The following is a 144,179-nucleotide window of genomic DNA, read 5'->3' as shown; positions in this document are numbered from 1 at the left end:
CCCAGCCCCAGGCAACCGTTAATCTACTCTCTGTCTCTATGAATGAGACATAGGGACCTCCTGTAAGTAGAATCACACACTATTCACCCTTCTGCTTCTGGCTTATGTCACTTCACAGAATGTTTCCAAGGCTTATCCATATGGTAGCGTATATTGGAAGTTCAATTATTTTTAAGGCTGAATAATAGTGCATTGTATGTAAATACCACATTTTGTTCACACATTCATCTGTTGATAGTTCCCTGAATTCTTACTTCCTTCTTTGGGAAATAGCACATTGATTTTCCTTTGTGAAATTTCCTCCTCCCATTGGGTAAAGTCTGCAGGAAGCTTGAAGATGTTCTGGGCCGGGGCACCTGGGCGACTCAGTCAGTTAAGTGTCCCACTCTTGATTTCTGCTCATGTCATGATCTCAGGGCTGTGAGTTCGAGCCCTAGGTTGGTTCCACACTGGGCATGGAAACTGCTTAAGATCCTCCCTCTCCCTCCCTTTCTTAAAAAAAAAAAAAAAAATGCTCTGGGCTGGGAACAGCTAGTAAGCTGCTGCTCTCCTAGAATTGAAACCCAAGCAATATGATAAACAGAATAAAAATGTGATGGTTTTTTCAAAACACAGCTATTACTAAGCAAAACTATGTAGTTTGGGCTACATAGAAATGTCTCAGCTTGTATTTATTCCCAATCCCTGCCTTCCAGTTTTCCTTTGATTATGTGACATACTCAACAGCCAGTACTAGATTCTGCTGCTAGAAATCAAAGAACTCTAACATTCATCAAAACCAAATGAATGGTACCCCACTTCCACAGCCTCCATTCTGGCTATGGGCATGAGTTATTTTCCCCCTAAAAGAATGTGTTCTTTATATTATTTGTTTTTTTTATATTATTTGTTTACATAGATTTGTGTGGAGAGGATACAATGTGTAGGGGATAGGGAGAAGGAAAAATCAGCTGGGAGTTTGCTGCCATGTTTTTGCCCAATGGATGAACTTGAGTTTCCTTAAGGAAACTACTGGTCTTCATTATTGCTTATTTTTATGTCAAACCTGGGCCTACTATGTAAAGACTTAATTGCCAATCGTCAGTATTCAGAGGCATTATAACTCCCTCTAATCTGGTGTCCCCGGATGCCCTGAAGGGCACTGATAGTTGTTTACAGAATGATCTCTTTTCATCAGTGAGAATCACCCACAAAATCAAATACGACAGTCAAGCTCCCATTTTTGCCCACCAAAAAACTCCTGTTTCTCTCAAAACAGCCATCCACTCAATAAATAATTGTTGAATACCTGAAATATACCAGACACTGGGTTCTTAGGGTCTAGGGATCCAGCAGCTAACAGGACATACTCTCTGTCCTTCAGAAGCTCACCTTCTTGTGGGAGAGAGACCAAAGGCAATGTACTAATCAAGAAAACTGTAAAATTCTAACTCAAACTCAGCTGAGTGCTCTGAGAAATTCTGAAGGAGGATGTCTCCTAGTCAGGTTTGCAGATAAGGCTTTCCCTGGAGGAAAGGGTGATGGAAATGAGTTTCGGAAGATAGAGTACATAGGGGTTGTCCAAGTGGAACAGCAGGGGGCTGAGGGTTTGGGCAGTCAGCAGCCCAGGCAAAGGTACAGGCAAAAGTTGAGATGTTTGGGAAACCCGGCATCTCTGTCTCAGAAAATTGTAGCTCTTCCATTCTTATTTTACCTAAGAGTTTTCCCATGGATTTTTTTTTTTAATGCCTTAATGTACCCTATCTAATGCACGCTATCTAAGGTACCCTATCTAACAGCAGCCGTGTTAGACCGGTTTTGGCTGGGTCCCAGCATCTGCGGCCCATTTCTCCATCCACTTCCTTCCCTTCTTCCACGCATGCGCCATCCCCTGGCTCTTGATCTACATGCCCGGCCCAGCTGGGAAGAGCATCTTCTGGGCTGAAAAATAAGGGATTAAAGGAGCTTCCGGCTCAAGTCCATGTGGTGGGTCGTTTCACCCTGACCTTGTGCTTGGATTCTGATAACCACGTCACTGAGATAAGACTCTGTTTTGCCTGCAGGCCTGGTGACAGCTACCCCTCTGGGTAACCTTCCTGCTGCTCCCAGCACTGTCCGGCATCAGGGCTCTGTCTTGTTTTTTCCTCTCTTTCTGTTGGGAATCAGAGGCCCGTTTGGGAATTCCAGGAGGGCCCCTCTGTCTATGACAACATGTCCTGAGGCCAATCCCAGCCCGCCATAGTTTGGGAACTTCTACTTTGTATTTCCAAAGGTAACAGGTGACCCCTGGTAGGACAGGGGCCCTCCGGCTTACAGGTGCTTGCAGTGACTGCCCCCTGGTGGTCATTAACACACCGCGCTCTGGCCTCCTAGCCCGCCGTCCTGGGCATCGGGCCCTTCAGCTGGAGCCCCACTCCTTTTGGGGACATGCAGTGCAGGGTCCTGGCTCTTTCTAGTCTCCCGCAGTTAACCAGGCCATTCCGCAGCCATAGCGGACCCCACACTGAATCACAGCCGGACCACCACCCTGCCCTCTAATCCAGAGCTCTTTATACTCCGCCCACATCCTGTAACTAGTAAGTGAAACTAGCTCTGTTAACTAGGACTCAGGAACTCTGTCTGACTCATATGTAAAAAATAACTTGTGATTAGACAAGGATTTTCTTTTCATTACTTGCAGAGCACTATTATCATCAGTATGCATTTTTTTGGCTGGTCAAAAAGGATTCCTAACGGACACTGTCTTCAGCTGATGTCATTCACACCTTCTGCGGACTGACAGAGACCGTGACGGTAAACCGAGAAGCCAGGATCCGTGATGATTAGATCGGTGCGTGCAAACAGATCCCCCATCGCATGTACGCCCCCTTCCAGAGGTAGGGCCAGGATTCCAGTGGGGAAGGTTATAGATGGCTGCAGTTCTCCGCTGAGCACTCAAGGCTCCTGTCTCCTGCCCCAGGCTCTCCCACCCCAAGACACTCAGGGCGGCAGGTTGGGAAATAGCATCAGGTCTTCCCATTACGGAGCAAGCCTGTGGAAGGAAACCCCTCACTCACAAGGAGCTCGTATTTCCAACCCCCTCTCACCCCCCCCCCAACCCCCGACCCATGTCATTTTGCAATCCCTGTACCAGAAGAGCATGTCAGCATGTGCTAGCTCATACACAGGGTTGACACTAAGGATGGCTAGCCAAGCTGGACTTTTCCCCTGTTCCTGCTCCCTGGCACAATATGAAGAGGAGATGGGTGTCCCCTACCATGTCCCCCTTCCCCACCACCTGAACAGAACAACCATTTCCTTGAACACTGCCCAAGCTGCAAGAGAGGCCAAGCTCAGAAAATGTGCCAGGGTACATTAGCTGTCACCCCACCTCACATGATGTCTCAGAACCTGTAACCTAATACTCGTCCCCACAATCTTAACACTTCATCTTGCTTTGCAATCCTCGGTGACAGAGATGCCCGCGTAGAGCGCCGGGGAGCCCATGATAGGAGCTCTGAGTACAGGCTGTTCTGACCATATCTGAGAAATACCTGCGGGTGTGGGAGATGGAGGGAGGTGAGGTGGGGAACGTTTGATGATGCAGATATTAAAAAAAAAAAAAAAATCCAGAATTGGTGCATTAATAAAATATATCAAAAAAATAAAAATAAAAAGAAGGAGGGGGAAGGAAAAGGAGGATGAGGAGGCAGGAAAGGAATGCAAATGAGACAAAGCCAAGTCCCCTTCTCTCCCCTCTCCGGTGAAGGGTCCCCATGGGCCTTACAGTCGCTGTGACACTTGTCACTGCAAGCCTTCAGTCTGGTTCCACAGAGTTTAATAATGTTTTCTTTTTAAATGATCAACCCCACCTGCTCAATTTTGGCAAGCAGAGGTCACCAGGATGGGCATAGCTCTAGCTGTAAACAAAGATGGGAGCTATGGTCCTGGTCCCCCCACAACATCCCCGGGCCCCTCCCACCTCATGGTTGCAGAATGCAGCACATGGAAGTCATTCTGACTGGAGAGTATTGGGGGCTGGGGATAGCTAGTCTAACTCAGGATTCCGTTTTCCCTTTAGCTTAAAGCTTGCCCTTTTGCTTCAGCAGTACCCAGACTTCATAAAAGAACTCCCTCTGAGCTCCCGAGGGTCCCAGGCTATATCTCCATGGCAGCCTTTCCCATCCACCAGAGGCACACAGCGCTGACACCCCAGAGTGTCTGCAAAGGCCTGACTAGGATCGAGCAGGATTTAGGCAAGGTGTGCCCCCAAATCTGGGCCAGTTCAAATATGTGCATCGTTCCCCACCTCCCTCTGGCTCAAACAGTGGATGGTATCTTTAGAAATATTTGCATTTTGAAATCTCAGGCTGATATTTTTAAGGTAAGCCCTGTTGGAGAAATGTAACAGTTTGCAAATGTAGGCTATAAAGGATTAAAGACATTGTTAAAAGAAAGTGTTTCTTATAAAACATTTGCTTTCAGGGATGTGATTATTTAATCCAGGAAAGCTATGCTTTGTTAAAAATCAAGTCAAGAATACGTAACTGAATGGGAAAACTCCATGCTAGAAAATAAATATCTAGTAGGGCAATCAAAGGTTAACAGGAGATCAAAAATTCCCGGAAGAAAGAAAATAAAGCTGTGAAATTCATTGTGAACCGTAGCTCCACGGAACAGAGTGAGCGTGCCCAAAATAAACAGAGACTCGCAGGACCAGGATGCATTGCTTCTGTTACCCTCCCTCAATGCACTTGGCTTCTTTAAGGAGGCGCAATGGCCAGAAATCACTCCTGTGGAGCAACCTCGGCTCCACAGAGACCCAAGACATATCTGTTTAGAGGCAATTCTCTTCTGCAGGTGCTAGAAAGGTCACCTATGCCTAAGGAGTGGAGTCATCCTCCAGGAAAGGGCTACACCATCACAATCAGGTTTTATTAAAAGTGCCTCCATGTTCAAAAATAATTTCCTTTTCTAGAATTCCAGTCTGCCTCTTTCCCACCGGCAATGAAACCCTGTGCTCTTTCGGAACTTCCCGACATTATCCCATGAGGGAAATACCAATTCGTGATAATTTCCACCTTGCATTATATATTATTTATTTACCTGACTTTGTGTTATTTAGTTTTGCTTCCATTCCTCGGTTGTTCTCTCTTGCTCCCTCACTTGGAAACTCCTTGAAGGGACACGCTCAGAATCTGCTTTTCTTTTGTGCTCCATTGTGTGAGCCTACAAATATTACGGGCATTTGAAATACTCTCATTGGGGGGCACCTGGGTGGCTCAGTGGGTTAAGCCTCTGCCTTCGGCTCAGGTCATGATCTCAGGGTCCTGGGATCGAGCCCCGCATCAGGCTCTCTGCTCAGCGGAGAGCCTGCTTCCTCCTCTCTCTCTCTCTCTCTCTCTGTATCTCTCTCTCTGCCTGCCTCTCTGCCTACTTGTGATCTCTCTCTGTCAAATAAATAAATAAAATCTTTAAAAAAAAAATACTCTCATTGGATAGTCAATGAGAGTATTTCAAATGCCCGTAATTTAGGCACGATGTGCTCCCAAAACTGGGCCAGTTCAAATATGTGCATCGTATCACACATTTAAAAGAAAAGTATCACACATTTAAAATGAAATGCTTGAGGAAACCTTTGTTCTAAGTTATTATTGAAAAGATTCCTTTCAGATACAATACTTTAAGAAAGATATGAAAAATGGCCATTTCCATTCTAAACTCATGACCTGAACTTCCTGACCACTTGATCTCGATAGACTGAGTTGGTAGACTCCTGGTGGGTTAGAGCCTTTCCTTTTCCGTAGACCTTCTTAATATGATAACACCACCCGCTGGAACTTGCCTTTTTCATTTCTTCTCTAGACTAAGCCTGCAACCCCAAAATGCGGGACTTATCCTAGCCCTGCCATTTATCCCCATTCTGTGCTGTGAGTACAGAGTCTTAAGGACCCTCCTGGGGCTTAGAAAACCCAATTACCCACAGCATCTCATCACTTTTCTTCCACCTAGTCATGTTTTTCTCCCAGAACATAGTCACTCAAGCGCAACATCCAAATACTCACTTAGACTGTCATAGTTATTTTTTTTCTTTCTTTAAGAGCTAATAAAGGGGTGCTGTTTCAAGCTTCAAAAAAATATCACTTCAGGATCATGATTATTTGGGACTGAAAGCACTTGAGAAAAAGAAGACACAGGAAGTGCTCTCTGCCCTATTCCTGTCTACCTAAAAGCAGAGCATAAATTCCCCTTTGGAAGGGGTCCTCTGCCCTCTCCCATCCCAGGAAGACGAGAGCAACCCTTATCAGCAGAAACGGAGACAGGACCTAGGCAAGTCTCTGTAAATGAATTTTACTGAATACCCCTTATCTAACATTAGTTTTCCCCATTTGTTTACCTTCCCACAATTTATCATCCCTAGAGGCTCAAACCCCCTTTCCTGCATATAGTCTCGTCTCCGCAATGTGTCACCCCTTCTTTGAACGGCATATAACTCCCCCAACCCCAAGCCTAACTGTTACTTGGAGTTTTCATTTTTGCAGAGGTGGGGGCATCCCCCATGCATGTAAAATTAAAAATAAAATCTGGGGGCGCCTGGGTGGCTCAGTGGCTTAAAGCCTCTGCCTTTGGCTCAGGTCATGATCCCAGGATCCTGGGATCGAGCCTCACATCGGGCTCTGTGCTCAGCGGGGAGCCTGCTTCCTCCTCTCTCTCTCTGCCTGCCTCTCTGCCTACTTGTGATCTCTGTCTGTCAAATAAATAAATAAAATCTAAAAAATAAAATAAAATAAAATAAATAAAAAATAAAATCTGTATGCTTTTTCTCTTGTTAATCTGCCCTTTGTAAGTTTAATTTACAGGCCACAGGGACAGAACATAGAAGGTAGAGGAAACATTTTCCCCCCTTACAGAAATAAGAGGAAAAACACTTTCACCTAATTTTTGTTTCTTGGGTGGGGATCAAGTTCAAAACTTTACACTAGCCACAGTCACAGAACTACCACAGGAATAAGAAAAAGGGGGACCAATGACTTCAGGGTTTTTAAGAAGTAAAGGTAGAAGCTGTAGATGACACGTCCAAGCAGTGTCCCCAGAGACTTTCCTGATAATCATGTCATCTCCTCATTAAATGGCCAGGTTATCCTACTAGAAGGCTTCATTTCGTCAGGTATTAATTCATCACTTTAGTGAGTTTAATCCAAAGCTCTCAAGTCAGTACATTTCTGATTTCAAATTCCTGTAAAATTTTTAGCTCATGTTCCCAAGTGACTTTTTTCTTATTAGATGGATTTATTGGCCCCTACTGTCACTCTCAATTTTTCAGCTGTAAAGTGTTTTCTACTCCATCAGACCCCAGACACACACTTTGAAGAGCATTACAAAAAGTCTAGAATTTATTCCAGAAGTCCAGCCACCCTTAGCCTAGATTTCTGGGGAGTGGTTCTCAAGGGGTCACATTTAATGAACTCTGACTGGAACTGTGGGCGGGGCCAGACCATACCTGTCTGAGTGGAGCCTGAGGGCCCCGGCCCCATTCCTCAGCTCCTGGGCCACAGCCCTCAGCCAAGAAATAAGAACTTGGCATCAGATTCTGTACTGTCTGATGAACCAAGACACCTGCCCTTTGTATTCTTTTTTAATTTTTAATTTTTTATTTAAATTTCTATTTAAATTTTTAAAATAAAAATATAATTTTTTAGAATGTATCTAACATTTATTTTTTATTATAAAAAACAATTTTTATTTAAATTCCAGTGAACATACAATGTAATATTAGATTCAGATGCATATTTTTGTTTGTGGGGTGAATGTGCCTACTCAGATATCAGTAAAAACTAGCATAATTAGGACCACTTCAGCCTTATCATAAACAAGTGTGTTAACTCCCCAGGATGTGAGAAAGCTCATACTGTCGTATGGTGATTTTTATTCTTATTAAGCTCGGTCCAGCAAACACGTATTCAAGTTCCACTCTGTCTACACTGATCTGCCATTGGGATCGAAGAAATCTTGGCATGACTAATATGAGACTCCAATCCCTGATTTCCAGGAGCTGATATTCTCCAGAAAATGGAACTTATTTTCAGAACGCTTTAGATGAAGCATGGAGATGAGGTTTATATCAGTTTCAAAATATGTTAATCAAAAAAGAAAAAGAAGACTGGACCACCCAAAGTCCTTCCGAGCTTAAAAATGAGATGTTGCTCATTGTGTAGTTGACCTCTGAGGCAATCAAAATAGGATGTAAAAAGCTCTCTATCGCTGCCAAGATTTAAATCATTTTTCCAAAATGGGTTTGCCAAAACAAAAGGAGGTGTTTTCTGCAGCAACCTGCTTAGCAATCCCGAGGAATCACGGTATTTTTTTAGGTCTCTGCAGCTATCTGCCCCTTCCACTTATGATAGCAAAGCATAATGAACTGTCCAAAGGCAGAAATAGCAACGCTCACCTTATCATGCCAAGGGATGTCATATTCTTTCTATAAACAATATGGTGCAAAGGTTCAGGAAGAGTGCGAGGTCTGACCTGCAGCGATTTTTCCACGACTCATCAGTTTGGACAGTTACAAGAAATCAAGAGAAGGGATTTTCTTGCCTAATGATTTCTAACCTTAAGTTCAGGGAGTTAGTCTCTCTCAAGATTAGAAGGCACGAAACACATCCTGAGGAAAGGGTGCAGTGCGTTTTCTGCGAATACTGTCCCGGGGCTGTGAACTCTCTCTCTCTTTATTTAGGATATCAGAGGAAGGAGCAGGACAGGGAAGGAGGTTCAGTAAGCGTTTTCTGTCGCTGCCATGGGGACCAGGACAATATCCATCCTGATGATGGAGCTCGGTCTGATTGCAGACCACCAATAGCCAGGTCCCAGCCAGTGGCCTCGGGATCCCAGAGGCTTATAAATAACCCCTTAGAACTGCTTTCTGCTGATTTGTTACTACAAACTGATAAAGTGCCTTTCCCCGAAGATACCAGAAATTAATGCAGAAAGGACACGGGGAGCATGTACTTTGGTACACTTCACACATCAGAGAAATCCAAAGCTTCCAAAAGGGTTAAACAGGCTGATCGTCAGGTTTTTACCTATCTCGACGATTTCTAGGTGCTTTGATTTCTTAAGGATGTTACATAGAAATCTGATTTCTCCTCTTTAGGAGTTTGTGCGCTCTGGGGCCTTATTTCCCAGTGACAGACCCTGTGTCCGATGCGTGGACACAGGTGCCGGCCCAGAGCTCTGCTCCCACTCAGGCATGTGGCAGGTGGTGCTGCGGAAACGGAGCCCCTGACAGGAGTGACACAGAATCAGTGACTGCTCCCCCACCCCACACCCCGGACCCTTCTCAGGGGCACCACCTGTGCTGGGGTCCTCCGGAAAAGGGGTTTCCGCCCTATTCCACCGCCCACTATTTCTGAGCTCGAAACATTAAAATAAAGTACTTCTAATTTTACGTATAAACTCAAATGGTAATTAAAACCCTTTTCTCCCCAGTATCTTGGCCTCAGTGGATACAGAGGCCAGCTGCTTACTATCTGTGGGAGGCAAGTCCAAAATAGTTACGAGAATTTGCAATTATCTTTCACTGTCCTCAGAATACCCCTCTCTCGGATGCTTGTCTATTTCTGTACCTCCAGTTCCACTTGGAGGGAGTGTTTGCTGTAGGATCTTTGGCAAGCCAGTTAGCCTCTTTGTGCCTCAGTGGTCCATCGGGAAATGGGGAGTGACACAGGGTGATCCCAGGATCCCTGGCAATGCTGCCTCGCTATGATTCAATGACCTCACCAGTCCTTAATATTCCGAGGAGTATTTTTCAGTGCTTTGTTGGAAAACGTTGAGTCACACTGGAAAGGCAGTTACGAGATGAGGTTGGAGTGTAATGATACCTCCTGAAAAAAGATTGGACTGAGGAATGTGGACGAGGAATGCAATGAGCTGTGGGATGGGAAAGTGAAATGCGAGTGAGGACATGACATATCCTTTGCTAACGGGCAACATTGGGCAAATTCCCGATGCTTGATGAATGGCCAGTTGCAGTCGGAAATAGGACTCTTCCCAGAAAGCCTGCCCATCATATCTTTGGCAAGGCCTCCGAGAAGTGAGTCTGACGCTTTGCACAGGCCCTGGGGTGAGTCAGCACTGACTGGGGTCCTGACGGGCAGAGCAGCCGAGACTGACGATATGAATGCTCGGACCCGTTAGGCTAATGGCCACGAGGACACGTTCTTCTCAGAAGGCTTGCTTTTGACACCCATGAACAAAATGTTGTCCTAAAACTACACGCTGAAACCTTCATCTGAAAAGCCTGAAGTGAGGGTCTTGTCCACAGGACACCCTAGAGGTGGGTTCAGCCCTAATGTAGGTCACAGGCAGCCACACCCATGTCCAAGAAAAGGACATGGGAACTTCCCAGCAGATAAGGAAATCCAAAGCTTTGGCGTTTTCTTTTAAAAGTCTCAGGTCAGGCTTAGGGGAGATCCAGTAGGGATGGCCTGAGACAGGTGAATTATCCGCAAACAGCCCCTCCTGCTCCATGCGCAGGCCATGGGAAGTAGGTTCTCTTGCCCTCTTCCTCTCTGGAATGCCGGCTGAGCAGACTGGCCAAGCCAGGTGCACCAGAGGAGGCTTCCTCCCTTGACCTGACCAGGGGCAGATTTCCCAGGTTCTCCGCAATCAGGCTGAGCCTCCAGGACCTTGGGGGAGCTCAGATCTCTTAAGGCAACCAGGGCTCAGAGGGCCAACGACTTAGAATACTCCGGACTGTGTAGAGCCCATTCTTCCCAATTCCCACAAGTATAACCAAGCATCGCTGGGAGAGCTTTTAAATATATATGCTATTATTTACAAAAGACTGTTCAAACATGTTTAAAAAAAATAAACTCAAAGGGTACCTCATGATTTAAATGAACCTCTCTCTGTTATGCCAAATAGCCCTTTGCCTGGCCATAGTTCTACTCTTCAGAAGCAACTTTGTTTTGTTTTTGGTTTGGTTTTGGGTCACACAGAGAGAGAGAGATTGAGAGAGAGAGAATAAGCAGGGGAGGGGCAGGGAGCCTGGTGAAGGGCTGAGCCACCCAGGTGCCCCAGAAGCAAGCATTTTTAAACAGTGCTGGTTTGAGGTCTTCTCTACCACAGAACTAGTCCATGTGTGTGCACCTGTGCTTCTGGCCTTACCAGCTTCAGAGAATACATATCTGCTTCCTGTGAGGAAAGGTGTGCATTTCACACACTTTGTACTCTGAGCTCGCCTCCTCCATTTCACCTTCCAGTCTTTGTTGGTGACATTAACATTTTGAGATCTTAAGTGGGTCCATGCATCACTTTAAATAATCTGCCTCAATCCTTGCTTCTTGATTCATCGTCTTCTGGCATCAAGGACCCACTCCCTGTGCAGTAAGATGAGGAAAGTAGATTGCCACGGGCTAGCCTCCTGCTCACACTTTCCTCTTCCAGACTCGTCACCTGATTAATATCATCATCTGGGCTTGAACCTCTATACTGTTCTGTCATTTTGTTTTCTGTACTTTGTCTGTAGCTCGACTTTAAAAATTCAAATCCAGTGAGAGACATTCATAATGTTAAGATTATATAAATACTAATTGCAGAACCAAGTAGCATGGGGACGCCTGGGTGGCTCAGTCAGTTAAGCGTCTGCCTTCAGCTCAGATCATGATCTCAGGATCCTGGGATGGAGCCCTGAGTTGGGCTCCTTGCTCAGTGGGGAGCCTGTTTCTCCCTCTACCTGCTGCTCCCCTTGCTTTTGTGTTCTCTCTCTCTCTTTCTCTCTGGCAAATCAATAAATAAAATCTTTTAAAAAAGAGAGAGAGAGAGGGGGGCGCCTGGGTGGCTCAGTGGGTTAAGCCTCTGCCTTCGGCTCAGGTCGTGATCTCAGGGTCCCGGGATGGAGCCCCACGTCTGGCTCTCTGCTTGGCAGGGAGCCTGCTCCCCGCCCCCCGCCTGCTGCTCTACCTACTTGTGATCTCTCTCTCTCTCTGTTAAGTAAATAAATAAAATCTTAAAAGAGAGAGAGAGAGAACCAAGTAATATGTAAGACCCATAAAGATGGAAATGCAACTTTATGTCACCAAAAATATCCATCCAAAAAATAATGGAATAATGGAGTCGCTTTATTTAGACCCTTTCTTTCTTTCCAAGTCACATAGCACTTCAATTCACTTCATCTGATCATCACTTCTGAATAGTTTTGTTCCCTTTATTGTAATGGAGAGAACAGACTTGGGGGACCTTTTTACAGTTTGAAGATCTTCCGGATTGTTACACATCTTTTTAACCAGGGTTCGTCAACCACCACGTCCTGTCCACAGTATTCTACTTCGGGCCAACTGCTTTCTAGGCCTGTTTGCTGCTGCTAATTTGAAATTTCTTTTCATTTTGTTCCTCAGAAGTTCTGCTGTGTGTTGGATTCGTTTTTCATTCTCCTGAGGTACAACCCAAATCACATCGGAAAGAGAAAACTCCTGGGACACGGTCTTATTTTGCCTGGATCCTTGAGTAACAGGCTAGCTGGCTACAAGATTTAGGTTCAAAATAGCGTTTCCTGAGAACTTTGAAATCTTGCTCTGCTGTCTTCCAAAATCAGTACTATTAATGGAAAATGTACGATGTGGAAAATGTGGGTTTGGGGGCTTGGGGGCAGAGCTTGTAGGTATCCTGGTAATTCTCACTGCAAGCTTTATGTTAGGAATTGTTACATTTCAGCAGAATAGCTCCTGGCACGTGGTGAGTGTCTTTCATGGGGACGTTTTTTCATTCAGAGATATTCATTTTTATCATGTATTTGCTTCTCCACCTCTGTTCTCTCATCTCAGATGAATCATCAGCTTTCCGGATCGATCCCCTATCACAACTTCTCTCTCATATGTTTCCTTTCTGTCATTCTCTGCATCCTGAGTTACTCTCTCAACTTGACCTTCCAGATTAGTACTTTAGCTGTCAGCCAAACCAATGGTTCCATTCTATTGATTTTTCATTTTATCTGGGGAGCCAATGTTTCATTTTTAAGGTCTCTCTCACGCCCCTGCTTCGCTCCTTTGGCATAGCCACGCTCTGTGGTGACTAATGTGCTGGGTGCTCAAATCTCTAAGACAAATTCAATGTTCAACAACCTCTTCTTTTATCTCTTTCTCCCCCAGTTAGTTGGTCTTTTATCCAAACAGTTCATGAGCCTTGACTGACCCATAATAATGTTGAATAAAAAGTGTACTGGTTGACTATTATAGGTAGTGGGCAAACTTATCTTTTGGGGTTTGGAAAAGCAGTTTACTGGTAACTCCCTTCCCTGGATGGAGGGGCTAACCTTATGTTTCTGCGTGCAAGGGATCAGAGACAGGCTTCTTTTGGGGCTGCATAGACGGCTCAGTGTGCACCTTCCAAAGGAGCCATGGAGGGAAGACCTGCTCTACCTGGGCGGGGAAGTGCTTCGGTGGATGTCTCTCCGCTGCGAAGCTGCAGGGTCCCAAGTTATCTCAGTCTCCGTGCCACGCACCACACTGGAGACCTTCTCCCAGGAAGGTCAGCTCTGGTGTGTGAGCACTTCCTCTGGGTCTAGGAGGGGACCAGTGCAAGAGGGGCTACTCCTGAGACCCGGGAAGACAGGGAGGAGGGATCATGGAGCCGCAGCTCCTACAGAGGGTTCTAGAAGTCCTTGACAATTCAAGTAAAATCAGGCCCAACCCAAACCTACTGGATCTCAATCTGCCTGTGAACCAGAGACCTCCCGGACTGGGGAGAACTGAAAGGCACACTCAGAAGCTGGGCTCCTCAGAGTCCCTGTTCCTGCCCGCCCTGCACCTGCTTTCCATCTGGGTCACCTCTGATCAGCCCCCCACGGTGGCTCTGTGGGGAAGAGGGGGTTCACCATGCTGTGAGCTCCCCCTGTGCAGGCGCCAGGCTGTCCCCCTGCCACGACCCACAATCCACGATCCACTTTTTCCTTTCAGTATGTAGTTCCTATGTGTGAAAGAGCACAGCAAACATGCAAGGCCCCATCACCCAGCTCAGAAATAAAACTCAACAGATAGGATCGGAACCCTCGTGAGTCCCCTTTGAGGGTTTTCCGGAGTGGCCCTATGTCCAGCAGGCGGGGGACCCGGCCGCCTTGCAGCCACAGAGGTGCTGCTCTGTGGGGACTCTGTCATCACACTGGCGCAGACCCACAGGGGACCCGAAATCAAAGCCACTGGTGTTCACAACTGAGCACTGGGCCCGTGTTGGGATGATAGAGTATGGGATCTGGTCCATGGGACCACCTCATGAGCCCAGGAGAAGCTTCTGACGCTCCAGAGAGGCACAGAGGAGGGAACTGGCATCCAGAATGGCTGTCCGCAGGAAGCAGTCCCCTCCACAAGACAAGATCCAGAGCCCAGACAAGAAAGCACAGGAGCAGGGCAAGCTCTACGTCCTAGAGAACAGTCTTGGAGGCAGAACACAAGCAGGGTGGGAGGTGGGTCTTGAGGCATGGGGAGCAAAGACGTTCAGTCGCCAGAATGTGGAAGTAAGATGTGGCTTAGGTTTCAGAAATAAGGACGAGCTTGGGCTAGACCAGGTATAAGACCAAAGATGTGGGTCTTAGAGACTAGGAGCTGCTGAAATTCCTCCTACTGCCTCTTGGAATTGCTTCTAAATTTAACTAATGAAGACTCCGGGGCGTGAGCTGGAGAACAGGGCAGGTGAGAAAAGGAGAAGGGAGCGGAAGGAGAAGCTGGGAACCAGATATGATTCGGCACCTCTGCTTGGCCTCCAAACAGCCTGTGTTTTTCAGCATTTGAGAACAAGCCAACATATCCGAAAACCTACACAAACCATGAAGACTATTCTGCCCCACTCTGGCCCAACCCACATCCTGAAACACCATGCAACGAACACCCCAGAGCATCAGGAAGACCTCATTCCATCCCTGGAAGTTGTTTGGTGCACCTTCTGCGTGCACCAACCATGCTGGGAATGGAGACTTTGGGGGCGGGGGGGGGGGCAGTTGGGGAACAGCACTGCCTGGGCCTTCAGGCAATTCCTGTCCAGCTGGGCAGTCAGACATGCAAACGGTTGGTTCCAGTTGGTGTAGGAAGGGCTGTGCCTGAGGAGTTTCTGAGTTGCACGCCTGAGAGGGAGGGGGAGAGGGAGGGAGACACGGAGAGGAGACCCAACACAACGTGTTCCATGAACTGTAAGACTGCGGCTGCTGTGCAAGTGTGAGTAGTCAGAAATCATGGCTTTGGAGACTGAGAGCCAGCCCTGGGTTCAAATCCTTCCTCTGCCCCTCAGCATTCGTGTAACCTTGAGCATGCAACTTTAATCTCTGTAAACTTCAGTTTTCTCCTCTGATCATTAGGAGACTTAAAAAAAAAAAAAAAAGCCACGAGAAATACCTCTATCACTTTGCATGAAGTCCATACCCCTAAGAGGAACAAAGGATAATTCAAGAAGACATACGTCATACTGGCTACTAAAATTGCTTAACGTTTATTCTTTTAGGATTAGTGGGTTGTAAGCCTCATGGGAAACAGACCCGAAGAACTGGAATTGATTACACTTGAGTAGAAATGGATCAAACTATCTCCTCTTCTTGCTTCAGATTTCCTCCAAAAGTAGTCATTATTTTTATTTTTCCCTGTCCTTTTACAGATGTATTTAGTGGGACCTACCATTTAGGTCTGCTTGGACAAATTCCATGCTATGTTTATCATTGACATTCTTATATATACTCAAAAATGGGGAAAAAAATGATTATTTGTGAATTTCCAAGAATTCAATCAAAACAATGAAAAAAACTACAGCGAGGACACAATAGAGAAGGAACCTGACAATTACTTGGCTTCCTTTTTGTGCATTCCTGTTCAGAAATCTCTTCTTTGACTCCACCGGGAAAACAGTCAGCTTCTCTGTGACAACAAATGAAAGTACAAACTGCTGAGCCTAAGGTAGAGAAACCCTGCTGAGCAAAGATGTGGCAGAAATTTATGCCGGGGTATCTGCTTGCCGCACTGGACTACTGATTCTCTGCAGCCAGCCGTGGACCACGGCTTCTCCACTAGCCAGGGTCAGTGTTTAATGGTGATGGTTTTGACTTCAGTGAAAAATTCATAAGAGTCCTTGGCTCCTTCTCTACCTACCCCAGAACTCTTCATCCCCCCAAAAGGAAGGTTGAGCTCTCTGATGAGCCAGCAGTTCGTCCAGACCAAGCCGGACTGCAATTTCTTAGCCACCCGGTGGATACGGCCGACGTTGCTGGACCACACCGTGGCCGCCAGCCCGTATTTAACACTGTTGGCTCTTTGAATCACTTCGTCTTCGCTCTCGAAGGGGACGACACACGTCACTGGACCAAATATCTCTTCTTTCATGCAGCACGATTCATCCTTAATGTCTGTTATTACTGTGGGAAGCATAAAGTATCCTGCACGATTCCTGGGGGGGACACTCAACGTGTCCACCCCCTCACCACACAGAATCTGGGCCCCTTCCGACCGGGCTCTCTTGATGTAACTTCTGACCTGGGAGGGTGAAAACCATGATTAGCAACATCTTACCATTTGCCTTGACACAAAGCAGCAGAAAGTTCAATATTTTTGAATAATCTAGGAAATATGGATAAGGCCATTGCTAAGAAATCTAAAGTTGATTGTCTTTTTGCTCAACTGCTAAGCCTGAGGGTGGAAGTGCTCTGACCATCACTTGGGCAGTCAGCCTCCAGACGGAAGAGGAGGGGTATCATTTCTTTACTGTCTAAGTCTAAGGCACATAGATAAATGCTTTTCATACATTCTCATTTCGTTCTCTCAAAACTCTATTAGCATTATTACCACCTATTTGCTGATGATAAAATTGGATCTCAGAAAAGGTAGATGGTTCATACCACTAGTAAACAGGAAAGCTAGAATTCACACTCAGGGATATTCAGTAATTAGATACACAAAAGAATAGTTACTCCTTGTGTGAGGTGGTGGGGAGGGGGCTCTGTCCACTGCAGAATATGGGAGATTGAATGGTGCGTAAGACCAAAGACCAAGAAAGGCTTCCGGAACAAATCATTTCTAACTTCTAGTCTCATTACTGATTACATTCTGAAAACACATCTAGTTAATACAGAATAGCTAACTATAATGGGAAATATGTAATAAGTAAATCCAGTAACTTCGAGATAGTGACAGATGTTTATTCACAATGGTTGTAGAAATGACTCCTTATAAAAGGATACATATGTTTATGTATGGAAATTTCATTACAGTCACAATGATAACATTATCCTACCCCTGAGCATAGGAGAAGTAGAAAAGTGATCTCAAAAATTAAAAGTATAAAACAACGGCTAAGCAGTACATCAAAGGCAGAGTAAATTTTGAAGTCATACTTTGGACCCCTACATATCATACATTACTCTGAGCATTCTGTCCTGTATTAGATAAGTACTCCATTGTAGAACTATACTCAACATAGAGTTATGTGTTTGCCATACAAAAATTATAAAGTACTGTTGTCTTATTTTTAACTTTGCTCTAGCTTATAGAATACTTAATACTTCTAAAAAATAGAATATTTGGAACAGCTTCGTATTCCCCTCTGCTACACATTTTCCCCCAACACGTGCCCTGATCTCAAAGCTCTCCCAGAAAAAGCCCTTGTCTAGTTTGCAGTTTACTTCTGGACTTCTCTTTCCCCTATTCTCTTACTCCTCTTGAAACAACCCACTTAAACTAATTAAAAGATGTCAAAGACAGCATAATGCGTGTACAGGGGAAGTTGAGGCAAAGATCTCCAGGAGCACCTGCTGAATGCAGGGCCAGAACTTTTTTCCATGATTAAACATGGAGTGGCTTTAGATCATCTCGTCTACATGGAATATCATGATTATCTCTGAGACAGTCTTGGATAACAAAATATGAAGGAAAGTGTCTGTTTTCAAAATGCAAACCTTTCAAAAATTTTAATATATAAGATATATTAAACTCACACTAAACTAAATTTATTTTCTGGATGATAGAATGATATTTCAACTTGCAGCTCAGGAACTGAGATTTTCAAGAAAATGTGAAAAAAGAAAATGTTGTGACCGTTAATATGCCATAAAATGTAATAAATTATAACTACAAAATTTTCTCTAAGAGCAGAGAGTAGCTACTACTTGGTAGCTTTGCCCATAAAATCCTGGCACAGAGGTCAGGTGGGTAGGCGGGGAGCCCCAAGAGTTCAAATCCCAGAGCCTCCACTTGCTCGCAGAGGGATTTTTAATGCTCAGTTTCCCCTCTGAAAAATGGGATTAACACTCCCATCTATTCATAAGCTTAGATAAAATGTATGTAAAATATTTAGCATAATGTCTGGCACACAGTAAGTCTTTTGAATGCCAGCCACCACTGGTGCTGTTGGTGAGGAAGGTGATGATATCACACACCATCTGAGGCTTATGAGCAGGGAGACTGCAGAGACATGCCCACCCAGCAAGTCGGTTTTGTTTTGTTGTTTTGTTTTTAAATCTGACAGAAGCAGCTAGCAAACTGCCAAAGTGGACCTTTGTTAACAGCCTGCAGCCTGGCCCTATCGGGGAATGCACCTGTGAATCTGCCCTGCGCTCCGGCAGCCTCACTGTTGTTGTTTTTTTTTTTTTAATTTTTTATTTTTTATTTTTTATAAACATATATTTTTATCCCCAGGGGTACAGGTCTGTGAATCACCAGGTTTACACACTTCACAGCACTCACCAAATCACATACCCTCCCCAATGTCCATAATCCCACCCCCTGTCTGTTTTTGTGCCAGTACCATGCTGTCTTGATGAGGACAGCTTTGTAATAGAGCTTGAAGTCCGGAATTGTGATGCCACCAACGTTGGCTTTCTTTTTCAATATCCCTTTGGCTATTCGAGGTCTTTTCTGGTTCCATATAAATTTTAGCATTATTTGTTCCATTTCTTTGAAAAAGATGGATGGTACTTTGATAGGAATTGCATTAAATGTGTAGATTGCTTTAGGTAGCATAGACATTTTCACAATATTTATTCTTCCAATCCAGGAGCATGGAACATTTTTCCATTTCTTTGTGTCTTCCTCAATTTCTTTCGTGAGTACTTTATAGTTTTCTGAGTATAGATTCTGTGTCTCTTTGGTTAGGTTTATTCCTAGGTATCTTATGGTTTTGGGTGCAATTGTAAATGGGATTGACTCCTTAATTTCTCTTTCTTCTGTCTTGCTGTTGGTGTAGAGAAATGCAACTGATTTCTGTGCATTGATTTTATATCCTGACACTTTACTGCATTCCTGTATAAGTTCTAGCAGTTTTGGAGTGGAGTCTTTTGGGTTTTCCACATATAGTATCATATCATCCGGCAGCCTCACTGTTAACACTCAGAATCCCATCTCCGATTTCCTGCATCTTTGGGCAGGCTGGCATCGAGCCAGATTCTCTGGACAGTCGCGTGGAAAAGCATTTGAGGGGGGGGAAAGAAAAACAAAAACAAAAAGCAACCTGCCAAACAGGCAGAGCGCCTTTTCTACCCTCCTTGTGGACAGATCCCTGGGAGGCAGGCGAGTCACTCGTCCACTCGGAGCAAGCTGCATCTCTGTGAGGTTCTGAGCCCTTTGCCGTGACCGAACAGCTTAACAGCTTCTGCATATTCTAGTCAGACTCCTGGGTCACTGCCTCGCCATCTATCCTGACAACCACAGAGAAGCAAGATGGACACAAAGACCCCAGACTCTGCAGGGCTAGTTTGCTTCACAGCAGACACAGACCAGCTGCAGAAGAGAAGCGGGATAGAAGATGGCCGCCTGGCCTCCCCTGGGACGCAGCCTCCACAGCTCTCTGGTGAGAGGCGAGGACAGATGACCACTGGTGGAACGTCCGCACGCCCTTTTTGATCTCCGAAGCGGCATACCCAGCTGAAAAGAGTCCCACTGAAAAGGCCACATTTACACTGCCCTCGCTGCTTCCATTATCTCTCTCTCTCTCTCAAGGGCCAAGATACCCAGCACCTCCTCACAAGAATCCATCTGCAAGCCCCCCCATCATGGGTCCACCTGGTGGGAGACTCAGAGGGGGACTTCATGACTCCTTGCATCTGGGCACCTGTGCTCAAGGTGGAGCGGTGAAGATGACAGATGTCCAGAAGCCACTGAAGTCTTAGTAGGACTGACCCGTGTCCTCACATGGGGGAGGCAATGTAAGCCCACCTGCGGGGCGCTCTACTCTAGCAGGGAGAGATCTAGTCTGTAGGACAACAAAACAAGAGGGCTCCACTGATCGAAGCAAGTTTATATATGGTGGAGTAATGGGAATACGATCTTTAGTGTTCTTCCTAGGAAAAAAAAAAAAAATGAAATAAAATGGCCAGGGCGCCTGGGTGGCTCAGCCGGTTAAGTGTCTCCCTTTGGCTCAGGTCATGATCACAGGGTTCTGGGATGGAGCCCAGCATGGGGCTCCCTGCTCAGCTGGGAGCCTGCTTCTTTCTTCCCCCACTGCTCATGCTCCCTTACCTGCTCTCTCTTTCAAATAAATAAAGTCTTTTAATAATAATAATTGGCCAATGATTTAAAAAAATTTTTGAAAAATTTTTTTAAGATTTTATTTATTTATTTATTTGACAGAGATCACAAGTACCCAGAGAGGCAGGCAGAGAGAGAGGAGGAAGCAGGCTCCCCGCTGAGCAGAGAGCCCGATGCGGGGCTCAATTCCAGGACCCTGGGATCATGACCTAAGCTAAAGGCAGAGGCCTCAACCCACTGAGCCACCCAGGTGCCCCAATTTTGAAATTTTTAACTGTGTGTACAAATCTTTCTCCCTAAAAGCAGCAGAGCCATGCAGCTTTCTGAAACGAGTACAGAGTAATTAATTGTACTTTGTTTTAATAAACAAGTGCCTGAAAAATTATTTTCTATAAGGATCAAGTTGAAAGTCAAGAGAGGTTAATTGAAAAATCTGCAGTTTGGCGCACAATCATGTGCTACATTGGTTTCTTAGTGTGGACAACTGTATCGTGGACTTGGAAGATGTTAGCAAACGGGAAAGCTGCATGAGTGGATATAGAAACTCTCTGAGATTCTGAGATTTTTCTATAAATCTTAAGTTATTCCAAAATAGAATGTTTATTTCTTTTCTTAGTTATTTGACCGAGATAGAAAATATATCATGGTAAAAATACAAGGGAGTTTTTAAAAACTTCTGTTTGAAAGATAAATTTGGGCTAACGTTCAAATGTGGTCAGGAAAAAAAAAAACTGCTAACTGTAAGCTTCACCATTTTCAGAGTTATTCAAGGCACTTAAGTACACTACATTGAAAGGACAGTAAGTAAACAAAATCCAACAAACATGTTAAATAAACACTTGTCTTTCCAGCATAATTTGGTTTCATAGAAGATGATATTTCTGGGCTAGGATTTGTGAAGGAGTGGTTGACACCAGGCCTAAAACCTCGTCAATGTTTCAAGTCTTAAAAAAAATCAAATCTCATTTGTGGTTTAGATCTATCAGGGTTCTTGGCTTTTGTCCACATCTTCTGTGGCTACAATGCTAGAAACAACGGGATTCCCTTCTGATGTCCTGCAGGACTGTTTCAAACCCTCTCCTCCCTCCTGAGCCCTCAGCAACTTCTCCCCTCTTCACCCTGCTTCGTAGTTCACTGGGAAAACCAAAGAAATAAGAGGAGACCACTGAGCTGCTATACCCTTGGCTAAGAGCCTCTGTGCTTCACAGTGCTGTAAAGGTCAAAGTTAAAATGTAGTTAATCTCCCAATTGTATGCAGAGTCAAAGATTTCTACAAAATTAAGTAAAGGCTCTGCCCCTCACTAGCTAATGGACAGGGGTACATCTTCCTTGGTGGGTCTCAGTTACCACAGCTGAAAACAAAGTCTCCCGGCTCCAGCGTTCTGTGACTTATTTTGGGAGTCACATCAGGCAATACATGAAGATGACCTTAAAGACCTAAATTCCATAAACCACCCAGAGACCATCAATGACTTCTCCCACATAGACCACCACTAACTCTACCCACTAAGGACCACATAACCAGCAGACATGGCACGTCCGGAATTGCATCTGCTGTAAGCCACAGGCAGAACCCATTCCACTGGGAACTTTTATCGATGGAAATTCCTGCCACCCTTAATCCACGTCATTCTTATCCACTGACCATTATGTTTCAAATTTTCTCTTCCTCGCTCTCTACATGCTGACTTCTCCAATTCATTTATTCCGTGTAGACATGGCTTTAACCTGGACAACATGTGTAGACTCTGTATCCAGAGACCATTTCCTACAGGTCAGATTTTTTTTTAAGAACAGGATAGTAATGAACAACATTTCAAAGCAGGAATGTGTGCTATGCCCTGCACTGGGCTTCTCCCCAAACCCCCATTGCAGAAAATTGACTTACTTTCTCCAAATGAGCTTTACTTATCAGAGCTCCCATGCTGGCTGATGGATCAGAGGGAATGCCAACTTTCCACATTCTGGTAGCTTGTACAAACTTCTCCAAAAATTCACTATAGATGCTCTTCTGGACAAAGATTCTGCTGGTACAGAGGCAGATTTCTCCCTGCCAAGAATGACACATGAGGACAATGACAAGACACACTCCTTCATGGGTAGGTCGCCCTGCATCTCTGATCACCTACCTGACAGGTGCCAGGCACTGGTCTAGGCCATGGAAGACACTGATAAACAAAACAATGCCCCACCACCACAAACACACACTCTTGTGGGGAAGTCAGGCAATAGCACAGGTCAATGAGCTCAACCAATAATATAATTTCAGGTCATGAGCAAAACAATACAAAAAACTAAGCAGAGGATGGGAACAGAAATCAATGGGAAAGTGCCGCTTTTAGTCCCTTGGAGTAAAGGGAGTTCTGGAAGGCCCTTGTGAGGAGGGGCTATCTGAATTGACCCTTGGTTGGTGAGGAGGCGCTGACTGGGCTAGATGCCAAGGAAGGCAATTCTCAGGAGGCAGGACCTGCTTCTCGCTGCAGGAGTGTGCTTGCAGGGGTGTGGTGTGTGAGGCAAGGCAGAAGGCAGGGCAGAGGCTGGGAGTGGAGGCAGGAATGGGGGCAGGGAGAGTAAGAAAGGAGGGCAGGAGGTGAGAGCAAGGCCCTACCATGCGGAGTCCCACAGACTCACAAGGAGTTTACATCTTGCTCCCGGGATCATGAAAAGCCGGTGGAAGGCTTTAAGCAGCAGCATGATATGATCGATTTCCATTGTTAAAGAGTCGTTTTGGCAGCCTTGGGGAGTAGAATGGAAGAGAACGAGAGTGGGGTCAGAGGAGAGTTCACAGAGTATTCCAGAAGTCCAGGCATGCAGAGGTAGCTTGCACCAGGGCAGGACCAGCGGAGCTGGGTGAAGTGATAGGTATCCACCGACATCACCAGATTCATTAAGGGACGCGGGACCCCCAAGTGCAAGAAAACTGGTATTGATGCTCTGCGGAAGCAGGGGTTCCAGGATTTTTAGAGTAATTGAACCAACGGGATGGGTTGATGGATTAGTGAGATAGGAGGTTGGGGTAAGAACAAGGTCGAGTCCCAGGTTTTTGATGGAACCTCAGATGTTAGTGCTTTACCCCCCAAAGGCAAACCTAAGGCAGGGAGAGGAGCTGTATTGCAGGGATAGGGATGAAGGGAAAGCAAGAGTTCTGCCTGGCATGGGTTAAGGTTCGGATGCCTACTAGACATCCAAACAGAGATACTGCCTGTTCGGGGCAGAGGTGCTAACAGGAGCCTGAGTAAAAAAATGATCCTTACTGTCATCTGAATATAGTGTGCAGTCACTTACAAACCACAGTCGAGACATCTCAAATCATTATGTATGTATGGTTAGTACATTTCTGCATAAATAACGATTTTCACATTTATATTTGATCTTCAAACCATCCTAAGGATGGAATATTTCTAATTATTTTGACAACTGTGCAAAGGTGTATTGTCCAAGTCAAATAGTCACTGTTCCGGAAAAAAGAATTCTCTCTGCCATCCAGCATCACTGTAAGAACCATCTGTGTATCTGGCTTGGGAACTCTCCAGACACAAGTGTCCCCTGCCATGGGGGGAGGGAGGGTGTGGTAAAGAGAGTTGGGGGGTTACACAGTCAGGGTTTTCCTGATTACTTAGTGCCAGGAAAGCCGAGGTAATGCCAGGATCTCTGGTAGCATGACTTTTGAGGAAATGAGAAAAGGGAAATACTATTTACTATTCCAGACCGTGCAGGGTGCTTTTTTCATAATAATTCTACGGAGCCATAGGTTTCTCAGCTTACAATTAGGAAATGGAGCTTTGAATGAATCCAAGCCCAGGGCCACCAGGCACAGGAAGTTTCAACTTCAGGCCAAGTGATGCTGAAGTCCATTCATTTTCTTCAGTGTCTCACAGCTTGTCGGAGCGTGAGTGCGCCCCTGGCCGAAGGAGACTACGTGTGGCAGAGATGTTTCACAGGGCCCCGTTATGTTCAACTGAGGAAGAAGTGTTCACTACATGGGACTCAGCTCTTGGTTAAGGAAAAAGAAACCAGCCCCGGTAGTTCGCCTAAAATCTGCCTATTGTCTTGAATTAGCCAGCTGGGTTCCTGTCCTCTTCCCCAAGGCCATTTAAAATACCCCCCCAAGAGGAAGGTTCTCTTAGCAGTTTCAAGTTCTGGCACAATCCTGGTAGCCAAGAAGCCACAGTCCATCTCAGCGCTCAGAGTACGTTTTTGTTTTTTGGTTTTGGTTTTTTGGTTTTTTTCATGCAGAGTTCACCTGATGTCCTCTGGGCTGTATCGCAGTCCACAGCTTGTCCCTAACCCCGTATTGTCACTAAAACACCAAAACCCTTGATTTCATTGTTCATTTGGATACTTGTTTACTTTAATGATTGAAATAGCTGTATCATAAAATTGCAAGTCTATTTTCTAAAATCTTAAAATTTAAGTCTGTTGATCCAGAAAAACGTTCTCTACAGACACAGTCAAGCCACTTTCTCTAAGAATGACTGTGAGAGAAATAATTACAATGATAACAATCACAAAAATAACCACTGTCAAGCATGGCTTTCATTCTACAACTCACAAAATCGCTACTAGAAGACATCATTGCTGCTTCCAGGAGTTTCCAGGCAAGGAAATGAAGGTTCAAAAGGTAACGTAAAGCAACTTGGGCATCTTTCTTTCTATGGCAGTTCTAACTCTTCAGTGGATTCTTTGTTCGCTGCTAAAATTTTTAAAAAGCAGGCCTTTGGAGAAAATCATTCAGTATTTGTGCACACCTGCTCTACCCAAGACCTGATGCTGGGGCGTTTAAAGTCAAATGTAGCCCCAGAGCAGACTCTGTGAGGCTTACCATCTGGTCTATCTGGGTCAGTGTTCCTAACCCTTTGGGATGCCATCACCTTGAAGAATCCGCTGAGAACTCTGGCTTCCAGAAAAACATCTCACAATTTTGGGAGATACCAAGTTGCCCATGACTCTGTGACATCAGCAACATCTTCTAGACAGGTTTAGGCATTTATTTCTAAGTGTGTGCTACATTTAGGATGCTTTGGGGAGCACAAGGTTTACTGGAGATAGGACATTCAGACAGCAAGAAGAGAATGGGGGCGACTCTATGAATATAGGGATGAAAAAGCTTAGAGGAGCAAACAGTCAGTCCATAGCTTATACCCGATAAAGCTCAAGAACAGGTGTTTGCCCAACAGAAGCTGTGATTCCACAAGAACCACAGATGGACATTGAGACAAAACAGAGTCGATGGCATAACACAATGTCAAAATCTCCTTTCCCTGAAATAGCCCCAGATTGACCCACGCACTCCTGGTTTGGCACTGTGATGAAACGGATCCAGGCTAACTGGGTCACAGAATTTAAAAAAAAACAAACAAACAAACTCAAAACAAAACACACCAACCCAGAGGACACACCTGGTTGGCGAAGCTGGACCTGACAGTCGTTGGAATGCACTCCTCCAGGTTGGCATCCTCGAAGATGATAGCGGGGTTCTTGCCCCCCAGCTCCAGGGACAGCTTCTTGCAGTGCGGGGCACTCAGCTGTGTGATCCGCTCGGCCGTGGGCTGGCTCCCCGTGAAGGAAATGAGGGGTACCTCTGGATGGGACACCAGGGCCTCGCCAACCCTGGGCCCTGTTCCAAACACAATATTTACCACACCTGGTGGGACACCTGGACAGGAAACAGAACAGTCTCCAGGTCTGTATCTGGATGGGATACAGAAACAGTAACAGAAATTACAACAGTAATTCTTCTCCGTGTGTTGAGAACTTTCAGTGACAAGGAGGTTGTCCTTGAAAGTGAAGTAGTTCGAATGGAGGGGAGCGTGTTTTATGGCCGTCTCTAGCTTAATGGCAAAGCAAAGACTATAGTGCAAATCCAGTGTGCCTTAGGTGGGATATTTCCAGGTGCTTTGCCTTAGAATAATGAAGAGTAGAACCTTCTAATTAATTCATTCCATAATATTGACTAGGCATCCAGGGCTCAGGTCACAGAGATGTCCTCAGGCAGGTCAAGCCCTGTAAGGTAAGAAGAACCCTGCTCCACATGAGCATTGAGGAGTCACAATTCAGTGTGAAAATGTGAAGTGCACAGAAGGAAAGATTGACTGGCTTGGCCCAGGGAAGGGAGGGAGGGCTCCCTTGGGTTCCCTTGGACTCCTCCAAGAAGGTGAGTATTGAGTTAAAGGTCCTGTGTCCCATGGTACAGACATACACTCTAGAACTGACTTAAAGTGCCAAATACACCCTAAAACGGGAGCCCCATCTTTCTAGCATGAGACCCTACTGCTCCCCACTGGCCCCCCTACGCTAAGGCCCTAGTTTGCCAGATAGATTAATACCACTAAGTGCCCGCATTCACTGTGGGCCAGTCACTGCTGGAAGCGATCTAGATCTCCCAGCTATTGGATGAGGCAGGGAGGATTCATACCCTCACCTCAACCAAACTGAGGCAGAATGAGGCTAAAGGGCAACAACTAGGAGGCAAAACCGGGGGCACGCGGTTAACAAATAAATACGTGAATGAATGAATGGAGACTTCGTGTACATTATCCAAATCAGAAATGGTCCTTGACTCTGGAAAGCTTTATGTGTCCAGAAAGAAAATCTAAGTGCAAACGTGTTGTATCTTAGGATTTAGGAGATTAGCTGAGTTTCTTTCCCATATTTCTCCAGCCTGGAAGTACAGAGATGCAGAAAACCTCCAACGTGTAAGGTTTTTTAACTACTTCCCTGCTCCCACTATCTTTCCCTATCCAGGTTAGACATTCTCTTCCTAACAGAAACATGCTCTGTTGGATTAAAACCATCTCTTCCAGAATATGCTTTTAGAGTACAAATAACAAGTTGGCGTTGATGATCCACCATCAACCAGAATACCTTCCCATCAAGCCAGAGCCCAGGCGAGATAACGTGAGGGGATCACCCCCTTCAGGTAAGCCGCAGAGACAGGTGTGGGGAACCAATGACTCCTGGTGGTATCCGGGGGAGCTTCCCCTCTAATGGCCTCTTCTTTACAGGCAGGTGCACACATACTGAAATCTAGCTTGGGTTGGTCCTGGATCACAAGTCACTGCCATGGAGAGCAGGCCCAGAGTCAGACACCATGTGACAGCCGCTAAGCCCGTTTTGGGGCAGAGAGGGGTCTCAGGAGAGAGGCCCTCACGGTGGTTGATGGGGGAGAAACAAGGTCAAGTTTCCCACCATTTGCAGGCTGGGGGGTCCTGCATCTCCATCAGACAGTGAGCATGTGAATATTTGCCCAATACTTTCTGATTGGGGGTGGGGGGCAAGAGAAGGTGGACTATTGGGCTTTATAAATCCGGAAGGCAAAAATGGATCAAATCACTGCTAATGTATACAACAGCATTTTAATGAAGAGTGAAGAAAACTCAGAAACACCACGTATTTATCATCCCAGGAAAATGAGTTCACTTCAGCAGGCCAGTTGCCCTCTATACAACGGCATTAACACTTTACATTCCCTGGAACTTTGGTGGTAATGTGTTTGCCTACTGGCCAGTAATTCTCAGCACCACTTTGCCAATTTGATCGAGACAGTAATGAAATGTTTCTAGAGACATTGGCCCTCTACCCTTAAGATATGCCAGTTACCAGAGAAAGGAGGCACTACAATGGCAAAGAATAATTTGGTAAAACTCAGAATAGGTGGCTAACAGACAGCACGGGGCATAGATTCCCTGCACCAGGGACCGGGATGAGGAAGGATGGCAACAAGGATGGCAACAAGCTTCCACTGGGCAGAACAAAACTAGGAAAGGACAGAAATCTGCTTTCACTGGACACTCCAGGAATGAGGCATGCGTCTGGTGCTGCCAAGAAGAAATAACTGTTCTAGAACTATAAAAGGGGGTACTCACTGTATACTTTTTAAAATTACTTTACGTCACAGGAGGGTTTGAATGCTCTGGACCTGAGGACTGCTCTATAAATATCAAGAACCAGCAGGTCTTCTTAGTTTTCTTTTGCGTCGGTATTCAACACGTCCCGTACAGATGCTTAATACAAATGGAGAAACTGAGGGCTTAAGACAGGTGCAATTTGAGCCTTACACTCTCCGTGGTGCCCAGAGAAGAAAGTTTAGCAAAGCCAGCAGAGGCAGGGAAGGAAGGAAGAACTGTCTTGGTATAACAAGCCTATTCATTCACAAGAAATAAGATCCACGCTATGTGAATTCATGGAAATGTAGAATTCTCGTGTAGCCCAGGAGCTGGGCATATAGAAGGGGAGAGTGCTTAGGGAAGAGAAATCTTCATAGATCAAGATGTGGTTGACTTCAAGAGAGAGTGGTTCTGGGAACACAGCTCTGTGGCTTCGCCCCACCTGCAGGGCTGCCCTCCCCAACATAGATCACGGCACAGCATCGGCCCCTTCTCTCCACTCCAACAGAGAGGGAAGAAAGGCCTTGGAACTCTGTAGATACTAGGCACTTAATTTTGCAAAGAATGGCATTAGAAAATGATCCCTCATGTAAAGAAGGAATGATACCCTTGGGATATGAGAGAGATAGGCACATTTCTATCATAACCTTCTAGAAGCCTAGAGCATCCATAAATGTCACCCCAAAGGCTGAAGCTGGAGACCTCATTCCTTTGTACAATACAAGGGAAATGGGCAGCTAGACTAGGGTCATAAGGCCACACAGTTCACCCTGCCATCTAAATCCTGGAGTAAAAACTGGCTCAACTTTCTTGGAAGCCAGTATGTATGTTTTTGCTTAGAGAGATAAGGTATCAGAAGAGGGAGGTATGGGTTCTTTCCAACCACCTACTTTATGGATATGGGTGAGCCCAACACTACCTTCTCTGTGGACTTGAAGGAAGTGCGCAGAGCAGGGTGCGTATGGAGACCTGAGCAGAGGGACCTAACAGCAAGGGGCTTTCCTGTGGGTTACAAGCTAGGCTCTCCTGACACAACCCTGGTGCAGAGTCAGACCACACCCATGCTGAGTTATACCCTAGAACCTACTACCCAGGAACATACCTTGAACGTCGCCAGGACACTGTTGACATAGAGAGGCCAAGGAGCCATATTATATCAACTTTCACACGGTGGCTCCAAATGTAGAGAAAACTGAGGGAGGTATATTCAAATCTCTTAAAAATACCCATTTCTAGCAGGTATCGTATAACCATACAAACCAGAGAAGTACTTAAGGGCAGTCTTATTTGCATCAAGATTAAGAAGTGGTTCAAATAGAAGATTTAAACCATCCGCTGAAGACATCTCTGGAGCAGGCTGGTGTGGGAGTTGACAGGGATCTTTAAGCCTTTCTCACTTACAGGTGTGCAATCATGCCACTGCCTGCCAGCCCCTCCCCCCTCCGACACCGGGAGGACACGGGTGAAGAAGAGGAAGGAGTGTGATCCAACCCTGTGTGTGAAGGGGATTTCTCAGAAAAGGCTCAGAGAGAGGAAAACCCAAGACGTCACTGGAATCAATTTTGGTGAGCAGATTTCTAGTCAGAATAACTTTTCACATGTCAGAGATGCTGTGGCGGCTGAGACCCACAAAACTTGCAACCCCGAAGCCAGTCCTGCACCTCTCCAAAGCCACCGCTTATTACCTGCTTTCTCCAGGAGTTTGCACATCATCCACGCCGTCACTGACGTCAGCTCGCTGGGCTTGGCTATCACGGTATTGCCAGCCGCGATGGCCGGCGCCACCTTCCAGGTCAGCAAGTAGAGTGGCAAATTCCAAGGGCTGATCAGACCAGCTACAAGAGGAGAACAGAAACACTGCCACCAAAGGCAGGACCCTCAAACTAGACTGGCCAGACTGGGTTTATTGACGTGGAACTCCTCCACCCTGCGTGAAACTTAGGCTTACCCTTCTAAAACCCCCACTTTGGCTTACTTGTAGCCAACTTTGGGGAAATGACTCTAAAATGTATTACAAACAACTGTGCCTCTTAAAACTATAAAGCAATACAATTTACTATTTTCTTGTTGATGTAACAGCTGTATTTATGAACAAGGCAATGTAAGCTCCAGGGCCAAGAGGCTATCACCTGTTATTAAACAGTTCCAGAACGTGATGAGTTTTGAGATTTATAGACTGGCCTTTACATTTTTTTTTTTTTAAACTTCTCTCTCCTTCTTCATCATCCAACTGTCTAGCTACTATTTCTTTTAAGTTTTTCCATCACTGTTTCTAACCTGTTGTGGATTAAGGCATAAAATCTCAAGCTTTTTAGAATTAGTGGTAAAATAAGAGCAAATACATTCTTAGTCTGCCATGTGGGGGCCTTCTGATTAGTAAAGCCAGGAAAATTTGAAGCATAGACTATGAAATCCATCTTGGCCAGCCAGAAAACTTTTTAATAAAAAATTCTCTCTGGGTTATCACCTGTTTCATGACCAGATAGAATTGCTAAATAAGTAACAGAAGCAGCATCTAGAATGTGTCTCCATGCAATGTTCTGAAACCATAAAACTTCCAACCATAAAACTCTCAAAAAAAAAATTTACTTTATGAATTTGTAAATGGATTCATCTTATTTATACTCTTCCCTTAAACCTATGCTGTGAAAGTCAATATATATTTTATATGATTATATTTCTCACTAGAAACTCTTTTCTTTATAGGATAACAGTTTTTTTCAGCATGATATATCACCATACTTCTAAGATAGAAGTTTGAGTTTTTCCTAATTCCTTCAAAATGTGATTTCCAAAGAGTTCAAATAACCAAAGTGGTAATGTGTCCCATTTTCGTTCCTTTAAATTTATTTACTTTTATCCCATCATAAAATGTAACTAGTAAGTATGCGTATTTAGTGGGTGGAGGAACAGTGACATCTAGTGGATAGTTTGAGCCATTGCTCAGGTTCACTTATCCTCTAAAAGAAAGCAGGAAGCAGTTAATTCAGAGCGCCCTACGCATACTAATTTATTTAATTCACACTAACATATATAAATATAAAATTAAAACTATTCTCCCAGCTTTTAAGACAAGAATCCTGAGGTATACAAATGTTATGAAATTGGCCCTGCACATACCCAAAATCCTTGCTCTTGACTACAAAACTCTCTGGGGGTAAAAAAAATGTTTTTTTAATGTGGGCGGCGGGGGGAACCTTCGTATGTGAATTTTCTCCCGGCATCCTTCTTTTCCTGCTAATTTCCCAAGAACAGTGTTCCAGGAATAAGTAGGGAATGTGAGACAAAGAAAATAAACTAGAAACAGATTTTTGAGGCCCATTCATTTTCGGCCGAAGTAGAAGTCATCTCTTTCCTTCCTCTCGGTCTGTTCCTTTAGACCAGTTCTACAGAATGGAGGGAGCATCCCTGTGCACCCCCGCAGGGCAGGCTTTCCCCGAGCACCCACCGATCCCCACCGGGGCCCGCACGGTGTAGTGCAGACAGCCCAGGTGGTCCATGTGCGTGCACTCAGACGTGTGGTGCAGGATGGAGGAGGCGAAGAACCGGAAGTTCTGCACAGACCGGGGAATGTCCATGGTTCTGGCCAGTGTTACGGTTTTCCCTGAAAGAAGCCAACAACAGAAAGCACAGTCCACCTGCTTCCCCGGGGATGGAGAAGACATGATCGTACACGTATCCCAGCTCACGCAGACGGAACCTTGGTCCTCTCCAGCCTGAAACTTCATCCCCTGATGACACAGAGAGCTGGCCATGGTCTCATAGAACCGTGAAATAATTAGGTATGAAGTTATCAGATGAAATGGGGGGGGGGCGTTAAAATTAAGTGAAACCATCTTTGCTTTGCGGGCTGAACAATTCGTGGCTATCATGAATCTGCCAGATGCTACCACTCCATTCACATCAGCTTTTTCAAGTCAAAATCACCAAGCTTCGTACCTGCTAGGAGGGCTTGGAGTAATGGGTATTAAGACAGCTGTAGTTGCATGACACAATGAAACCACTTTGACAAACAGATGATGTATACTACACGTCTCCCCATCACGGGGTGGAGTCCTTAAGATGGGAACGTGCCAGAAAGGCTGAGGGGACCCCAAGGATGCTGTGTGGCCATCACTCACTCACCACGTGCCCCATGTATATGCCCTAGCTTCTGAACTGAACAAAAAGAGAAACATAGCTTTTCTGGGTTGTTCCTTAGTTGTCTTTGGTGATTCAGGGGGACTCCCAGTGTAGCAGCATGGGCAGGAAGCATCTCCTGAAGAGTTTGGACTCAGGCTGCCTTCTAACTTTAAGCTGATTTATAAGCATCCATATCATTTTAAAAGATCTTGGGGTTTCCCAATAGATATTACTATTGGACATTTAATCCATTACTTACGCTTCTGGGAAGGAGTTAAAATTGGGAAGTTGTGTTGGGAGTTCGATACTGACATACAGATTCTTTCTAAACAACCTGCTTTTCAATTATTTTTGCTTTGAATGGTCTACCTTGAAGGATCCTCTTCTTCCCTTCACCCCACATCTACTCCCCTTGCCAAAAACCCTGGCAGTGCCTTCCACGAAATGGACAAAGTATATTTATTTCCTTGCCCCTGAAACTTGGGCTCAGCCGTGACCTGCTTGGACCATCAGAACGGGACAGGAGTCTGCCAGATGCAAGCCTCCTGCATGGAGGCTTCTCATGGCTTCTTTGCCATGAGAAACACAGGTGCGGCTAGACTGATGGGCCCAGCAGGGTGGGGGGGGCGACTCGGGGGGGCTACTATGGAGGAAGTACCCGAGTCCTATCCCTTGTAGTTAAGAGGCTGAAGGTCACCTGACCAGTCGGAAGGAGGGCAGGCATGGCCTGCATCTGAGGATTAGTACTGCACTCTTCCTTAGGCACCGCACTGGCCGGTACAGGGCGGGCCAGCGGCACTCACCTTGGTCCCTAGATTCTGCCTGGGCCAGCTCCTCCAGGGACTGTTCCAGCAGATCCGCCAGCCGGTGCAGCACCTGCGAACGCTCCTGGGGGCTCCGGGCCGACCAGCCGGGGAAGGCTGCTCTGGCCGCCTCCACTGCGGCTTCGATCTTTGAGGAGCAAGAGGAAGAGGATCAGCTTAAAACCGTTGCTCCTGAGGTTGGATGAATCCAGAATCCACAGGTCCACCCAGGCCTAATTTCCTCTGCCTGATTTCAAATATTCAAGGCCTCCTCATGCTGAGCTACCTGCAAAGTGGTGTTTACGTGACCAGAGAATCAGGGGCACCAAAAAAATAGAGAAGAATGCTCCATTTTGACCAGGGTATTCAGATGCGGCCATTAGAAGGAAGCTATTTGAATTTTAACAGATGCACATTTTTAATCATGTTAAAATACAAAAAATTTTTTCAGTAGCGTATGAGAGAGAAAACATCACCGAGATGTGTAGAATCCCTCAGCTGTTAATCCAGATCCAACATATCTGACAAAGCCTAAAAGTTTGTTTGAAATCATATCCTCAGATTGTCATTTCCACTCAAAATGACCATTCAAGCGCCTGGGTGGCTCAGTGGACTAAAGCTTCAGTTCAGGTCATGATTCCAGGGTCCTGGGATTGAGCCCCGCATCAGGCTCTCTGCTGAGCAGGGAGCCTGCTTCCCTTCCTCTCTCTGTCTGCCTCTCTGCCTAATTGTGATCTCTGCCTGTCAAATAAATAAATAAAATCTTCTTTTAAAAAAAATCCACTCAAAAATTACTTATTTTTATATATAAAGAATATGCTAACCACACAAATTATTTTATTTCACCTGTTTTAGAATTATCTACCCGGACTATTGCTATGCCTATTTTGTGGATGAGGAAACCGAGGCACAGAGAACTCAAGTAACTCAGTAGAGGTCACACAGCTAATAAGTGACAGCATCAGGACTCAAACCCAGATCTCTGTGGTTCCAAGACCACAGCTGGCCTGCTATGGCAGAGCCACGGTCCCTGTAGCCTGCCTGGATCTGCCCAGTGAGAGGCCTCTGTGGGAAAGGAGGGCGTCCGTATTTGAACAGATAGCTTGGAAACCTGACTTTGGAGCAAATCTAAAAGGAAACAGTATATGGGAAGGTTCGAGCAAGGCCTGTTCCTGCAAGGCAAAATGAGTCTTGGGATCTTCAGCGAAGTCGAAGCAAAGTCTATCCCGGAGACAGCAAATCCATAGCCTGTGTCTCAGCTTTCTCCCCCCTCACACGCATGACAAGACTCTAGAATTACTCACAGCTTTCTTCCACACCTGGGCCCGGGCCCAGCCTCGGAATCCTTTTCCATAGGCTTCAGGCAACCACGAGCCTCTTTCTCGCGTCACGTGACCTGACAGTTCAGCCGCCCTCTCCCCCAAATCTGATCCAAGCTCCTTCTCTGTTTTCTTTATAAACAGAGTCACTTCCAGCTGAGCTGAATAAAGGATGACATGATTCTCCTCTTCATTATAAATTATAAATTTCTGGAAAAGTGGTGGTTTCTGTTGAAAAGCTGGATCTCTACTGTGGACCCGAGGACGGGATGAAGGGAGAAGGTGAGCTGTGCTGTTCACCACCAGAAGCCGCCGCCTCCCCGGGGCCTGGCTGCCAGCCAACAAGAGAAGGGCTCCTTCCTCCCGTGCTCAGTATAAAATCTCATCTTCCTGAGGTTGTCGATACAAAATCTAAGATTTTTGCTATGCAGAAAACGCAGGTCCAGTCATATGTTCTAAGGTGGCTTATGTCTGTGAGGTATAGAATACATATTAAATCTATATGAGCAGGGGCGCCTGGGTGGCTCAGTGGGTTAAAGCCTCTGCCTTCAGCTCAGGTCATGATCCCAGAGTCCTGGGATGGAGCCCCGCATCGGGCTCTCTGCTCCGCACGGTGTCTGCTTCCCCCTCTCTCTCTGCCTGCCTCTCTGCCTACTTGTGATCTCTGTCTGTCAAATAAATAAATAAAATCTTTTTAAAAAAAATCTATATGAGCAAAAGTTAACACCTGGAAAGCATTTACATATGCCAAACACAAAGGGCTTTGCATCAGTCTATTTCATCCTCAGAACCACACAATAAGACAGGTATTACTGTTATTCCCATTTTATAGGTAAGGAGACTGAGGCACAAGGAAGTTCAGCTCTAAGTCAAGACAGTAGATACTGAGCAGTACAGCTGGTCTTCAGAGCCATGGGGTCGGACTCTGGTTTCTGCTTATGATCGCAAAGCTATCATGTAAATACCACCGCAAATCCGTGTGTGTGTGTGTGTGTGTGTGTGTGTGTGTGTGTGAGAGAGAGAGAGAGAGAGATCTAGGCATCAGAGATGAGAATGTTAGCTCACTGTCATCTGTGGGATAAGGGTGATGATAGAGTCTTATTTGTAGGTTGTTATGACTCCCATTGGGTGTAATTTGTATTAGAGGGCTTAGTGAACGTGGAGCACACAGCAAAACCTGTTAGCAACACCAGCAGCACTTTCTTTAAGAGACTTTCTGTGAAACTGGGTGTGCAGTTTGTGTGTTGATGATATTTTTCAAGTGAGCAAAAACTGAGACTTGTGGGATCAGAGAGAATATTTGCAAGTTAAATTGCTGGGAAATCCAAAATATTTATTCCTCTCCTAGCAGATGCCTCTGTACTGCATTCTATCTTCTGAAAAGGCATGAACATAAGCCGCAGAAAATATTTCAACAACATTTGTCATATTTGTCACCTTTAAAAGCACTTTGGAAAACACTTAGAGACCAGGAGGATTGGATAGCACAAAGCTGGATTTCCCACATCTATCCCAAGTCATTTGAAACAGAATTGTGGGTTATAGTTTAACCAACAGATTAGTCAATGTTTGCAAACTTTTGTCCACAAGTCTAAAGGTTTTTTTTTTTAATGCAAGACAGTTTTAAAATATTATTAATAAAAGAGAAATAGTGCCTTAGTATAAGAAGGCTTATATATAGATACTTATTTGTATATGAAGATTACAGTTGGCTTTTAAATAATCTAGTTCTAAAAAATTGTTTTAAAGAATAAATAAACAATCTAGTTCTTTGTGCTTTAAAAAGTAAAACCCGTTAGGCATTAGATGACCATACACACATCAGCCGTATTCATCACCCCAGACACTTCTACATTGTCAAAGAAATAACAAATATATCCAACATTTTATAAAACTTCTTAAATAAAATTTTGCATCACTAAAAAAATTTTAATGTTTATACCATTAAGCACTTTGAGTGACGGTGTTAAATTTAAATGCAAAAATACATGGGACTTTGATTTTGCATTTCATCAAATGATCAGTTTTAAATCACTAGATGTTTTAAAGACATAAGGCATTATTAGAGGATAATCTAAAATCAATCCCTGGGTTTTTCACTTTTGCTTTAGTGGAGCAACAAGTTTGGGGGTTTTTTTGTTGTTTGTTTTGTTTTTGGTTTTGTTTTTAGAAATCCATGAATATAGTGGCAAAGTTAGGCAACGCTTAGTAAAGAAAAGGAAACAGAAACATGGGCCATTCTTAACAAAAAATACTTTTTACTAGACCCCTGCTAAGGACTGAGAAACGCAGCTGTGTATTAAGACGCCTCATTGATCACTTGCGTTCTGGGCGAAGTCATGGGCTTCGTGCCAGGCGTCGGCATCCCCGTTTGAAAGCTCACCGGAGGCCACTCGCTTTTACGTTAGCACCTGCTTTCACTCACCAAAAGAAATACGAAGAGGATTTTCACTTCTATGAAAAAAGCCGTTACCATACTTATTATTTCTTTCCCAAAAGCCAAGTTGCCTAACGCGGACTTCCTGAATGGAGGATAGTCTTCACTGGACACCATTTCAAAAGGTGTCCTAAGAACGCTTTCGGATGCCTGGGAATCCTGCACCCTAAAAGTCCCATTACCAAGCAGACCTTCCCAGCACTAAAATCGTCCCTCTGCTAGGGTTTAAAAATTCTACACCTTTTCCCAACTCCCTTTGCTCCTAGAAAAGTAACACGTAATTCATCAGCACATGAGGTATCTTTCCATCTTCCCTAAGTGAATATACTCACCTCTTCTCTCTCTCTCTCTCTTTTTAAGATTTATTCATTTACTTATATGAGAGAAAGAGGGGGAGGGGAGGGGCAAAGGCGGAGGGAGAACGAGCCTTTAAGCAGACTCTGCGCTGAGCACAAGCCCAGTGCGGGGCTCGACCCTACGGCCCGGTGATCACACAGAACCTTAGCAAGACCAAGAGATGCTCAACGAACTGCCCCAGCCAGGCACCCCACTCACCTCCTCTTTCCCACTGTTTGGCACTCTGCAATATACTTCTCCCGTGGACGGGTCATAAGAATCAAGATAGGAGTTACAAGGTACAAACTTTCCATTAATGAAGTTTTCTAGCGTCAGAAGTGCCTTTGTTCCAGCCATGGTGATCGCGACCCCCGTGCCTTTCTCCTTGGCAGTTGTCTCCTTCGGTTCTCCCTGCACGCTTCTCTACCCTGAGTTAGCCCCACCCTTGCTTCCAGTCCCGAAATCCTCATTTGCCAGTCAGTGAAAGTGGGAGGTGGCCTGACGCTCAGGAATGTTCCAGTCTCCAAACTCTGCGTGAAGAAGATTTAGGAGTATTTCACAGACTTCCAGTATATTACGAGAAAGGGATAATAATATGGTAAGCTAACATCAGCTTGTGTCCATGGCCCTTTAAGATGTCAGAAGGCACCTGTGTGACTCCTTTTATTGGGTTCACACTATAAACGATTTATTGTTCAAACACGGAGGGCCAGACCCTGAAGCAAGTGCTTGACATGAATCTATTCATTTATTCCACACAACAATGCTTTATAAAGTGAAGTCATTAAATCTCTGAATGGTACAAGGAATTGAGCCTCAAAGAAGTTAATTTGTCCAAAATCTCTGTTAGTAAGGCATGAACTTTAATCTGTTTATCTTCAAATCATGTGATTTTCTTCAACACATCACTGCCCTAACTCCGCAGAGGTGACTGAAGACAGACTCTCTCTTTTGGTCTCCCGTCTGTTTTCCTACCCTCTTCGTGAACAGTCCCTCCATTCTGAAATCAGCAGCTCACACCCTCCCCACTGTGCCACGCCAGTAAGGGCACAAGCTGCATCCATGCATGAATACAAGTAACCCACAGGGATTTATAGCCATGATGCATGTAAGAATTTCTATAAATTGGTAAGGGAAATGAACAATCCACTTGAAAAAAAATAAGCAAAGTCTATACAAAACCAATTCATAGTAAAAGGGATGCGATTGGCTAAAGAAGGCCTGAAAGACGCTGCACCTCATGTTAATCAAGAGGATATGAAATACAGACAGGTGCCCTGATTCCCCAGTCAGACTGGAAAACTGTTAACACCCACTGTGTGTGCAGGTGTGCGAAAGCATGTGCTCTCCCCCTCCCCTGATTCAGGGCAGTGGGGGTGGGGGGCAGGGGGGCAGCGGTGTGGTCATCGAACACAAGTTAGGGCAGTCTGGAAGCATCACCATTTAAAATGTGCCCACTTGGGGCACATGGGTGGTTCAGTGGGTTGAGCCACTGCCTTCAGCTCAGGTCATGATCCTGGAGTCCTGGAATCAAGTCCTGCATTGGGCTTCCTGCTCACAGGGGGTCTTTTTCTCCCTCTGCCCTTCCCCTCTCATGCTCTCTCTTTCTCATTCTCTCAAATAAATAAATAAGATATTTAAAAATAAAAAAATTTAAAAAATAAAATGGCTAGGAATTCCCCTTTTCAGAATCTCTTCCAGAGAATTTCTTGCTTTGGTGCAAGTAGGTAAGTCACAGGGCATCATTTTTTATTGTAATTTCAAAATAGAAAATAGAAAATACCTACCAACTGACAATTATGATACTGAGTTAAGACAACCAGCGGTCCTGCGTAAGGAATGTGATTTAGCCATTTCACTGTTAAGTGAAAAAGGAGAGCTAGTGGATAATAAACACAACAGGATCTCCTGGGAAGCTGCTTAAGGGGGATGGAAGGGGAAGAGCGAGGGTTCCTCTTTTTTTTTTTTTATCTTCCTCTTTTTACTCCATATAGTTTAAATTTCTGGTGAACCTATAGGAATATGCAACTTTTGTAGTTAAAATTTAGTCAAATGTGAGATACCAATACTCTAAATCCGTCAGTCATTTGGGACTTTTGCTGGCTTGTTTACCTCCTCAGGCCCTCCCCGCTCCCAACTTAATTGGTCTTTCCCTAAATGATCTCCAGAATGCTTGCAGATCACACATGCGAACAAGAGGGTCTCTGCTCCGTGTGCAATGAAGCTTCAGGCCTTTCTGCAAATCTAAAACTGCCCTGTGATGGTCTGCTGAACACAGGACCAAGCCCCCTGGTCTTTTCTCCTTTGCAGCTCAAAACCTCTGCAGAACCTTTGGCATTAGAACTCATTTTATATAACGTGGTCACATTCTTGAGGCTCCTTCTCCCTACGCAGTAAGAAGCGGGGAAGAAGTTCAAAGATGAAAAAAAAATTTTTCTCAGCCTAAAATTCTTAACCTTTCCTGTTCCAGGTGAGTTTTCTCTTTTCTTTCTCTCGTGTGGGTGGTTTCTGGTCATTTGGATGTGCTTCTGTTGAATACCTAGTCACACATAGAGAAAAAGGGACCACCCACATTACAAACAGATACAATGCTACACACAGTGCGGGTCTGTTCCAGGACACACAAATACTGTGTGTATTTCAAAGTCTAATAGGAGGAAAGGGTTACATTGGGTTAGACAGCTGAGGGAAGGCCCAGTCCAGCAGAGGTACCCAGACAATATTGACATCCAGTAACAGGGAAGAGAGGCCGCCATGCCTGAGATGGGGGTGCACAAAGGAGGGGTGGGTAGCAGCGGCTCCTGCAGGTGTGGGGTTGGGGGGGGGACAGGAGGCGGGGGCTGCAGCAGAAGCTACCCGCTGTAGCTGCAGAGATGCTGACAGAGACTGGAGACAGAAGGTAGCATCTCCTCCCTCCTCCTCCTTCTAGGTTCTTCCTAGGGCCTCCCATTGGCAGAAAGCCAGTTGGCAAGAGATGTGAGCCATATGATTTGCAGACCCCAGCCCTGGTCCCACAGAACACAGTAGCAGGGAGCCCAGAACAGAGTGATCTCAGGGAAATACCCAGCCCAGGCAGACAGACCTTCCCTAGACTATGTCCCTGGTTCTCCCACTCTCAGCTTCTTGTGTCTTTTTTTGCTCCTTCTGAACCTCCTAAAAGCGCACCTTTCTCCCAAGCACTTCATGCTCAAAAATATGCCTGACCCTCCCTTTCCCTCACCCACTTAACTGAGATTTCTCTCACCCCAGCATTTGAGAAAAAAATCTGATTATGTGACAGAAGCAACAGAGACTAATGTGGATTGATTAGTCAGATTTTTTCTTGGTCTTTTTGTATAGCTCATAATAATCCAAAAGATTCCAAGTAGAGGACTGCTTAAGGGAGAGCTTTCTAAAGAAACAGACTTTCTAAGTCTGGGGGTGGCATTTTCTGCCACATAATAGCAGAGTAGTGTGAGAAGATGGACCTAGTACTTCTAAAAAGGGTGGGTGCTTCTCCGAGCTTCCCCACACAGAAACAGGCCCGGCCTCTGAGCTGACGCGGGATTAGTCATAGTTGCACTTTGCACCACTTGCTACTCAAGCTTGACCTTGTCCATTTTGGCATAATCCAATGGCCCTCACCTTCCTCCCTCTGTCCTAGCAGCCCTCTTCTGTCCACACTGCACCCACTGACCCCCGCATGCAGATCAACCTCTGATCTGACTCTGGAACCAGAGCTCGGTTAAAGTGGGAGGCACTTCCTTGGGACGCAGCAACCAGCCTCACTTTGACCTGAGCCCTAACCTGCCTTCATACCCGAAATGCAGGACCAGTCATCTCTTGCCTTGTTTCCCTTAAGAAGACATAAAACCCTGGGGCACCTGGGTGGCTCAGTGGGTTAAAGCCTCTGCCTTCGGCTTGGGCCATGATCTCAGGGTTCTGGGATCAAGCCCCGCATAGGGCTCTCTGCTCGGCAGGGAGCCTGCTTCTTCCCTTCTCTCTCTGCCTGTCTCTCTGCCTACTTGTGATCTCTGTCTGTCAAATAAATAAATAAAATCTTAAAAAAAAAAAAAAGACATAAAACCCTATATCCAGGCCTACAAATAGAGACCTTGCTCCCCTGTGGTCCCACCTGCCTTCCTGTACTTCTGGATGTGACCTGCTCCTGAATTCTCTGGGCTGGACCACTTGCACTCCGCAGTGGGTCCTGTTGAGTGCTGGGGTAGCATTCAAGGGTATTCCCATTGGCAGCAACCAGGTCTGCCTCCACCCCCCCCCCCAGTGGACGGATTAGTGCCAAGTCTGGCACAGTGAGAATAGAGGACTCAGGACTGTAAGCTCAGCTGACAAAAACTATAAACATGATCTATGGAGCTTACTCATATTCTGAAGACTAAGAGTTCCAGAATATTTCAGAAGAAGATAGAGTGTTTTCACCTCAGAGACAAAAAGCATTCCTTTTGAGAAGGGGAGGCATTCGCTGATGTAGAGCGCTCCCAGATGTGAGGATGGAGAGCCCCGTGTGAGTTCCCTGGAGGGATCAGAGGATGGAGACTCGGGAGATGGCTAAGGAAGGATGGGGAGGAAGTTAACGGGCAGCCAAGAAGTAGGTAATCCCAGGCAGAGGAATATCTATTCAGAACCCCACCTGCCTTGTCTCCACAAGAAACTTGACCAGCAGACTATCTCCTCTCCGGCCCCATGTCCTTCTCCTCCCTCCTGGTTCTGCAGTCTTTCCATGAGCCCATCTCTCCACTATAATAGGGGATCATGGGACCAGGGTGGAGGAAAGCAGGAGCCTGGCAGTGGAGGTGTGTACCTTCTCCAACAGAACATTGCTCCGAGAATCACAAGATTAAACCCAGTTGATGGGGTGCCAAATTGATATTTTAAAAGCCACAATCTACTTCGTATCCCCATATTTAGGTATAATTTAATTGACCTCTTTATGTGGTCGGTTTTACACTGCTACTTCTACCTATTTCAGTCATTTCTGTGTAAGAAAAAGTCACTTCTGAGAGCTAGAAGCTGGCCAGGGCCTCACCGGCAGGCCATGGTGTTCTTCTGTCAAACATTAACAATTCCTAAATCTCTGACGTCAGACTAGGTCGCTCTGTGATCACCCCTGAGCGAAAACCCAAGTACTGTGTAAACCTTAAAAATGATGGAACTACCCCCTCTTGTGGCGAACTTGAGTGACTGCCGTCGCTGTGCCGTGTTCATTGCCCTGGCCTCTTAGATAAAAGTGGGTCCCTCAGCGGCAGAATTACTCCCTTTCTGACAGCACCCAGTCCAGAAGAAACCCTTGCTTACTTGAGCCCTCCTCAAAATTACCTACTTCCACATGTCAATTCTTTAACAGCCCCTCCTTACGCCTTCTTACTGAGCTCCTTGTCCTCTGTGGTCTGTGTTCTCTCTTGCTGCAGCAAGCATCAATAGAAATAATTTTGACTAGTTGTGCCCTGGTGGTCTTTGACAGATGACGGGCACCAGCCTATGCTTGCTGCATAATATTCTGTCACGACCTCCCTAATTAAAGCTTTGGACTACCTCCATGATCTGAGCATTTACATCCTGCCTCCCCACTTCCTTCACCCCTCTCCCACAAGGACATCTTACCCTCACTTGTAAACAACACACAGGTAAAGAATGGGTTCATGGGTTGCATTCCCTCTAACTTAAAGTTTTATATATTTAGCTCCTGTGTTCCTTTGTCTTTTAAAATTTAGTGCTGCAGAAAAGACTGGGGTTCATTTTTTGTTGCTTTGAAGATGACTTTTTGGGGAGCTTTGTTTTGGTCCCAAGATTTGTTTTAATCTTAGAAATGTAAAAGTTTTAACAGAAAAAAATGTGATTGTAATCCCTTTGTAATGTTTTCCATAAAAACATCATACTGTCTTCAACTGCAATCTTGGGGTCTATCATTTTCATCCATCTGTATCTAGACTGGTTTCTGAGGAAAATTTCAGCTCATCAATTCACTGTATGCAATTAGTATCTATTTTTACAGGCTTTGGGTGTTGCTATTGTGATTTGGGTCCCCATGCCATCTCTTCTAACCTATTTTGATTCTGCTCTCAACCCATCAAATCTACATCTCACGGACACCATGCAGCAGTTAAAGGAAAACTTCTGTTACCTACAATGCACAGGAAAGAAACGTTTTTGCCTCCACCTGCTCAGAACCCTAAGCGTACTTTTGCTTTTTCCATGGAGCTGTTACTATGTTTCATAGTCATCTTTAAAAGAATTCTATGTAAGCCCAGTGCTGGCAGGCGAGAATGCAGTGAGTTCCGTCGGCCATCTCGGCCATCGCATGTCCGTGCGGGTGCTGGCAGAATCCCTGGCAGCCAGTTGATTTCCTGGCCCGATTCTGAAATGCAAGCACAACTGAATCCCCAAGGCTTATGAGCTCACCCCAGGTCAGGAAATTCTCTGTCCAACGTAGGGCTGTGTCTTAACAGACAAGAGGACAGACAGAAGCAGTGCTGAAGTTTGCTTCCCTAAATTTTCTTTTTCCTTCACTATAAAAATAGCCCCGCACACACAGCATTAGAATAGAAATAAAAACTTGTAATTTTCGGACAATGCAGGCATAAGGAAATTAAGATCATTTGTATTGCGATCACCAGCATTAATTCTCACAATCACTTAACAATCGTTTATGTGCTAGGGACTAAGACCGATAATGAAATAATAAACAGAAAAGGTCTCTTTCCTCTTGGGACTCAGATTTCAGTAGGAGAAAATAGTGAATTATACGAATAAATGTGAAATTGCAGCCCTGAAAGTGTTCCAGGGAGAGGAACGGGGTCCTCTGAAAGCGAATACCAGCCCACCTTCTGCTACTGTGAGCAGAGTCCCGGGGTTCCCTGGGAAAGTGGTGCAGAGCTGGCCCACAGGAGCCAAACCTCACGCTTCACCTCGAATTCCAGTTGATCCTTATCATGCAGTTACATGCCTCAGTCTCATCAGTGTTTTCTAAAATCTTGAATAGCTTTGGCATTTTCAAAGAACCAGACTATTATTCATCCATTCTACTTCTTCTGAGATCTCTGATACAGAAGGGCTTTTGATGGCTCAAACAAAGGTTACCATTGGGCTCATCTTGCCCCTGGGACCCGTCCTTCGTGTCAGCGTGACGCTGCGGGCTTGTGCCAGTTCTGGTCCTACTGAGAAGATTCTCACTCATGTGGCTCTTCTTCCTGGAGGTGGGTGGGTTCTAAAGAATGTTTCTCACTGTTGGTGGGATTTTAAATGTTGCTCGTTTGGAGGCCACAAGTGCCCTCTTGGATGATTTTGCCAAAGCAAAACCTGCCCCCCCCAACCTCCCCCACTATTTTCTAAACAGGCAGGTGGGAGACTATAATTTACAGACTGAATTACTTTAACCTAAGAGAATCTTTTATAGAAGTAAAATTTTACTTCAGCATTAATGTTCTCCCTCCCCATCTAGACCCTTCTGCATTGTCCTTAGGGTACATTCCTGCTGGATGCTTTCATATTGTTAATTCTCCTTTGTAGTTTGTGGTACTGAGAATCCATTCCCACCCCGGCTGGGCTGTCAACACAGTGACCTGCACTCCAGAGCTCTCTCCTGCGCCTAGAATATGGCAAGCTCATGTTGAGGAAGGAGAAAATGTTTTTACATTAATATCTTCATGGATATTTTAGAGGAAAACTAGAAAGTGATGACCCAGTGATTTTTATTGGGTCTTCTGGAATGTGTGTGTTTGTTTCAGCTGTATAACCTTGATGAACTCCTATAGATCAGTAATATGCTAGGAACATTCAAATAATTTTGTATTTTTACAACATTTTTTTAAAAGCTACTAATACATATTTTTGAAAATCTCATTATAAAAAGATCACAGAGAGGCCCAAATAGTCATTAATAATGAACATGTGAAATAACACTGAGTCAAAATATGGATCTATGTTTTTAAGCCCAGTTACTCTACAGGCAACTGAGCAGTAAAGACTCAGAGTGGAGATCAGAGAACAAAGCCACCTGTGTGACCAAACAGTAAAACCACACATAGCAAGAAGAAACACAGTATGGGAGGCAGAGTAACCCCAGAGGAATGTACTGTTATGAATATGGGTGAAGTTTCACGGGGAGGATTTCCACCAAAACCAAACTTGGGCATGCTTGCTGCTGTATGCATGTCTTGTCCCCTAGCCCCAATCTCCCACTGCCAGCACACCTGTCCCCCTTAATGTCACCACCCCCCCTTCAGCAAAACCAGTTGTAAACATAATGTAAATAAAAAGACCATACCTCATCACAGTATAAGAAGGAATAAAATTCATTTCTACTACTGCTACCACCATTTGTTTTATGCTATATTCTTATTTAAAGTTAATTCTATCATGACCTTACATAACATGGTGGCTGTTTCTTGTTCTTGGCTGCCAGCCCTACGAGGTCTCAATCCATTTCCCTTTCCTGAAAGCACCCTCAATTTCCTTCCCAGGAATCTCAGCTATATGCTGTGGGTAATTCACTTCACACTCAACTACAAGGATGCCCTAGGTAAAGAAATTAGACTCAATTATAGTCAACGATAAGATATTTCTAGAACTTCTGGAAAACACCTGCTCTTTTAAACCTGCTCTTGACTCTTGATGAAGCCTCTGAAGATTTATGTGTGAAACTTCAAGGGGTTCTGTATGGAGTCTGGGGGCAAAACCAACCCTGGGGAAGGCAGAGTAGAGATGAGTCTTTGCTCACACTGCGAGCTGCTTGATCTAGGTGGAGTCAAAGCAAGTCTGCTGCTAGTCTTTCTTTTTTGCTTAAGTCACTGTAAGTTAGGTTTTGCCAGATTTACCAGTTACATTCCTAGTTAACATAATATATAAACAGAATACTTTCTTATCTTAGCAAGTTTATCTGAAATAACAATTACTCCAATACTTTTCAGTAAAGAAATGTGTGATCCGGGTATATTCACTGTGATCGTTCTCCAAGCAGCACATTTATGCCCTGTGCATTTTAGCACATGGATGTAGTCTTCCGCAGAACTAAGGACATGCTGTTGTATACGGTAAGTCACCAACGTACAAATCACACCATTTCCCAATAAAGAAAGCTTAGCATACAGTCTATCAGATCAGAGTCCCAGGCTCGGCTGAGCACGAATTCTACTCTAAAGCAGCTCGTACTCAGGAGGCAATGCAACAAATACCTGTTAACTAAATATACCTTGGAGTTTGCTGTTGAAACTTCAAACAAAAACATGACTTTTACTGCCAGGGGACTTGCAGTCTATAAGGTATGCGAGATAAAGTTATCATATATGTAATTCTAAATGAGAGCAGAAGAGAGTGGCCTGAGTGCTCAGTCGGTTAAGTTCCAACTCTTGATTTTGGCTCAGGTCATCATCTCAGGGTCACGAGATCGAGTCCTGTGCCAGGCTCTGCACTGGGCATGGAGTCTGCTCAATGTTCTCTCTCCCTCTACCCAAACTCTAAATAAATAAATAAATAAATAGGAGAAATAAAATTATGGTGAGAAATAGAGGAGATGAAATTTGACCTGCTGTTAGGAAAACAAACAAACAAAAAACAACAAGAATTCATGTGAAAGAGCCAAGAAACTTAGGTGAAACAGATCCCATAAAATCCTTAAGTCATTCTTAGCAATGGTGGTAGAGAATCTCAACAGAATCTAAGAAACAAAACACAGTCTGCTGTTATGCTCAAACTAAGGCATTTTATTAAAGCTGGCTTTATACTTTAAATAATATCTTTGTTACCAAAGGGGCAGTTTCCACTAATTCCAAACTAAGATTTCAAAAGTTCATTTGGTAGAAGAATATTCTTATGCTCAACACCAAACACCTTTCCTATAATCTTCAGGTAATCTTTTCTTAGTTAACTAAAAAACAAACAAACAAACAAAAACCACTCAGATTGAGTATTAACTGCCTCAACAATCCATTTTATTACTTTTCCTTAAAATGTGTGCAGTAAAGTTGAACACTGTAAACATCTGTGGTATGGCTGGAAGTAGAGTTGATTTCATGACGACTGAATGTCTTCTATTACATACTTCTGATGGTTTACACAAACCTCAGCAAATCTATTCACTAACATTTCAAAGGGAAAGCCAGTTGTTTTAATGAAAGTGTAGTATTAGCCTTTCTTTGCCATTTGGCAACTTGAAATTTTTGCAGGAGTGATGATTAATACTTCTTTGCAGCTGATTATATCATTTTAAGTTTCTCTCTTGTTTAAAAAAATAACTGCACATTGTTCCTTGAACTTGAACAACTGGATTCTTTAAAAACAGAGGTTAGCTATTTCACTGCATTTGGAAACATGGTAGAAATTTTGACCCATCATTCTTTTATCTGTAAGAGAAAAAAAAGAAAAGGTGCTATAATTTAATCAGTCACATTTTAAGAAAACAAAAGGAAAATGGCAGCAATATAATCATTATGTTAAGATGAAACTTCTTTTTTCCTATAACTTTTCCCCTTTTCCAGTCATGCTATTTCTAAGACTTACTACAATCTCTCCATTATTTTCCACAAGAAACTATCTTATTTCTAGAATGCTCTTTTAGAAAGAATGCTCTGGCTGACTGTGAGACCGTGCGTGAGGCAACATTTGCTGAATGCCAGTTACTGTGCCAAGCATTTGTGACAGCCCTTTCACTTTGCAAAGGTGGGAGATAAGTTCTCATACCCAGTTTTTACAGGTGAATGAACTGAAGGACTGCTAGGACTCAGTAGGGCGGTAACAAACTTGGGCAGCTGAATACCAAAGCCTTTCACAGGTTGCAAGTGTAACTAAATTTTGATGCAACTTTAACAGAGCCCAGTGTTCAAAGTAGACATCCCATTAAATACAGTGAATAATTTTTATGCAGAAAACAGCCACATGAAGTATTCATTATAAATATAGTATTTCTAAGATTTTAGATTAATCATGATTGTGTGGAAGTACATGTAAATTACTGAAGCTTGCTGGTTCACCTCTGGCTATTTTCTTCAAAACTCAACTGCACCTTACATGATACAAAAGATCCCTTTCAGAAACATTCATTGAACTTTCTGAATGGATTATTTTAAATGCACAGAGAACCAGTTATTTAAAGAAAAAAAAAAGTAATAAAAGCTCTTCCAACAAACGAAATCACCTCCCCCAATTCATTTGACTCTTAAAGACTGTTCACATAATCTGGATTGCTTACTTACAAATCTATTTTTCAACAAACTTACTTAAATTCTGAGAAACATTATTTGTGGAGAGGACAGTTCAGAAGTGTCATTATGAAAAGTTCTAAAACCCAACATTTTCTTGCCATCATTTAAAAAAAGTTTAATATAAATTTTAAAATCTTGTTCTACTACTATAACTGTATTCCCCTTAAGTCATAAGCTCTCAGGAATCATTCTTATGAAGTAGGTACAGAAAAGACACCCGCACCCACAAGCCACCAGTCCCCTCCCAATACCTCCGTGACCACGCCTGCGGCAATGGTCGAGCCGCTGTAGCGCAGCATGAACCTGCCCAGCTCCTTGAAGTCTTTGTACAGCTCCAGAGCCACCGGGCGTTGTGTCTGCAGCTCCACCAAGGCATTCTGGCCTTTAGTCAACAGTCTGTCAAATAAAAGGTGGGTTGGGAACAGGGATGGCCCACACAGGTGAATAAACACAGTAACAACTGAAAAATAAGTATTTCACATTCAATCAACAAATCAACTTTCACAAACTTCAAAAGAAAAGGTTTTTTTAAATAAAAATATATGCCCTTGTGTTTTTCTGGGCTACTTGAAAGAAATGAGAGGAATGATTCTAGATAGAAGAAGAAATGTTAGCTGGTTCATTTTACATATACTTTTTTTTTTTAACCTATCTTCTAAATACAACTCTTGAAGGATCTTATAACCAAATGCTCAAGGACCCTCCACCAAAGCTTTCCCTTTCATTCCTCATGGAACTGAGAGGTTCAGTTAATACAGAAAGTAAAGAAAAGAGGGATACAATATAAAATTCTAACAGGTAGATTATGTGTTAGGAAAGTTACCTATGAAAAGGATAATCTCCTACTGCCAACAGACTATTCTAAATTTCTCTTTCCCTCCCTCCTCTCTCTCTCACATAGACTAGTGATTCTTTAACAGGGGTTCAGAAGAAAATCACATAAGATTGTTCCACAATATGGTGTTTGTAGGAAATGAAGGAGTGGGGGACAGACACAGGAGACATGAGCCTGACTGTAAACAGTTTCATACAAATACATAACAAAAATCCTTGTGTATTGGCTCATGTAAACTTACTAAAAGAATATAACCCAAAAGGGTGCATTCTGAAAAGGTTCTCTAGTTTAATTCTGATATGCTCTAGAAGGATAGCAATTATAGACTCTCCTTCTGCAAGATTAGTTCAGGGACAGACAGATTAGAATAAGCCAAACTCAAGTTTCTTTCTTTTTTTTTTTTTTAAATATGGAACGCTTCACGAATTTGCGTGTCATCCTTGCGCAGGGGCCATGCTAATCTTCTCTGTATCGTTCCAATTTTAGTATATGTGCTGCCGAAGCGAGCACACCAAACTCAAGTTTCTAAGAAAGTATTCCAAAACTTCCAAACATTGGTTTTGGGCAATTTCAGTCCAAAGTCCCATTCCTAATAAAGGAGAGCATCTAATATCTTCATTATTTGCATTTAAGTATTGTTTTTAGAAAGCCTGATTCCATTCCACATAAAGCAGTTGAGTCTACAATATCCTTGAAGTGGAAATGAAGGAGAAAGACTAAATTATATTGGTGCAAAATAAGAGAAAAGCTACAAATAAGGTGCCAGGGAAAATTACTATAAAAATATATTAAAACCTAGCATCACTGAGCAAGGACTTTGTAGCAGAAGCAAGGAGGGGAAAATTCAGGATTAGATGTGATGAGTCAATTCTAGATTAAGAATTCTCCAAATCACTTGTGTGATGGGTCAAACAACCTGGCTTCTGCCAAAAATAACATAGTGTATATGAATCAAGATACTAGATTAAAACCCTGAGTGCCCCTCACTAGCTCTGTGAACCTGAACATGTGATATAACCTTTCTACACCTCAGTTTCCTTATCTGAAAAATGGGGAAAATAGCACGTGCTTCACAGGGTTGCTAAGAATGTATATCATGTGAAAGCAGTCATGATAGAGCCCAGGAAACAGTGGTCCTCAAGTAATGTTAGCCATTAGTTACAGTTCTCAGAACAGGAGCCACACTTGCGCCAGAAGCTAAAGATTCGGGTTAAAAATGAAGATTGGTCACTACACTGAAAAATGCACAGAACTATTGAGTCATTAAGCTGTACATCTGAAACTAACACAACATTGTACAGTTCAGTAAGTTCTTAAAATTTATCTTAAAAAATAAAATAAAGGACTACCTCTAAGAGAGAGATTAAGGAGCCCTTTCTTCGTAACTAATGGAGAAACAGGCCTTGGGTTCAGAGCAGTATGAAGACTCCTTTCTTGTAGCCAAACTATGAACCCATTAACCCCCTCTGGCCTCCTACACAGGTGCAAATGAGGAGGAACACCCAAAGACTAAAAAAGGGGGATTTTGGGTGGGATTCCCCAGAGGGCTAAAGTGAGGAAAACCCCAAAGCTAGAGCAGCCAAGCCAAACTGTGGTTACCCTTTATTGAATTAGGGTAAGAAACTTAATTTTCTCAGGAAGCACTTCCCTTGAAAAATCCCAACCTTGTCCCAGCCAAAGGGACCTGTCCACATTTAGGCCTGGATATTAATGGTAATCAGAGGGTAACAGGGTACCTGGGTGGCTCAGTCTATTAGTCAGCTGCCTTCGGCTCAGGTTATGATCCCAGGGTCCTGGGATCAAGTCCCACATTGGGCTCCCTGCTCAGCGGGGAGCCTGCTTCTCCCTCTGCCTGCTACTCCCCCTGCTTGTGCGCTCTCTCTCTCTCTCTCTCTCTGACAAATAAATAAATAAATAAAATCTTAAACAAAAAAATCAGAAGGAAACAACATGGTGGTGATAGCTTAGCTTAAAGCTCCAAGTGGATTCTGAGCAGAAAAATTCCTGGAAGCTATACAGTATGTAATTCACTTTCTTCTTAGAGTGTTCTTAGCATAGGGAATGATTCTCATTAAGGGAGTGACAAGATAGTTAAGAGGAACACTCAGCTGGAATTTGGAACTAGTGGCTAGACATAATTCAAATTCATTCTTTAAAATGCAGAACTGATTTTTTTAAGTGCCCGTTGTTTTTATATCCTCAGTATCTAGGGCCTGATGCAAACATATAAATTTATACGTAAATTTTAATATACAATTCACACCCCACTGCCACCATCCACAACAGAAATTATATCTAGCATTCATACCTAGGTAGGAGCTTAAATAGATGTTCTGTGTTTCCTTTAATCTAGTTTTTTTTGGGGGGGGTAGATTTGGGGAGCAAGTAAAAATAGACTTCACTTATCACAAACAGAAATACTATAAAAATGAATTAACCAGTAAAAAATCTGCTAAGTTGCTTGTGTTCACTCTATGCATTAAAAACACTCACTTTGGCTTCTTCTTTGTGACTTCACCTGTGCTTTTGTTTAAGACACTAATCAGTCGTTTAATAACGGCAGGTTCACTGACAGTCTGGTAGTGTAACAGCACCTAAAACAAAAAATTGTCACATCAAAACACCCTTTACTGTACATCTGTGGCCTTTCACTCTGACAGTCACCTGTCATCATGTTATTACAGCCAGCGCTCCCGCTGGGAACTTCCAGGGTCTCCAGCAGTTTGCCCAGGGTGCTCCCTAATTTACTAAGGCAAAGAGGTCACGGAGCCGATTCCAGGTTCTCCTCCACCACACCTCACTGTGTGAACCTTAATAGATCATACAACTTTCTTTACAGGACACGATCAGACAGTGCCCCGTGGAGGAGATGCTTGAGGAGATGCTCAACAGATGCAAACTGCTCCCTCATGAGAAAGAGGGAAGGGGGATCTTGTCACAGTCAGCAAGACTTAATGTATTCACTGTTGGATAATGAGAATAAAAGACTATGTGGGAGGGTAGACAAGCTTTGAAGTTGGGACGGATTCTACAGTTTCCAGGGGTATGATTTAAGGCAAGTCCTTAAAGGCCCTTTACCCCTAACATCTCCAGCCTCAGGCTCCCCACCACTGAGGAAAATCAGATGATGGTATTTTGAAGCGGTGCCCAGGACATGGTAAACATTCAGTTAACTGATGACCTCAGATATTTGCTATTACTGTTCATGTTTTATGTGTAAGGAAGTTTAATATCAAAAAGGCAAAGTGACTTCATGTGGCCATGGCGACATGTTTCAGAGGTGAACTTTACACTGAGGTCAACTGGAGGCAGAGCCGGACTGGCTATCCTGATTTAAATAATAAGCACTGAGTGTGCAACCTGTCCGCGGTAGGGTAGTGGAAAGACCAAACACTAAGGAAGTGGCAAAGCTAAAGTTTAACTGGCTTGAAGTACCATTTTATGCTGCTTGCTTGAAGAAACACTGACGCTTCTACTATGAAACTTCCTGGCTCAAACATACGTATGCACATTCAGAAAATAGAAATACCTGGCGGATCTATGGATCCACAATCCTGAACTCTGTAATTTTCCAAAAACCAAGTCTTTCAATCAGCTCTTGGTTAATTCTGTCCACTTCTCTCTCTAGGACAATGCTGTCCATAGTCCAGGACCATCTGCTCTCACCCGAGTTAAGATGCAGGCTCCTTCCTGCTCTCTCTGCCGCCACTCTTACCGCCTCTCACCCATTTCTCATATGTCTACCAGACTGATTTTCTAAAAGATAGACTTAATGGTACCTCCTTGCTTTTTAAAATCACAGAAACTTTAATTCCACCACAAGGCACCACGGCTCTTCTCAACCTGACCGTCACTTTCTTCTCCATCCTCATCTTTCTCCGTCCCTCTCGCATTCTCTGCTCCAGACACATAGCGCTTCCACTCCCTACATGAACCAAGTCCTTTCTAATCTTCAGGCTTTTACATGTATTTTGCTTCTGGCCAGAACACATCAGTGTCACCTGGCTAACTCTTACTCATCTTACTCTACCTCTCTTAGAGTAAAGCACTGCTTCTTACAAGAAATCTGAACCCCTAGTCTGAGGTAGATCCCTTCATCTGTGTTCTGTAATCCCACAATGTAACATCTCACCTTTATTGTAACTGCTGTTTTAAGTGTCAGTCATCCCAGGTAAATATAAACTGCATAAGACTAGGAACTATGTACACCAGTGCAGTGCCAGATATTTAATCCACGCTCAGTAAATATTTGTGAAATAAATAAAAGTATGAAGGAAAAGAACACCTAAAACACATGGAGTAAATCAGTCTTGTGGTGTTCATTTTTTTAAGGCACAACTGAACCTCCATCACTCTGCAAAGGCAAATTAGTTTTGGGTTTTTGTTGTTTTTATTTTGTATTGTTTCCATTTTTTTGGCATCTGACCATTATAAACTGGAAACATTCTAGAAAAATTTAACAACCAACCCTTAGGGGAAATCCATAATGCATGATAAAGTCACATTTGGGCATCCAATAGATTCAGGGGTCAAAGAGCACCAATGTATAACATCAATGTAGGTCTACATATCAAAGAAACATTTCTTTTGCAACAAACAAGTAAATAAGCAGATGTTGGCTCAGGTGTGACTAAGAAATTGGTACTGGTTTCCATCCACAGCTTGCCAAATTTGAAACAGAGGCACACAAACCTACTTAAGCTTCTTCTAACCTATTTGTAAACTATGTGTGGGTTCCATCCAATGAAGTGGATAAAGAATGGGTTGTGGCAGTATGGGGTTAAGTTTTATTTGTTTTTTATCTCCACACCATCTTACAGGTAGTAACTCAAAAACAAACAAACAAAAAACAACCCTTGTAGAACACATGAGTGAAAAAAATCTACATGTAAGTAAGTGGAAAGTAATTATATATTATCTTAACATTTAATTCATATTATATATAACCAAAGTCATCTATAATTCAAAACAGTCTGCAGCCTAATATAAAAGGAAAAGAAAGTACTGGATTTCAAAGTGGACAGTACTGAGTCTGAGTCCTGGCTTCATCACTTCTCATGTGGATAGTCACCACATCTGAGTTTCCAATTCCTCATCCTTAAGTGCAGACAACACTAACGTAAGTGCACAATCTTACCTGCAATTCCAAAATCCAAAAGATTGAAAACCTAAGTTTTCCTAATTCTGCTATACACCCATTTAACTAGTAAAACAGCACTAGCAGTAAGGCAATTTACAGTCCTTATTTATTTCACTTAGCATTAATATTAATAAGACCTGGCACAGAATGGTTAGTATGTTTGATTACAGGGTGTTGCCCATTCTCTGTTAGGGGTTTTATGTAACATACATGCATCACATCACCCTTCTATCATCTGAATATTTCTGCATTCTGAAACACAGTAGCTTGAAAAGTTTCAGGTAAGGGTTGGGACTCCACATCATGTTGTGAAAATAAAATTATAAACTATAATGAGCTACGTAATCTGTTGATTGGCAAAATGAGCCAATTATTATTTTCCTTATACCTCCAGGTAACCTATATTACAAAGTTATCAATGAATGTATGGTCATTTAGTTTGCAACAAGGATGCCAAGACCACTCAACAGAGAAAGGACAGTCTTTACAAGAAATGGTGCTGGGAAAACTGGATATCCACAAGCAAAAGAATGAAGATGAAACCTTACTTTACTCAAGTACAAAAAATTAATTCAAAATAGATCAAAGAGCCAAACGAAAGAACTAAAACTAAAACTCAAAGAAGAAAACAGAGGGGGGAGTTTCCTTGATGTTGAATCTGGCAATGAGTTCTTATATAAGACACCAAAAGTACAGGCAATCAAAGAAAAAGATAAAGAGGACCTCATCAAAATTAAAAACTTTTGTACATCAAACAGTACTACTAAAAGGTCAAAAAGACAACCCACAGAATGAAGAAAATATCTTCAAAGCATGTATCTGACAAGGGATTAATATCCAAAATATATAAAGAAGTGAAAAGACGCCCAACATCACTAGCTATTAGGGAAGTACAAATCAAAAGCACAGTGAGATAACACTTCACACCCATTAGAGTTTGCCTCTTATAAACAAACAACATAAATCACACATCCCCCAAAACACACACACACTAACAAGTGTTGATGAGGAAGTAGAGAAATTAGAACCATTGTGCACTGCTGACAGGAACATGAACTGAGATAGCTACTATGGAAAACAGTTTGATAGTTCCACAAAAAGTTGAACACAGAATGACCTTGTGATCCAACAATTCCACTCCTAGGTATACACCCGAAAAAAGTGTGCGTAAGGGCTCCAACAGATACTTAAATACCGATGTTCAATTGCCCACAGATGGAAACAATCTTAACGTCCATTAACAGATGAATGGATAAACAACAGGGGGCGTATACATACAAAAAACAACATTCAACCTTACAAAGAAATGAAATTGTGATACATGCTACAACACCAATGATCTCTGACAACATTATGCTATGCTAAGTGAAGTAAGTCAAACACCAAAGAACAAAACTGTATGAGTCCACTTATAGGAGGCACCTAGAATACGCAAACTCATAGAGAAAACAGAAGAGCAGTTGTCAGAGGAAAAGGGGAAGGGATAACAGGGAGTTACTGTTTAATGGGGACAGAGTTTCAGAAGGGGATGAGGAAAAAGTTCTGGAGATGGATGGCGTTGATGTGAGTGTACTTAATGCCACTGAACTGAACACTTAAAAATCATTAAAATGGTAAATTTTACGTTTACAAAATATTTTACCACAATAAAAAAAGCATGAATTTAAAGTCTAACACATTCTTCTATTTTTTCTTCTTAAATTGAGTTTATCACATAAACCAAGAGACACAAATCTATTTCTGTAGTGTTACGAAATTAGTCCCTGAAACAGTGTTATTTTAATTGCCTAGGAAGCCTTTTTGTGATTTAAAAACAAAACAAACAAAAACTGAAGGTTTCTTTCCACAAGGGGTAGATTAAATGACGAAACACGACTATTTTTTCTGAAACAAATTTCATCCGGGGATTCGTCAATCAATATACGCGGGTGGAATCGCATAAAACAGCACTGACAAACTTTCAATTCATACATATTTTTAAGAAAGTACAGTAGACAGGAAGACAGTATTACTATAGAAAGTAACTACTGACCTCTTGACCTCTCTGCCTCTCCAATGGCAAAAAAATTATTGCTGCATGAGTAAAACCACGCAGTAACCAACCTCTCCAGCTTCTCCCCACTGGACATATTGCTTTCTAAGAACAGGGGCCATTCATTCATAGCAAATTAGCTGTAGTTTCTTGCCTATCAAACATGAATTCTAAATATTTAAAACTGAAATATTTTCAACTAAGCCATTTTTGGGGGAGAGAAACTTTTACTCCTTTTTTTTTTTTTAGCACATGGGAGAAATGGAATATGGATTATAAAACTAAAATACTTTAACAGTATCTTATAATTTTTATCTGATCAAACTTACATAGAAATAATTACAAAGGATTATAATCAAAGCACATGGTTATCTCAAATAAAGGTGTATAAGTATAAAATGAATTTAAATGAGCTAAATAAATTTATTCCTGACCCCTAAAACATTACCACTAACTAAATTAAGTTTAAAGGTCAATTATTATTCTTGTCTTATTTTTATTGCAATGATGCATCAAATGGTGAAAACAATCTATATTTCCAAAGGCAAGTCATTTAATTCCACGGAGACACATTTTTTTGTCCTACAAATCTGTGCTACATAGGCTGATCAAGAAAAGAAAAGCCTAGTCTAGGGGAAAATGTCATCTGTTAAATGGCAAAAACAAAGTATCAAACTATAAACAGAGTATGGCCCCCAAACATCTGAAAAAAAATTACATGTAAGAGAAGGAACCCATGTAATTCACAAGCAGTATGTATTCTAAGTAACATTATAGTATAAAATCCTCCTCCTCCCCATTAATGTGTATGTTTAAATGATGCTGGACAATAATAATCTACCAAATTAACCTCACAGCCTGCAGGGTTTGAACGTGTTGCTTCAGCCCAGTTAAAGTTAACTCTGTGGCAAGCATCCCTAGAACAGACTCATAAATACCAACGTGCACACATTAAAAAAAAAAAAAATCGCTAAAATGTAAAGTGTAGAGATAATTATGTATTATGTAATTACAGAATATTCTTATCTTTTGTGTGTTTTCCAAAGTTTTATATATATTACTTTTATGATAGGAAAGTACTATAAATAAGCATACTAAAGCAAGAACAGAAAGACACAATCTGAGAAGCTTAGTTGTCAAATAACCTTAAAACACAATAAAAAAATCTACCATTTTCCCTAGATGAATTTGACTATTATTATCATTAGTTTGTATCCTACTGATTATAGTTCTTCTTAATGCCTCTTTGAAAAAATCCCCACCTCAAGGACCAAAATAAAAAAGTAAAAATGACTTTCAAAGTCTAATGTCATATTTTTCTGGATTAGAATATTAAGATGTTACTTGAAAATAACTAGAGCATTATCACTTGAAAAGTAAGTTACTACTTTTTAGGATGAAGTTACTTTGAAATTTACTTTAAATCAACGATAACAAACATTTCAAAACTTACAGGAAATCCTTTAGTGATAGGAATTTCAATATTAAAGATGAGGATTCGAGCTCTGAAACGAGTACAAGCTTTAATGGGTTCTTTGGGGCCACAAAATATGCAGCCAACACTGTAACAAAACAAAACAAAAGAGAAAGAGAGAAGGTAGTTGGAGGAAAGGTAAGTATACATCCAAGAGCAATACCTCTAAAACCATTTACAAAGTAAAACAATCAAGTAAATTGGGGACTTTTACTAAACACTCCCTTTTGGGTTAAAGCAAAGCTTTATTAACCTTACACCATTTTTATACATTATAGTTTTCATTCAAAGGACATGTCAAGTACACATGCTGCATGTATTAATTTCAGTTTTAAACAGGTTTTGCTCATCATTCGTATGTTTCTACAAGTGCCTATTTTTGGCCAAATGAAATTCAAAATTAATACTCATTCTTTCAGTTTAGCGAGTGAACAGCAAAATCTATGTTTTGAGATCCTATATCCAAAACAATGGTTGCTTAAATTCATTTTCTCACTCACTTGATCTTGATGATATCCATGCCAACCAATGTAAGACTAACATGATCACCAGCTGCCGCCCAGTCGACAGGTTCATCGTGCAGAGTGATTCCTGGAAATGAGTAAGAACCAAAGCATACAGTGAAACACCTCGATATCAAATCATAACAACCAAAAGAGCTTGCCTGATTTATGCTTCATCAGTCACTACTCATCATTTTCAATATGAATGGATTGAGAATGAGAAGTGTTACCGTGAGCGTTGAGGGAAACACACTTCCTCTACACTTGACTCTTCTAGAACACCACCCTAAACATAAAGTGACTCTTACTTGTCCAAAAGAGGCTGAGTTCAGCTTAATTAATCAAAATTTTAAAACTCATTTATACAACCGGTATATTCCTTAAACACACCTATTCAAACAGTTCACTTACATTAACAGGTACAAGCTCAATAATGCAGTTCAAATTACTTGATAACATAAAATATGGGACTAAGGAAGGTGTCCAGTAGTATTTTATTCTCTTGAACTTTGCTTTTAATTAGACAATCACTTCAACAGCCACCTGAGTTCTCTGAGGAACTCTTAGGGCATCAGTGCTCAGTCAGATGGTGCTCTTCACAGGTCCCTTCACTACTCCTGGCTCAAAAGAAATGCTTCCCAGAGAGAGAGGTGAACAATGATAACTGACTACATGAAAAGTGTAGGAAATTGAATTCAAAAAACAGTCCCAGGTGTTGCTATATACCTTTATTACCAAGGGATAATCCTGGAGAACAATAACAAAGGGCATTACTCAGATACCTTATTCAAAAGCTTTTAAAAGGTATCTCATATTTTCTGATTCTAAGGGGCAATAAAAGCGGTAAGTTCCTTTCCACTAGAACTTGAACCTTTTGATGAAGACAGTACACAGGCCAACCACTGTGAAACAGTGGACTGATGTGTTTTTAGTAAATTATAACTCATCCCTATCTTTCTCAAAATACTTACTTTTTCCATGTAGCATATTAAGAAACTCTTAACTAAGTTTCCTTTAGACTTTTTATGAGTTCAAGGAGAACTTTAAGAACTCTGAGACAACCTATAGTTTTATTTAGAATTTAATGTATGTACACACCTGCATTAATCTAAGAGGGGCCATAACTTTCAACAAGGCATCAGAGAGGTTCTTGACTCTAAAAAGTGTTAACAATTATGATATGAAGAAATGTTTGTTAAATTTTCAACTAATTAAATTTGGTTTTAAAATGTAAACTTAAAGTGACTATATCTGATTTTTGCTCTGAAATGTGGAACTGAACACAGGGGCTAGCTACTTACAAACAACAGAGATTGCCTTTAGCTTAAGATTCTGAGAGCTTTCATACTAGAAGTCAATTAGCAAAATAAATTGTTTAGAGGCAATCTACCAACTGATTTTTTCCCTCCAAACATGTTACACTGTCCTATATAGGATATTCATCTTCTTAAGGACCTTCTTCACTGGACAGACATCACACAAAGAAGTTCTTTTATAACAATCCATGAACCTGATATGTTAATAAAATGAAAACTCAATTTAGAATTTTCATTTGTTGGTAGCAGACTTAGTCACTTCTCTCTTTTAGGATACTATGGGTTAGTGACAGAATTGTTGAGATAGAGGGTGCACTGAAAAATCAAGTAAATGAAGCAAAAGCAAGAGTTAGAAATTGAGGACTGAGAACTTCCAAGTTGAGTTACAACAGTGGCTGTCAAGGAGTGGGGAGAGCTCAGGTGCTTCTGATACAGCTACCCCTTAAGATTAAAGATAAATTGTTAAGAGTTTCTCTGGTGGGGAAGGGACAGGAAGGAGAAAGGAAAAGAATGTGGTACTTCCAGAGTTAAATTATGATTTCAGAGGTCACAAAGAGCCAATCTGTAAGGTCCAGGATAATTTTAGGATCATGGTTTTAATTCATGCTTATTGATTATTTTAAAAATTCTTATTCTCAAAAAAGCTCATTAACATACAAACAAATTCATATTTCAAAAGTGTTGTAGCTCTTGATCACTTTAAAACACAAAAGCAGAGATGTGAACTTGTAAACAATACATCAACGGAAAATGATTCTTTTATGAAAAGCATGCATTACTGGGGCGCCTGGGTGCCCCAGTCAGCTGACCGTCCGACTCTCAGTTTCGGCTCAGGTCATGATCTCACGGTTGTGAAGTCAAGCTTCGTGGGGCTCCGCACTCAGTGGGAAGTCTGCTTGAGATTCTCTCTCCCTCTGCTCCTCCCCCTGCTTGCACTCTTGAGCTCTCTCTCTAAAATAAATAAATCTTGGGGCACGTGGGTGGCTCACTTGGTTAAGCATCTGCCTTCAGCTTAGGCCATGATCCCAGGGTCCTGGGATCAAGCCCTGCATTGGGCTCTCTGCTCAGTGGGGAGTTTGCTTCTCCCTCTGCCTCTCCCCCTGCTTATGCTCGGTCGCTCGCTCTCTCTCTGTCAAATAAATAAAAGCTTTTGAAAAAAAAAAATCTTTAAAAAAATATGTGTGAATTATTTTTTATCTAAACAGAATTTTCATGATTCCTAGGCTGGCAAAAAGAAAAAAGTAAAATGGAAATAACTTCGGCTTTCATTCCCTTACTCATTTTTAAATTTAGTTTAAACTCTGTTACCTAAACAGATAGTAATTTCTTATAATCTTTAAGAAATCAGCTTTTAAAGTAAGAAAATAAATTCAAACAAAATGTACATTCAAATTTATGAACCAGTCAGGTACAACTCTGGATATAAGCTATATCCAGAGGAGGGGCACCCAGGTGGCTCAGTCGATTAAGCAACGTTGAGCACTCAGTCGATTAAGCTCTTGGTTTCAGCTCAGGTTGTGATCTCAGGGTGGGGAGATCGAGACCTACACTGGCTCCATGCTCAGTGGGGAAAATCAGCTTCGGATTCTCTTTCCCTCTCCCTCTGAAACTCCCACTCATTCTCTCTCTCTCAAAAGAAATACATAAATCTTTAAAAAAAAATAAAAAAAGAGAAAAAGTACTGAAATCTAAAAACTTAGTATTCTCAGTATACTTTAGTTTAAAATTGTTACAAATTATTACTCTATAGTACAAAATAGATCATCAGTTTCATGTTGATGCTGGAGGCTTAGTTGGAAGCTAGATTAAGATAAGTACAGAATTCTAAACTTTTAAGCAGAATTCAGAAGAATAACAAGTACACTTGCAAGTACAAAGGATTTGAAGATAGAAATAGTTATCGGTCATTATGAAAGGCCATATATTACAAGTGGGAAAGCAGGACTGTGGCACGTTAGCTCAATTTCTCTTTTCAACATTAGGATTCTCTGCATTTGCATCTTATTTTCTTAGGTTTGTGCAAAAAAGAACTTTCTTGGTATAAACATGATCAAAGCTGTTAACTTATAGTAATTCTGAAATACACATTTCAAAACAACACAGCACAGCAAGAGCAAGCAGTCTGCTTTGTTACTGTCTAGTTCCAGGATGGGGTTAGATTTAATTTCTGCTACTGAATACTATTTTAAATGTATCTGTCAGGTGTCTATACATCTGGTTAAATCCTAACCAGGCTTTAAGAATCAGAAAAAAAAAAAAAAAGAAGAAGAAGAAGAAAAGCTACCACAGTTAGAATGTTCTATGTACATTTATATACACATAGTCACAACAGAAAAAATCGTTTAATGTTTTCACATTTTTATCTTCAACAGTTAGTATCACTTTGACAGTCAGTTACAATTTCACTAAGAGGTTATTTACTCAGGAGTTAATAACTAAACTACTTTTTAAAAATCTGCTATCTCAACTTAAAGGTTTTTAGCAAAAGAATCTTACAGAGGAATACCTTTTGCAGTACAAGTTTCATTAGGAGGCATTGCTAGTAGTCGGTCACCAGTCTGGATATAACCAGCTTCAATTTTACCAGTTACACAAAATCCAGATCCTTGATCTGCAAAACATGCCCAAATCTTACAATTCATATAGCAATGTTATCTGATGACTGCTGCTGTCAGCTACAGTTACAAGGAGTTAAACAAAACTAGCAGTGCAATGAACATTAAACAGTGATCATTTCAGAATTTTTAACATATATACTAAATACAGCATACCACATTCTACTCTAGACTTTCCTGCAAATCACAATATTCATGTGATAAAAAGTGAAATTCATTCTTTTTTCAAATATTTACTGAATGCTTACTAAGTACCAAGGCATGTACTAACCTAAAAGATGAAAATATAAGCCCCTACCCATAAAGGGTTTACTACTCCAGCAAAGAGAAAGGCAAAGACAATTATACTGTCCAGAAACAAGTATTATTTAAAATGCACAATAAAAATAGAAAAAGGTACACAAAAGAATCCATGATGAGGGGAATGACTGCACTTTAACTGGGTACTAAGAAGGGGTACTTATGCATATGGGTGGGGGGGTGTGGGGAGAAGAAAAACACTGCTGACCCAGGACACTGCGCAAAGGCACAGTGTCATAACTGCCTGTGAGATGTGCTAAGACCTACATGTCACTTATATGACATGTTTATGGGACCATAGCGAGAAGGAGAAAAAGGCAAGACATGAGGCAACAGGGATAGACAAGAGACAAATTAATAAAGGACCCTCATAAATCATGCTCAGGGCTAGAATTGCATCCTCAGTTAAAGAATCGGAAGGCAGTAAAGAATTGTGAACAGAGAAGTGATGTGTTGTTATTTCTGTGTCAGAGAGGAAAGGGGGTTGACTGAAATGCATACACTGCAGACAGACAGACGGTAGGTATTTGGGTGATGAGGTAAATGACAGATAAGGGCAAAAAGGGAGAAATCTTAAGATGATGGTGAGATTTGTCTCACATTTAATGTGAGACAGGAAATTAAGGAACAAAATCCATTTAAGGCTTGGTGAATGTAAAGTGTCTACAAGACATTCCAGAGGGCACCAATCACATCAAATTCCAAGAGAATGGGAGCCCGGGAAGCACAATCCCTGTGGAGATGTCTAGAAGCGGTTAGCACATGTACCCCGAGAGTAATATACGGATCTGGGAACCATCTAGACGTAGGAGGTACAGGACCCATGGATGTTTGAAAACAGCAGATAGACTAAGAAAAAGACTGAAGCAACAGAACACTAGTTAGGAGTCAGAAAAAGAGGAGCCTGCAAAGAAGATACAGAGAAACAGGACAACAAGAGAAAGTGGGTCACAGAAACGGACGGAGGAAAGTTTCAAGGCAGATACAGCTACCAGTCTCGGAAATAAAGCCAAATTCAAGTAAGGTGGAAGTAAGACAGAACTGAACAATGAGTACTGGCTTTGGCAACCAAAAGGTCATTTGGTAATGTCAGTGGGAACATGCTGACAGGGAGGAGTATAAGAAGAAGCCAGGAAGCAGCCCAAGGAGAGAACAAAAGATGAAAAAGCATAGTCAGCAAATATTGTTAATCAAAATATTACTTTTGTATTTTGTATTTTGAATAGATAACAGGCATTCTAAAAAAGCATTACCACATTTCTTCTACTTCTAGAATTGGGAAGCTAATAATAATGAATCATATCAATTTCACTGAATGATTTTTAGGGAAGTACCTTCATTCATCCACTTATTAAACATTTATTAAACATGTACTATGTGCCAGGCACTGAGCTAGGTCCTGCAGATAAAGACATAGAAGAGACAGTACTGACCCTTAAGGACTTCACAATCTAAGTTAAATAAAATGCACAGAAACAATTATAATACCACACAAACAATGCAATGACAGAGGATGCAGAGAACACAGAGGGGCACCATAGGATATGTGCGTGGGGGAGCCAGTTCTGAAGCCACTCTGCACTGCCTACTCTGTGATAACAGAGATTTGGGAGACCACTGACATCTGTACTGTAATGATTATTCCAACATACAGACTATATTCTTTTAGTTATTAAGACCTTTATTTCATTCTGTTTTATAGTTTTCTAAAGAGGATCTTGTACACATTAGACTGGAGGTACCCTGAGGGATTTAATACAACACCTTCTCTAGGATGGCCTTCTAAGTTTTTCCTCCTTTGCATACTCTTCTCAGTCATCTGGTACCAGACAGAGTTTCGTTTCATCTTACAGTCACTCTTTTACCTTACTAATATTTCTTTATAAGCAGCTTCTCTTTTTACCAATGTATGGTATCTATCTCCTGACTGGACCCAGACCACTACAGATGGGTAGGAGATGGGCAAGTGAAGAAAAACAGAACACTGGGCAACAAAGACTCCATGTGGTTAAGAGAGAGTTACCAATCCAGTCTGGCTGAAGGATACAGAAACTAAAGAGATGAGAAGAGAGAAAAAAACACAGGTGGTTAGAAAGAGAAAAGATAAATATGAGGTCCACACCGGGAGGATGAGTAGGAGCTGGGGAAATGACGTAAATGAAGCAAACTGGAGAGTTTTCTGGGCAGGAGAGCTAAAGAACTAGAACTATGCACTTCAAGAACAATTTGGCAATGATCCTTACACTGGCCACAGAGAAGGGAGAATATCAAGACAGTATCATAATTTCGTCTAAGCAAAGAGGTCAGGAGAAAATAAAAGCAGGGGCCAGAATGAAGCAGCACTAATGAGGGAGCACTTACCTTTGAAAACATCAGACACACATAATCTAAAAGGCTTATCAATAGATCGCTGAGGAGGCTTGAAAGAATCTGGAAAAAATGGCCAAAAAACCACAAGATTTAATTTAAAAGTAATTTTTGACTCCAGTCCAGTCGGCCCATTATAGACCCGAGTCTCCCAGAAAATAACTTTCTTTTATGAATACTAATAGCAAATTGACTCTCATTCATATAACACTTGGTAGTTTATATTTTCATACACATTATCTCATTTAAGCTTAACAACAGTCTGTAAGTTAGGTAGGGTAGGCCTGAGCCTCATTAACTAAATAAAGAAAATGGAGTATTATTTTAAATACTGCAGATGATTTCAAAAATCATAGTTGCGTAGGGAGGATGGGTTTTTAAAGACCTGGCAACTTTTCAGGATTACTTGTGGAGACTCCTGAAGGTGAGGATGAGGAAAGAAAATGTGTTTTTGTTTTTGCTTTGTTTTGGTAAGTTTTCAATCTTGTTTACATATCACTTTTTCAAAAATAGTTTAAACTAAAGAAAACGCTTGGAGTTTTGCCCAAGCTGGTGAGAGTTGGTAAAAATTGTCACGTGTGTTTCCATAGGCAGGTGAGAAGATGGAGAAGATGATCCACTAAAGAGGAAGTCGTTAAGTAATATGGGTATGTGGGTGTTTTAAAACTCAAGCTATCTGGTCTCCACTACCCACAAAGGATAAAGAAAAATAGCTGCGTTAGGAAAATCAAGAGTATTTATCCAGTCATTTCCAAATTAATAAAGATGAAAAGTAAGATACTCATTAGACTCAATTGAAAACATTTTGCTACTCTTGATTTGCCTTTGAAATACAAATTTCTTAGTGATGCCTACAATATGTGAGGCTTCCTCTTTGGTGTGATATCACTGACCTTCTTATGTGATGAAGATGAAATCACTTGTCAATGCAAACTGCATTAGAATTTGATGAAATAAAGCTTTGAGTTTGAGAAATAAAGATACATTTTAAAAAATTACATATATTTATATTTATTATATTTATTATTAATATAAATTATAATATTATTATATATAAATATAATACCCTAGCTCTTCTGATTATAAATCCTATGCTTTTTCGCATACAACAATGCCTCCCAACAAGAACTGTAACTAACAATATCAAGCTTATAAATGCATCAAAATTAGTATGGCAGTATACTTACCAATTTGTTCTAATAAACAAAGTCCTTTATACCATTTTGTGAGTTCATTTGATTGAGATCTTGTGATTAGATTTTCACCACTGAGACCACTCGTAGGGATAAAAGCTACATCACTTTCCTATTAAAAAGGATTGAATATTTGAAACTTAGTACACTGCTTTCAAAAAGTTAAAAGGTTCACTATTACCATGCTGCACCTAGTCTGTAAATGCAACAATGTACTTTTTTAAAAGTAGTAGAAATCAAAGAACCAACAGTTTTCAACTGTTTTGATTTTGTGGGAAACTTAAAAATTTGTTCCAAAACACTCAATTGAGCATTTTAACCTGGTAATATAGGCATACTTCATTCACACTTTGCTAGAGAAATTCCTCCCCACTAGTTTCCACTGTAATGGAAGTATAATTTCCATTCCTCTGTGACCTCCCTAAACCTAATTTACTAACTGCAGAAAAGTCTTTTATTTACATTAAATTCAAGCCAACTTATAAAATGTGCATTTTCTATGGTGAAGTAACCCAAAAAACATAAGATATATTTGCTACCAGGCAGAAATAAAAAATAAAATTAAACATATTTAGTAAGACAAGAACACCAAATACTGGGTTTTTCTGCCATATCAGTAAGATGAGACTTGAGGTTAACTATACAAATTTAAAATTATCTTACCTTAAAACCTGCTTGCTTAAGAAAGTGCCCAAGCTTTCCAGTAATCTCTTGAAACCTTTCTTGTTGCCAATTAACCTGATAAAGATTCAATTTTTAAAACTACACTTCAGACCATGCTATATATAAAATTTAAATTTCTGCAATAAAATGTAAAGCAAGACAGTAAAATATAAACATAAAATCTATTAAATATGAAATCTATTAAAATTTAAACTCAGAGTAAGAGATCTTACTATTAACATCATCTAAAAATAACTTTTCCTACAACAGAAAGCCCAGAAACAAACTTCAATACACACAGAACGTTTTGTATATGCTGTAAGTGATTTCAAATTTAAGGAGAAAGAGTGAATAATTTATTAAACTGTGCTCAGACCAACTACTGAAATAAAATAAAATTATTGATACACCCCCCCAAGCCAAAGAGACTAAAAATGTATATGTGATATGAACTCTGTATGCTGCAGTATTTAGGATTAAGTGTAACAAGGCAAAACTTAGTTGGAAATTCTTGTCAAAATAAGATGAATTAATGGGTGGACACGGGGTAGACAAAGATGCCATCAAGTACAGAGGAGAATCTTAGGTAACGGGTATAATATGGTATTTATTATAGAATTCTTTCTACTATTCTTTCCTTTTTTCTATTCTCTGTATTTGAGAATTTTCAAACTAATAAAAGGTGTATGTAATAAGGATACTGTAAAAGAACTATGTAGAAAAATGCAGGTAAAAAAGTATCTGATCCCAGGGTAAGAAAATACTTAATCATAAAAAAAGAATCAAAAGAAAATACTTATAAATTTGAATATATGTCAAAACATACAAAATGAAAAGTAAAAAAATTGGGAAAGTATCTAAGACAAGATAAAGGATTAATATTTTTAATAAATAAATTATACTTAAAAATTGCTAAGAGAAGTTTTAAAAAGAGCAAATTATATATATAATTCCAAAATTAAAAACATAAATGGTTATAAAGTATATTTAAATATTAACATTCAAGTTAACAAAAAAAGAGACATGCTTTGCATATGAAGTTGGAAAATAATCACTTAAAAATAGCAGTGTTAACAAATGTTTGGGAAAGTACATATACTATATGTTTGAGAGTAAGTAACTGGAACTTTTCTTGAAGGCATTTTGATCATACATATAGCAAGTCGTAAAAATGCATATGACCTTAGGTGCAGAAATTCCCAAAGAATAAGCTTTTTCTAAGTACACACATACACACACACGTCTGGAAATATTCACAAATAGGGGATTATTTGAATAAGTTAATATATCTTTAAAACAGACTAGAAAAAAGCTATAAAAACCACCTGTTCATACAAAAGTTCATTACTTGGAAACATGCACAAGAACATTATCATTTTTTTTTAAAAGGAGATAACAAAACAGATAACATAATAGCATTATGAAGAAAAATATTTTTACATATAAAAATAAACAGATGGATCTGCAAAATGAAAAGTCAAAAGATTTCAGAGGGAAAAGGGGAGTTGGAAAATAGGATATTTCAGGTTTCTTTATACTAAATTAAATTGTGTATTATTTTATAACTAAAAACAATTTTAAGATTTTTTTAAAATTTAAATTCAATTAGCCAACATATAGTAACTCATTAGTTTTTGGATAAGATTTTAAAATTAATGTTGGAAGTGAGAGAAGACATCTTTTTGCTTAAAAATTACTTGTATCTTATGTATTTAATATCAGACTGATAAGACGTACTCTAGTGACCTCTGAGGTCCTTGATAGGGCAGGATAACATCTTAACTAACATCTGAAATGAAAGAAATGCTCATTTGCCTTCAAATACCTGATCCATCTTATTGACTGCAACCGCAAGCTGGGTGACTCCAAGAGAGCGAACCAAGAGGCCATGTTCTCGTGTTTGTCCCCCAGTCTCAAACCCAGCTTCAAACTCTCCTCTGCTGGCGTCTACAACTAAAATGGCTACATCTGCCTAAGAAAGAAGAAATAATCAAAACTAGGAATAACATCACAGCATTTTAATTCAAAGGACAGATTAGTTGATTAACTATGGTCAGACTTTAAAGGTAGACTTTAACCTGACCCCAAGCCCCAAAGCAAAACAAAAGACTTACACAGATGGATTAAAATTTAAATATAAAAAAAAACTAGCATGTGGCCAAAAATAATGACATAAAGAATAAAAAAATTCCCATATTTGATTACATACCAATTAAATATCAAGGCAAAGGAAATACATAAACAGTTAAAACATAAAAATAAGTAAAATAAATAAAAATAAAACAGGGACAGATATTTGTAAGTTATAATCTTAATATGAACTTTACTAAAACAGGGAAAATAGACACAGCTCTGTAGAAAAATAGTCAAAGGGTACAAACAAACAATTTGCTCGAAAAATACAAATGGCCGAGAAACATGAAAAAATTCAAATTCACTAGAAACCAAAAACAAAAGACATTAAAAATACATGAACATATACTTTCCTTCTCTCACTTTCAGAAATCACATAAGCAAGACTTGAAAGACAGAAAGATTTACTACAGGCAAAGGCACAGCACCGCCTGTGCTTAAGGGAGGAAGCTAGCTTAAGGGAGGAAGCTAGCTTTCTGGGGGGCATTTTCACAGTAAGTATCAAGTCTTAAAATTATATATATTTTGCTTTCCATCACTTCCATTTCCTGGAATTTATCCTAGATAATTATAAACTATTTATGATAATGAAAAACTGTGAACAAATGAGTTCAAAAATAGCACATTCACCCTTTAAGGCAGAGAAAAAGAACCTTGACTTAACAAAGGTTCCGAACCTTTCTGGAGCATTTTGAGAACCAGGCGAAAGACATTTTTCCTCTCACACGCCATTTACACACAAAGAAAGAAGTAAGCTAACCTTTGCCTTATTTCCTTTTCCTCTTTAGCCTATTGACACTAGTTTTATGGGTTCCCACTATTTCTTTTGTGTTGATGCTTTTTTTTTTTTTTTTAAAGATTTTATTTATTTATTTATTTGAGAGAGAGAGAGAAAGCACAAAAGCAGGGAGAACAGCAGGCAGAGGGAGAAGCAGAGAACCCAATGCGGAACTCGTTCCCAGGACCCCAAAATAACGACCTGAGCCGAAGGCAGACCCTAAACTGACTGAACCACCCAGGCATCCCTGTGTTGATACTTCTTTCTGTGACTCCACTTACATCATGTGGATGCAGTCTTTGAAAATTTGCGGAGAATGCTTTGTGCAATCACAGGTGTCCCTCTACTGTCATCCTCATCAAGTACTTCTGTCAATGCACTGTCAGGACAAACCCTTTGCGGTTTTTGCCTTGCAGGCCTACCTATTCTTACAGAAATCTGTTTTCCTACAATCCAGGATGTAATGACAAACTCCAGCAGTGCCCTCCAGAGCTAGCTCAGACTGGTACTAGATAATCGCTCTCTCGAGGATCCTTTTACATTCCATCCACAGGAAGCGCTCTGGTCTTCTGGTCTGAACAGAGTCCAAAATAGCTTTCCTCTTTCTTGTTTCCTCAATGACATTTTAAGTTTGTGCCATCCAGTTTTTAAAGAATCTCAAATATATTGCCATATAATCTTCACCATAATGAGAAATAAAATGGTCCAAAAGTAAAGAATTTATCAGACACTTTGCTCTGAACAGAACTTTAAATTAGAAGTACCATCCACATACTCTGGTGGGGCAATTTACACCATGATTTCTATTCCTTTTTGCTTACCCAAATATTCCTGCCTTTCTTCTCATCTAAAACTCAGCATTCATTTCCAATCCTTCATGACCTGAGACACTGAACCCTAATTTCTTCAATGAGATCCAGTTCTTTGAACAAGAATTCTTGGTTAAGAGCACAAATTGGAGCAATTCATTTGGAAATGGACACTGTTTCACTCATGTGTACTCACTGAGGCCTCACACCTCCAGTAAATTGTTTAATCTTGCTGTAAGTGTGGAATGACAATACTGTACACCTGAAAATAATATTACATTATATCTAAACTAACTGGAATGTAAGTGAAAACTTAAAAAGAAAAAAAAAAATTGCTCACTTCACAGAAACACTGAAGAGTAAGTGTAGTTTATATAAAGCACCCTGCCCTGACCTTCCAAATCCTAGGCTCAATAACTGTAAATCTCCTTCTCATCAGGTTTTACTAATAACTGTCAAATTGTATTTATTTCCTTAGGTTAAGATTTGAAAATCATTGGGACTCCTGGGTGGCTCAGTTGATTAAGCATCTGCCTTCGGCTGGGGCATGATCCCAAAGTCTGGGGATCCAGTTCCACATTGGGCTCCTTGCTCAGTGGGGAGCCTGCTTCTCTCTCTTGCTGTTTCCCCTGCTTGTGCTCTCTCTCTCTCTCTGGCAAATAACTAAACAAAATCTAAAACAAAACTCTGAAATTTATTGAACTGACATTAAGATATCTAAGGCAATAAATATTCTTCCTAATTCTCTTTCCCATTACCATCTCCAAAAACTTGGGGGGCAATTTCTCTTTTTTCTTGCAGCAGCTTGCCTTTGGGAGCTCAAATGCCTACCCATCTTCAAGGAAGCCTTTCAGCACAACAAAGAGATCTTTCCTTATCACGTATACTGTGTATATACTTCTTGTGGTACATTTGTGTTGACCTTTCGTCTTTGTATGTTTCACCTTCCTATGTGATTTCCTTGAGGAGAAGCAGCATATTGCACATTTTAGCTTATATCCCTAAAAGCCCACCCCAGTATTTTGCACACTAAGTTCCCTAATATGTTGAGCCCGTTTCTTTGTCATATAATAGAATTCAATTAGATAATTTCTGAAATCCTTTCCTATCCTAATTCCATTAGCCATGTTGAATAAATGATCTTTATGATTATTCTGGAGTCTAAGATTCTAGGATTCAAAAACATTTTACTGTAACTGTTTGTTTTGGTATTTCCCTCTCCCATTAAACTAACAAAATGTGCTTCTTAGTTCATACCCCTATATTGGTTACCATAGTCCTTGGCACACAGCAGGCATTCAGCAAGTATTAATTGAATGAAAACACACACACACAAGGAAACAAAGGGAAAAATACATTGTTTCCTTTGGTACATGAAATGGTAAATACACTAATTTAAACTAGGGATGAGGCACCAGGATGGCTCAGTTGGTAGAACATGCAACTCTTGGTCTCTGGGTTGTGGGTTCAAGCCCCACCACGGGTAGAGTTTACTTAAAAACAAAATCTTTCTCAATGGAGAAAAACTGAAAGCTTTCCGCTAAGGTCAGGAACACGGCAGGGATGTCCATTATCACCACTGCTATTCAACATAGTACTAGAGGTCCTAGCCTCAGCAATCAGACAACAAAAGGAAATTAAAGGCATCCAAATTGGCAAAGAAGAAGTCAAATTATCACTCTTCGCAGATGATATGATACTATATGTGGAAAACCCAAAAGACTCCACTCCAAAACTGCTAGAACTTATACAGGAATTCAGTAAAGTGTCAGGATATAAAATCAATGCACAGAAATCAGTTGCATTTCTCTACACCAATAGCAAGACAGAAGAAAGAGAAATTAAGGAGTCAATCCCATTTACAATTGCACCCAAAACCATAAGATACCTAGGAATAAACCTAACCAAAGAGACACAGTATCTATACTCAGAAAACTATAAAGTACTCATGAAAGAAATTGAGGAAGACACAAAGAAATGGAAAAATGTTCCATGCTCCTGGATTGGAAGAATAAATATTATGAAAATGTCTATGCTACCTAAAGCAATCTACACATTTAATGCAATTCCTATCAAAGTACCATCCATCTTTTTCAAAGAAATGGAACAAATAATTCTAAAATTTATATGGAACCAGAAAAGACCTCGAATAGCCAAAGGGATATTGAAAAAGAAAGCCAACGTTGGTGGCATCACAATTCCGGACTTCAAGCTCTATTACAAAGCTGTCATCATCAAGACAGCATGGTACTGGCACAAAAACAGACCCATAGATCAATGGAACAGAATAGAGAGCCCAGAAATAGACCCTCAACTCTATGGTCAACTAATCTTTGACAAAGCAGGAAAGAATGTCCAATGGAAAAAAGACAGCCTCTTCAATAAATGGTGCTGGGAAAATTGGACAGCCACATGCAGAAAAATGAAATTGGACCATTTCCTTACACCACACACAAAAATAGACTCAAAATGGATGAAGGACCTCAATGTGAGAAAGGAATCCATCAAAATCCTTGAGGAGACCACAGGCAGCAACCTCTTCGACCTCAGCCGCAGCAACATCTTCCTAGGAACAACGCCAAAGGCAAGGGAAGCAAGGGAAAAAATGAACTATTGAGATTTCATCAAGATCAAAAGCTTTTGCACAGCAAAGGAAACAGTTAACAAAATCAAAAGACAACTGACAGAATGGGAGAAGATATTTGCAAACGACATATCAGATAAAGGACTAGTGTCCAGAATCTATAAAGAACTTAGCAAACTCAACACCCAAAGAACAAATAATCCAATCAAGAAATGGGCAGAGGACATGAACAGACATTTCTGCAAAGAAGACATCCAGATGGCCAACAGACACATGAAAAAGTGCTCCATATCACTCAGCATCAGGGAAATACAAATCAAAACCACAATGCGATATCACCTCACACCAGTCAGAATGGCTAAAATCAACAAGTCAGGAAATGACAGATGCTGGCGAGGATGTGGAGAAAGGGGAACCCTCCTACACTGTTGGTGGGAATGCAAGCTGGTGCAGCCACTCTGGAAAACAGCATGGAGGTTCCTCAAAATGTTGAAAATAGAACTGCCCTATGACCCAGCAATTGCACTATTGGGTATTTACCCTAAAGATACAAACGTAGTGATCCAAAGGGGCACGTGCACCCGAATGTTTATAGCAGCAATGTCCACAATAGCCAAACTATGGAAAGAACCTAGATGTCCATCAACAGATGAATGGATCAAGAAGATGTGGTATATATACACAATGGAATACTATGCAGCCATCAAAAGAAATGAAATCTTGCCATTTGCGACAACATGGATGGAACTAGAGCGTATCATGCTTAGCGAAATAAGTCAAGCAGAGAAAGACAACTATCATATGAACTCCCTGATACGAGGAAGTGGTGATGCAACATGGGGGCTTAAGTGGATAGAAGAAGAATCAATGAAACAAGATGGGATTGGGAGGGAGACAAACCATAAGTGACTCTTAATCTCACAAAACAAACTGAGGGTTGCTGGGGGGAGGGGGGTTGGTAGAAGAGGGGTGGGGTTATGGACATTGGGGAGGGTATGTGCTTTGGTGAGTGCTGTGAAGTGTGTAAACCTGGTGATTCACAGACCTGTACCCCTGGAGATAAAAATATATGTTTATAAAAAAAAATTAAAAATTAAAAAAAAAAAACTAAGGAAAACAGAAAAAAAAAAAGAAAAAAAAATCTTTAAAAAAAAAAAGTAAAATAAAATGGGAATAATATACACCTTCTTAGAAGGAGTAAACTACATGTATACAAAACACCTCATATAGTGTCTAGCCCATATCTGGTACTCAATCAAGAGTGCTATTTTTTAATCTTCAATATCTTGTTCAGTCCATGGATCTTAAATTATTATTTTGAAATTATGTATCAATTTCCTGAAATAGAATATTTTCTCATTCATCTTCAAAATATTCTAATTTATTTATAGAACATCCTTTTTAGGTTGATGAATGCTCGTATTAACATTCCCTTTAAACAGATGTTAAGAACTCAGAAAATGCCAATTGCTTAAGTCACACTTTCTGCCAAGTGACACAGGCAAACTTTTGAACTCTTTATATTTTCCAATAACTCTTTATATTTTCCATCTTTTATTGAAAAAGAAGCTGTGGCCTCTATGTACAGTGCTACTTTCATTGTTTTAATTTTTTAAAGTTATTATCTTTGATTTTTTTCAGTATCCTTAAGAATTATATAATTCTACAAATTGCAACTGTTTTTTAATCCTACAAGGAAAGTAAATAAACCACAGGGGCAAAACTCCCAAGCTTCACTGTTTCTGCTTTTAAAAGATATAGGCCTTGAAAATAAATACAGTATAAAGGCAGATATTGAAACATTCACTCCAACTCATTAATATAATATAAAGCTATATTTCATCAAGTATCTTACTAGTATTTTTACTATAAAAAATTCATGGCTTTTATAGAATAAATAGAAAAATATAATATATATATAATATATAAATACATAATTAATATGTAGTTATATAATAACTAAAAAAAGTTTTATATAGGACCAATAAGATCATAAAAATACAATCTATGTTTTCCAATTTTTTCAAAAGTTAAATTTTTTAATTTCAAAATATTTTAGAAGTTATAATCCTAGAATTATAAGCTCAGCATCAGGAAATTGCATGTACAATCAGTGTAGTATAATTCAGGAAACACCTGAATACCTGGGCTGCTCCTGTAATCATATTTGGAATGAAATCCTTATGGCCTGGAGCATCCATTAACGTAATAACTTTGGTTGTGGTCTCAAACTTCGTCATACCAACATCCATTGTTACTCCCCTTAAAGAAAACGTAATATGGTTAGAACACACTATAGAAATAATCAATGCTATGGACTAAATTATTTAATAATATGGGCTAAATGATAGTCTAAATTCTTAAGAAATAATGGGAGTTTTATTACACAGTCTACTATTTTGATGAATTAAGCTACCAATTGGGGGCTAGAATTTCTGCTGTAACAAAATTACATGTGTATGTCTTTAAAATAAGGCTGTAGATACCACAAGAACATAATCAAAATGCTGGATTATTTCCCATTTCTTTTTTTTTTTTTTTCCTTTTGGTAAAAGGCTAGGTAGACTGTAAACAGAGAAAAATATATGGGGATACCTCTGGAGGAAGAAACAGTAACTACTGCATACCAGAGAAGGTAAAGTGAAGAATGACTACTATCAGGAAGCAGTTTTCATCATGTTTATATATAGATGCTTCACTAATTATAAAAATAAACTTATAAACTTTCATTTGCAAGGCAGATTAGTATGTTACACAATTAGAAAAAATGAAATATCAAAGGAGATAGTAATTTTTTTTAAAAATTGAGAAAGATAAACAGCAGTTTGTTTCACATCCCATTTCATCTTTCCTGGAGACCATCACAGTACCGCTTCTTAGCCACAAAAATGTAGGTTCGGTTTATAAGAAAGCCCAGGAAGAGTCTACAAAGGTACTAAGTCTTTCCAGACATCAGGAAAAGGAAGTCAGATGGGCAATAAACTGGGTAATCATTCATCCTGGTTTGCCCCAAACAGTCCAGAATAATGGATGGGCCATCCCTTTTACTGCCAAGCGTTCTGACAATTAGAGTAATTTATGTGTCTCCCCTAGCAGAGTGTTGAGGTAACTTTGGGTCTCCCTGATCAAGTCATTCCAGCTTAATCTAAAACAATGGGCCATTTAACTTGGTGGAAATGATGCTTAATTCTAATAATCCTCAAATAATCACCCAGAATACTGATAAACCAAGACTTATTCTGAGCTCCTCCCAATACTGCTTTGACCAGAATATACTCTTGAGCCAGCTCTGGTCTACATTTGTAACCCTAAGGATATGAAAATGTCACTTGTTTTACTAATTTCTGTTCAACCTGAGAAGAGACGACTTATAAATATTTAACATGGTGGGATAAGTAACACACTGTATTTCTGAAATACTATGAAGGAACATACAGTGGTGAGTTAAAATTCTTATTAGGTATCTAGACGTATCTGCTATCTACAGAACCAAAGAATATTCTAAAATTGCATCATGCTAAGCATAGAAAACTACCAGCAGCAAAAAATAACAGCCAACCAGCAGATGTATTATCAAAAATAAAAAATAAAAAAAACCATGAAAATTACTGACTATTCTAGGAATTAGATAATTAGCTCACTTGCCAGCTCAACTCAGATATTAACAAGTTAAGTCATTCTAACTTAAATTTTACTGTTCTCTTTACCCACTTAACAGATGACATAAATATAACTAAAGAGTCATATATTTTAATAGTCTGTTTGGTAACCTGGTAGGTAGAAATAAATTATTTAGTCTTCTAACACTGACATCATACCAGGATTCCACTGTTTTCCAATATTCATGTTCCAAAAATTTGCAGCCAACTAATTTTCCTTACTAGTTGGAAAACAAACTTATGATGCGATATAGACTAAAAAAGACCAACTACAAGAAAAAAAAACACCCACCATGATATAAAATTCTGTTTATCAAAAAAACTAAAGATTATGTCCCCCCCTTCATTGAGAATTACCTTATATATTATAATGTAGACTATTCAAGACTCAAGAAAATAAATACACACTTTTTTTAAAAAGTATGAAAATCCAAATATATTTTCTAATTATACTCAGAAGGAAGACAGGGAACACGGAATAATTTCTTTGTTGATTTAGGACTTTTGGGAGGACTTCAGAGTCTTCAGTCATTTCTTTGACACAGTTGATATACCTGCCATTTCACTTACTAGGTGTCCTCATTCTTTCCTGACAAAGGTGTCCTTGGTTCCCCCATCTCTGACAGTTGTGACATGATATAAACCACCACTCTGAATACTCTGAAAGAAACACTTTGGCTGGGGTATATGAATAGCTGTTCTCTCCTGCAGAGTTAGCAACGGGCACAGTAACTGACTAGATTAAATCTCTATTGTAGGAAGTAGATCTAATTACTAGTTCATTGATTCTATCTCATAAAAACATACTACAGAAAGTATAAAGATGAATTAAGTCTGATAATTTAAATATACTGGTCATTTTAATTCCAGAACAGAAGACAGTTTACTACAAAAAGTTACCTTCCCTTAAAGTTACCTTATATAAAATTTAGTCTTATTCATAATTTTAATTCCAAATCAAGTCAATTTAACAAATACTTAGGGGGGACAACTAAAACTTCTCCCACAGAATAATTAACTAAGGTTTTTTACTACCATTTTCCTGTGTGTGGTTTTTTTTTTTTAAGTTTTTTTGATAAACATTCTTTTCAACTATTCTCATAGAATTTGGAAGAGTAGAAAATGTATGTAGATATAATGAAAGTATAATAAAAATATTTCCCTCACAAAAGCTTTTCTCTAAAAGAAGTTTCTTAAAATATTTCAGGACATGTTTCATACATATTCAACAAATACTATATACTTATTTAAAAGACTATATATCATTTCAAACTAAAAATTTTGAAATATAGTGACTACCTTTCCCTTTCTTCGCCAGTCTCATCCAAGACCCATGCATATGCAAACGAAGCTTTGCCAGCCTTTTTAGACTCTTGTTCATACTTATGCATAGTTCTTTTGTTTACATTACCCAGAAGATAAAGCATATGGCCCATCAGAGTACTTTTCCCAGCATCAACATGACCTAAGGAAAATTGATTCAGGATTAATACTAGGTACATTTTCCAGACGCTGTTCACATTGAGGTGTTACATGAATATGTAATCCAATAGTTCACGTCAGTGTTTAGAGTAATAAATACCAGTTTTTATCAAATGATAGTTAAAGTAAATGGAGAAAAAAAGAGTCTCTTGAGAGAGGGGGGAAATTTCCTTAACTTCTGGAAATTCGAACTGTCAGTAAGACATGGCATTTTCAGAACAGTCACAAAATGAAAATGCCACAAGCAAGTCTAATGACCTCCTTGGTAATCTGGCATTATTTTCCCCAGGGTGACTAGAAAGCACTATGATGTGATACCTCCTTGCTTGTGTCCATTTTCACCCAGAGAGACACTCAGAGTGGGAACGAGTATACATGCTGCCACCAGGAAGTGGCCAGGCTAAGGCAGAGGTGACCAGGCACCGAGAAAAACAAAGGGCATTACCAATGACCACCAAGTTGAGGAGCTGCTTCCCTCCTTGCCGCTTCTCCAGTTCCGCTTTGACATCTATCTGCTGCCTCAGCTTGCCAGACTTTTTCACCGGTGTTGGTGTTGAGCTCTGCTCTTCTGATGTTTGAATGGTGTGGGATGGAAGAACTGGTTTAGAAACAGTGTCAAGAACATCAGAAGCAGCAATGCCAGTTCCTTCACTAAGATGTCCTTTTTGAGGTGTGTGGAAACTATGACCATTTTCTTCAGTTACTCTACAGAAAGCAGAGATAGGAAAAAAAAAGTGTTTAAACCAACTCAACTGACACCCTATAAGGTCAGAAGGGCAGAGAAGTTGTCTTTTCTTATTCCTTATACGGAATATGTTGGTTGCAGACCAACAATGATCTCTTCTAAGTGGCCACTCTATTAAGGTGGAAATGGTAAGTAGTTAGACCCAAACCACACAAATATAGACTTGGAGGATCCCAGGAGAAAAACGGTCCAGCAAACACTAAGATAAGAAGAAAATATTCTATAAAATAACTGAATTCAAGACCACATAGCCTTAGCCATATAATCCTATCAGAACAAATGCATAATGGAGATATTTTGTAAAACTTGGTACTAAATGTGTTCCTAGAGATAAAGTACTATTTAAAAAAAAAGAAAAAGCTTCATCCCAACTCATTCTTCTAACAGGACAGAGACTAACAATCTTTTTTTGTTCAAACACTATCCGTAAGGGAGCTAACTCTGTCTACATTTTCTTAATAATTTCAACAAAGAAGTTTTTATTTAATTCATTAATTCAACTAATACTTGATTTTCTAAAAACTACAACTTCTACTAGGCATTGACGTTGAAAAGAAAAGAAGATGCTGATGAGAAATTTATCTACTAATCCCAAAAGCTTACAATCTAGTGTGGGACTCCAATACATAAAGTAGACCCCAAGGCCATGTAGAATAACCTACTCGCTCTTTGATAATGATGATGCCCCCAAAAGTAAACACGGCCCTTAGTTCATTAGCTCTTTGACTGTTATCTACAGAAACTGTATCAGTGCAATCCATCCCATGACAGCTAGCAGCAATGGGATCTAATCAACCAGACTACAATACAGTTTACATTCCTTTCAGGGACACAGATAAACAGAAATAGGACAAAGAATAGATTAAACTGCAAATTATTAAGAATGAAACCAATTCTATCCAATTCAATTTGGAACTGGCAAAGAATTACATACAAAAAACAGTTCATGTGAGAACAGTACATTATTTTCTTCTTATCCACAGTAACAAAAAAACGGACTCATTTTTCCCCTCTCAGGGCATTTTCATATGCTGAACACTGACCTTCATCCTAGTCCTCAGGGAAAAGTCCCATTAGTTATATTTGCAACTTCCTTAAAAACCTCATACCCACTCCCTTTCTCTCTCTTGCTTTCGTCAATCTCTACTAACAATTTTGGTGTTGTTTGTTGACACCGTGTAGACAGATTAGCTTCATCTAGACCCACAGGGGAAAAAAATTTATGCATGTGAAAAGATTCCAATCCTTTTAAAGGATTTCAACAGGGTAAATTAAGTGAAATCTGAGACTATAATTTGCAAACATTTGAATGACCACAGTTAGTTCTAAAACCAAACATGACAACTCTGCATTTAGACAAGTTGAAAAAACCCTACAAATTATAATAAAAGTGTTCAACCAAAGTAACTAGACATGGGCTCTGGTTCTGATCAGACCCGGGAGAAATCACAATTTCTGGTTTCAAATCTCTGTTTTTAGTACAGAAGCTTTTCTTCAAAGGAAAGTTTATGTTAACTCCAGTACAGAGAAGAGATACAAGCAGAACAGCTATGACTGACAGCAGGTAGAGGCCTGAAGCTCAGCTGGCCCAGCGGAGGAAGGGCTTCACAAAGCAGGGGTCTGACTGGATTATTTCATGTACAACTCAATCACATGAAAGGCTTGTTTTTCTCTTGATGTCATGAAAACATTCAAATAAAGTCTAAGTAAAATACAAATTCGTTCAATAAATTGTACAGTTTTAGAAGGAGGTGAACCAAGTAATTAGGAAAGCATCCTAGCTAAGTCTGTGCTTAGTAAAAACTTCTATATATTACGAAGCAAAACTCAGTATTTTAAGGTTTTGAAAAATCTCTAAGATGAGGCCTAAAAAGGCTATAACTATTGACTGATATGAAAAAAAAAAGTAAGTTGGTTGAATTTTTTCAGGTGCTTTCTGATACAATTTTGTAAACTTACCTATTATTAAAAAATGACTACTCTGGTATTTTTCCTAAGCCATTGTTCCAAAAGTAGGATTATTTCTACAGGAATGTAGGGACTTAATCTTTCTTCTTCATTTATTTAAATGAGACTGGGAAGCTAATTTAAATTCAAGAGTATTTATTGTCTATGTAAGGTTCTAACCATTTATACTTAAATAAGCTTCTTCTAGAGAGGTATTTACCATTTTTAATATTAGTGACGAAAAAGTTTGCTGTTTTAGTTTCTTCTAAGCATGCATTACCCCTTTTTTATGAGCTGCCATTGGGAATCACACTACATAGGTATCTATGATACTGAAATCTTGACTCAGAAGCATTTTGTTATCCTTCTCTGTGCTTCCTCAAGATCAAATCAGAATTACAGCTTAAGTTTTATCCTTAGTATAAACTTTCTGAAAAATCCTATATAAGTATTTGACACAATATAGCTTGGTCCTTAAGCAATATTATATATTGCTGAGTATCCTGATCTCTACCTACAGACCTCTCATGTTCTGATGACTTCTCTCCTAGAGCCGTAACAAAATATTGATGCACAGGCTGCTTTTTCACCTTTATGTTTTTCCAAGTTTGTTTATTTATTTGTTTAATATTTTGTTTATTTATTTATTTGACAGAGAGAAAGACAGCCAGAGGGTACAAGCAGAGGAAACAAAAGAAGGAGCAGGAGAAGCAGACTCCCCACTGAGCAGGGAGCCCGATGTGGGACTGAATCCCAGGACCCTGGGACCATGACCTGAGCCAAAGGCAGAAGTTTATCCGACTGAGCCACCCGGGCACCCCTCCAAGTTTATTTTTAAAATAAAACATATTTCCCCAAGGACTCTGATCAATAAATAAGCTATTCTATGAAAGAAATATGATGAACATTAATGGTCCCTGTCCTCATGAAGTCTTGTAAGGTTCTGAAAGGCTTGTATTACACTTGTGAAATACAGAGTTAGGTTGTCAAGAATTATTAACTTGTACTTACTATGTTTTTCTTGATCATTTATTATAATTATTCCCATAGATAATTATGCACTTACTTTTAATGTGATACATTAATTTGGGTTTATTTGTATGTAAGATTTCTAAAACATTTTTCAATAAGATTATAAAATCCTTAGTATAAGGAATTATATATTCTATTTATTTTTCTTCCTCTTAGTGGAGATAATCCCATTATCTGTATGGTTCCCCAAACACAAGAACAAAAAAGAAATTTATGATTCTGACAAAAATCTTTTCTAAGAGAAAAGAAATACATTAGGTTTTTGGTAACTAAATGAGGACTCAAAATTATTGTAGTGGGCTACAGTTACCCAAATTAAATGTGATCCATTTTAATTCATTAAATGTCACTCATTAAAATTTCATTCATCCAGTCATTCAACATACACTGAACACTTTTTCTGTCCTAGATATGGGATACTTCCCTTCACCTAATTGGAATCTAAATCAAGTATTGCTTCTATAAAATCAAAAAAATTGAACTAAGTGATCATAAAGATTCTTTACAACCAAGACTTGTGAAACTTCCATTAATTTATTTTTTTTCCATTTTTTAAAGATTTTATTTATTTATTTATTTTTAAATTTTTATTTATTTTTTTGAAACTTCCATTAATTTAGATACAGCAGTGTTATAAGGGAGAAAAATAAGGCTGCTTAGTTCTTATTTCTTGAAATTAAAGAAAAATCCTCTATTTTTTTGTTTATATTTCATAATGTTGACTCTTATCTATCTAAAGGACAGACAAAATAGATGTATAATTTATAAGTAAAGGAATTAAGAAATAATTAAACAATCTGAAAATTTTTGAAGAGGTTTAAAGTTAATGTTTAAAGTTAATGTTTCAAAGAGGTTTAAAGTTTACTGTGTTGTTAAGTCTCAAGCAACCAATTTCCCTGGCTTACAAAAACTCTTCAGAGAGGAGCCTAAGTGGCTCAGTCAGTTTAAGGGGCTGCCTTTGGCTCAGGTCATGATCTCAAGTCCTCATATCCAGCCCACATAGAGCTCCCTGCTCAGCAGGGAGCCTGCTTCTCCCTCTCATTCTGCCTTTCCCCCTGCTTGTGCTCTGTCTCTCTCTCACTGGAATAAATAAAATCTTTAAAAAAAAAGAAACAAAGAAAGAAAGAAAGAAAAAAACTCTTGGGGGAATCCTCTTATGATAAGAACAAATGAGTGCTACTAATGTAGGATCTATAATTTCTCACCAGATTTGAAATTCTAGGTATGTTTCACTTTATATTTTGTGACTTTGTTCTAGTGATCCATTTCATTCAACCTGAAAATCTAAGAGAGTTTAAAGATTAGAGTTAGAAAAAAATTTTTAATTAATGATTACATGATTCACCGACCACTTGTATTTCCCAAACACTGCTTACCTACGCCATCTAGTGGTAGGGTTCCCAAGCTCAGAATGCTAGATTTCACAAAATTGAGGATTTTTGTTAAAATTTATTTAATTTATATGAGAAAATGGACAGTGAGATAGATTGAGTAACATGCATATTTAGTATCAAGCCTAATTTCTCAACCCCTTTTCTTTGTACCATGTCACACTGAGGACCCACATTACTTCAACCTTACTGACACATCATGCAAAATTTATTAAGGTAGGTTCTCTTTTTAACAGTCAAGTGGAAGACAATACTGATTTCCAAAAAAAGATGGGGGAGGGCTTAAGAACTTACCCAGGCACTTCGAATCCCATAGTTTGCTTCTTTCCAGACACAGTCATTTTAGCAACTTTTGGCACAATTTCAGATTCACTTCGAGATGACTGGGAGTCTACTGATTTTCCTAATTAGAGAGTAAAATGTGAAGGGCTAATAAGTTAAAGCTGATTTCTAGGAAATGCTACATACTATATACTATATAAATATACAGCATGATAATTTAGTATTATAGAATTTGTATCTTTATACATATTCTTTTCTCTAAAAAATTCAGTGAACATTAAAATGCTGAAATTCTTCTGTTACCTATATTCTGGGAAATCCCCTACTACTGGGACGCTGCTATGCTTAATCTCTACCAAATCTCTTCCTAATTTTGAACTGACTCTTAAGTTTCAGTATTAAGAGGTCACAAGGTGGTTTCTGCTCTAAGCCTTGCTCTGACAGAATACCTAGACCCTAGGTCCCTGTCTCCTACCACACCCTTTCATGCTACTAAAATTGTTTGGTCAGTTAGCAGATGGCTAAGCTATTTTTAATCTCTGATACCTATAAACTGATGAGCAAGTTAAGAGGCTGCTGAACCCCCTACTTGTGCTCCCTCTCTCACTGTGTCTGTCAGATAAATAAAATCCTTAAAAATAAAAATAAATAAAATAAAATAAAAAGAGGCTGCTGAATTGTGCTGGACACTGTATATACTTTACTTGCACACAATACTAGGCTTAGGAAGATATTTGATATCTAACAAGGATATGGGGGAAGAGGTCAATATAGAAAAAGTGAATTAAGAACAAGATCAATTAAGAGCTAGGTCAAAGACTTTAATGCATTTGATATTTAAAAAACAGACCTGTGATTTATGGAATTCTTTAGAATGTAACTTCGTAATTTTCAGTAATATTACCATCAGGATTGGGTCCACTTAAAACTGGAAACTGCACATGATACACTGGTAAATACATGTACATAAATTACTTTTTAAGTTAGAAAAGGTAAATTAATGTATATAATGCATACAAAACGTTTGTTATTGGCCTACTCTATGCCAATCCCTATGCTGGAAATATAATGGCAAACAAAAGCAGACATAATCCCGGTGCTGAGAGAGCTTAAATCGAGTGGACAAGGTACACTTAGTAACCAAAAATAAAAAACTGTTATTAGTGTTAGAATATGTACACGGTACCATAAGGTTTGGTGGCAGGGCACACAAAATAGAAGCTTCCACAGGAAAGCTAAGAGTTCGGCAATGATGCAAAAGGAAAGACCTACACAGAAAGGAAGAGCACTGTGAACTACATACAAGGAAGAGTACTGTGAACAGAGAGAGTAGCCTGCACAGTGACTGTGCTGTGGGAGGCAGCATGGACCTCAGAGGAAGTAAGAACAGAAGGGAAAGGGAAGGCAGCTCACTAACTGAAGCTTAAGCGGGGACAGCGGCCAGGCCACACAGGGAGCCCTCAGGCCAGGCCAGAGAGCCTAACACTTGTTCTAACAAAATAGGAAGCCACCAAAACGATGTAAGCAAGTAAGAGGAAGACCAAGAGAGAGGAGAAGATAAAGTCAAGCTCAAGGACAGGTGTGGGCTGGAGCATCTATCTGTGATTCATCAGCACATGGTAAGTAGTTGAAGACACACACCTAAGTGAGATCACAAAGCAAGTGAATACAGACTAAGAACAGAAGTAGTTCTAGGACAGGGCCTTGAAAGAAATCCAGCCTTTAATCGTTACAGGGACCCTGAGCCTGCAAAAGGTGACTAAGGAGGGCCGGGGTGGGGGGTGCCAAGGAAGCCTGGGGAGGAGTGGCTGATGGGGCTGGCACCACCCAAGTATCGGGAAACATTCACTAGTGACACGATCGCCTCAAGTAAAGGTCACTGGTAGAGTCTGTAAGAGCCATCTGGGAGAAGTGAGAGAAGGAAACATTACAATGGGTTTAAGAAAAGAAAAAAAAAGTGAAGATGAGAAAACAGAGGCAGTCCCTAGCCACGATCTCTAATCCACACTTCTACAATGTGAAAGCTCTGGAAAATTAAGGTTTTCGTCTTATTTGAATTTGGAAGCAAAACCTGACCTAAACTGACATGAAGGCTATGATAGCCCTTATTTATCCCACTTAAAGTGAAAAGTCATACATATCAAGGTCAGAAATCACAATGTGATGATTACAGGGTGCAGCCCCCCATTCCACTGAGGTTATCACACTATAGGTAGTACATACATGGTAATGCTTTTCCACATTCCAAAACTTCAGATTCCTGAGGCAACTCTGGTCCCAACAGCTTTCGATGAGAGAATACAGGCATGTGCAAATGACTCACTTAAAAAGTTTGGCTGGAAAGGGAGGGCTATGGTAGAATGGTAGCAAAAAGGTCAGCTGAGGGGTGCCTGGGTGGCTCAGTGGGCTAAGCCTCTGCCTTCTGCTCAAGTCATGATCTCAGGGTCCTGGGATCGAGCCCTGCATCGGGCTCTCTGCTTGGTGGGGAGACTGCTTCCCCCTCTCTCTGCCTGCCTCTCTGCCTACTTGTGATCTCTCTTTTTCTCTCAAACAAATCTTAAAAAAAAAAAAAAAAGTTCAGCTGATAGAAAGGACAGCACTGAGAGGCACTGGTTGAAAATATTAGGAAGAGATAACATCACATTACATATTTTAGAACTCCTGGGAAAGCAGAAAGGGAAAGGATATGAGGCATAGGCCGAATCTAAATTAAGACAGGTATTACTGTACAGGAGGTAGGTTTGTTTGTTGAGGAGCTGGAAGATGAAAATTCCTAATGGTTTGCTTCTACTTACTCTGTCACAAGGAGCCAGTTACCTGGTGAGACTGAGGGTGAACAAGGGAAGTAAAAGAACTGGTGAAGCAAATGGTTTTCAATAGTCATTATACAAGGGGAAATGGCTGGACAGTAGTGAAGGCCCACTTAAGATCTGTGATAACACCTGAAACTGATGTAACACTGTGGGTCAATGATACTCAAATAAAAACATCTTTTAAAAAGATAGGTGATAATAAATTTATAATGGAATCACTCTGCCTTTCTTTGTGACTTTTTTTTTTAAAGATTTTTATCTATTTATTTGACAGACAGAGAGAGATCACAAGTAGGCAGAAGACAGGCAGAGAGAGAGGGGGAAGCAGGCTCCCCGCTGAGCAGAGAGCCCGATGTGGGGCTCAATCCCAGGACCCTGAGATCATGACCTGAGCTGAAGGCAGAGGCTTAAACCACTGAGCCACCCAAGCGCCCCTCTTTGTGACTTTTTCTAGAAATGTTCAGCCATTTAGGAACAGGCACAGCAAAGGCATTAACTACTTCATTCAGGGTTACATTTCTACCCAACAGATGCAAGGAAAAAGCAGAGAAATAAGGCAGTTAAAGGTACTGGCAAAATGGGAGAAAAAGTTATTGAAATTAATCAAACAGGAATCCTAAGTGGGATTAAACAAATAAAATGAAAAAGGAAGAGTACTGATGCACTGGGATAAAGAAGAGAGGCCCACAGGTCAAGAAAAGGTCATGACCTGAGAAGCACAACTAGATAGTTGTGGTCAGAACAGGACTGTGAATTCATGATTCTGAAGGAGGGGAATTAGAGTGAATTGCTAAGGAGTTAAAGGTCACTGGAAATCAAGTGGTCAAGAAACTGTAAGTCCAGGTGGGGTTTCTGTCAGTGTTTTCTCACACTGATGCACAAATAAGCTACGATCATCAAGAACTGAAGCTGAAGAAGAGTACTATAGGCCAACTGCCAGTATTCAATGAACAAGGAAGAGTGGACAACGAGGTTGCTCAATAAATGACAGCAGTAAGGACTAATGAACAGGTGATTTAGGCAAAAGATGGGAATTTCAAAGGCGCAGAGACTTGAGGGGGAAAAAAAAGAATGGAGGAATAAGGAAAAGGCAGTAAAGAGAACAAAGTTGACATTCCAGGCCCTAAAGTTTGAGAGAACTGAAGTGAAGTAAGGCAAGGAGTGGAAAAAACACTTGGAAAACACTGAAAATTACAGAGAGGTTTGATTTTTATGGAAGAGAAAAAAAAAAAAAAAAAAGGCAGTTCCAGAGTTATAGGAAAAGTAGAGAGGAGTGAGAGATGAGACAGGGCTAAAAAAGGAGGACACACGGTACTGACAATGATGATGATGATGATGCTGGTGGTAGTGCTGGTGTCTGTAGGTAGGTAAGACATCCTAAGGCAAGGCAAAGAGGCATGGTGGATTTTGGCCTCTATCCAAATAGGGCAGAAGAGTCATAAAGCACAGAAATGTCTTATTTCAAGCTATCCAGGACTAATTCCCACTTCCTACACATTTAGTACATTAAAACACTGTAATTTTGACTTAAAAAAAAAAACTAAAACTAAAATGACATAGAAGGTCTTAAGCACAAAAATCACAATATGATCTTATAGTACTTCTGTGGGATGCAATAAATATAAAACCTTTTCACTTCTAGTGATTCTTATTTATAAGACATCAAACATAAGATGTAGTATTTCAAAAATTCAATTAAGTGAAAAAATCTTTTTTTTTTTCTCAGAGTAAAATAAGTCTAGTATTATAGTTCTGACTATCACCCATTACAGCAGTAATTCTGAAATCTTATTTAGGTCATATACCCCTTTAAGAAGCTCACAAAAACAATGAGAAATACTTGCCAGAAAAACTCACCATACACACTAATTTTGCATGCTATTTCAAGGGGTTCAATAATTCTACCTGTAGAATCCTCTCTTTGATAAACTTGACTTGGGCTATTTTGGAAATACGCAAATTTCAATTTGGTGTTATCCACAAAGAAAAAAGATACATTCAGTAAATTCCCACTGAGCTGTTGTCAACAGCAATGTGATACACTTCCACTTACCCAACCATATTACAAAGTTCCTCTCATAATTACCTCAGACTGATGCCAGGCAAAATCTACAACTAAGTTAGAAGTGAACTAATAACTCAAATAACCCGTTATGGATCACTAAGAGACACATATGAGTATTTGAAGCCATCACATAAAAGTATGAAATGTTTACTGTGTTCTCCGACCTTCCCCAACCAACTAGAAATTCATTCACTGCATAACATACCTCAAAAAACTGAGCATTGAATTTTCAGAAAGTCTAAAAAATGTCAGTATGGAATGAATACTTGCACAGAAAAAGGAGGCATGGCTTCTAGTTCCTGCTCTGCCACTACTTAGCTACTACCTACCTTACAGCTTAAGCAGTCCCCTTAATTTTGCTAGCTTCAGTTTTCTGATCTACAGATCATCCTCAACCTACAATGGAGTCAGGTCCCAATAAACCCATCAGAAGCTGAAAACATCATAAGCTGAGAATGTATTTAATACACCCAACCTACAGAACTTCAAAGTTTAGCCTAGCCTACTTTAAATATGCTCAGAACATTTGCATTGGCCTACAGTTGGGACAGCTTATCTAATACAAAGCCTACTTTTTAGTATAGTGGTGAGTATCCAATGTAATCTACCGAGTACTGTACAGAAAGTGAAAAACAGAATGCCTGTGTGCATACTGGCTGAAGACCCCCGTGATCAGGTGAGTTACTGGAAGGTGCAGCTCACCACCACTGTCCAGCATCATGAGGGAAGACAGCACCACATTATCAACTGAATAAAGATCAAAATTTGAAATCCAAAGTATGGTTTCTAATGAATGCATATCTTCAGCAACACTGTAAAGTCAAAACATTAAGTAGAACCATTTTAAGTGGGAAACCATCTGTTACAATGAAATAAATGATTTCTGTCCAGTATTAGGTCTCTGACTCCCAAACCACTAAAATGATTTTTAAATCAAATAGCCCATTAGGAGGTAAAAGTAAAATGTGCCATTCCAGAGGAAAATAATCAATGTCCTCCCCCAAGTCATATAAAACCAATCACAAAAAGATCTGCATTCTGAAATTTCACCTCTTAGTGACTAGTGTTCAGGCTCTAGGAAAACGGAGGAGAATCAATCATCATTTTGATTTTTCATTCAGATGGAAAAAACAGCTTACCCAGCTGATCAAGCTTAACCTGCTTATTATATAGACGAAAAAATGACACAAGGAAATTAAGTGACTTCACAGGAAGTGGCAGGACCCGCACTTAATCATCTCACCTTACCTGTCCAATTCACCATTCTCAAATACTAGTTGTCTCTAAAGCAAAGCCTTCTTTGTCCCTGTAGTTATTCCTTCATGGGATGCTTTCTCCAGGACTTCACTGCTTCTTTTCTCAACTGAGATCTAAATAGCAGTGTCTAAGTTTTCTCTTAAATACAAAATTATCTAGGTCCCTTGCCCTGAAAATCTTTTTTAATGTATATGCCTTTGTAAAAGATACAAAGCTCAATTTCCCCAGCATCACACAACTATCATAATCTTGCTGAATTTACTGAACATGTAAACTTACATATCCACATGATTTACCTATCTCTGATTTAATTTTTTGGTCTTAAAACACACTCAATTTTAGACTACCAGCTCTTGGGAGGGTGAAAACTGTCTTATACATATGTTCACATACTCCATAGCACATGAAAACAGTACTGTGCCCACAAAAAACATTCCAGAGAGTTTAATGATTATTATTAATCCCTAAGAGTTTACATTTTGAAGACATGAGATAATCTACTGCTTCTGCAAATTGTTGTCAATCTCTTCTTTGGACAATAACCTCAACTTACTCTCTATTACTTGCACTTAATACCAGTCACCTCCTAACCCTGAGAGATCTGCATTCTAGAAAGCCAATTATGGGCATTCTCGTATGCTCTCCTGTTAGGTGCTTACATGTTCTTTTGCCTTCATAACAATTATGCCAAGTATGTATAATCATACCTACTTTACTTTAGGAAAACTGAGGTCTGTATTGGTTGATTTGACAAAGGCTATACAACTGTGGCCTGTGATATAACTGGGTTTAGAAAAAGACATGAATCGCATGGTGGCTATTCTCAAAGGGCTTATACACTACCCTGGGAGACAATTATAAAGTGGTAGAGATGAATTATAGAAACAATAAGAGAATTCAAAGTATGCATCTAATTAGGAAAGTCTTGCAACAAATGAAATTTGACATGACCCTGAAAAGAAAAAGAAGGCAAAAATAATTTGAGAAAAAGCATATTTAAGGGTCAACCAGGCAAAAATCTGAATAAGACTGGGCTTTGTCACAGAGAGTAACAAAAAAATATACTTTATCTTTAGATTGAGCCCAGTTTTTTTTTTCTTCTTAATTTGCTTAAGTATCATGCAAGTAAGTTTAAAGAGTACATAACAACAACAACAACAACAACAACAACAAAAGAATGATCCAGTAGTACAAAATCCAAAGGGACTATTTTGGGAAGAAGCAAGCCAAGCTGATGCTGACGTTCATCTGGAAGAGTAAATGTGAGAGAATGACCAATAAAATTTTTAAATTAAGAATAATAGGGGACTTGAACTACCAGATATTGAGACCTCTTATAAAGCTGGAGTAAATTAAAATGGGGTCATAAGAATAGTTTGATGAATGAGAACAGAGCATCTGCAAATGGACCAATTAATAGGAATATATTTCTTATACATAAGAACAGCATTTGAGTATATACAAAAATATTTAAGAATATGCAGAGTTACAAATAGAAATTCAGTATATGCAAAGTGGTATTTCAAATCAGTGGGAAAAGGATGGGTTATTCCATGTTGTATTGGGAATACTGGCCATTCACTGGAAAGAAATGTTCTATCATACGTCTGTGGTGTATCATATATAAATTCTTTGTTGATCAAAGATATGAATATAAAGAAGAAAAATATAAAAATATATTTATAGGCCACCTCGGTGGCTCAGGTGGTTAAGTGACTGCCTTTGGCTCAGGTCATGATCCCAGAGTCCTGGGATCTGGTCCCACATGGAGCTCCCTGCTTAGCAGGGAGCCTATGCTTCTCTCTCTCCCTCTGCCTGCTACTCCCCCTGTTTGTACACACACTCTCTCTATCAAATAAATAAAATCTTAAAACAAAATAAAAATAAAAATATATTTATAGCACCTAAGTGGCTCAGTCAGTTAAGCCTCTATCTTCTGCTCAGGTCATGATCCCAGGGTCCTGGAACAGAGCCTCACAATGTGCTCCCTGCTCAGCAGGAAGCCTGTCTCTCCCTTTCCCTCTGCCCCTCCCCCGCTGCTTGTGCATTCTTGCTCTCTCAAATAAAATCTTTACAGAATATATTTCCTTTAGAAATATATATTTATAATCTTTAAGTAAGACTAACAAGTTTTATATAAGATTTCTCCCTGATTAAATATACCACAAGGAAACATAAAATATGTAGGGGAAATATATATATATATAATAAAAGAACTCCTGAGAAGGAAAAGTGAATTGGGGGAAATCGGAAGGAGAGATGAAGCATGAGAGACTATGAACTCTGAGAAACAAACTGAGGGTTTTGGAAGGAGGGGTGGAGGGGGATAGGTGAGCCTGGTGGTGGGTATTATGGAGGGCAAATATTGCATGGAGCACTGGGTGTGGGGCATAAACAGTGAACTTTGGAACACTGAAAAACAAAATAAAATTATAATTAAAAAAATAATAATAAAAGAGCTCCTAACAAACCAACAAGAGAAAACAACTCAGAGAGAAAGAAGTGAACAATAAAAGCACCAGGTCAAGATACACAAGTCAAAGAAAGGTGTAGCAATGGAAAGGGGAACACAAATCAGAGGGGACTGAGGAAAAGGGCTAAAAAGTGGAGGTGGTAGGAGAGAGGACAGAGAGAGAGACAGGGCAGAGGAACAAATAGATATATTTCTACTTTTTTATTAGTATCTAGAGTAGCCAAGGGAAAGAAGAAGAAGAGTGCTATCTTACACTATTAGCAAGAGCACAGCCTGATGTACTTTTGGCACAGAAAAATGTGATAAAGTCAAAAATTTTACTATGTACATTATACTTCTGGCAATGTGTTTTACATAAATATTAACAGGACTGTAGAACGGTGTATGAACAACATTATTTACTGTGGTGCTGTCTGTAATGGCAAAAAAAGGTGGGTGTATGTCAATAAGGGAACAGTTAAACAAATTACAGTACATCCAAACAATCAAGATATTAAAGTAGTAAACCCACACTCAGGGAAAGGAAACCATGACACATTAAGTGGAAAAAGCAAGTACAAGATTAAATAGCAAAGATGCTGTATCACTATATTATCGGCATTAAAAAGTCCACAAGAATGGAAGTGAACTTTTAGAAGTGATTACATCTAGAGAGTGATAATAAAAAGGAGGTATCTTTCATTTCAAAATGTATATACATTGCTTCTCGGCCTTTTGGCTAAGATCAAGTGCAAAATGTATATACTTCTATGATAACAACTATATTATTTTTATAATTAAAAATGTTTAAGTGAAGGGGTGCCTGGGTGGCTCAGTTGGTTAAGCATCTAATTTCAGCTCAGGTCGTGATCCCAGGGTCCTAGGATCAAGCCTGCACAGGACTTCCTGCTTGGCAGGGAGTCTGCTGCCCCACCCCCAGTTTGTGCTCTCTTTTCCTGTCACATAAATAAAATTTTTAAAATGTTTAAGTGAAAAGCATACCAATTAAGCTAAATACTTCAAAACACTAAAAACTTCTTTCTACACTGTTCTTCAGGGCACTCTTGATTTTTCTTAGAAGTTAATAATATAAATCCTACTTGACAATAAAAGAATCAGCATACCACAACCCAAACTCTTCCCACCGATGATCCTGAATACCACACACTACCGAAAAGTTTGTGTTTGGAAACAAAAGTGCCAAGTTCATCTAGCCAGTCATTCGATGACAACTATATATTCAGAATGCTCCACTAAGCTGAAAGAAATACTCTCGATTAGACTCTGAAGCTTCTTGACAGAAATGGCTGTAATTTTTTTCTCTCTTTCTGCAAATATTTATACTTTGTACCTCATTGATGCATATTTGCTGACTGCTGAAGTGAACAAACAAAATCACTGCCTCCTAGCTCTTCCAATGCTCTGACAAATTTCTAAAGGAATAAGGATGAAAACTAAAAGGGAATTATCAATGTGACTTCTCTGAACAACGTCATGGTAACTCTATCTTGCACACCTCGTGTGCTCAAGAGCTGGATTTCCCAGCCTTGGTCCTGCTGATACTTCGGCAGGAAACTTTTCTGCTGGGGGGTTAGGGGGCGCAGGGAGGTGTTCTGGCGTCCCCTCCGCAGGATGTTTAGCAGCATTTCCTTAGGGTCTACAGATACTTTCTTCCAGGTGAGGTCTGCTCTATAATTATTTGAAAAAACATTAAATACACACTCTATACCCTATAATCACCATCTCAAAAGCACAGATCCTCTCCTAACTCATCTTCTTGCCCACAAACTGATCAAATGCCTTTTCTTGTCCAATCAAGCTTAAAATCCCAGTTATTGATTTCTGATTCTTTTTCTCAAAACCTCTATATACTACCAATACTAATTCTATTTACCTTTTCCCCATAAACATTTCTCAAATTTGTCCTGTCCTTTCCTTTCCCATCTACTTAGGTCAGGCCCTTAAGACCTCAAGGCTGATTTACCTTTCAAAACTCATCTCTTCCCTACTACTCCTGTAAGTGGACTGAAATTTTCTGGCACACGCACCTCTTGTCTTCTCACATCCAGGGCCATGGCCCATGCTATTTCCATGTTCATGCAAATACTGTTATTTTCATTAAAATTGTTCATACAAGGAAGCCAAGGCTTCTTGATAATGCTGGAATCACAGAGGCCAATGTTAGCACTGTATGATCAAAGATTCAGATTCATCCTACAAAAATTTACTGAGAACCTACGAGGCAGAAACACCTGTCTTCTCTGTGTAATTGGCAATAGAATAAAGTAACTGTAGATCCAGTTGCACACTTTCATGCTTCCATAGGAGAACCCCCATAACCACTCCATGTCAAAAGCCTCCAACTTACAGCAAGACAGCCTAGATGGAATCCAGGCTCTGCTATTAACTATGTGACTTCAAATGAGTTATAGAACTTCCTTCAGTGCCTAGGTTCCTCATCTACAAAATAACAATAATGGAATCTACCTTACAGAGATGTTATGAGATTTTAAAAAAGCCAATACACGTATACTGCTTAGAGCAACGTGTGACATATATTAAGTATTCAGTGCTCCATAGCAATGACAAAAAGCAGCATAGTCTGTGGGTCTCTGATATTACCAAAATACCAACTTCCTTTTCCTCATTTGAAACCAGGGTAGCCACAGACACATATTACTCTCTGGCAATCACATATTAATGATGGGGAGAAGGAATATGCCAACTGTGTGACACTGCGCTAGGTACTAGGATAAACAGATAAAATAATACAACATAATTCCTATCCTCAAGAAACAGAAGTCTACTAGAGGTAACACATGTACTACCATGGGAACTGTGACAATGTAGGAAAAATCAGTGTACAGGAAAGGTGCCACCCATCCACACTGAAAGAATTTCCTTTAAAATATTCCTAATAAATCTTGGAGGACAAAATAAGGAAAAAGGGATCAGGAAATAAGACACAATGCCTGAAATAATAGGACTACTTATATATCAGCATGCCTGGGACACAGGGTAAGAGGGTAAGTGGGTAAGACATAAGAAAGCAGGCAACACACTGAGGGCCATGAAAAACACTGAGGAATTTAACTTGGTTATGAAATATAAGACGACTCACCAACATATTATGCTTAGCGAAATAAGTCAATCAGAGAAAGACAACTATCAAATGATCTCCCTGATACGAGAAAGTGGAAGATGCAATGAGGGGGGTTTGGGGAAATAGAAAAATGAAACAAGATGGGATCGGGAAGGAGACAAACCATAAGAGACTCTTAATCTCACAAAACAAACTGAGGGTTGCCAGGGAGAGGGGGTAGGGAGAGCGTGGTGGGGTTATGGACATTGGGGAGGGTATGTACTATGGTGAATGCTGTGAAGTGTTTAAACCTGGTGATTCACAGACCTGCACCTCTGGGGCTAATAATACATTATATGTTAATTAAAAAAAAAAAAAAAGACTCACCAACAGAATTAAAGTATTAGAATAAAGTATCAGAGCTTTTAAAACTCACTCTGACCACAGCATGGAAAACGGATTATGAAGGCAAGACTGGAGAGAGAACAGTTAGAAAACTGTTGTCCTAACACATGCAAGAAATTCTATGCATTGACCCAAAATAAGAACGATTGGAGACAATGAAAGGGATATCCAAGCTATTACAAGGTAAAATTAGAACTACTTGATACCTGGATGTGAGATAAGTGAGATAAGTAAAGTTTCCAAATTTTCCAGCAAGGAAGAAAGATCAGATGTTCCTGTCATTACCGAAAAGAAAATATATTCCCAAGAACTAAAAGAAATCTGCTATCAGTGTCTTGCTTCTCTTGACTGGTCCTTTCATCAAGTGCAAAATTACAAAAGTCCATACAGAAACTGCCTCCTCCTAAATAGACGGGGATTGCCACCAACTTATTTTTTTAAACACTGCTTAGATACTATCTCGGGTCTTGAGAGTTTTGCAAGTTAAATTATAACATGTTCTTGGCACTGGGGACACAAAGATGAGTAACAGTCTCTGTTTTCAGGTAACTTTCATTCTAAATGTGACAGACATGTAGACAGACAAGACTGAAAGAAAATACAGACAAAGAGATTAAAGAGAATTTTGAGGGAGACAAGTGCTACAACTATAACTGAGCAAGTACCAAAGCACAGGGAGTGAGAAAGTGCAAACGGGCAGAAGAGCAAAATACATCCGTACATAGTGATGAGGAATTAAATGTCAGGGAGGCAACAAATCAAGATCTTAATCCCCAGGACTCTAAATCAGATACAAATATAGAACACATTGGGTCTGAGATTCTTGCAAGGCAAAGAGAACTTGGATAGAAACCTGGATAATCACGTTTGCAGAACAGAAGAAAGGAGAGCCCTATTTAAACACAGGAAGCAACTTATGGCCTGGGAACAGATGAGGCAGCCTCTGGAAAGGGATGGATGACAAGGCAGGCAGGCCACGGAGGAACTCTAACGAATACAGGTGTAGGCAGAAAATAAGTGTTCACATTCCTTGTAGAATCCTTCCATGGAGTTTAAATTCATGTAGTCAGGCAATTTTGTGGGCTATATTTTTAGAGATCATGTGCTCCAGTCCCTCCTTTTACAGATGAAAAATTTTAAGTAGATTTCTAAAGATCACATGTCTCATGGAAATTTTGTTTCTTTTCTCTGGGCTGCTTCCAAGCCATGTTCCCCTTTCCCATTTCTGGTTGCACCGCCTCCAGACTTCATGGGCTTGATTTTCCCAAGACGGCTGAACCAGGTTTATTTTGAAGTTAAATGTATACAAAACTGCTCAATCAAATCTCTATTAACTGTCAATCCTTTGTCAAGATGATGATTTTGTGATTTTAGCGAGGTTAATCATTAGTAGCTACTCAAATGCTTCAGATAAGTTGTTAAAATCAAGAATTCTGATTTCCTTTAATGTTTGCATTTCAAAATCTCCGAAGAATCTATTTGGTTAGAGCTTAGTAGTTAAATCATTCTCTGGCCGGGGTGCCTGGGTGGCTGAATGAGTTGAACCTCTGCCTTCGGCTCGGGTCTTGGTCCCAAGGTCCTAGGATCAAGCCCCACATCGGGCTCTCTGCTCAGCAGGGAGGCTGCTTCCTCCTCTCTCTCTCTACCTACCTCTCTGCCTACTTGTGAGCTCTGTCTGTCAAATAAATAAATAAAATCTTAAAAAAAAAAAAAAAACATTCTCTGGTTAGCAAAGAAGTTTCTGATACAATTTTAAATTCCGTTGGGAAACCAGAAGGATAAGCTAATCTTACCCTAATAACAAATACATGCATACTAACTCCTTAACCTTTTGCTGATGCTGATTTTCGGAGGGGAAAGTGATATTTAGGCTCTAAAGCATAAGGCTATCAATTTTAGGTTCACACGATACTCCTAAATTCTTACCGATGAGAACTCCAGACCAAAATGGTATGACTTGAAGTCAAAAACCTTTACTGGATATTCTCATACAACATATATTGTTTTCTGACTATACTGTAAAATATCAATATAAAATATGTGCCTTATCTTTCCAACTAACCTATGAGCTCCAGAAGGGTACTTTTTGATGTTTTCCACAACATCCAGTCCAGTGCCTGATTCATACATACTAGTCACTCAAATATTTAATAAGATTACATAATTTTATAGATGGAAAAAAGTAATATATTCTCTAAGCCAGTGATTCTCAGCTTGGGAAGAGAAGGTGGAGGAAAGAACAAGACCATCCTTGTCCCTCTTCCTTTGAAAATCCTTGTCACTGGAAGATACTGATGCTGACAAAGAATTATATCTCTCAGATGTCCTGAGGCAGAAAAGTAACTGAGAATAATTTATCGGGATAAAAATAAATTTATAAATAAAGAAGTGAGGTTCATGTAGGTTAAACAATTTGATCAACCCAGATTAACATTCTTTGCAAATTACAACCACCTACCTCTTGTTGACTGGTTTCAGGTTCATACCTAAAAAGATGTTTGAAGATCTGCCTAAGTCAGGAAATTAGTTCAGATGCCCTTCTAAGGTTCCTGCCCTCACAATCCTATTTTTAAAAATAACTAGTTAGCCTACTCAGTGAGAATCTCTCCCCCCTATGCATGTAATTAATCTCTAAATAACACCAACTGTAAAAGTTATTAACACTTTAATAATATCAGGCACATCAAATAGAGGACTAGTTATCTAGGAAATAATACTCTTAAAACCAATTAAAAAATAACAAAGGTGTGTTTGGTTTTTTTCCCATGTAAAATTCCCAACTAAACATAAGAAATGTTACAAGAAACTCGTTCAAAATGTAGGCTTGTTCTCGTGATGGCATTAAATAATTTTAAATTTGAAGCACCTATAAAGATGTAAAAACACTAATATAAAACACTAGTTTTTGTTTTAAATTAAAAATGCTTTTCACGATTTTTTAATCAGTGTTTTTCAATTCACTGAATTAAACTGGGATATAAAAATTCATTCTGTATTTAAGTGTGTGCCCAGACAGATATAAAATGTAAAGAAAGAATAGGATATAAAATTGTATGTATAATAATTATACACAAAAACCTCAGTGAGATAAAGAATAAATATGCACAGAAAAAAATTGAAAAAAAATATGGCAAAACACAAAACTATTATCTCTGGGTAAGAAAATCATGAGTGACTTTTCCCCTTTTTTCTAATTAACTATATATTACTTTGATTTGAGAAAAATAGGTGACTAGATGAAAAGAAAAATTTCAGAAAGAGAAAATAATTGTATAGACTTATAAGGCTAAGATAGAAACATTCAAAATATATCTGTAACAGACTCTTAATGTAAGAAAAATTTATGATTTAAAGTCATTCGGATCAAAACACCATGAGTTTAAAAAACATTCAAAATTACTTAGAAAGAAAAGGGGGTTGGAGTGGTGGGGGGAGTTCCAAGTAAGTATACTTTTGCCATCAATCATTACTGTTTCTAAAAACGTTTCAAATACATCAGTACATACAGGTATACTCACACACAAAAAGAAGACTTTTCAAAATTTCAGAGAAACCAGTCTTAAATTTTCAATGAAAAACAACTACTTCAGCTATGAAATCATTTCAGTGAATCTGACTACATATTTAAATTCTAGTTACCAGATGTACATTCAAAAAGCACATCAACTAGGTTACAGAGAATATACCACTTCCTTCTATATTACAGCTGCACTGACTATATGATTTATTCAGTATGAATTATTTTTTCACTTTAAAACTTTTTATATAGAAAAATCTGCCTCATCAAATCCACCATGCAGCACCATCAGCTATCACACAGAAGAAAAAGTTTCACCCCAAAATATTAATTGGGATCAGGTTTCAATATAAATATTGTTGAGCCAGCAATCTTTGAAAACTAAAAAACTTTAGATGAACAGATTTCAATCTGTATATTACTTTAGATTATATACCTTCAAGTAGCAGCCACAAAATTTAAAATCTAATATATGTAACGAATTTAAATTACAGTACTTGAAGCATTCTATAGCAATAAAATCCTGGCTACTTCAAGAGTTAAAAAATAAAGACAGTACTATACTACTACTAATTTTCCTTTTAAAAAAGCCATTGACATTTTGTTAATAGTGCTGTGATAAAAATTTTGTTAGACCAGAATTATAAACAAAGCCTTTTTATTTTACAGAATAAAATGTGTATTTCAAATATACATATACATCAGTATCCCTAATCATTCTTTCTTAGACCTTCTCTCACTTACTCTAAGCTTTCCCTGAGAAACCTCATCTATACTCCTATTCCTGGGATTATCCACTGATGAGACCCCCCCCCTACAAATCTTCTTAATACTTCACATCTTAAATTTAGGCATGAATGTGTATTTGAGAAACACCTCAATACAGAATAACTAAATTTAATGAGCTCCTAACTGTGCCAAGACATGCTATAATGGCTTAATATATGACTTCATTCAACATTGTAACTACCCTAAAAATAAGATTATTATCCTAATTTTGCAAATGAGGAACTTGTGACACACAAGGATAAGAAATTTGCTAAAGACTCAAAGGTAGTAAGTGGTTCAAATGGAGTATAAATCCAAGCAATCTACACAAGTACCTGTGCTCTTCTCCAAATTACTGTGGAAACTAGGAGTGAGAATCAACTTTCGGTTATAAAATCAGTAACACACTAAATATTTGGACAGAGGAAAAGGCACAGAGGAAAAGTCTCATACTACAGATAGGAGCTGAAGTAAGGAGAAAGTTTACAAGAACCTTGTTGAAAACTTCAAGAAAGAGGTCCAATTTAAAAAGAGGGGAGTAAAAATTAAACTGTTATAATTCAAATTTAAAAGCTATTAAATTTCATTAATATTCTCATTAACTAGGTGTTATTCACACTGCTTTATTTTGAGGACTGTAAAATATACACGTATACACACAAACCCCGGCCTACATAGGTTTATCTTAATCCTTATTTCCACTTAGTCTTCAATTTCTTTCCTAAATTCTACCTTTGGGATCTTCCAAGAACATGGCCTTAAAGACAGAAGAGGCTACTGGACTGAAAAATCCTTAAAAAAAAAAAAAAAAATGAAGTTTTAAAAGCATACAGAAAAGGTCATATACTAACTGCAGACATCATCGTGAATTTTTTTTTAATTTATTTATTTGACAGACAGAGATCACAAGTAGGCAGAGAGGCAGGCAGAGAGAGAGGAGGAAGCAGGTTCCTCCCTGAGCAGGGAGCCCAACGCGGGGCTCGATCCCAGGACCCTGGGACCACGACCTGAGCCGAAGGCTGAGGCTTTAACCCCCTGAGCCACACAGGCGCCCCTCATCGTGAATTCTTATGTGGGACCAAGAGTCATTCCCAAATGATTTAAGAAGACCTGATAAAATTGAACATTACCCATACCCAGAGATAATTCCCTGCTAACAAATGTAACGAATTTTAAAGCAATTAGTAAAAGGAAGAAGATAAAAGAAACAAGCACTATTTTAAGAGACTACTATATGGCAGAAGCTGGGTTAAATAAATCTTAATTCATTTGAAGTAGATAACATTATTGCCATTTTAAAGACAGACTCAGAAAAATCCAGTCACTTTACCAATCATGCAGATAACGAATGACAGAGCTAGTTTGCAAAACAATACTGATCTAATTTGGAGCTACTATGCCCTCCTACTGTATCACACACAACTGACCACAGCATAAAAGCTGGTATGTTGAAAATCTGGAAGAAAATAAAGTTTGACCCTTCTTTACACACCACACAAAAATAAATTTTAGAAGAATTAGAAGTCAAACATCAAAAAAAATTCATATAATTCTCTCAAAAGAAAATTTAGAATGTTTATAACCTAGAGATTGAGGCGGGGGAGGGAGGTGTTAAATCCAAGATTAGAACCTGGTAAATTAACAAGACAGATACAGTGTCATCAAGTTTTTAAATTTTTATGTAGAAAAAGAGATGATAAAGAAAATAAAGACTAGGAAAATTATTTACAATGCATACAACTAAAAAAAGCTCTCTCCCAGACACTGGCCTTAGCCATATATTTACACATATGTCTCCTTAGGCAAGGGAACAAAAACAAAAAGAAAATATTGGAAATACACCAAAGTAACAGTGAAGGAAACCATAAACAAAATGAAAAAGAAACCTACTGAATGGGAGAAGATATTTGCAAACAATGATATCCAATAAGGGATTAATATCCAAAATATATAAAGAACTCACATAACACCAAAAAATAATCTAATTACAAAACAGGCAGAAGACCTGAACAGACATTTTTCCAAAGAAGACAAACAAATGGCCAAAAGCCACATGAAAAGATGCTCAACATCACTCAGGATCAGGGAAATGTAAATCAAAACCACAATGAAGCATCCCTTCACACCTGTCAGAATGGCCAGTATCCAAAAGACAGGACAAAACAAGTGTTGGCAAGGATATAGAGAAAAGGGAACCCTCGTGCATAGCTGTTGGGAATGCAAACTAGTACAGCCACTGTGGAAAACAGTATGTATGGAGGCTCCACAAAAAATTAAAAATAAAAATACCATATGATACAGTTATTCCACTACTGGGTATTTACTCAAAGAAAACAAGCACATTAATTTGAAAAGATGTATGCACCGTGATGTTTACTGCAGCATTATTTACCATAGCCAAGACATGGAAACAACTGAAGTGTCCATCAATCGATGAATGGATAAATATGTGATACATACATAATGCACACAAACACACACGCACACACACAGGAATACTATTCAACCATAATAAATGCATGAAATCTTGCTATTTGTAACAACATTGATAGACCTAGAGAAAGTTAAGCTAAGTGAACTAAGTCAGAGAAAAGACAAATACCACATGATTTCATTTATATGTGGAATCTAAAAAACAAATGAACAAAAAATCCCTCTCAAATACAAAGGTTGCCAGAGGGGAGGTAGGTGAGGAGTTAGGTGAAGGAGATTAAGAGGTACAAACTTCCAGTTATAAAACAGTCATGGAGTTGAAAAATACAGCATAGGGAATAAAGTCAATTATAATGTCACATGGTAACAGATGTTGATTACACTTACTGTGGTAAGCATTGAGTAATGTATAGAATTGTTGAATCATTATGTAGTACACTTGAAAGTAATACAACATTGTATGTCAATTATACTCAGTTTCTTTAAATTAGCATCTGTATAATATAAAGACTTCAAATTAGTAAGGAAAAAACTACCTAATCAAAAATGGGCAAAGGGGGCGCCTGGGTGGCTCAGTGGGTTAAGCCGCTGCCTTCGGCTCAGGTCATGATCTCGGCGTCCTGGGATCGAGTCCCGCATCGGGCTCTCTGCTCAGCAGGGAGCCTGCTTGCCTCTCTCTCTCTCTCTCTGCCTGCCTCTCTGTCTACTTGTAATCTCTCTCTCTGTCAAATAAATAAAAATAAAATCTTTAAAAAAAAAAAATGGGCAAAGGATACTATTACCAATCCACAGAAGAAAGTTCGAATGGCAAATGAATATATGAACATACTTGACTTCATTAATGATCATAGAAATGCAAACTAAAATAACAAAAATACATTAATTTCTCACTTGTCAGACTCCCCAAATCAAGAAAAGTACTAACACCTACTGCTGGAAAAGGGATGAACCACAGTAACTTTCATAAAGAATAGCCACACCTATTTAAAGCAAACAATACACCTTTCAACATAGCACTCCCACTACAGATCTATCTCCTAACATCAAAAGCCCTGGCTTATAAGGATATGGTTTGCAAATGTTCTATAAACAGTGTTCTTCATAGGAACAAAAATTATCTTTTTAACAGAATTGAAAAAATATACAAATGTACAAAATGTTTGCCGAAGCATTTTTTGTAATAATAAATTGAAAACTTTAAGTTACTAGAGTTAAGTGATTAAATAACAGAATACTATGAAAACCTAAATTTGCTGGCATACAAAAAAAAGTCTGGATGGTTGCTAGGGGTGGGGGGGTGGGCGGGGAAATGAAGAGCTGTTTTGAATCAGAGTTTTAGTTTTGCAAGATGAAAAAGTTCTGGAGATTGGTTGCAAAATACTGTGAATATACTTAACATTACTGAACATTACATTTAAAAATGGTTAACTTGGTTGCATCCACACCTTGCCTATTGTGAATACTGCTGCAGTAAACATAGGATCCATATAAAAAATGGTTAATGTAGTAAATTTTATGTCATGTGTATTTTACCCAATTAAAAATAAAATTGAAAAAAAGTTTTTTTAAACTTTTAAAGTCTATGGTACATGATTAAGTTATAATGTGTTTAAAAAGTGATGTGTGGTCCCATTTAAAAAAAAAAACTAATATTCTCTATATACAGAAACAGGTACACAAAAAATGTATAAAAGAGAGGAGGACATTGGTATTAGAAGCATCTTACTAGAGGGGTGCCTGGGTGGCTCAGAAGTTAAGCCGCTGCCTTTGGCTTAGGTCATGATCTCAGGGTCCTGGGATCGAGTCCTGCATCGGGCTCTCTGCTCAGCAGGGAGCCTGCTTCCTCCTCTCTCTCTCTCTGCCTGCCTCTCTGCCTACTTGTGATTTCTCTCTGTCAAATAAATAAAATCTTTAAAAAAAAAAAAAAGAAGCATCTTACTAGAAACGTTGGTTTCGCCATGTACTAGTTTCGTGGCCTAGAACAAGATGTTTAGTCATTTTTGAGCTTCTGATCCTCCAGGTGTAAAACTAGGATATAAATAATCCCTACATGGGGTGCCTGCATGGCTTAGTTGAGCATCTGCCTTCAGCTCAGTTCATGATCCCAGATCCTAGGATCACGCCCTGCGTCAGGGTCCCTGCTCAGTGGAGAGCCTGCTTCTCCCCTCTCCCTCTGCCTCTCTCCCCGCATCCCCCAACTCTCTCAAAATAAATAAAACCTGAAAAAAAACTCTATGTGATTATTGTGAATATTAAAGGAGAAAACAGAGATAAAAAGTACAATATCCGGCATATAAGTAATCACTCATATTGTCTACTGTTATTGCTTAAATGCATCAAAATGCTATTAACTCTAAATTCTGGATAATGGGACTAGGTACAATGTTTTTTCTTTCATTTCCTCATCTGAATTTTTTAGTTTGCTCAAGAAACACTATTATTTATTTAAGCTTTTGCTATAAAATGGCACCAGGCCTGCAACTACAAAAAAATTAAATTTTTCAAGATTTTAAATCAAACAGAATTGTTGCTCAAGAAATGGAAGAACACAAAGTGACTTAAAATTAAATGAGAAAGGGCTTCATTTCTTAGGACTGCTCATTTGCAAGGATTTAGAAATTAATACCAGTTCTCTATACATGAATGCCTTGTCTCTTAGTGAAGTCATTACTGGCAGAAAAAGTACTTGAAAGTAATTTCTGAATACCTCACTGATGGTAAAGATGACTTCCTTAACAAAGCATTTAAATTTATCCTTAAAATACTTACCAAAACACACCGAACAAGGTTAAATTCTTAGAATATAAAACTTTGTCGTGAGTACTATGTAACCATGAAAAAAGCAATGGAGTTCAAAAGAACTCATTTTGAGTTACAATTTGCCCCTCAATATTCATGTGAAATTAACTCCAATTATTTATTTTACTTGGGCCTCAATTTCTTCCACCTAACCCCCAGATTCTCCTGAAGACGAGGAGGATACTGGAGCTATTATAAAGCTCCACAGAAAAGTCTGTGACCTAGATCTATGTCCCTAATGGCTACCACACGGTTTTCTCATAAAAAATGAATATGAAAATTAAATACTAAAATGAATTTTTTGTTTGCTTCCATTCTATTCCTTGCTCAAGTACTTAGCAATACTTATGTACATGCATTAAGCACTCAAAAACATACTAAAAGAACTGCTTAGGAATCAAATATGAAAGTATACACCTGTAATCAGATTATAATTTCTATGGTTGGAAAAAAAAATTAATTAAGCCTAAGAGAAAACTCTGTATTTAGCATTCATGCAATTCTTATAAGGTACTAGCTCTATCAAGATGATAAACTGTTTTGAGAATCTAAAGCAAATTATTTTTAAATTAAGCAATTAGGGTTTTAAGTTTTTCCAGTGTAGGTGTACAAAGAGAATCTTAAGACCCATCTGAAAACATTCTGAACCAGATGAGTTTCTTCAGTGAAATAAACCACTTCCTTTCAAAAGCACACATAATTTTAAAGCAGAAAGCCAATTAATTCTGAAGTTTTCTATACAAGTATAAAATTCTTCTAATTGCTTGAATAAAGTTACTTAGTGATAAGCTAGTGAAAAAAATTTTTCAAAGAAAGATATTGAAAGGGACATAAAAAATACTGTAGTTTAAATTAAATATGCCTATTTTAAACTCCTTACAACAAAGGATTAAAGTAAAATGAAATATATATTTTAAGCACATTACTGAAAGTTCATATAAAAGTGTTCATAACATCTCATTATTTAAAGCTTTCTTTGTAATACAAACTTTTTAAATTAAAACTGGGATTTGTTTTTGGGACAAAGATAAAAATCTCACAAAATGCTCTACCCAAGAGGAAAGAGGAGGCTGCATCTCCTAAACATCTAATGTCACTTTCTCTTCAATTTAGTCAGGTAATGCTGAAAAGACAAATACAGCACAATAAAGAAGTAGAAAAAAATGATCCTGTTGCAGACGCATTTACAATTCTGCTTTTATCTTTTTTTTAACTCCTGTACCTTCTTTCGTGAGTAACCTACCATTAAGACTCAAGAACATGAAAGTACAGTTATAAATAATATTTTACATTCAAATAGGAGAATACAGATATACTATATAAAGACTGTTTAATAGAGTATTAACACTATAAAACCTAGCAAAGCGATGCTAGAAAATACAACTTCACTAAGTAAAATTAGACTTTCTTTTCCAAATGAAGGGAAAAGAAGAAGAAACGCAAAGGGAAAAGAAAATGAGATTTCTAAACAGTATGGGCAAGCCAATGTCTTAAGACAAGTCTTACCAAAAACAGTAGTTCAACTACAAAGTACACTATTGAAATAGATTTCTCCAAAGCCTCCAACATTTTTAAACAATCAGTTCTTTGAATGATCTAATTAATTTAAATAATTATTGCCTACTTTATTTGTAAGGCAATGGAAATATCAATTTAAGAACTGTAAAAACCATTAAATTTAAATTACATGATTCCTTTACCAGATTTGCAGACAGCTATTTTTCTCAATGCTTACTTTTTTTAAGGCCAACGATTTTTCTAAAAAATAAAAAATAAATAAAATAAACTTAATGTTAGAAAAAGCCTCAATAGCCATCAAAGAGTTTAACCTCATCTTACATAATAATATCCACTGTGAGGAAAACTATTTTTCTTCCAAGTTAGGTTGATGAATTATACAATTTTGAAGAAAAATATTAAGATTTTTCTGCCAAGAACGTTCCTTTCAAACAATACTATATGTATCTCAATTTGGATGCCTTTGTTTAAAAAAAAAAGAGTCCGTGTTACTCAGTTTTGGAGAGTGTTTTTTCCCTTAGCAGATTTAAGGTAGCAAGGAAAACACCAGAAAACTTAAAGATATACCCAGGATTTTACTCTCTAAATATATGCTCTTTTAGCAGTCCACTCATATTAATGTGTAACAAAATTATACAATAACCCATCAAAGGTCATTTATATTTGCTATTGGTGATTTTCCATACTACATATGTTAAAAAAAATGAACTAAAATGTTAATCGAATTAAGGAGACACATCGACATTTAATGCATTATTTTAGACATCAGAGTTCTAATTCATTACACCTAATAAAAGGCCACTTTTCACACAAGTATTAAGTTCTTGTTCCAAAATCCTAAAAGTACAAAGACAATGAAATATTCTCTACATGAGAAATAGATTTCCTTCTATGCTGCTCAGTGGTACATCATGATCAAATCAGGTTGATATGGTTAGTGGGATCATTATACCTAAGCATTTAAATCTTTGGTACAAAGTCTGCCTTATTCATGAGTCTCTCCAATCAGTCTAGTTTTACAGTTGAAAAGGCGGTGTTTAATCTGTCAACTGCTTTAAGGAAAAAAAATGTCTAGTCTCTATCCCATTTTCTACACACACACATGCACACATACATGCGCGTGTGCACACAGGGTAGGCGGGGTAGGGAAGGTAGGAGAGAGAAAGAGAACAACACTAAGGATAAAAGAGAAGATGATAGGGCGCCTGGGTGGCTCAGTTGGTTGGACGACTGCCTTCGGCTCAGGTCATGATCCTGGAGTCCCAGGATCGAGTCCCACATCAGGCTCCCAGCTCCATGGGAAGTCTGCTTCTCCCTCTGACCTTCTCCTCACTCATGTTCTCTCTCACTGTCTCTCTTTCAAATAAATAAATAAAATCTTTAAAAGTAAATAAATAAAATAAAAAATAAAAATAAAATTAAAAAAAAAAAGAGAAGATGATAAAAACACGAGGAGAAAAAGTTGGAAAACAAGCCTGCAGAATTCAGAAATACAGGGGGAGAAAACACTAGAGAAGTAAAAGCCACACTAAAAGCAGCAGAATCAGACTAGCTAGCAACATACAACACTAGAAAACAGTACAGCAATGTCTGCAAAGCCCTCCACAAAAGAAAGAGGGACCCGAAACCATTATCTCTCAATTTGCCATGCAAACACAGGCCACAGAATCATTTTCAAATATTCAAAAATTTGGGAAACATTTCACACACATATATTTTACAAGGTGATCTGTCAAACCATATGTCAAAGTCAAATGATACAAAAAGAAACCTAATTATGAGAAATCTATTTTAAAATAACTATGGTTGGTTTGAAACTAAGGAAGTTTTGAATACAGAATAAAATTAAAATGCTATAAATCTTAGCAATAAATAACATAACTAAAAATACAGGACAAAAAGAGAGAAGGGGGCAGGTATGAGAAAGTGTAACTTTGCTGAGCTCAACTTTTAAATCCAGGACTCCTTAAATAACTGTTTAAAGTTAATAATTCAGTTAGTAGAAATTAAACATATTATAAAAGGTATAAATAAGAACTTAAAATATCAACAGAAACTATGAGAAATAGAGTGGAGATGAAGTATAAATTAATTACTTCATCATTCATAATGAGATCAACAGGTACCTTTTAGGGTTGGAAAATTTAAAAATTAAAGTATGTTACTATGTTACAAAGACAGTACAAATCTCTAAGTTATCAAAGAGTACATACCAAGTCAAAACACAGACCACATATCACAGAAAGCATTATATCTATCCTATCATTCTCATAAATGAGAAAAACTCATCTATTAAAACAGTCTCTGGCAAACACAATTACACACATCTACAGGAGGAACAACTAAACCAAAGTGATTCAAAGCAAAAGGATGAACAAATACAACTTAGAGAAAGCAGCAATCATGACAGTAAGCAAACTGAATTTAAGTCAAAAAACATAAAACAAATCATAGAGGAACTTTATATTAATGAAGATGTCAAATCCAGACAGATCATGTTCAAAAGGCATAGGGTAAAACCTGTAAGTAGTAAGATGAAATAAAATGCAAGGGTATTATTATATTTTAACTTACCTCTCTCAGCTTAAAACACTAATTAAGGAAACAGAATTTAAGTAAGAATACTGAACCCTGTAACAATTTAAAAGTAACTGACAAGGGGCACCTGGGTGGCTCAGTCAGTTCGGCATCTACCTGCCTTTGGCTCAAGTTATGATCCCAGGTCCTGGGATGGAGCCCTGCATAGGCTCCCTGGTCAATGGGGAGTCCGCTTCTCCCCGTTTCTCTCCCTTTGCCCCTCCCTGCCACCTGTGCCACCTGTGTACTCTCTCTCAAATAAATAATCTTTTAAAAATAAATAAATAAATAGTAACCCAAAAAAGTAACTAACAGAAATGTATCATATTTTGTATTCTTCAGGCAGAATTCATACTCTTGACAAGTGCTTATGAAACCATTCTAAAACTACATTGGGCCTCAAAGAAAAAACCTCAATATACTTCAATAAGTAAAGGACATAGAGCACATTCTCTGATAACAGTACAATGAAAGCAGTAATCACAACAACAATAATAACAAAACTCCCACAACAACCTGGAAACTGTAAAATTCTTTCAGGTTCTTGGCTTAAAAAGGAAATCAAAATCAAAAATCAAAACTGTGAATTATCCAGAAAATAAAGTAACTCTAAAAGAACCCAGAAAATAATAGTAATTCTAAAAGAATCCATGAGCCACAGCAAATGCAGTACCCACAGGAAAAATATAATTTCAGAGACCTAAGAAAATGAGACAGAATGTGAACAATGCATATCTACTACAAGGTAGTGGGGAAGAATAAGGAAAGGGTGGAGCTAGGACTCCGATCAAACAATTTATTTCTTAATAACAGGGAGAGATCTGAAACTAAATGACGGGTCCATGAGTGATTGCTAATTATTTTCTGAAATTTTCTGTTTGCAATCTCATAAATAAAAATTAACCTCTAAGGGTAAAGAATTAAAAATGTGTTTGAGTCAAATGCTCCACTCACAAAGGAAGGAAAAAAAAATGGAAAACAGATTTGGTAATAAGCAGATGAACTCACAAACTAATGAAAAAATACCAGTAGAGCTAATTATTAATCCAGAAGCCAGTCCTCATAGAATAAAACAAAGGTAATTAGGAAAAAAAAAAAAATGGGCAGAGGGGAAGAGCAAAGTAGAGGGGAGAAAACAATATTTAAAATAAGAATGGAGATAGGGTTGCCTAGCTGGCTCAGTTGGAAGAGCAAGCAACTCTTGATCTCGGGGACCTAATTTTGAGCACCATGTGGGCTGTAGAGATTACTTAAATAAATAAACTACCAAAAATAATTAAATAAGAATGGAGATTTAACTGCATATAAGAATAAAAAAAAAAAGACAATGTTTGCTATAATGCTGAACAAATATATTTGTGAACCATGAAGATAGTTTTCTAAGAAAAACAAAACATTCAAACTGACCCCAGAATATTGAGAAAGATAAATCCTATGATGAAAGGAATAACTTCAATGCTCTTTAAATTAATTAAGGATACAGGTGCCTGAGTGGCTCGGTCATTAAGCATCTGCCTTCGCCTCGCGTCATGATCCCAGCATACTGGGATGGAGCCCCACACTGGGATCCTGCCCAGGAGAAGCCTGCTTCTCCCTCTCTCACTCCCCCTGCTTATGTTCCCTCTCTTGCTGTGACTCTTTCTGTCAAATAAATTAAAAAATCTTTAAAACAATAAATAAATAGAATAATCTCTATATTTTTAAAAATTACTTAAGGATAAAGAAAACCTCTAAATTCTCTATAAAAACATCACAAAGAGAAACCAAAACCCAAACACATACATACATACATACAAATAACTGCAAATTAAATTTATGAATAGATGGAATAATCTTGAATAAAATATTAGCAAACAAAATCCATCATATTAAAAGAACAATTTACCATGACCAACTAGGGTTGTTCCAATATTACAGGTCTACTAGAAAATCTACGAAAAAAAGTTTAATGTTTAATAATGTAATATCAAAAGCCTCTTGCCATCTATAAAAACAAGTATATTTTCTCCACAAAGCTTCTGATATCATTAAACATCTAAATAACAATTTTTTTCAGAAAAGTTGACAAGCTGTTTCCAAATTAGATAATCAAGTGGGATAAGTGACGGAAACTATGAAAAAGGAAAGAAGAAACAAGAGAGCCTACAAAACATAATCAAAATTATACAATAACTGTTACAGTAATTAAAAATCTGGTATTGGCATAAAATGAGCCAAAGAAATGGAACAGTAGAGTCCCAAATTAGATAGAGAAGAACTTAGTGCATGCCAAAGATGGCAGCTCAAATAAAGTTAAGAAAGAAAAGGGATATGTAATTCAAGAAAATGTACCATTACAAATCCAGTTGTTCGAAAGACAAGATGCTGGTGAAGAAACTGGATTCCAATCTTACTCCCTAATGGCAGCTGGATCAAAGACTTAAAGGTGTGAAAGAAAGAAAGAAAGAAAGAAAGAAAGAAAGAAAGAAAGAAAGAAAGAAAAAGAGACAACTCTGGCAAAGGTCAAATGTATTAGAAAAAATGAATAATCTTTTAAAAAATTATCTTGTAGTGGAACAGAATTTTCAAACAAAAACCTTTAAGAGAAAGATCAACACATTCGAATGTATTAAAATTAAAATTCTGTCTTATATAAATGACAAGCTGGGAATCCGAAAAAGTTTTTTCCATGCATATAACAATGGACTAATATCTTTACCATTTAAATACACATATGTGTATGCATATGTGTATACAATACATACATACGTTGTATGTATACACACACACATACACACACACACACACACAAAGAGTCATTACGAGTAATAAGCAGAAAAATGGGCAAAGATTAATAGACAGTTCCCAGAAGAAGAAATAGAAATGTATCTAAATATACAATAAAGCAGTTACCTTAACTCTATTTAAGACATACAAATAAATGAAAAAATATTTTCTAATTATCAGGTTGGTGTAATACCAAAAAGAGTAATAATATTTGTGAGAATCTGAAGAGAAACACTGACAAACTTGTGAGAAGGAAATCGGAACAACCTCTGTTAAGACAATTAGGGAGTATCAATCAAAAATTTAAAGTCTATATTTTTTGGCTTAGAAATTCAATTTCTAAAAATGTAGGATGTTCATTTTGGAGTCATGCAAAAGCAACTGAAAATACTTTAAAATGAGTATCAACAAGGGCTATTTACTGTACAACCCTATTATGGAATTCTATACAGCTTCTGAAAAGAATGAGATTGATCTCTACATAAATGGTAAGGAATGATAGGCAAAATGCTTTGGTAAATGATACAGATATAAAAGTGTCATGTATCTTTCCATTTGTCTAAATATGTACATGTAGGTACACATATGTGATATGTAAGTAAACTTCTAGAGGAATAATACAAAAGAAGCAAACTGTTTACAGATTTATTTACAACTTCCTGTAGGGAACAAGAATGTGGGACTGTATTAAGGACCACACTCACTTTCTACTTAAACCCCTTCCTACATCTATGAGCCAGACGTATTCTAAGCTGAGGAGACAGAGGCAAACACATAAAATCCCTGTACCCATAGCAACTGCATGGGGGGCATGGGGATTGGTAAGGAGACAGATAAGAAAACAATAACTGTGCAAACACACACAATGTCAGATGATCTAAGTGCTGTGAGAAACAATAAAGCAGGGTTACAAGGGAAAGGGACTACATGCACCAGGGAGGAAGACTATAATTTTACATGGAATGGTAATAAAAGAAATATAGTGAACTAGGATGCATATGAAGGTTCCCCTACACCAGGATTGGGATAAAGTCATATACAGACTACAACCTGAAGGATGGTCAGCCAGGATGAGTAATGCGGGCAACAGTACGGGCAAAACACTACAAAGAAGCAGAAAAAACTCAAGTGGCTTATTCTTGAGTGGGTTGGGGAGAGGGGCACATATGAGCAGAACCCAGCTCCTAAAAGGTCTTATAAAATAATTTTTTAAATTTATACAAAGGATAGAAAGAGCTAAATTTGGAAAAGTTACTCTGGCTGTAATGTGTCAAGTGTTTTGGGCGAAATAAACTGAGAAGTAAAGAAACCAGACAATGTTTCAGTAATTCTGCCCCAAACTAATGGCCTTTAAAAGGTAAAGTAGCAATAAGGATGGAGACTAGTGGGTCAAAATATGTACAGTCCATCCTTATTACTCACCGTTTCCATATCTGCAAATTTACCTATTCACTAAAATGTATTAACCTCAAAAATCACTATGTGCGGCAGGCATTTTTGCAATCATGCCCACAAAAGTGCAGAGAAGCAAAAAATTAGAACCCCCCAACATGCACAGTCCTAGCTGAGGTCAAAAGGTGATAGATACTCTGCCTTCTTGTTTCAGCTCTCACACCATAAACAAATACCCTTTTTATGACCTATCTAGTGTCACATTTTTCATATTACAATTTTAGTTGGTAATTTTGCTGTTTAAAATGGTCCCCCCTTTAGCATGGTATGTTAAGTCTCCAAAGTAAACATTTATTAAATTCTACCTTTTGGAAAGCAAAAATTCTAAGTGACAAATATCTTAGAAGAAATTCTTTACAACCAGATAGTTTTGTGTTTTGTTTTGTTTAATTTGTTTATAGGAACATAAAAGCAGGTATCTTATCTTCAGCATAAATTATTAAAATCCCATTCTGAAGGATCAAGTTTATCTAAAAAATCCCTACGGATAAACTGTGATGTTTTCTTATTTAAGAGAATCCCAGAATTATAATTTATTTCAATGTAGCTTTTACAAAAATGTATATATACACTCAAAATGACAAGTCTTTTACACCCTAAAAATTAAAAATATAATGTACAACTGCATACATCGAGTCTTATATAATCTTAGAAGAAAACCAGTAAAGAAATTACTATCAACACTTCCCTGTCTGGTCAACATTCTCTTTGTTTATATAAGTAACAAAAAGCAATTTTTAGGCTACTACAAAAATGACTCCATAACCAAACATATACTTGTAGGAACACAAAACAAAAAACCGGTTGATACATAGTTCTTCCTCGATGTGTAAGTGTGTACTTGTTTATTTGTAATGGTCCACATATAAATTCAGGGTCAATTTAAAAAGTAAATAATCACATAAGAACTCATTACTTTTCTCTTAACTGTGTTTATCTTAACAGTGCTCCCTTTTACATACAAAGAAAAGCACTGTACTAGTTTAATCTCTAGTATAGTGTGACAATCAGTTGGATGACCTGCCACTTGAATACTAAACATTGAAATATAACACGCTGGGAATATTTATTACTATTTATATGAGAAGAAAAAAAGGGTAAAAGAAAAGTTCAAGAAAGGAGGATTCAAAGCCAAAAAGAGATTAGAATGCGAGTTATTAAACTTGAAGCAGGAAAAAAGTAAAACAAAAAAAGAAAAGTTAAGCAAAATGTCATGTACACAAGTGAAACCCTAGTTCTTGTCAATTAATGGAAAAGAAGAACCATAACCAAAAAAGCCAAATGAAGACTTTAGAATGCAAGAGGACAAAACATCCATGAACCACTTAAATCATTTAGATCATTTAAAGACAAAAAAAAAGTGAGCAAAAATAGTAATTTTAAATATCTTTTGTATTTTATGTCACTTAGAATTACAGTATCATTTACATTCCTAAAGAAAAATGCTCTTGATCATAATCAAAAATGGCTTTGCATCACAAAACTGATAATGGAATTAGAAAATAATCTAAAACTCTTAGCATACCTGAGCTACCAAGACAGCAGTCAGTCAAAAACCAGCAGTTGGTGCAGAATATGCACTTAGTGCAAGCAATCATCATCACTGGGAATGTATCCATAAAGAGGCACTGGTCTCTTTATCAATGGCCAAAGGCCAAAGGAAGAAGGGACAAGGGACCTTCTCGGTTCCACTCTCTGAATCTCAGAAACTGTGACACATCCTTAGTCAATAAGGCCATATCATGTATGTGCCTCATGGACGAGTAGGCATGACAAGGGCAACAGGGAGACCTATCATTCTGCAACAAAGTTTTTCCCCTAAATAATCTTACAATCCTAATCAATCAACAAAAGGAGACCTAGTTCACTCTACAAAATCTACTGTATGGCTTAAAAGTATTGTATTTCCGCTTAAAAATCTGTTATAAAAGAAGGTAAAATAATAGTACTACTGTTCAATTTCACTATGGGTTAAGTATTTGTGGGTTCATGTGCAAAGTGGACCACTTGCATAACACTTAATCTATCTGGAATTATTGTCAGTTCCAAACAGACTCATAGAATACAATTAATTCTAAGTGGCAGATTGCCCATACATAAATCTAGTTGATGAGTCATATACTAATTTTGCAAAATTACTAAAATGTTTCATCAAGGTTTAAGGCTAGGAAAACAAAATCAGCAGTTGAGTTCATTCAAACTTTAAAATCGACCATAAACAAAACGTGATTTATATGATCTCCTAAGCATCAGTATGATGTGCACTGAAATATACAGTTAAAAACAAAACTGAAGACATCATGAAAAAAAGTGGTCAAGAACAATGAAGACATAATTCTGGCTTAAGTTTTCCCACCAAAACACTGGATATAAAAACATCATACACAGTTAAAAATATTGGAATGTCATTCTGAAAATAAACTAAAACAAGAAATACAAAAAAAACAAAAAAATTATCAAAAGCATAGTGAAGTAGCTGCCAGAGAAAAATATTTCTTTACTGGGAAAAGGCCAGCTATTTCATTTTCATTAAGAAATAACATTCTAGATACTATTTTTTTCCTGCAAGAAATATTAATAATACACCATCAGCACCCTCTTACGTAAAAGACTGTAATTCCTAATTCAAAATTTCCTTAGTATTCCTGATTCCTAGAAACTATAAGTATAAATTCACATTGGTCTTAGCATTAGTAATGCCTCTCATGCTACTGATTTCTTCCCCTAAGACAGTGGTTCTTAAGTAAAAGTAACATATCAAAATCACCTAGGGACTATTTTGAAAATACACATTCCCAAATGCCAACCCTCAGAGACTGACCACCATGTCTAGAGTGAAGCTACAGTATCTGTGTTTTGAAAATTCCCCAGCGATTCTGATTGTTCGCTAAGGACCACTGCTTTAAGGGATGAATTACATACTTGTTCTAGCAACTAGAAGAGCTCTTACTGGTCTACCATTGCTGTAACTTTGTCACTGCAGTATCAAAAAGGAAAATTCCACATTTCATTACTCACAGTAAAAAAAAAAAAGAGATCTGATAAAACTATCTACTCAAACAACATGCAGCCATACTTGAAAACACTTCCTACATACTTATTGCAGTGTGCATTTAGGACAAATGGTTTTGAAAATGTATAAAAATAATTTAGTATTAATCCAACTTCAGTACGTACATGGTCCTTTAAAGGTTTTTCATTTCATTACCATCAAAAATGTATTTCAACAACCTCCACAGTATTCTGAAGAATCAGGAATTTTAAAATTTTCTAATAGAAAAATTTTAAGTATTCACCTACAGAAAAATAATGAATGGGAATGATATCACTAATATTTTAAAATATAATTACGTCTCACCTATGCTATGCCACGTATCATAAGAAAAATCTTCATCACTAAACTCTAATAATCCCAAGTGGCATTTTCGTTTAAGAACGAAGCACAAAAATACTTTATAAAAGAAAATGTCTTGTTGTAAAAACTTATAAAGTTGAACGCTCAAACAAAAATATCTGAGAGGTTTGATTTCACAATATCAAGTTTCCATATACACTTTGTAAACACACCCATTTTAGGCTATCAACTTAAATAAAGCCAGTTATCACTTAAAAGAAGATATAGTTTAAAAAAATTTTTTCAGTGCAAAAACACATATCAACTAAAGCTATCAACTGACTTAAGACGATTTTAATGTAAAAATCACAACTTGAATCCCATAATATCAAGTAATTCTATAAAGACTAAATTAAAACAGAAGCTCTTCAACAGTTAGCAAGTTTTCCTTTTGTTACTATTCTCTAGTGAAAGCTTTCTTTTGATTAGCTTTTACAATGTCATCAGGAGATGCAGATTTGAAGTCAAATGGTGTTATTGCTATAAGAGGACTTATTTCTTTGTCCTTCACGTCTTGAACTTGTCTACTATAAAGAAAAGTCTTATATAGGTCAAGAGTGCGTCGCTTGCAGCTTTTCAGTGGGTAACGAAGACACAGTGTTGAAGCAAAAGCTGAAGGTCTAGCAGCAAGGGCCTTGGTCCAAGAGAGAGAAAAAGGTGGTTTCCTAGTCAAAGAGCCTTTATTGGTTTTCTTATTAGCCTTAGCAGAATTGAAACTTTTCCCTAACTTTGAACTTAAAACTTTTGTTTCTGATGTTGGAGCAACTGATTGGTCTACTGCATGTTTTGGAACAAGATGAGGGGTTTTTATAAGGACACTAAGATCAATATTTGAATCTATTCCAGGTGACCTTATTTCAGATAAACTGAGCTTAGAAGACTCCTTCCTAATTTGAGTGTTGTCTATATCAATTGTTTCTGCAATCAAATCAGAAAGTGACAAATTCTCAAGATCTCTTGTAGGAGAAGCTTTACAAAATGCCAAAGATGACAGGGATCCTGTTAATTCTGATATTCCAGTCGAAGATGGATACCGATTTGCTAGCTGTGACAGGGGAAAGGATCCCAAACTTGGATCTGTGAAACTGGCAGATGACTGGTTACAAAGATCAGATAAAGGAAAGCACTGGCTTGGATTGTTTTCTTTGTGTTCCTGAAAGAGTTCAGCTAGGGATGGACTTTCACACTGGGAAAACTGCAAACTGTCATTTTTTAAAATGGAATTCTTGGTACTTTGTTCAACTGAAGAAACACTTCCAACTTCAGTCATTTTAGCAGCGTTTACATTATCATGAGCTGTATCTTCCAATGTGCTAGTTAAGAGCGAAGGATTACTTAAACTTCCTATGCTGTTTTGTACTAGAATGCTTTGCAAATCAGGTAGTGAACTATTCTGAGTACATAAAGAGTTATTAGGTGTTATGTCCTTTGTCATTAAGGATTTTAAATCTGGTATTTCTTTGAATGAAGAATCATCTTTGGAAACACATTCAGATTCATGAGGTTTTAACATATCAGCACCTAGATTCATTGAAAACAGACCTTCCAGACTACCTGTGTTTGATAATCTGACTGATGGTTGACTTTTACAAGAATCTCTTGGCATATCATCAATTAGGTCAGCTAGTGACAGCTCTTTTGTTAACTTACATGATTCTAGTTTCTTTTCACTTTTAGGTCTGTCAAGTTTCTTTTTTTTGTGGAGTAAATAGTGACTTGGTATAACTGAGGAATTAGGATATAATCCAGATTTTCCTACTGGGCCAGAAAAATCAAAGGGTTTGCTACTATAATCCAAGTGGTTTGCAGATTGAGGACAAGAGCTTTGAATATTATCAGCTGAAACTTCAGAGGAAGATAATAAGACTCCTTACCTTACAAAAGCCATTAATTTTCAGATGAATAGGTTGATAAATGCAGAAGGCAGTCACAGCAACCAAAAGGAAACATGAAATGAGGCATTTAATTACTAAATGTTTCTTTTGATTATAACATGAATAAAGTGATCAAACATTTGATCATTATTTAATAAAAGTGAACACTCTAAAAAAACAATAATAAAGGAATTTTACCTTCCTTTAACCATCTTAAAGTGACCTTCTCACTTTGCTCACTGATATATACAAATACAAGTACCAAGTTAGTCAATATTCTAATTTTCACAAATTTTATAATGTGAGGTTTTAACATACTAAAATTATCATCAGAACTGTCAAATTCAAAATGTCTAAAAGACCAGTGAAAGGAACTTATTGAGTTCATCTTCTCCTATATTCTTAATGTATTAAAAACATGGAAACAAATAACATTCTGTAATTTCTGGAATAAACTACTAATAAAGATAAAAAACTATAGACTCATTTTCATTTGGTCAGTTACAGGTACCTCCCCATCAAAATTCTTTTAAAATTTAAAAAAATGAAAAACCACCCTTATTTCATGTTAAGAGACTGCATACAACTTTGTTATGGTGAAAATCTAGTCCTCGGGATATAGGAAATATCAAGCCAGTTAATAAATCACCATGCTCCTACGGACAGACACCATACCAATTATTATAAAGATACCTCAGTTCCCTTCTTATGCCAATCAAATTCAAAAACTAACCCCAAATTCTATAAATTTAAAATAAAAGATCAGGCTTTGAAATGCAAGAGCAGTATAATTATGATACTTACAACATTTAAATAAAACTAATACATTTACAAATGCTATAAACATAAGGGCATTTTTGTAATTAATTGTCTGGCTATTAATTTCCATCTCCTGAGCCATCAGAGTTAATAAAAAAAAAATTTAAAAACTTTCTAAGCTACTGACAAGAAGCAACAAGTGTCTTGTCTTATCTGATTTTATTCCCCCCATATTCTTCTAGTTTTCAAAAAAGCAGGGAAATAATCAAAAAACAATCTTTAACAAAGGAAAGAAAACACAGCACTCAGTTTAAAGATTCACAAATGGGTAAATCAATTGATGATCATCAGGATTACTGTAACATGCACAATTTTCTGCCCATTTTTCTAAACAGCTAAAGCAAATCAAAGCCTCTTTTAAAGCATTAACTGTAAAAAAACTAAAAGAAAACAAGTAAAAGCATACCTTTTGCTATCTTCCCTGTAGATATTGCTCCCTCACTCTTGACCTTCCAATTCTGCATTTTATCTTGTTCCAGAACCATTGCCAAAGCCTTCTGCACATCAAACTTGTTCTTCAGAACGGCTTCAATCAAAGTGTCATCTGGCACAGTGTCTCCAAGCACCTCTCTCATGTGATCAAGGCATGAATAAAGACGAGCTAGAACAGAAAGTAAGTAAAGCCATACATAAATGATGTCATGAAAGAACCCTCAGTTTTCAAAACAAAACAAAAGAAGGATTTGAAACTCTATTAGGATGTCCAACTTTCCACCTTCCTGGGCAAAAATTACTTACAATGACTATATTTTTATCCACAACATACCTATCTTTCCCTATTAGAGCTCATGAAACAATAAATATTGCTAAAAGAAAATAAATCACTTAAGTTTCTCTCCTAAATAAATGAAGATCTCAGTCAAATATTCCAGTTACTAAATAACAGTCACACAACCAATATTTCAACCATCGAGTTAACCATACACTCCTCAAAAAATATACTTAATAAAATGTAAATTTCCTTTGAAGACATAAGAGACATTTTTGTACCATTCTTACCCACAATCACTACTGTGAACAATTGCAATAAACCTAATAAATTCTGGTGTATTGATCATCAATCACATTCACACAGGAAGCAGAGATTAACTATTCTTTACTATACCTTGATCAATTCCACTCAGCTGATGGTTCAAAAGAGAATTGGAGGACTCTTTCAGATCGTCGTAATCATATTCTTCTACAGGCTCACTAAGGGAAGGTCTGTCACGCCGCGAGTAAATAAACTGAGCAGCTAGAAGAGAAAATGATGGGAAAATGCTGTAGCACAGCCACTTCCCAGTAAGTCTTTTGTTCCCCCCGACAAAAGTTAAAATAGAAATTAAAGATTCTGACCTACCACCTATGGCCATTTACCCACATTCTATAATAATGGATAGAATCAAAAACAAAGAAAAAATATACCATATCCTAAATCCTGGTCGGATGTCCTCAGTAACTACTCACTGGCTTTAACAACCATCCTCCTTCTTTCTTCCCATCTCTAACAGCTCCACCGAGCTGACTTTTGTCATAGTTTTCGAACACTACCTTTCCTAACACCTCATCCCTGCCTACTACTCCATCTTCCATGCAAAATGTTCTCATCTTTAGAACAAATATTTCAAACCACATACCAAACCTGCTTATCTGCATAATTAAGAAAATACTAAAAACAAGTTAATTTTCACTTTCCGAGAATTGCTGATTTTGCTTGAACCCAACAGCTGACCAAAATCATAGGCCTTAACTTTTGAACAACTCCTACTTTCAGTCAAACACTGTCTACGCTGTATACTAGTGTCACATACCTCACTGACTTTCAGCGATTAGTCTATGCCATTCTACAGCAGTGTTATTACTTAATATATAGCTGGTATTGTAGATTTCATTAAAAGGAGGAAAGACAATATATGCCTGAGTATCATAAATAAAACGCAAGTGAGCAAAGGAGAAAATCATCATACGCATCCCAAGTGCTAACTCTTCCACCTCAGCTGGATTCCCAATGAACTCAATTCCTAGGACTGTGCTCAATTGTGAAGAAATAAAATTAAAGAATAAGAAGGAAATTTCAATACAGTATTCTACAGGCAAGGTGTTATTAGGGATTTTATATTATTTAGTTTTCTGGAAGAGCACAGAACACTGAAGTCTATACTGCTTAGTGTTCCTACACTTAACTTTTGTTCATGTTGTCAAGAAGGCACATCTACGAAAGAAAGGGAAGCTAACTCCATTCAAAGTTTGCAACTACTGCATATAAATAATGCACATACAGACCAGATAATAATACTATGGCTTATGTGTAACTCCCATATGCAGAAGACTGTAGCATAACAGCTATCTATGCATAGACTAAATCAATGATGGCCTTATGGAAGAGTAGGAAAGGCCAAGAAAAAAAATGTAATGATGTATTTTAAAAGCCAAAAGAGCAATATAGATAACAAGTGCCAAAGAAGCACAGAAGATTAAGTAATCACTGAAGATCAGCACAGTTCTAAAAAACGAGGTAAGAGGGTCAGAAAAATTGAGGAAGAGGTGGAAGACATGTTGGACAAGAAAAACAAACAAGAGAGATACAGGACAGCTGAGAGATTCAATCTATTCTGCTACAAGGCATGTTACCTCAACAAGACCTATTCACACAAATGGTAAAGAGGAGAATGATGAGGACATAATATTCAAGTGCTTTGACTTATGAGATTTTTTTTTCCCCTCAACACTTAAATGTTTGACATCACCTAAAAGCAGCAGGGACAAGGGAATACCCAGCACAGAATATGACACTGTACCTATAATGGGACTGCAATGCCAGAGAGACCCACAGGCTTCCTCTTGGCTCAGTTTGGAGGACATGTGTCGCTTTGTGCATGCTTACTGCTTGGCTCTCCAACATCTGTGAGCATTTGCCTTTGCAACATTATTCATTAGTTCAACTTTTTCTCACATTTCTATAAAGATTTTTACGTTTTTTAAAATATAAACTCCTATATTTACTGGAATATTTCTTTATTAGCAAGTTAAGGTATCTTTTGAAATGTGCAAGCATTTTTATTAAGATGATTACTGCTTTTGATAGTACTTTACAGGTTGACTCATCTGTCATGATCCTAGTTTTTCCCAGATGTTCTGTTATTTTCAGTATACAGTTTTGAAGACCATAAGGTTTTTCAAGAATACACACATTATGTTTTATATATTTCTCCCTATTTTTATCCCCCTTCAGTACAAGAATAGAACACTATTAAAAAGTCAGCATGGCTAAACAGAAGAGTCTTCCTGCTTACAGACTCTCTAATATGACCACTAATTTCATGTTAAAATCTCAGAACGAGGATGTGTCTTACAATCAAATGGCATCCAACATCATGCAACATTTAGACTGACAGATTTACTTTAGGTGGTACCTAAAATTACAATATACCTTACATTCTGTGGCGATTAATAAAATGTGGTAGTACTAAAAAACATAAACTGGGCCACTTTGTGCCTGGTGATTTACAAATTATTTTCCTAGCTATAATACACTATTCAGTTTAGCCTAAAAGTAACAAATATACTTGCCTCAACTTCCTCTCATAGCTTTTACCTGTGAGGAAAACCCCAAGAAAAATAAAAAATTAAGTGAGGAAAAAAATCAGATAATTTCCCCCAACAATTTTTACTTAGGAAATACTGACAGGAAAAGGGAAGTTGTCAATATCCAGGCTGCAACTCAACCTCAGAGGAGCTATTTTTTCCGGGATGGGGTGGGGGGTTCTTACCCCAGATGAACACACAAACCCAACTCAGAAACCTATACTATGGCCACTGTTTTGGAAGCAGTGTTGGCTAGATTTGCTGGCAAGTGGGGAGGGAAGGAGGATAGACAAATTCCCCCGGGAAAATAATTACTAGTGGGGAAAAATAGTCCAAATCTTTGAAGTTGAAATGAGAGCCCAAAAGGCAACAAATACAATAAAATAGTAAGAAAAAAAGCAACGGAGAGAAAAAGGATAATAAAAAATGCTATTTGTTTCTAAATTTAAATCACAAACTTTAATGGAAATGCTTTTTGAAAAATTGGGGACACCCATGTTGACGTTTAAAACTTAAGGCAGTTTAACAAACATGAAAGTTTTAAGAATTCAAAACCAAATTGTTTCCTTAACACCTTAAAATAAAAATCATCTAAGAGGCAAACCTGTATTTTTAAAGCTGCATTTGGTCTCCCAGCTAACCAATATCATCAGGGAAGATCAGGAAATACTGGCCTACAAGCCCCCCCAGAGTCCACTCTGTACAGTCAATCAATTCCCTTCCCAAAATACAGCCCCCTCACTCAAAACCCTTCACTAAGCTGACAGGACACACCTACAATTAAAAATTGCCTTCCAGGGGCACCTGGGTGGCTCAGTGGGTTAAAGCCTCTGCCTTCAGCTCAGGTCATGATCCCAGGGTCCTGGGATCGAGCCCTGCATCCCAGCGGGCTCTCTGCTCAGTGGGGAGTCTGCTTCCCCCTCTCTCTCTGCCTGACTCTCTGCCTACTTGTGATCTCTGTCTGCCAAATAAATAAAATCTTAAAAAATATATATATATTCTTCCACAGCTTGCCTCCTACTTTCTTTCCTAGTCCTCTTTCCTGCTGCATCGTATGTGTTCTCAAATAAGCCTCACATAGAGGCCACTGCTCAAGCGCTATTTTCTTCCTCGGAACAAAGCCATTCTTCCTCCCAAATTGACCAGTCCAATCTCCCTTCCTTCCAGAAGCCTTCCCAGGCCCCTTCATGTAGGACTATGGCTCCACCCACCACACTGCTATGGCATGTCTGAAGACGACCTCTAACATGCTAAACTAATTTATAAATTTATTAAATAGGGGTTTTCATACACATTAATACTCAATAAAGATTTTGAGTTGGAACGCACTGAATAAAGATTACTACTGCTTAAGTTATCATTGAAGACCTTTTGACTACAGTAGCTCAGATACCTTGTTAACAAATGAAAAACGAAGCAAGAGTCAATTACCATGAATGTCTCAGGAACAATCAATCACAAAAAGCCAACTAGGCTTTCCCAAATAATGCAACCCTTAAGCTATAGCCAAACAAATAATTTCTTTACTTTGTTTCCTGTCTTCTCTATAAAACCCCTGCTCCTAGCTCCATTCCAGTGGAGCACACCTAACCACCTCCAGTTTGGAGCTACCTGATTCAAAATGATGTTTGCTCAAATAAATTCTTAAAAATTTCAATATGCTTTGGTTTATCTTTAACACTTCTAATTTTAGTAGGCAAAACAAAACTCATAACTGTTCAAATAAAGTTATATATATGTTGTTTTTGCCATCCCCAATTCCTTGACATATGTTCAATATTCAGTATCAAAGTCAATCTTTCCAAAGGAAAAAAAGCTGTAACATTTAAAAATCATGAAAACTGTGCTTAGTAGAGTTCAAAAAAATACAAGCGCTGATGAATTTTAGAAAAATGCCTATTGATAAAGCACTCAATTATCAGAATTCTTTAAGACCATGACTATGATCATCTCTACAATGACAGTGGCAGTTTGAGAACAGAGAGGATCCTTCTAAAACTCTTCATTATTTTTCCTGAAAATCACCTGGAAAATATACCACTAAAGAAGAAAAGTTTCTGATCTAATATCATCACTATGTTTTAAAAAATTAAAAAATCCCAAACCAGATGTTTTTGTTAAAAATACAGTTTGTCACAGAAAAAACTCAAAACCATTTAACTATCTCCTGCTTCAATAGTATCACTGACTTCTTAGAGTGTACCAAAGTAACTCAAATTATAAAACTTTCCTGAATATGAACCACACACAAGATACACATAAAGAGCTATGAGAGACACAAGGATAAACTCTGACCTCAGGAAAGCTAGACCATGAGTGTAAATCTCAGAAAAACACCCTCAGAATGTCTGACCTCAGAATGTATCATCAATTCCTAAAACAAGATTAAGCATGATTTATTCAGATAAGACTAGATAAATCAATGTGTTAACCTGCAAGATTAAGATTTCTTTCAGTAGTTCCTCCCTCTATAAAGGTTCCCACCCCTGTACAAGTCAGATTCAAGCAACTTCTAAATCTGTAGGCCTTAACTCCTCTAATTATCTCTAGAATTTCTCTCCAAATCTAATGCTACCACCCTTGTCCTAAACAAATGATTCTCAAAGCAAGCATCAACATACCATTGAGGGCTTGTTAAAACAGTAGCTGTGCTCCATTCTTGAGTTTCTGACTGGAACAGGGCCAAGAATTACTTTTCTAATAAATTCTCAAGTGATGCTAATGGCACATGGACATTTTGAGAACAACTGTCTAATATCTCCATCCTTAGTTAGTATTATAACCTCCAAACTAATCTATGTATATCCACTCATGTACCGCCTTCGATCCAGTCTCTACTTTGTAGAAGGGATTTTTTTAAAACTCTAATCTAATTATCACACCCACATCATCTTCTCATTTCATGAGCATGTCATGCTCTCTATTGTGCTTAACAATATGAGTGATGAAGTTCATGCTAGCAGCTATCACTTAATCACCTAGTCAACTCTGACAGTATTATTACAAGGGTTAAGCCATGAAGTTTTCTTTAACATTGCAAATGGCTTGTGTCTGAGAGGTTCCTTGGACAAAAACTTTTTTTGTTTTATTTCTTTTATTTTATTCCTCATCCCTATGCAATGTGGCCTTGAACCCCTGCATAAGGAGCTCTAAAGGAATGCTGATGAAGCCATCTGAGCTTCACACCCAGCCTTCTTTATTCTGCTTTGTGATACTGGGGTTGCAGTCTCCAGGAAGTTAGCTCCTTTGGGGATCAGCCAATGAGGAAGATGCTAAAGGGAGACTGGAAGGCCAGGGGAAGAACACAAGTGCTCCTTTCCTTTTTACTATTTGTGCATCCCCCTTTGCCTCACCCACATTGCGCACTACAGTAACGGCAATTAGAACCAGTGAGCAGTCTGCCCAAAACTCCCAAAACCAACTTCCATGTGTCCCCACCTACATCCCTCAGACACCATGACCAGCAAGCCAGCTAGAATTCCCTCTTCAAAAGGCTGAACTGTCGGCCTTTTGCCAACACCAGTACCAGCCATGCAGTCCCCCTCCTCAGAGAGTTGAATCCCCCATTTCACAGTCCCTCCTCTGAATTTCAGAGGCAAAGCAGAACCCTCGTCACAGGTCTAAGCCCCAGCTCCAAGGAGGCATTCTACAAGCTTCTAAAAAGTTGGGTCTGACCTCACCCATTTGCTCCTCTACAACTAAATGCTTCCTAAAGTTACCGCCTTCCTTGGTATTTTGCTTGCCTTTCTTGCATTTTTCACTCTTTAAAATCTGGTGAACTTCTTGTATTAAATTCTCTCTGACAAAACAACTGGTGCAATTTCTATCTCCTAATAGGATCCTGATTGGTAACAGTGTAACACTAGAGAAAGAGGAAAGGCCTTGATTAATAAGACTAAATGAGGAAAGTACAAATAAAGAGCTAGATGCATTTCAGAGGAACAAGTAACAGGATAAGAAATGGCAGGAAGAGAAGAGGTGCTAAGACAACTTGTGGAACACCTATGCTTTATAAAGAAAGTCAAAAGAACAAATCTGGTCTTCAGAGACTGAAAGGGAGCTTAAAGCAAGCACAGGGGTACAGGACAGCTCTGCAGACTATATGGTATTAAAGACAAAGCGGATTTTGATACAAATGTTAATTGTATTAAGCCTTTGAAGTCACAGAAAATGAGTTTTGTGAATTATATTTATGTTGTACCTAACTATATTTAATTTTACCCTTTCCTGACAGAGTAAAATTCAGCAATGCATTTTAACCAAAAGTTTATAGAGTAGGCAGAAATATGAAGACAAATACATTGTTAGGGAAATTAGGAGAAAAGGTCTGGTCAAAGACTATGTCTTTGCTGAAAAGAAGGTATGAATGTATCATGTTTCCTTTATATGGTGTCAAGAAGAACTCTTTCAGCTGGTAAAGACAGGAGATGAAGCTCTAATGTGGAGTCCTATAGGAGCGTGAACTCTAAATCACTCTGTCTCCAGGAAGACTGACCTACATGGATTTGGTTGATTTAACAAACTGTTTAATAGTAGATAAACTGAAGTACCATATGAAGGAAAGTCTATGCGTGACACTTCAATGTTTCTAAGATTCAAGAGATTGCTGAATATATAAAATTAATTACTACCGACCTTCAGAAGTTCTAGATTTTCGTTACTGACTAAATTACCATTTCAATACAACTCAGATTATTTGCAAGTTACAAAGAATACTGGAAAAAACATAGTTTTCAAAGTTTTCTTCAAATGTTTAAAGCTAAATGATGAAATCAAAACTTTAGTCTCTATTCATGGGTAAAGAAATAATTTTATACATTTATAAAAGTTAAAGACATTATCTTTTTAAATGTTACATAATATTATAGTCTTATGGAACACTCTAGTCCTAGAATGACAATAATACTTAACATTTTTTAACACCCAAATAAGTGGAAATCAAATTATTTTTTAAAAGTCACCTGTTGATGGCGAAATACAATAATCATCCTCTACAGACTGGCCATAGAGATCATCATCTTCAAAATCTAAAATAAAAAAACAAGAGACAAATTCTTCATAAGTTCCGTTTTAAATTCTTAGTTATTAACAAAGGAGCATCTGAATTCTCTCCAAACTAAACTGTCCCTCAAAATTAAAGGAGCTTGGAATGTCTATTTCTCAAAAAAATTCTAAAAATTTTACCCCAATGTAGGTACTTACTTTCTATATTCATAAAGACATACATAGTTCTTTGGTTTTTAAGCTAACTGGGTTTTCTTAAAATTCTTCCAAGTTTTCACTGCATGTGATTAAAAAATGATAGTATCAGAGACCTCAAACTTGAATCATCTCTCCAGGGTTAAAAATCTGAAGTCATCAATCATTCTTTTCACCAAGTGCCCTTCCATGACCAAAGCATTTGTTTCCCATACAACTAACTAGTATAAGGAATACAATCAGAGCATGAAAGCAATTTTTCTTCATGTCCAGATGGTTAATTTCTATAAAAACCATCTTATCCTAAATTCCTTTATGCTCTTTGTTCATGCTGATGGAGACTTTTTTCCTACTGACCAGAATATGCACTTTGCCCAGATTTTCCTAAGGCTGTTTCTTTTTCCTCAGTAAGGTTCTAGCTAAAACATCACCTATTTGCATATGTCTTCCCTGACCATTCTGGTAAAGCCACAAGCCCCCCTGCCACTTCCACTCTCTAGCACACTCCTCCATTTGTCTTCAAAACACTATTATCTGTTTCATTCCATGAGACTATAAGCTCCTTCAGGGAAAGGTTCTGTCTTAGCCAACTACCTGGCACAAGGCTAGAACTAAATTAGTTTTCCTTTTATTATAAATTAGTGAATCAATTTAAAACTAAAACATACAAAAAAGGTAAATATATTTACATAAATGCATTCATTCATTTGATATATAGATTATGCCAAGGACTATTAGACATATCTGAGGGACAACAGTGAATGACAGGTACATTTCCAGATCTCTATGAATCTAAAATCTAACAGGAAAAAAGACACAAAAGCAGGCAATTACAAAATTACATGATAAGTGTCTGAGACATGAGAAATACAGAGTGATTATAGAGTGATTTGGGATCACACATACGAACAACAAAAACAGAACTGGGAGTGGGGTGGCTAAGGAAAGATCCCCTGGAATACAGTATTTAAGCAAATTCCAAAGGATTGTTAGCTAGTTTCTGACGGTATTCATATAGTAGGAACACATGTTCAAGGGATGAAACATCTACAGCAAAGAAAAATTAAATAAATGCTACTACTGGATAAAAATATGTAGCTGCCTGGGATGCCTGGGTGGCTCAGCCAGTTAACTGTCTGCCTTCGGTTCAGGTCATGATCCCCAGGGTCCTGTGATCAACCCAATCCTTGGCTCCCTGCTCAGCAGAGAGCCTGCTTCTCCCTCTCTCTGCTGCTCCCTCTCTCCCCTCTCTCTGCTACTCCCTCTCTCCCCTCTCTCTGCTGCTCCCTTGCTTGTGTTCTCTCTCTCTCTCTTTCCTCCTGTCAAATAAATAAGTAAAATCTTTTTAAAAATATGTAACAGTCAATAAACTATTAGACCACAATCCCAAGTAAACACTTTATTATCAGCAAATTAATAAGGAGCCACTTGAAAATACTATTTTTAGATATGAATGCCAAGAAACTTTTCTAGGTCAGTTTTTCAACTGAAATTGATCCTAACAGTGCCACAATATAAAAAAATGAAGAGAATTCTTTCCTAAGATCTTTGTAAAGTGGTTCTTCTCCTCAGTAAAATTCTGTAATATTTACTGCACATAAAGCATTGTTCCAGCTACTGGAATAAATATAACAATAGAGTAAACATAACAATAAGGTATGGACTATGCCCTCCTAGCACTTTTAAATTAGTAGTTAACATAGCATTAGCTGAATGAAGGCAGCCAAGTAAAGTACTACCCAAATTACAAAGAACAAAGTGAAAGTTAAATAGAGGAACCAATAGGTTTAAAGCACATACTCTCTAATAACATCATATTACTTTTAAGAATTTTCAAATTATTATTTGAAATTAATACAAGGGGGGAAACTTTAAGATAAAAGAGAAATAAACTGAATCCTTAAAATGAGTAGAACTTTTATAACCAGAAATTGGGGATGAACTTCCTATGCTAAAGGAACAGCTTGTTTATGATGTCATCAATTGTTCCAAAGAAACATGAAGGATAACCTGAACTGGAGTTGCCTAGGTGAAAAGAGATTTAGCACTTACTCCCACATGCCAAGCACCTCTCCTCCAGAAGGACTTTACTTCACATAGAAATCCTGCTTAAATTCCGCCAACCCACACTGAATAAGGTGTTCTCACTTACATAGCTCCCACAGCACCTTGGGAGTAATTTTTGTAGCATGTCATACTCGACTCATCTGTTACTTGTATATTCTCCCCTTTAGTCTCTCAAACATCCAACTATCAGTCCCCAAAGCTTAGAGCAGTACTCTAAGCACTCCATTAATGAAGAATAAGCACTCAATTAATGTTGGTTGAGGAAATTATAAATACTTATTAATAAATAAGTTGCAATTAGGCCTATTCATATTTTTCATATCATAACCTCAAAAATAACTGTCGGGCTAAAGTCATCTCACAGGTAGCAGTGATCCACACGCCATGTTTACATCCACTGCAACACTTAAAACGGCCTCCAATCTTAAATGAACACCAGGAACATAACACATGACAAGCTGACTAGGTGACAGTCTCCAAATGTAGCACAGGGTGTTAGCTACCCTCCACTGTGGTTAGGGCAATACTGATGTTCTGGAACAATTGTCTGGCAGTGCCAGTAACAACCACCAACATATTAAGCACACTTACACGACCTGCACTTTAAAAAGCAATAGGTCTTTACTCCTTTTTTGTACTCCTTCATATTTGTTTATAATTTTAGTTTGCATGATGCTGGTGATGCCTATAATTATCCACTGTGGAGAGGATGCACTTACCCTAAACTAATTCTAACTCCTTTTAAACTCCTAGAGAACATTCATATGCTCATTTTTATTTCATTTTTTTTTTAATCAAGAAGTATGATCCAGAGCCCCCCTGCTTCTAGCATCGCCTTTTTTTCTCCTCCCATTCCAAGATCCATGATCGACCAAGAACTGGGTATACACACCTCAAGATCATCTGATCCACTTATTCACTGGGTCTTTCTGATATCTTTTTTATCATCTCCTAACTTTCCAATTTAACTTGAAACTCATAGAGAATAAGTTATCTGCTCAAGCCAGGTTTTGTACTAAGTATGTATGAACAAACAACAAACAATTTACCACGTAAATCTAGTTACAGCAGACAGCTGAATGTAAGCATGAAGTCAACCGGCCTTTTACAAATTAGCAGTTTCATGAGCATTTTTGAAAGGGGGGTCGGAAGACACTACCTAGAAGTAGACAATTGTCTACCCGAACTGGGAGGAGAAAATGGGGGGGGGGGGGGTGATAATGCTTACGTGCACAAATATCAGCAGATCCCAACATTCCCAAATGTCCTTCCCATACGACGGCATGCAGCAACCTCCCTCTCCCTAAATAAAATCAATCCCAGAGGGCAGAAATCATGACTTAAAACAATGCCATTCGCGGGCACTCAGATGTATTGTTATTTTCTCCAACTGAGGCTACTCCGAATTCCAGCCTGGCACCACTAACGAGAAACTCACAGATCCAAGTGGGAGCCAACGGGCTGAGATTCCAGCTGGAACCGCGAAAGTGACGTTCCGGCATGCCCTGCCACCTACCTTCATCGTAGTTATAGCCTCGGACATTCCGATGCCGGGCCATGGCGGCAGAGAGGGCGTTTGCCACCCCTTAGAAAACACACGGTTTAGATACTGATAAAGCGCCAACTGCGGCCTGGAGACCACATACGCGCCATCTTGACTTCCGGCAGGCCTCCGCACTGAGCGCTTGCGCACGCGCGACGACTTAGCTACGCACTGCACGACGGTAACGTCTCAGGGTCACCCGCCTCCCTGGGGCGCATGTGCAGATATGTGCGTGGACGTAGTCTTTTTGCATGCGCCCGCCCACAGACAGGTTGACTGACAGAGGGCTCAAAGGGGCGGGATCCCAGTCCCTCGTTTTTTGTCGGTTTGTACCAAAAACTTGGGAGCCCGCGTTCCTGACCTGCGTCAGCGTCCCAGGTTATTTCCGGGGTCTGGTTTCCGATAATGAAGCAGACTGTGTGCTCAATAGAAGCAGGAAACTTAGGTAACTTTAACCTTTGAGGCCTAGTTAGGGACGTAATAGGCACTCACAAATTGGTACTCGTTTAGTTTAAGAAGTAGTCCAAGATTTAGAGGGGGGTAAAAAGGACTCTGTTAAATGGGTAGATATGGTTTAAAGGAGACCCTGGCTACAATAGGTCACCATGCCTTCGATTATGTTAATTTATGGTTTTACGTATATGCTCCATCCTGCGTTAACATCTCTAGGAAGCAGAGGTCGGCCCTTGGCGAGGCAGGCAGTTATCAGCATCATGAAGAATTCTTTGAGAATTCACTGAACACATAATCACGTGTAACATGCTAAGGGTATTAAATACAGCTTTTTGGACATAGCGTTGGCCTTAGATATCCTCATTTCTTAGCACACAAAGTGGAAACAAAAACACAAAGTGAATGATGCCGTGTAAAAAAACAACGTCATTATCATACTAAAATTACGTTTCGGTTTTAGCCTGTGTTTTCAAAATGGTGATAATTTACACCAAATTCTAGAAATGAAAGCTTCCTCAACTTTACTATACATAATAAAAAAAAGAATGATGCAGTTCATATTTGTAAGTGGCTTAAATATAATTTAAACGTGCATTTGACTGTGTCTGACTACCAAGTGTTCGTTCTTAACTATCATTGATGTTTAATGTAGCTCCAAGACAAAATTATACAAAAAAAGTTGCTAATTTTATATGGCCTAAGGGTTTTATTTTGCACTTTTAGGTAATTTTTATGTTGCAGCCTGCTTCTTTGTAAAATGGAGATAGTAATAGTATCTAACTCACAGAGTGGTGAATAATAAATTATGCTTTTAAGATGATTTCACACAGATCTCACATGCTTTAAAATATTAGGCATTATTAAAATACAAATAGCAGCTTCTAGTGTGGTATAATTGTCAGTTATGAGCTTCAGTATAACTCACTGAGGTACGAAGAGGATGAGTTATAAAATGACCACATAAACAGTACTACAAAGCAATGAAGAAGAAAATATTACTTCTGTCTGAGTGATAGTATATAATTTGCCTCTGGTTTATCAATAATGCACTCTCTTACATTCTAAATACTTTTTAGAGCCTTTGACTACATCTCAAGCAATAGAGCTTCTTCAGCAGTGAAGACTTCACTGACTTCCTCAGAAAGTGTTAGGGATTTTACTCTCAGCCCCTAGAACGCTTTATTTGTGATTTTTGTCTTGTGGTTTGATTGAAAGTACCATAACTTTGGAGTCATACAAGCCTGGATTTCAGCGCCAGTTCTGCCACATTCTGTTAACTTTTGGGAGCTCAATTTATTTATCTGGAAAATGGGCATAAAAAGATATGTCTTCTGTTTTGTGAAAAGTAAATGAAGTGATGGATGTAAAACAGAGCTGTTACATAACAAGTTCTGTAAGAGAGGAAAATAACTCTACCTTCTTTGGGTCTCCGACTCTAAAAGCAGGAGAAAAGCATGTAAGTTTAAATTTTTGCACATACATGGGAGCCTTCACAAGAGAATGAAGATCCAAAGAAGTGACCAGAGCAGGAAGCTTTTATACCTTCTAAACTAAAAAACGGGGTTCCTGGGCAGCCCAGTCTGTTAAATATCTGCCTTTGGCTCGGGTCATGATCTCAGGGTCCTGGAATGGAATCCCATTGTCAGGCTCCCTACTCATGGGTAGCCTGCTTCTCAGGTTCCTCCCCCCTCATGCTCTCTCTGGCTCTATCTCTCTCTCAAATAAATAAATACAATCTTTTCTAAATTTAAATTAAATTTAAAAATGATCAACTTGTCAAGAATTGTTAAGACAAAGGGATATGGGCTATGGATAGTAAATTGTGGGGAAGTAACTAGGAAATGTATGGTGGGGCAAGAGTGTACAAAACAAGCCGAAGATAAGGGTTATTTCAGTAAATTTGTACAGATCCATTTCAGCATCAATTCCCAGTCTCTGGCGATAAGGACACTTTTTCATCCTGGTATAGGGAAGGTACCTTTCTCATAAGGGAAATGACATGGCTTGTTTTATATAGAAAAGGATAAATTTGCTATTTCTGAGGTTCCTTCAGCTCAGAACAATCAGTATGCCAAAGTTGCATATTTTGGGGTGAAAGGCTCTGGACTCCTTCAATGCTCAATAAATGCTAATTCTCTATCCAACTAATTGGAAAGCTTTATCTTTGTTTCCCCAGGACTGTGAATGTTTGCCGAGTGAACTAATGAATTTTAAAATAATAGATCCTCTGAGAAAGACAAATACCACATGATTTCATTCATATATGGAATCTAAAAAAAACAAAAGAAAAAACAAATGAAAAGCAGAATCAGACCTGTACATAGGGAAAACAAACTGATAGTTGCCAGAGGGTAAGGGGGATGGGCAAATGGGTGGAGGCGCGTTTAACATAGGCTTCCAATTATGGAACAAAAAGGTCACAAGAATAAATGGCATAGCATAGAAAATATGGTTAGTGATATTATAATTTCACTGTATGGTGACATATGGTAGCTCCATGTGTTAGGAGCACAGCATATTGTATAGAGCAGTAATCACTGTGTTGGACACCTGAAACTAATGTAATACTGTGTGTCAACTATACTCAAATAAAATAATTGTTAAAAAATGATACAGTCTCTCAGTATTTTTAACAAATGGCATAAACAACCACACAAATAATTCATTTTTACATCAACTCATTAAAAAAGTTACAAATGAAAATAGCATAGATTACTGAAAAGTTTTTAATACTTTTATTGAGGAATCCTTGATAAACAATAAACTACACATATTTAAAGTATACAATTTGATACATTTTGACATGTGTATTTACCCGTCAACCCATTAACCCAAACAAGATAATGAACATGTCCAGATTCCCAAAAATTTCCTCATAATCTCTCTCCTGCAACCCCCTCCCCACCCCGAGGCCTCCTCACCCTGGTCCCATGCAGCAATTAATCTCTGTCACTATAGATATCAGTTTGTATTTTCCAAAATTTTACATACTGAAGTCATATAATAGGTTTTCTCTTTTATAGGTCTTCATTTGCTCAACATAATAACTTTGAGATTCATCAGTATAGGTGCTTTAATCAATAGTTCATTCCTTTTTATTGCAGAGGGGAATTCCATTGTATGGATATACCACAATTTATTTTTCCATTCACCTATTGATAGCTATTTGGGTCATTTTCAATTTTGGCTACTATAAATAGGGCTACTATGATTATCCATGTACAATTCTTTTTATGGCCATTAACTGATTTCTCCTAGATAAATACCTAGGAGAGGAATAGCTGGATGATATGACAGATTATTTCTAGCTTTTTAAGAAACTGCTGAACTGGTTGCCTGGGTGGCTCAGTGGGTTAAAGCCTCTGCCTTCAGCTCAGGTCATGATCTCAGGGTCCTGGGATCAAACCCCACATCAGGCTCTCTTCTCGGCAGGGAGCCTGCTTCCCCCTCTCTCTCTGCCTACTTGTGATCTCTGTCTGTCAAATAAATAAATAAAATCTTTAAAAAAGAATTGTAAATTTTATATGGATGGAAGTCTGAAAGGAGATAATTAAAAAAAAGTCAGGAAGTTAGCATTATGGCCTTCAAGGGTGGGAATTAAGTGAACTAGAGTCAATGAATTAATCTAATCACAAGGGTCCATCTCCACCTGTACTGGCTTTATGGCCTTAGGCAAATTGCTTAGCTCCTTTCTAAAGGACTAATAATGGTGGCATCTAACAGATATCTAATCCAGATAGTGCTGTCATTACCTAATGATCATAACTATGTTTCCTAACATTAATCAAGTGTCTACTTTTAACTTTGTAAAGTTAAAAAAGAAAGAAATAAAGAAAGAAAAAAACTGCCAAACTGTTTTCCCAAGTGGTTGTAATATTTTATGCTCCCACCATCTGCACAGTTCCAGTTTCTCTACTGGTTATGGTCTAAAGATGTGCTTATTTGACATTTCTATATCCTTGGTAAAATGTCTTGAGTCGTTTTGTCTATTTTCAATAAGGTGTTTTTTTTTTTTCTTATTTTTTACTTTAGAGAGTTGTTTTAATATTCTGGATAAAACTACTTTATCTGATACAATTTGTAAATATTTCTCCCATTCGTAACTGGTCTTTTCTTTCTCTAACAGTGTCTTTCGAATAGTGGAAGTTTTTAGGTTTGATGAAGTTCAGTTCATCAATTTTTTAAAATAATATATTCTTTTAAAATATGGATACTGTATCTAAGATATCTTTGCCTAACCCAAAGTCACAAAAATTTTCTCTTAATTTTTAAAAAAAGTTTAATGGTCTACATTTAGATTTTTTTAATCCATTTTCAGCTGATCCATTTTAGCTGATTTTTGTGTATGGTATAAGGTTTGGATCTAAGTTCATTTATATATATATATGCAGTTGTTCCAGATCAATTATTTTTAAATATAAAAAGGTCCTTTTCCCACTTAGTTTCATCTGCATCTTTATCAAAAATCAGTTGTCCGTATATGTCTGATCTGTTTCTAGGTTCTACATTCTATCGATCTAGCTTGACACCAATACCATGTTGTCATGATTATTGTATCTTCAAAATCCTTTTTTTTTTTTTTTTAGATTTTATTTATTTGTTAGAAAGAGAGAGAGCATGAGAGACAGCAGGGGCAGAGGGAAAGGAAGAAACAGACTCATTGCTGGGCAGGGAACCCTATGTGGGACTCGATCCCTGGACCCCGGGATCACAACCTGAGCCAAAGGCATATGCTTAATGAACTGAGATACCCAGGTGCCCCTCAAAATTCTTAAAATTAGATAATGTTAATCCTTCAAACTTCTTATTTTTCAGAGTTTTCTAGCTAGTCTAGGTCCTTGACATTCTATATGAATTTTTTTAAAGATTTTATTTATTTATTTGAGAGAGAGAGATGGAAAGCACAGAGGGAGAACAAAAGGGAGAAGCAGACTCCCCACAGAGTGAGCAGCCCGACATGGGGCTCAATCCCAGGACCCTGGGATCATGACCCGAGCCAAAGGCAGATGCTTAACCAACTGAGCCACCCAGGTGCCCTCTATATGAATTTTTAAATGAGGTGATCAATTATTACAAATATTCTTGCTGAGAGTTTGACTGGTATTTTACTGAATGTATAGATCAGTTTGGGGAAAATTGATATTTTAACATTGTTACAAATATGTACTCTTTCAACACATGACATCATATGTCTCTCCATTTATAAGGATGTTTAATTTCTCTCAATAATGCTTGCCAGTTTGCAGTGACTAGTCTTACACAACTTTTGATAATGTAGTTCTAATTATTCCATGTGTTTTTATTCTATTATAGATAATAATTTTTATTTTTTTTAAGATTTTATTTATTTATTTGACAGAGGGAGAGAGATCACAAATAGGCAGAGAGGCAGGCAAAGAGAGAGGGGGAAGCAGGCTCCCCGCTGAGAAAGAGCCCGATGCGGGGCTCGTTCCCAGGAGCCTGAGATCATGACCCAAGCCGAAGGCAGAGGCTTAACCCACTGAGACACCCAGATGCCCCTAGATAATAATTTTTAAAATTTCAAGGTAAAGGTACATAATTACACTATTAAAATTAGTAAGTTAATTAGTGCCATGGATACATCAAAAATGTACTTATATATGATAGGAATAAGGTGGAAAAATAAAAATTAAAAATAAATTACATTAGCATAGAAAATATGATCAAATACTTATGATTAATATAAAGAAATAGGAATAAAGCCTAAACTGAAACTGGAAAATATTGCTCAGAATAATAAAGTCACATTAAATGGAGAAATATACTATGTCATTTTAACAGGAAGAGATGTCAAATGCCCCCAAATGAATTTATATTTAATATTATCCTGGTTAGATCCTAACAATTCTTTGGTAGAAATTGACAATCAGATTCTGTAATTTAAGCAGAGCTGCAATGATTCTGGAATAGTCAAGACAATCTCAAAAAGGAATGTCTTTCTCCAGACGCCTGGTAAACACAGTCAGTTAAGTGTCTGACTCTTGGTTCCAGCTCAGGTCTTGATCCCAGGGTTGTGAGATAGAGCCCCAGGTTGGGCTCTACTCTCAGCATGGATCCTGCTTGAGATTCTCTTTCCCTCTACCCCACCTCTCCCTCTCATGTGCGCACGTGCTCTCTCTCTCTAATAAATAAATCTTTTAAAAAAATGACCTTCTCAAGTTGAAGGATTTACACTATCACTAAGACTTGCTTTAATGGTAACAGCAAGGAAAACAGTGTGATATTGATTCAAGGATAGACAAATACACCACGGAAACACTATAGACAATCCAGAAACAGGTTCACACACATGTAATCATCCAGTTTACAACAAAGGCACCACTGCAGCTCCGGAGGAGAAAGGATGGTCTTGTCAATAATAGTTTGATCACAATTCTAGAAAAAATACAGGAAAATATCTATATGACAGCAAGATGGGTAAAGATTTTTAATCGGGTACAGAAAACCCTAACTAATTCATAAATTCAACTTTATTAAAATTAAGAACTTCTGTTAGTCAAAAGATATCAAGGAAGTAAAAAGGTTACATCTAGGAGGAAATATACTACAATATATATATCTCATAAAAAACTCCTACTAGAACATAAAGGGAAACGTATGCACCCCTTCAAAATATTTACTCCTGCCCCAAATTAAAAATGTGTTAAAGTCCCAAATAAGCACTTTACAAAAAAAAGAATAACAACATGGGCATTGAGCATTTAAAAAGGTCCCTAACACCATTAATCACCAAAAATAAATGCAAATAAAATCATGATGGGTACATCCCTACCAGAATGACTAAACTTAATAATAGGGGTTGGAAAGGATGTAGAGCAATTGGAAGTCTCATAAGTAAAGTGCAAATGCAAATTGGTACAACTACTTTGAAGAACTTCTGACAGTATCACTAAATACTAAACATATATATGCCTTGTAACCCAAAGATGCTACTCCTAAGTATAGACTCAACAAAAATTAGTACTTGTGTTAAGGAATGTTTGTAGTAATCATATTCATAACAGTCCAAAAGTGAAAAAAAATAGTTCAAAAATGTAAACAAATGTAAGCCAAATATTTATTAACAGTGGAATAGATTAATCAGTTGTGACATACCCATTTAATAGGAAACTATACAACATTGAAAAACAGCAAAGGAGATTTTATATATAATTTAATATATGTACTATATAATGTAATGTTTTGTGCTGTATATTTAAGGTTTACGCAGATTGCAATATGAAAGTTATACCTCAAAAACAAATTAAAAGAAAAATGGGAGGGAAAATCCATGGAATTTTCAAGATTATCTTTTTTTAATAAAGATTTATTTATTTGAGAAAGAGAGAGAGTGTATGTGCACATAGAGGGAGAGTGTAAGGGAGAAGCAGATTCTCCACTGAGCAAGGAGCCTGATGCAGGATTCAATCCCAGGAAACTGGGATCATAATCTGAGCCAAAGGCTGATGCTTAACCAACTGAGCCACCCAGGTACCCCAAGATTATCTTTTTTTAAAGATATATTTATTTATTTGGGGAGGTGGGGCAGAGAGAAAGGGAGAGTCTTAAACAGACTCCCAGCTGAGCAGGGAGCCCAACTCAGGGCTCAGTCTCAGGACCCAGAGATCATGACCTGAGCTGAAATAAAAAATGGGATCCTTAACGAACTGAGCCACCCAGGCATCCATGTAGTCCACCATTCTTAAAAAGAAATGAAGGAATTGGTCATAATCATTAGGAAAGGGAAGGGATAGAGGAATGGTTGTAACTGTGACATTAAACACAGTATATAAGAAAAGTTCTGGAGCTTTCAAATTAAATGCCTAGGAAAATGTGGCCTATACTACAAAGTCTAAAATGACTTTGATATCTAAAAGGATCCCTTTGGGGTCCTTTGTAGTTCTGTGGCTGTGATTATACACTAATAACATAAATCTATTCATCTTGGTTGTTCTTACCAAGTATCTATAGTATCTATAAAGATATTATTTGATTTTCCTCCTGACCTTTTTTTTTGTTGTTAAGATTTTACTTACTTATTTGAGAGAAAGAGAGAATGAGAGAGAGAACATGAGAGGAGAGAGGTCAGCTGGAGTAGCAGACTCCCTGCCGAGCAGGGAGCCCAGTGTGAGACTCGATTCGGGAACTCCAGGATCATGACCTGAGCTGAAGATGTCTAGTCGCTCAACCAACTGAGCCATCCATGCGCCCCACCCGCTCCTGACCTGCTAAATTAATTCTAGAACCTTCTGTCTGACCTAATGATATGCTTGCCCTCCTTTATGGAGTTTCCTCTAGCTGCCCTCACATATTATTTTTTCTTTCTTCATTTTTTCTTCTTTTATTTTTAAGGCATAAATTTAGTTCAGTGAAAATTGGCAGGATCCAGTGAATATGCACATCACCAGGACAAAGATTTGCCCTCAAAGGGCTTGAGGCCATTCAGGGATTCCATGTTTGACAGAAGCATTCACAGCATAACTAAACAAACAAGAAGGTATTTAGAGAAGCTGAAATGGATCTTCAAAGAAGAGTCAGTGGTTGGTTTATAATTTCTTTGTGGTATTATAGAGCTTAGTGCAGAACATATCAAAACCTTGGAAAGGCAATGGTCGGTCATGAACTTCATAAGGCAGAATAATTCCTGACGAGAACGAAATAGAAGTCAAAGATCTTTACATTTATTTATTTATTTATTTATTTTTATTTATTTATTTCAGAACTCTACATTTAGATAAGAACTACTAAACAGGGAGTACCAGCAAAACAATAATGCCTGGAGAAAACCTCCTTCTTCCAAAGGTAGGTTCTTCTAATCACCAATCCTGGGCCCTCTGGTTGTCAAGCACTTTATCATGAAATATAATAATAAATGCAGTTCAGGACTTCTTTATAAGATTCACTTTTTCTGAAGTTTATGTTGTTTTAAATGTCCTAGTAATAGTTAATCCTCCAGTTTAAAAATCTTGGACTTGAAAATCATTGGAGCCACGTTACCTTCAAAATAGGTCCAGATCCTTAGAATGATATTGTGATTTCACTGCTGCCTGGGTTTCCACCTCAACTGTCACCACTCCACCCTCTTACCTGAGGTACTCTAGGTCACAGTTCCTGCTGTTAGGTTTTGAGTCCAGTCATGCTTTTCCTACTGTAGGACATTCGCACACTCTGTTCCTTTGCATATCGCCCAGGGGGATCTTCAATAACATCATACATTCTGTGACGCCTTCCTTAGCTCTCACAGAATACGCACCCCTACTCTGTGCCCTTTATTTGTCTCAGCTGTAAAACATTAATAATATTCTAATTGTCTATGTTTGCTTCTAACCCTCTCCCCCTCCCTAACCAGATATAAATTTCTTAAAGCAGGACATTCTAGTTTATCATGTATCTTCAGCATGCAAAACAGTGGCTAGTATAAGACTGGAATAAATAAAATATATTTTGTTGAGTGATAGTTGAATAAATCTATAACAGGAAAAACATATTTGTAAGGGAGAAGAATTTCATTACTTTTTAGACCTCAGTATCAGTAGGGTGCTGAAGAAACTGTTTGCAAGGAATGAGAGAGTGGGTAATATGGAAAGAGGCTGTGAGTAGAAATTTCTAGAATCTAAGAGTCTCTTAATAACCCAAAAGAAATGAAACATGTTCACACAAACATTTGTACACAAATGTTCAAAGTAGCATTATCCATGATAGTCAAAAGGTAGGACCAACTGAAATGTGCATTACCTGATAAATGGATATATAAAATGTGCTATATCCATGAAATGGAACATGATTTGACAATAAAAAGAAATGAAATACTGATAATATGCTATGACAAGGATGAATCTTGAAAACATTACATTAACTAAAACAAGCCAGTCACAAAAACAAACAAACAAACAAACAAAAAACAAAAACCTATATATTGCATGTATATGAAATGCCAGCTTGGCAAATGTGTAAAGATAGAAAGGAGGTTAGCAGTTGCCTGGGGCTAAGGAAGCAGATGAGGAGCGACTGCTAATGGCACTGGGGGGTTCTTCTGGGAGTGAGAGAAATGTTCTAAATTTATGTGGTGATAGTTATACAATTCTGAAAATATACGAAAACCACTTTTTAAATTATACACTTTAAGGTGTGAATTATATACATTAATTATATATCAATAAAGCTGTTATTAAAAAAAAACAAGAGTCTCTTTTAGTGAAATTCTATCTGTTTTAGATAAATATTCAATCATCCTCCTGTGAAATGGTGCAGTGAGAACCTTTTGTACCTTCGTACCTTACTATAGTAATTATGAGCCCCCAGGGCAAAAAAAAAAACCCTTGTTCTACCATTTACCAACTCTGCAATGGTGGGTCAATTGTTCATTTTCTTTTCTTTTTTTTTTTTTTTTGAAAAATTTTATTTATTCATTTGAGAGAGAGAGAGAAAGTATAAGCGGGGGAGAGGCAGGGAGGGAGGGAAAAGCAGACTCCTTCCCCACCAAGCAGGGAACCCGACAAGAGACTCAGTCCCAGGACCCTGGGATCATGACCAGAGCTGAAGGCAGAGGCCCAACCATCCGAGAGCCACCCAGGCACCCCCAATGCTCATTTTCTGATGCCTTAGCTACTGTACTGCGAAATGGTGAAAAAAAACTGAACTGCCTTGAATAGCAACAAGGATTTGAACGTCTCAATTCCACAAAGCACCTAAACAGCTCCTGGCATACAGAAAGCACTCCAGCAATTCTCCTTGGGCCCCACTAACTACACCTAAAGTGGGACAGAGGCCATCTGGCCCTTGAATGCAATGTTGGTCCCCACTGAGATGGGAGATGGGAATGGTCTGGTTTTGTGCTTTGGTGGTGACATCTACCACTGATGGTCTTGAACTTTACCACTGCCTCCAAAGGTAAGACCCCCCACAAGGCCTTCCCTTCTTAGTACAGGTGTGTTAGTCCATCACAACTTTTAGTACTTTCCAGTTCCTTGGCAGGGCTAATGAGTTTCAGATGTTTTCTCAGCTCTGTGCTGCAGCAAAGTGAGACTCAGTAGGTCTGTCCTCAGTCAAAGCTCTCAGTCTCTGTCAAGGTAATACTGCACCATCCACAACTCAGCCTTCAGCATTGGATTCCACACCATGTCTAGGAAGCTTTCTTGAGGAACTTGCAACTTCTCCCAATTATCTTAAAAAAAAAAAAAAAAATCAAAGCCCAGCTCTCAGTATTCCTGAATTTATCCAATCCACCTGGAAATCTCTAACATAATGGCTCCTATGCAGGTTGAAGGGAACAACCATTTTGAACATAGATTTCTGGTTTTACATTGTGTTATGTTCATTGTTCCCCAAAACTTGTTGTCATATGAAAGATTTAGTGTAGATTACTCTACTAATGTTTAAAGTAGCAATGTATAGGAGCAGAGCCTGAAAGAACACATGAGGCCATACGGTTAGAAGTTGGAGATATTTAGAGGATATTCCCAATTAAATGTGTTCTTGTTATGTGATGGAATTAGTGTTTTAGTCATCAGTGAGATAAAGATAGCTAATGTTTATTTAGC

General features: G+C 38.8%; 2 protein-coding genes across 7 annotated transcripts; both read right to left on the bottom strand.

Annotated features, from left to right (window-relative positions):
• Positions 1 to 15,403: 15,403 nt before the first annotated feature.
• ALDH8A1 (aldehyde dehydrogenase 8 family member A1) lies at positions 15,404 to 37,774 on the bottom strand. Of its 4 annotated transcripts, none has more exons than XM_082730706.1 (7): positions 37,567 to 37,774; positions 33,256 to 33,403; positions 31,969 to 32,061; positions 30,016 to 30,165; positions 25,844 to 26,100; positions 22,333 to 22,494; positions 15,404 to 16,460 (listed from the first exon to the last, which is right to left on the bottom strand). In XM_082730706.1, the coding sequence occupies exons 1-7, from the start codon at positions 37,702 to 37,704 to the stop codon at positions 16,008 to 16,010; spliced, it is 1,401 nt and encodes a 466-aa protein (XP_082586832.1). In that variant the 5' UTR covers positions 37,705 to 37,774; the 3' UTR covers positions 15,404 to 16,007. The 4 variants fall into 4 exon arrangements, with proteins under 4 accessions (XP_082586832.1, XP_082586831.1, XP_082586829.1 ...); XM_082730705.1 differs by lacking the exon at positions 31,969 to 32,061 and adding an exon at positions 31,779 to 31,934 and having other exon boundaries at positions 37,567 to 37,772; XM_082730703.1 differs by having other exon boundaries at positions 31,779 to 32,061; positions 37,567 to 37,771.
• A 9,250-nt stretch (positions 37,775 to 47,024) lies between these two features.
• HBS1L (HBS1 like translational GTPase) lies at positions 47,025 to 132,405 on the bottom strand. 3 transcript variants are annotated; one of them, XM_082730700.1, is made up of 18 exons: positions 132,160 to 132,405; positions 128,339 to 128,404; positions 120,919 to 121,047; positions 120,220 to 120,414; positions 83,835 to 83,943; positions 78,871 to 79,130; positions 78,243 to 78,408; positions 75,429 to 75,546; positions 68,806 to 68,952; positions 66,981 to 67,055; positions 66,312 to 66,429; positions 65,119 to 65,187; positions 62,349 to 62,453; positions 58,524 to 58,614; positions 58,003 to 58,111; positions 51,871 to 51,971; positions 48,794 to 48,938; positions 47,025 to 47,684 (listed from the first exon to the last, which is right to left on the bottom strand). In XM_082730700.1, the coding sequence occupies exons 1-18, from the start codon at positions 132,200 to 132,202 to the stop codon at positions 47,673 to 47,675; spliced, it is 2,058 nt and encodes a 685-aa protein (XP_082586826.1). In that variant the 5' UTR covers positions 132,203 to 132,405; the 3' UTR covers positions 47,025 to 47,672. The 3 variants fall into 3 exon arrangements, with proteins under 3 accessions (XP_082586826.1, XP_082586828.1, XP_082586827.1); XM_082730702.1 differs by lacking the exons at positions 120,220 to 120,414; positions 120,919 to 121,047; positions 128,339 to 128,404; positions 132,160 to 132,405 and adding an exon at positions 118,771 to 118,885; XM_082730701.1 differs by lacking the exons at positions 47,025 to 47,684; positions 48,794 to 48,938; positions 51,871 to 51,971; ... (9 more) ...; positions 78,871 to 79,130; positions 83,835 to 83,943 and adding an exon at positions 114,095 to 118,989 and having other exon boundaries at positions 132,160 to 132,384.
• Between the last annotated feature and the right edge of the window lie 11,774 nt (positions 132,406 to 144,179).

The sequence above is a fragment of the Mustela nivalis genome (assembly GCF_964662115.1).
Source record: "Mustela nivalis genome assembly, chromosome: 5".
Classification (NCBI taxonomy): Eukaryota; Metazoa; Chordata; class Mammalia; order Carnivora; family Mustelidae; genus Mustela; species Mustela nivalis.
Note: the sequence above shows the minus strand (reverse complement) of the source record. Positions and strands in the feature narration are given on the sequence as shown.

Bases quoted from the DNA above. Each gene is read 5' to 3' on its own strand.
- ALDH8A1 (XM_082730703.1), bottom strand. From the start codon at position 37,661: ATGGAAAGTTTGTACCTTGTAACTCCTATCTTGATTCTTATGACCCGT. The intron at 30,166-31,778 runs GTGGGTGCTCGG...CTCCTCTTGTAG, and splicing joins GCGGGCCCCGGTGGGGATCG to CTGGTCTGATCAGCCCTTGG. The intron at 22,495-25,843 runs GTGTGTCCTCTG...CATTCTTGGCAG, and splicing joins GGTCCAGCTTCGCCAACCAG to GGAGAAATCTGCCTCTGTAC.
- HBS1L (XM_082730700.1), bottom strand. From the start codon at position 132,202: ATGGCCCGGCATCGGAATGTCCGAGGCTATAACTACGATGAAG. The intron at 58,615-62,348 runs GTATTCCTCTGT...ACTCATTTCCAG, and splicing joins TGAAACTTGTACTGCAAAAG to GAATCACTCTGCACGATGAA. The intron at 58,112-58,523 runs GTGAGTGAGAAA...GTTTTGTTACAG, and splicing joins ATGGATATCATCAAGATCAA to TGTTGGCTGCATATTTTGTG.